General features: G+C 44.9%; 1 protein-coding gene across 1 annotated transcript; it reads left to right on the top strand.

Moving 5' to 3' along the window:
- Nucleotides 1–51,025: 51,025 nt before the first annotated feature.
- Nucleotides 51,026–108,161, top strand: LOC141161333 (uromodulin-like). The gene is made up of 17 exons (XM_073646147.1): nucleotides 51,026–51,035; nucleotides 53,642–53,692; nucleotides 55,806–55,946; nucleotides 57,773–58,056; nucleotides 65,092–65,208; nucleotides 76,437–76,614; nucleotides 84,554–84,691; nucleotides 91,189–91,203; nucleotides 91,294–92,079; nucleotides 95,260–95,400; nucleotides 95,496–95,698; nucleotides 98,218–98,372; nucleotides 100,710–100,955; nucleotides 101,049–101,211; nucleotides 105,500–105,578; nucleotides 106,770–106,826; nucleotides 108,097–108,161. Exons 1-17 carry the CDS (start codon nucleotides 51,026–51,028, stop codon nucleotides 108,159–108,161), a joined length of 2,829 nt encoding a protein of 942 aa, XP_073502248.1.
- Nucleotides 108,162–144,179: the final 36,018 nt, after the last annotated feature.

The following is a 144,179-nucleotide window of genomic DNA, read 5'->3' as shown; positions in this document are numbered from 1 at the left end:
CAGTGTGTGGGACTTGTTCTATTAGTCCATCTATACTAACCTCCACCAGGTTTCAAATTCAAAATAATTTTTATCTGCATCTAGCTCTGAAAAAATATTTGGGCTTGGGCATGTAGCAGTGTGTGGGACTTGTTCTATTAGTCCATCTATACTAACCTCCACCAGGTTGCAAATTCAAAATAATTTTTATCTGCATCTAGCTCTGAAAAAATATTTGGGCTTCGGCTTGTAGCAGTGTGTGGGACTTGTTCTATTAGTCCATCTATACTAACCTCCACCAGGTTGAAAATTCAAAATAATTTTTATCTGCATCTAGCTCTGAAAAAATATTGGGCTTCGGCTTGTAGCAGTGTGTGGGACTTGTTCTATTAGTCCATCTATACTAACCTCCATCAGGTTGAAAATTCAAAATAATTTTTATCTGCATCTAGCTCTGAAAAAATATTGGGCTTCGGCTTGTAGCAGTGTGTGGGACATGTTCTATTAGTCCATCTATACTAACCTCCACCAGGTTGCAAATTCAAAATAATTTTTATCTGCATCTAGCTCTGAAGAAATATTTGGGCTTGGGCTTGTAGCAGTGTGTGGAACTTGTTCTATTAGTCCATCTATACTAACCTCCACCAGGTTGCAAATTCAAAATAATTTTTATCTGCATCTAGCTCTGAAAAAATATTTGGGCTTCTGCTTGTAGCAGTGTGTGGGACTTGTTCTATTAGTCCATCTATACTAACATCCACCAGGTTGCAAATTCAAAATAATTTTTAGCTGCATCTTGCCTGTAAACTAATTTTGGGCATATTAGCAGTGTGTGGTACTCATTCTATTAGGCCATCTATACTAAGCTCCACCAGCTTTCAAATTACTAATAATTTTTAGCTGCATCTTGCCTGGAAAATAATTTTGTTCATAGTAGCAGTGTGTGGTACTCATTGTATTAGGCCATCTGTACCAAGCTCCACCAGCTTTGAAATTAATAATAATTTTTAGCTGCATCTAGTCCGGAAAAGTTTTTTTCTTCCCAATAGTGGTAGCAATAGAAATATGGGGCGCGCTCCTGGCTAACAAAAATATACGCTTCATAACAAAAAACGCCAGCCTAGCGCACTGCATTAATAAGATGGCATCATCGTCTCTCCCGTCTACGACGGCTAGCATTCCTGTGCCTAAAACACAATGCATGGGTCCGCGCTAGCCACGATGCTGAGGGGACTAAAGCTGCTGCTAACGCTTTATCACAATTCAATTCCCAGATTTTCACAGAGCTCCTCCCCAACGCCCAACCATCGGGTAACAGTTGCCCACCCTCCCTATGGGATCTAGTGGTGAATAGTTGATGCCATTAATCAGAGCGTCAGTTTCCCCGTCGACGTGGCAAGCATACGGTAAGGCATGGGAAGAGTGGACACGACTAGTAGCAGGCAGACGGGTTGACCAATGTGAACAAGCCAGATTACAAGTCACCATAGAATTTCTCCACCAGCTAATGATGAGGGGCATATCAGGGGCGTCAGCGCAGCGGTGTCTGACCGGAGTACCATTTCACTTCCAACTACTGAATTGGGGAGATGTGACAAAGAGATTCATCATCAGACAATCCATAAAAGGGTGGAAAAGGGGTCAGCCAAGTCAGGAGTGTAGACGTCCCATCCCATGTCACTAAAACTGATTTCTCACATCATATCCCTAACACCATTAACATGACACTCACAATTTGAAGCAACACTACTGTCTACTGCATTTGCGATCGCCTTCTTCGGGGCGCTATGCATAAGCGAATTAGTCCCTCAATCCAAAATTACCACCAGTGGAGGCTTATTACACCAGGACGTAGTCATAGCCAATAACGCAATACGTCTACGCATACTCCAATCGAAAACGGTTCCAGCGGGCAGGGGCACTTGGGTACTTCTACAACTCACAAACGGTACACTGAGTCGGGTAACAATAGTAAAAACATATATAACCATCAGATCACAAAGTAATTTCTTCCTTTCACACATTGATGGAACGCCAATATCAAGATACCAGTTCCAAGCTATATTTAATAAATGCATAACATCGGCAGGGAAACCACTTCAAAGATTATGGGACACACTCATTCCGCATAGGCGCGGCCACGGAAACAGCAAGAGCAGGACTGTCAGAAACGGAAGTTCAGAGGATAGGGAGATGGCGATCCACGTGTTTGGCGAGATACATAAGACCGGACTTGTTTTCCTAACGTGGTCTGTTTCTTTTACAGGTGATGCTAAGCCAACAGTGTGGGTGATAGGCCACTCGTATATATATTGGGCAGAAAAAAGGGCGAAAGTCCGCCCAGGCGGGAGGAAGTTAGAGTTTCATAACACATATTTCAACTGGAGAGGTATTAGAGGCCTGCTATGGCGACAGGTACTAATGGAGGTAATCAAGGTAGGGAGAGAGGCAAGAGGTCCGGTCATCTTAGTTATACAGGCCCGGGGAAACGACCTAGGTCATCACAAGAGCGCATAACTAATGGCAATAATGAAACTAGACACTGAGCGCTTCAGAGAATTTTTCACAAAACTAACTATAGTATGGTCAGAGATTGTGCCGATAGCGGTATGGCAAGGTGCGCGAGACATCACGGCCATCGAACGGACAAGGCAGGTAATAAATATTCGGATGGCAAAATTTAGAAGAGACAGAGGCGGTGTAGTGATACAACACAGACAACTGGAAGGAGATAAAGCAGGCCTCATACGGCCCAACGGTGTTCACTTAATGGATATTGGACTTTACAAATTCCTGTCAGGACTAGAGATGAGCGTTGTTCTACTCGAACTGTTCGCCAATCTCAAATTCGAGCTGTTTTGGGCGGTGTTCGAGCCGTTCGGCGAACACGAACGATTTGAGAAAAATTCGGCTGTTCGAGGTTATGTTCGATAACTGTTCGTGCACCAAAATCATAACTGGATTTTTTCTCAGTAATGATGAAAATTAATGTTAATACGCAGTTTGAGTGTACAGCGGGGTGGGGGGAGGGGCAGGGGATGGATCTCTGCAGGAATAATGAAGATCTCCATTTTTTTTTCTCTTTCCCGCATTTGCAGTGGGGAGGTGCAGTCTGTCAGCCTATCAGCAGCGCACACACGGAGCGAACTGCTGTTTTTCACACAAGCAAGGGCATGTGTCATTGGCAGTGTATGTCACATGTCCTTGCCCTATAAGACCAAGCCATTTTCCCCGTCGCCACCATTTTCTCACTGCTGCAGCTGCGTGTTAGACGGCACCGCTGTTGCTGTGTGCGCTATACCTTGTTAATTTCAAGCCAATTTTCGCACAAATCTACAGATAGCTTGGGAGTAGGGAATAGTTGTGATTGCAGTCCTTTTAAGGACTAGGTTACAGCATTTCCTAAGACTTTTATCAGGCAGGTCTGTGCTCTTAAATAGATAGATTGTGGGAGTAAAGACTAATTGTAATTGCAGTCCTTTTCAGGACTAGGTTACATCAGTTCCTATCAGTTTTTGCCAGGCAGGTCTGTGCCAGTGCTGTGCAAGTTTTTTTCACAGCATTTGGCTGAATCTAGCAAAGCTAATCCTTTTTGGCCTATTGCAGAGTGTGTTAGTCAGTGGAGTAGCCTATCTGTGTTGCAAGATATACCACCTGTGTATAGAATACCAATTTTTTTACTGCACCTAGTGAAGTAAAATCTTTTGGGCATAGCATCATTCTATTAGTCCATCTATACTGACGTCCATCAGGTTGCAAATTGAATATAATTTTTTTCTGCATCTAGCTCTGAAAAAATATTTGGGCTTCTAGCAGTGTGTGGGACTTGTTCTATTAGTCCATCTATACTGACCTCCATCAGGTTGCAAATTGAATATAATTTTTTTCTGCATCTAGCTCTGAAAAAATATTTGGCCTTCTAGCAGTGTGTGGGACTTTCTCTATTAGTCCATCTATACTGACCTCCATCAGATTGCAAATTAAAAATAATTTTTATCTGCATCTAGATCTGAAAAAATATTTGGCCTTCTAGCAGTGTGTGGGACTTTCTCTATTAGTCCATCTATACTGACCTCCATCAGGTTGCAAATTAAAAATAATTTTTATCTGCATCTACCTCTGAAAAAATATTTGGGCTTCTAGCTGTGTGTGGGACTTGTTCTATTAGTCCATCTATACTGACCTCCATCAGGTTGCAAACTGAATATAATTTTTTTCTGCATCTAGCTCTGAAAAAATATTTGGCCTTCTAGCAGTGTGTGGGACTTTCTCTATTAGTCCATCTATACTGACCTCCATCAGGTTGCAAACTGAATATATTTTTTTTCTGCATCTACCTCTGAAAAAATATTGGGCTTCTAGCTGTGTGTGGGACTTGTTCTATTAATCCATCTATACAGACCTCCATCAGGTTGCAAACTGAATATAATTTTTTTCTGCATCTAGCTCTGAAAAAATAGTTGGCCTTCTAGCAGTGTGTGGGACTTTCTCTATTAGTCCATTTATACTGACCTCCATCAGGATGCAAATTAAAAATAATTTTTATCTGCATCTACCTCTGAAAAAATATTTGGGATTCTAACTGTGTGTGGGACTTGTTCTATTAATCCATCTATACTGACCTCCATCAGGTTGCAAATTAAAAATAATTTTTATCTGCATCTAGCTCTGAAAAAATATTTGGCCTTCTAGCAGTGTGTGGGACTTTCTCTATTAGTCCATTTATACTGACCTCCATCAGGTTGCAAATTAAAAATAATTTTTATCTGCATCTACCTCTGAAAAAATATTTGGGCTTCTAGCTGTGTGTGGGACTTGTTCTATTAGTCCATCTATACTGACCTCCATCAGGTTGCAAAATGAATATAATTTTTTTCTGCATCTAGCTCTGAAAAAATATTTGGCCTTCTAGTAGTGTGTGGGACTTTCTCTATTATTCCATCTATACTGACCTCCATCAGGTTGCAAATTAAAAATAATTTTTATCTGCATCTAGCTCTGAAAAAATATTTGGCCTTCTAGCAGTGTGTGGGACTTTCTCTATTAGTCCATCTGTACTGACCTCCATCAGGTTGCAAATAAAAAATTATTTTTATCTGCATCTACCTCTGAAAAAATATTTGGGCTTCTAGCTGTGTGTGGGACTTGTTCTATTAGTCCGTCTATATTGACCTCCATCAGGTTGCAAACTGAATATAATTTTTTTCTGCATCTAGCTCTGAAAAAATATTTGGCCTTCTAGCAGTGTGTGGGACTTTCTCTATTAGTCCATCTATACTGACCTCCATCAGGTTGCAAATTAAAAATAATTTTTATCTGCATCTAGCTCTGAAAAAATATTTGGCCTTCTAGCAGTGTGTGGGACTTTCTCTATTAGTCCATCTATACTGACCTCCATCAGGTTGCAAACTGAATATAATTTTTTCTGCATCTAGCTCTGAAAAAATATTTGGCCTTCTAGCAGTGTGTGGGACTTTCTGTATTAGTCCATCTATACTGACCTCCATCAGGTTGCAAATTAAAAATATTTTTTTTTCTGCATCTACCTCTGAAAAAATATTGGGCTTCTAGCTGTGTGTGGGACTTGTTCTATTAATCCATCTATACAGACCTCCATCAGGTTGCAAACTGAATATAATTTTTTTCTGCATCTACCTCTGAAAAAATATTTGGGCTTCTAGCTGTGTGTGGGACTTGTTCTATTAGTCCATCTATACTGACCTCCATCAGGTTGCAAACTGAATATAATTTTTTTCTGCATCTAGCTCTGAAAAAATATTTGGCCTTCTAGCAGTGTGTGGGACTTGTTCTATTAGTCGACCTATACTGACCTCCATCAGGTTGCAAATTCAAAATAATTTTTTGTCTGCATCTAGCTCAGAAAAAATATTTGGCCTTCTAGCAGTGTGTCGGACTTTCTCTATTAGTTCATCTATACTGACCTCCATCAGGTTGCAAATTAAAAATAATTTTTTTTCTGCATCTACCTCTGAAAAAATATTGGGCTTCTAGCTGTGTGTGGGACTTGTTCTATTAATCCATCTATACAGACCTCCATCAGGTTGCAAACTGAATATAATTTTTTTCTGCATTTACCTCTGAAAAAATATTTGGGCTTCTAGCTGTGTGTGGGACTTGTTCTATTAGTCCATCTATACTGACCTCCATCAGGTTGCAAACTGAATATAATTTTTTTCTGCATCTAGCTCTGAAAAAATATTTGGCCTTCTAGCAGTGTGTGGGACTTTCTCTATTAGTCCATCTATACTGACCTCCATCAGGTTGCAAATTAAAAATAATTTTTATCTGCATCTAGCTCTGAAAAAATATTTGGCCTTCTAGCAGTGTGTGGGACTTTCTCTATTAGTCCATCTATACTGACCTCCATCAGGTTGCAAATTAAAAATAATTTTTATCTGCATCTAGCTCTGAAAAAATATTTGGCCTTCTAGCAGTGTGTGGGACTTTCTCTATTAGTCCATCTATACTGACCTCCATCAGGTTGCAAATTAAAAATAATTTTTTTCTGCATCTACCTCTGAAAAAATATTTGGGCTTCTAGCTGTGTGTGGGACTTGTTCTATTAGTCCATCTATACTGACCTCCATCAGGTAGCAAACTGCATATAATTTTTTTCTGCATCTAGCTCTGAAAAAATATTTGTCCTTCTAGCAGTGTGTTGGACTTTCTCTATTAGTCCATCTATACTGACCTCCATCAGGTTGCAAATTAAAAATATTTTTTTTTCTGCATCTACCTCTGAAAAAATATTGGGCTTCTAGCTGTGTGTGGGACTTGTTCTATTAATCCATATATACAGACCTCCATCAGGTTGCAAACTGAATATAATTTTTTTCTGCATCTACCTCTGAAAAAATATTTGGGCTTCTAGCTGTGTGTGGGACTTGTTCTATTAGTCCATCTATACTGACCTCCATCAGGTTGCAAACTGAATATAATTTTTTTCTGCATCTAGCTCTGAAAATTTATCTGGCCTTCTAGCAGTGTGTGGGACTTTCTCTATTAGTCCATCTATACTGACCTCCATCAGGTTGCAAACTGAATATATTTTTTTTCTGCATCTACCTCTGAAAAAATATTTGGGCTTCTAGCTGTGTGTGGGACTTGTTCTATTAATCCATCTATACAGACCTCGATCAGGTTGCAAACTGAATATAATTTTTTTCTGCATCTAGCTCTGAAAAAATATTTGGCCTTCTAGCAGTGTGTGGGACTTGTTATATTAGTCCACCTATACTGACCTCCATCAGGTTGCAAATTCAAAATAATTTTTTGTCTGCATCTAGCTCTGAAAAAATATTTGGCATTCTAGCAGTGTGTGGGACTTTCTGTATTAGTCCATCTATACTGACCTCCATCAGGTTGCAAATTAAAATTTTTTTTTTTTCTGCATCTACGTCTGAAAAAATATTGGGCTTCTAGCTGTGTGTGGGACTTGTTCTATTAATCCATTTATACAGACCTCCATCAGGTTGCAAACTGAATATAATTTTTTTCTGCACCTACCTCTGAAAAAATATTTGGGCTTCTAGCTGTGTGTGGGACTTGTTCTATTAGTCCATCTTTACTGACCTCCATCAGGTTGCAAACTGAATATAATATTTTTCTGCATCTAGCTCTGAAAAAATATTTGGCCTTCTAGCAGTGTGTGGGACTTTCTCTATTAGTCCATCTATACTGCCCTCCATCAGGTTGCAAATTAAAAATAATTTTTATCTGCATCTAGCTCTGAAAAAATATTTGGCCTTCTAGCAGTGTGTGGGACTTTCTCTATTAGTCCATCTATACTGACCTCCATCAGGTTGCAAATTAAAAATAATTTTTATCTGCATCTAGCTCTGAAAAAATATTTGGCCTTCTAGCAGTGTGTGGGACTTTCTCTATTAGTCCATCTATACTGACCTCCATCAGGTTGCAAATTAAAAATATATTTTTTATCTGCATCTACCTCTAAAAAAATATTTGGGCTTCTAGCTGTGTGTGGGACTTGTTCTATTAGTCCATCTATACTGACCTCCATCAGGTTGCAAACTGAATATAATTTTTTTCTGCATCTAGCTCTGAAAAAATATTTGTCCTTCTAGCAGTGTGTGGGACTTTCTCTATTAGTCCATCTATACTGAACTCCATCAGGTTGCAAATTAAAAATATTTTTTTTCTGCATCTACCTCTGAAAAAATATTGGGCTTCTAGCTGTGTGTGGGACTTGTTCTATTAATCCATCTATACAGACCTCCATCAGGTTGCAAACTGAATATAATTTTTTTCTGCATCTACCTCTGAAAAAATATTTGGGCTTCTAGCTGTGTGTGGGACTTGTTCTATTAGTCGATCTATACTGACCTCCATCAGGTTGCAAACTGAATAGAATTTTTTTCTGCATCTAGCTCTGAAAAAATATTTGGCCTTCTAGCAGTGTGTGGGACTTGTTCTAGTAGTCCACCTATACTGACCTCCATCAGGTTGCAAATTCAAAATAATTTTTTGTCTGCATCTAGCTCTGAAAAAATATTTGGCCTTCTAGCAGTGTGTGGGACTTTCTCTATTAGTCCATCTATACTGACCTCCATCAGGTTGCAAACTGAATATATTTTTTTTCTGCATCTACCTCTGAAAAAATATTTGGGCTTCTAGCTGTGTGTGGGACTTGTTCTATTAGTCCATCTATACAGACCTCCATCAGGTTGCAAACTGAATATAATTTTTTTCTGCATCTACCTCTGAAAAAATATTTGGGCTTCTAGCTGTGTGTGGGACTTGTTCTATTAGTCGATCTATACTGACCTCCATCAGGTTGCAAACTGAATATAATTTTTTTCTGCATCTAGCTCTGAAAAAATATTTGGCCTTCTAGCAGTGTGTGGGACTTGTTCTAGTAGTCCACCTATACTGACCTCCATCAGGTTGCAAATTCAAAATAATTTTTTGTCTGCATCTAGCTCTGAAAAAATATTTGGCCTTCTAGCAGTGTGTGGGACTTTCTCTATTAGTCCATCTATACTGACCTCCATCAGGTTGCAAACTGAATATATTTTTTTTCTGCATCTACCTCTGAAAAAATATTTGGGCTTCTAGCTGTGTGTGGGACTTGTTCTATTAGTCCATCTATACTGACCTCCATCAGGTTGCAAATCGAATATCATTTTTTTCTCCATCTAACCCAGCCAATAGTTTTGGCCTAATACCACAGTTTGGCCACTCAGCTCTGCTCGGTTCCCATCCATTGTTTTTTTGTGCAAACAACTCCAGAGTTGTGAATTAGTTAACCACCAAAATGAGTGGAAAAAGGCCTGCTGCTGGTGGAAGCGGGAATAGGCGTGTTGGGAAGGGGAAAAAAGGTTGTGTCCGTGGGGTAGGTGTTAAAGCAACAGTAACATCTGCAGAAGAAAGACCATCTTCCAGCCAAACTAAAATGTCTACTTCTTTTAGCGGACAATGTGATAAGATCCCTTTCTTACGTCCACGCCAATCGCTACAAATTCCAGATGAGGCACAAAAACAGCAGGTGCTTCAACGGATATCAAGTGCTCCTTTAAGTGGGCTCTCCTCCACATCAACTTCAACATCACAAATACTCCAGTCCTCAAAGGTGTCACTCCAATCGCACTTGCTTCCTCACAGCTCCCAAATCTCCAGCTGCCCGTCTGAGTATGAGGTAGAACAGATGGTTGAGTCTGCAGAGCTGTTTACACATACTATAGCCTGGGAATCAGAGGTCGACTCCAGCGCTTCTGTGAATCCAGACGAGGAAATGATCTGCACTGATGCCCAGAATCTTTATGAGTCTGATCCAGGACCAGACGCAGAAGGTTCTGACCATAATGTAGACCCTCATTCCCAAACTGTAACTCCTGTTGGTGGAGACAATGAGGAAGACGATGATGATTAAAATACCTGATTGGAGCGACAACTTTAGTTTTTTGTCAGGGCAGGAACAGGTTGGCTCTGAGGACGACGGGTGTGATAACGCACAGGGTGATGATGATGAGGTTGGAGATCCCACTTACTGTCAACCCACAGTCAGCCAAGAGATGAGGTCAGCAGAGGAGGTGGAGGAAGATGCTAGTGACGACGAGGTCAGGTTGCGCCTTCCTGGACAGAGACGTAGTACTGGAAGCACGTCAACAACTGCATCCTCAAACACAACTCTGCCTCTCACCACAAGTCGTGGTGGCTCTTCAGGTCGCATGGGTGCTAAGCCTTGCATAGCCTGGGCATTTTTTCAGATCGATAAAGATGACCCAACTCGTGTTATCTGTAACATTTGTCAGCAAAAGCTAAGTAGAGGCCAAAAAATACATAGTTTGAGTACTTCATGCATGAACCGGCACATGGACATGAAGCATAAGCTGCAGTGGGAAGCTCAGTGTGCTACAATGCGGCCTAGCCGGCCGGGCCAACCACCGTCTGCCGTATCTTGTGCATCCGCGGCCTCTTCATCCTCTGTGACTGGGGCGACAGCAGTCACACCTGTTTTGGGGCGCAGACCTGCCACCTCTTTACCTGCAACAGCCAGCGTGATTGGCAGGTCATCATTTTCTTTGGAGGTGGTAACACCAGCTGGTGTTGAGCGCTGTCCGACATCGATAGCACCACCTTTGGATCAAGGCAACCTAACATGTCCGCCTGCATCTTCCTCACAGACCGGCAGTTTGCCGGGGACACCCTTATCAACCCCATCTAAGCACAATAGCCAGCCCTCGGTCCCTCAGATATGGACAAGTAGAAGACCATTTCCTCCTAGCCATGAGAAAGCTAAGAGGTTGAATTTCACCATCTGCAAGCTCTTGGCTACAGAAATGCTGCCTTTCCGCCTGGTGGACACAGAGGATTTTCGAGACCTTATGTCCGTCGCAGTGCCCCAGTACCAGATGCCCAGTCGGCACTACTTCTCAAAGAAAGGTGTGCCTGCACTCCACCAGCATGTCGCACACAACATCACCGCTTCTTTGAGAAACTCTGTGTGTGACAGGGTGCATTTCACCACAGACACTTGGACGAGTAGGCATGGACAGGGGCATTACATGTCGCTGACTGGGCACTGGGTAACTATGGTGACAGCAGAACAAGGGGCTGCTGTCCAAGTCTTGCCGTCCCCACGAGTTGTGCGTCAATCCTCTTTATGTCAAAGTTCCTCCACTGCTTCTGCCTTCTCAACCTCCTCTCGGTCTTCCACCTGCATCCAAAGCCTGTCTGGTCATGCCACAAGCTTCTAACTGCGCAGAAGGGATCCTGCACACCTCCTTACTATGCTGGCAGTAGGGCTCAACGTCATCAGGCGGTTTTTACTTTGAAATGTCTGGGAAATGTGAGTCACACAGCTGAGGAGTTGTGGTCAGCTCTGGAGAACCAATTTCATGAATGGTTGTCTCCACTGGACCTGAAACCAGGGAAGGCCGTGTGCGACAATGCTGTAAACCTGGGTGCGGCCCTTCGCCGGGGCAATGTCACACACGTGCCTTGTATGGCTCACGTGTTGAACCTGGTTGTCCAGCAATTTTTAGCCCACTATCCCAGACTAGATGGCCTTCTGCAGAGGGCACGGTCACTGTGTGCTCACTTCCGCCGTTCGCATCCCGCAGCTCAGCGACTTACATCTCTACAGAAGTCATTGGGCCTGTCACTTCACCGGCTAAAATGCGATGTGCCTACCCGGTGGAATTCAACTCTGCACATGTTGCAGCGACTGTGGCAGCACCGACAAGCCCTGGTGCAATACGTTCTGACGTATAGCCTGGGCCAACGAGATCCAGAGGTGGGGCAAATCACGCTGGAGGAGTGGTCTCAGATCAGGGACCTATGCACCCTTCTGCACAGTTTTGAAATTACGACGAAGATGTTTAGTGCTGACGATGCCATTATCAGCATGACTATTCCGGTGATTTACATGCTGGAGCACATGTTAAACAGAATTCGGAGTCAGGTGGTGGCACAAGAGGAGGTGGAGGAAGTAGAGGAGGAGGAGTTGTATGCGGAAGGGCTAACATCTGCAAGGTCCAGACGGTCGGCAGCACCAAGGCGGCAGGCATGTGAGGGTGGGGGAGATGGTTTTACCAGGGCGCATGGTAGCAGCCAAACTAGTGAGGAAGGTGCAGGAGCCCAGGAAGAAGTGGAGGACGAACTGATGGAAGACTCATCAGATGAGGGAGACCTTGATCACATTTCTGTTGTGCGAGGTTGGGGGGAGAGGACAGAGGAAGGAAGCATGATTGTTACCTCGCCACCAACACAACAGGGACTTGGTGCTCCTGGATGCGCAACACACATGAGTGCCTTCTTGCTGCACTACCTGCAACATGACCCTCGAATTGTGAGAATTAGAAATAATCCTGACTACTGGGTTGCCACACTGTTAGATCCCCGGTACAAAAGTAAATTTGCCGAAATTATTCCTGCCATAGAAAGGGATGCACGCATGCAGGAGTATCAGCAGAGACTGTTGCAGAATCTTACATGTGCTTTTCCACAAAACACCAGTGGTGCACGTAGTGAATCTCACAGTTCCAACTTGCCAACCGTGGGACCGTCAAGTGTTCAGCACTCAAACCGTAACAGAACCACAGTATCTGCTGGTAACATCAATTTTGCGGAATCATTTCACCACTTTTTTAGCCCATCCTTTGCAAGGCCACAGGAGACAAGAAGTCTGACACATAGTCAACGCCTAGAGACGATGGTACAGGAGTATCTCCAAGTAAACATTGAAGCCATGACTGTGTCACTGGACCCTTGCTCTTTTTGGGCTTCCAATCTGGATAAATGGCCGGAGCTAGCCACTTACACCTTGGAGATCTTGTCATGCCCCGCAGCCAGCGTTCTGTCTGAACGTGTGTTCAGCGCTGCTGGTGGTGTGCTGACAGATAAGCGCACGCGGCTCTCCACTGATAATGTAGACAGACTCACGTTCATAAAGATGAACAAATCATGGATCCGAAACGACTTTTCTACCCCTGTGTCATCCTGGGGAGAGTAAAAGCTTGATGATTGGTTAAAATCACCCTACCAACCGTTTTAAGCTTTCAAATTACTAATCATGTTTATCTGTATCTTGGCTGGAAAATAATTTGGGCTTTGTAGCAGTGTGCAGCACTGATTCTATTAGGCCATCTATAATAAGCTCCACCAGATTTAAAATTACTAATCATGTTTATCTGTATCTTGGCTGGAAAATAATTTGGGCTTTGTAGCAGTGTGCAGCACTGATCCTATTAGGCCATCTATACTAAGCTCCACCAGATTTAAAATTAATAATAATTTTTAGCTGCATCTAGCCCGGAAAATAATTTTGGGGCTCCGAGATGCGCAAGACACATAAGTGCCTTCTTGCTGCACTACCTGCAACATGACCCTCATATTGTCAGAATTCGAAGTAATCCTGACTACTGGGTTGCCACACTCTTAGATCCCCCAAACTTTTCGATCAACCTTTTCATTTTAATAAAGACCAAAAAAATGGTCATTTTTGAAATTATAAGCATTAGCAGGTTATTAGAAACTGAAATCAAACAGTTTTCAACTCAAATCTTTATTCTAGGTGATGTTACATTTGCACATAGGACCCCTTGTTCGAAAGGAGCTTCTGAACTCTCTTGTCCATTGAATTTGTCAGGTTTTGGATGGTTTCTGCTTCAATTGTTTTGCATGACGACAGAATACCCTCCCAGAGGTGTTGCTTAGATGTGAACTGCCTCCCGCCATCATAGACACTCCTTTTGATGATGCTCCAGAGGTTCTGAATGGGGTAGAGGTCAGGGGAGCATGGGGGTCACACCATAAGTTTGTCCCCTTTTATGCCCATATCAGCCATAGATGCAGATGTTTTATGTGCAGCATGAGATGGTGCATTATCATGCAAAAAAATGATCTTGCTGTGAAATACACGGTTCTTCTTCTTGAACCATGGCAGGAAGTGCTGTTTGAAAAAATCCACATACATTATGGAGTTCATCTTTAGCGCCTTCAGGGATCCTAAAGGGGCTGACAATCTCTCTCCCCATGATTCCAGCCCAAAACATTACTCCACCTCCTCCTTGTTGACGCTGTAGCCGTGTTTGCGTGGGGTGTCCATCAACCAGCCATCCTCCACTCCATCCATCTGGACCATCAAGCACTGCACGGCACTCATCCGTGAACAAAACAGTTTTGATATCAGTCTTCATGTAATGTTTAGCCCACTGGAGCTGTTTCTGCTTGTGTGAAGTGGATAGAGGAGGTCGACAGGATGGCGTATGGACAGCTGCAAACCTCTGAAGGACCCTGCATCTTGTTGTTCGGGGGACGTTGGAGGCACCAGCAGCTTCAAAAACTTGTCTGCTGCTATGACAAGGCTTTTTTGCCGCTGCTCTTTCAACCTGACGTAATTGCCTGTAGGAAAGAGTCCTCAATTTGCCCTTATCAGCACGCACACGTGTGTACTGTGAATCAGCTACATACTTCTTGATTGCCAAGACACTTCATCCTGATCATCGCACAATGTTGATTGTAGTCATGCCTTGACCTAAACACTCCACAATTTGTTGCTTCTCAGCAGCCGACACATCCTTTTTCTTTCCCATTTTGGCAGAAAATGTAGGCTGCTTAATAATGTGAGACAGCCTTCTTAAGTAGTCTTGCCTTTCATTGGACACACCTGCCAAACTAATTAGCACAGGTGTCAGCAATTGCTTACAGTGATATAAAGAGCCCTGACACACATCACCATCAATGAGTTTAACTGACAAACAAACAAATTCTTCCCTTATCACTCCTAAACACTTTTTGCTAAATAATTTGGAACACAGTGTACATGTGCTTTTCCACAAAACACCAGTGGTTCACGTAGTGAATCTTACAGTTCTAACTTGCCAACCGTGGTCTGTATGGAGTTGTTCAATAAAGGGCCCAAAATTAAGATAACATAGATGGGAGAGGTCTCTATGAATAGGAATTCCTAAGTATTTGATACCCTGTGAGGGCCAGGCAAAGGGAAAGCTGGACTGGATGGAATCCTATATGGATTTGGGGAGGGAGACATCGAGGGCCTCAGACTTCGCTGCATTGATTTTAAAATTTGACCATGTAACAAAGTGATCTATTTCAGCCATAACAGCATGGATGGATATATGTGATTGAGTGATATATACTAGGACATCATCAGCAAATAGAGAGCACTTGTACTCGGTGCCTCCCACCTCAATCCACCTAATATTGGGGTTATGGCGAATTGATGAGAGCAGGTGCTCCGTCACTAGGATGTATAAGAGAGGGGACAGAGGACATCCCTGCCTTGTCCCATTGGTGATTGTGAAAGGTGATGAAAATGTTCTGATGCACCCCCTGGGCCTTGGGACACCCGGAGCCGGACCCTTTTTGTGGATGCTGGTGGTTGTAGTCTTCGTGGCGGCGACCCGGTTCCGTGGCTCAGGGTGGTCAAACCAGTGGCGGAACTATTTATGTGGTTTTGATGTTTAAATGTCCGACTACGCCACCCGTGGATTGCGGTCAGAGTGACCTGCCGCTGCAGGGCAGACCGCTGAGGCTGGTGTTGTGGGTGCAGCAGAGCGTAGCATAACTCCCCACGGGAGGAGTATAGCCTCAGGGCAGTGTATACGGAGGATGGGGGTGATGGTGCAGGGCAGCAGCAGTAACGACACGGAGTCAGTGATGCAGTCCAGGGCCTATTATTTTTATCCAGACCACGTCTGCAGGTAACGGCTGCCCACTTCGTACTGTGCTCACCAAGTGAGGGGCTCAGACAACTCCCAGATAACTTTGGAGCGCTTCACAGGACCCCCTTTGTGTGTCCTTTGTCTGGCCTTTCTTACCAACCCTTCTGTCCGGCTGCCTCGGGCCTCCTCTTGGTAAACTTGGCGCCAGTTTCCCTGACCCTATGTGGTGCCTTCCTAGCGGTTGTAGCGAGGGGTTGCGCCACATAAAATGTCACAGCCTCCGGTTTTTAGCTGAGGGTCGTTTCCTGCCTCCACTAGTTTCGGGGACCGGTCTCCCCCTTTGGCCTGACCCCTCCACGCAGGTGGATTCGGGCGTGCGGTGGCGACTCGCCCGTCCGCACCCCTGGGATCCCTTCATTCCTCGTTCCTGGAGCCTTCTCCGCTCCTCTTCCTTCCTTCTCCCTCTTCCAGGCCTGGGCCTCTGTTACTAGGCCCGCCTCCGGAGCAGAGCTCATGCAGAGCCCCTGCTCCCTGCCACTTCTGCTCAGACTTCTCTGCACTGAACTAAGATGGTGCCCACCTTTTATACTCCCTTCTCAATGCACCCAGGAACTGCTTCCTCCCTGCTCCTGCACAACAGGGTTCCCCTTCCTCAGTGTTCCCTCCCCCCACTCCAGCCAGGGACAGGGACTGTCGTGCCCATCTCAGAGGCATATTGGTCGCCCTGCCCCACGGCAATGTGGTGTAATGCATGCAGGTGTTGGGTCCTGATCCACACTCCATCCTTACCTGAGAGTGAGATATCACACCTCTGGGTGAGGTGCAATACCTCTGTAGCAACCGAGCCCTCAGGGTGCTACAGTTCCATTTATCTTCAGCATAGGTGACGTATTGTGATACAGGGCCATGATTTTGGCTATAAAAGGGTCCCCTAGACCCCTACCCCAAGCTTTTTAAGAGAATCATATATGGCGTGCCAGGAGACTCTATGGAATGCTTTCTCAGCATCCAACGAGAGTATCTAATTACAAATTTTTAACTGCATCTAGCCCAGGAAATACTTTGTGCCTAGTAGCAGTGTCTGCAAGTCAGCGGATTATCCCGGCTGTTAAGCAAGCTACACCACCTGTAGTTTGGACACTTAATTTTTTCAAAGGAAATGCTTCGGGACCATGGGATACTCAGTGAAGTGCATCAGGAGGCACCCCAAGGCATAGGGGCTGGGACTGGCAGTAGGATGCCTTGCGGTGGACAGCCGAGCTCGATCCTTATAAAAGCTTTTTAACTGCAGCAGCTTTAGTGGACGCTACTGGAGCTGGAATTATGCGGCTGCTGGCATGAGACTTGCCCTCCAATAGATCCTTGTAAATGGATTTAAAGTGTATTCATTCAAATTAGAGAGACAATTTAAATTAAAAAGCTTAGAGCTGCCTCCACCACAGGGGGGCTCGCTCGACCCACCAGCGGGCAGGCACCAGTATTGGGAGAGGGGGGCTGGCCGTCAGGGTTCACCGCGGCTCTGGCACAAACCCGGCGACACGGAGGTGGCACGGGCAGGAGCGGACTAAACGTGTCGGCTTCTCACTTTTTGGATTTTAGAAGGGCATGACATGCCTATATTTGTGTCTCCCCCTCCTTTTACTCCTCCACCTCTTTTCTTTTCGCATGACTATATGTACTTGTCACTTTTCCATGTGTTAGTTGTGTCTTCTGAGCAGTTTGTCAGCTTTTGGACACCTTTGAAGGTGTTTTCTATGTGTTTCTATGTGTTTTTGTTTGCCTGCCAATGGTTTTAACGGTGTTCGAAGGTGTTCGACGAACAGTTCGACGAACAGTTCGGCGAACACACGGGTGTTCGACGAACCGAACCGAACTCGAACACTACGGGGGTGGCTCAACACTAGTCAGGACTCCAGGACGGAGTGGAACAAGCGTTAAGAGTGATGGATGGGGGTCAGAGTCCTGCATACGAGTACGCAGGATCCTCCGTGGCCTGGAAATAGAAAAGACATGTTGGAGAGTTACACTTGTTGGCCAACTTGCCGGTGTGGAGACCCAGGGCATGCTGCAGCAAGCTGAATTATTTTAGAAATGAAATGCCTTTCTAATGGAATGAGTATATAGAGTTAATAAAGCTGTGACCAATCCTCACCCATCCAGTTGTAAGAGTTTCATTATTGTATTGTCAATGAAAGGGGGGCGGTAGGGGGGCTGAGCGTCTGGGTTTGGTTGGGGGTCCCCACAGTCTGCCTAGGCTAGATGCATTTAAAAATTCTTATTAGATACACAGGCGGTGAAGCTTGCTTCGCAACTGGGCTACTACGCCCAAAGTATTGCCTAGGCTAGATGCAGTTAAAAATTCTACGCTGACTAGCAGACACTGAGTAAACAGCTCTTCAGACTCATCCATCTGTGTTACCCCAAGCCATAGTGTATGCAGTTTCTTACAGTTAAAAGGGGGGGGGGGGAGCGACCCAACCCACCTGGAATTGACGATGCCAACGTCACGTAAACACAGCAAGGGGACTCCAAAAAGAGTCTCCATTTTTTCCAAAAATTGTGGCACAGACACCACTTAAGTGGCATCAATTGCCCCAGAGTTGCTTAAAACAGTTGGTGAGGTGATTTCAACAAATCCTCAAGCTTTTAGTCTCCCCAGGATGACACAGGGGTAGAAAAGTCCTTGCGGATCCATGATTTGTTCATCTTTATGAACGTGATTCTGTCTATATTCTCAGTGGACAGCCGCGTGCGCTTCTCTGTCAGCACACCACCAGCAGCGCTGAACACACGTTCAGAGAGAACGCTGGCTGAAGGGCATGACAAGATCTCCGAGGCGTGAGTGGCGAGCTCCGGCCATTTTTCCAGATTGGAAGCCCAAAATGAGCAAGGGTCCAGTGATACAGTCATAGCTTCGATGTTCACTTGGAGATATGTAGCACCCTGAGGATTCGGCTGCTACAGGGGTATTGCACCTCAACCCAGAGGTGTGATATTCCACTCCCGGGTAAGGATGGAGTGTGGAACTGAGCTCGGTAGGCTGCATGCACTACACACATCCCATTTCCGAGGAACAGGCCGACGGTACTCCCACTTAGAAATGTGCAGGTACGACCGAGTCTGTTCCTGGCTGGAGTGGGAGGGGGGTGGTACATCCCATGTAGTGTAGGGGCAGATAGGGGGAGCAGCCTGGGTAAAGTTAGGAGCTCATTGGGTGCTGGTCACCTGAGCTCACACATAGAGGGTGTATATAAGGTGGGCACCAACTAAGATCAGGGTCAGATGCAGAGAACAAGTCAGTTGGAGACAGCAAGACAGCTGCAGAGGAGCAGACAGCAAGCAGAGAGGAAGTCAGCCTGCAGCAAGGGAGAGACCCTGAGTGAGAGAGGAGCAAAGAAGGAGTACCCAGAGGGGAAAACAGAAAGGACCCAAGAACCCAAATTAAAGCACCGGGTGAGGAGTCGGCACAGGGTACCGGAACCCAAGCTGGTGGGGGCAGAAAAACATTCCCCAGCCAGAGACCGGAGACCGTGGGCAGCGTCTGCCACGGTCACCCATCACATCCACCCCGAAGGCACACCACATGAAGGGTCAGGGAACCCAGGGCCAAGGGTGTCCCAACAAAAGGCCCGAGGGAGCTGGACCTAGGTGGATTACTGGTGGGGACGGCCAGAGAACGGGACAGAAAGAGAGCTCAGGGCCACGCTCCGGACTTGTTTGGGGGTTGGCTGGATCCAGGACCTGGTGGACGCAGCACGGCTCGGGTGGTCACTAGCAGCTGGAGTGACCAGTACAACATCTGCAGTAAGTAAACACCCTTAACTGCACAACCCGACTCTGTCGAAACTGCCGTCTGCACTACACCACCACAACCCCCATCCTCTGCGCCTGTCCCCCCTGAGGCTATACCCCACCCGTTGGGGGTTATTTCATCAAGCTGCGCACCCACCATCAGCCTCAGCGGACCCTGCTGCAGCGGCGGCCACAGTGACCGCAACACAACGGGTGGCGTAGTCGACATTAAGAACTTAATAACATCTGTAGGACTGCCACATACACTGAGCTTGACGCCCTGGGCACGGGGCCGGGTCACAGCCGCTCGGAGACTACAACCCCCCATCTGATCCGGTGCCGGGTATTCCCTTCAAAAAGGAATATGTCCCAGGGGGCGCGTCAGATACTCCTGTACCATCCTCTCTAGGCGTTGACTATGTGTCAGACTTCTTGTCTCCTGTGGCCTTGCAAAGGATGGTGTAAAAAAGTGGTGAAACGATTCCACCAAATTGCTGTTACCAGCAGATACTGTGTTACTGTTACGGTTTGAGTGATGAAGACTCGACAGTCCCACGGTTTGCAAGTTAGAACTAGAGATGAGCGCTGTTCTACTCGAACTGTTCGCCAATCTCAAATTCGAGCTGTTTTGGGCGGTGTTCGAGCCGTTCGGCGAACACGAACAATTTGAGAAAAATTCGGCTGTTCGAGGTTATGTTCGATAACTGTTCGTGCACCAAAATCATAACTGGATTTTTTCTCAGTAATGATGAAAATTAATGTTAATACGCAGTTTGAGTGTACAGCGCGGTGGGGGGAGGGGCAGGGGATGGATCTCTGCAGGAACAATGAAGATCTCCATTTTTTTTTTCTCTTTCCCGCATTTACAGTGGGGAGGTGCAATCTGTCAGCCTATCAGAAGCGCACACACGGAGCGAAGTGCTTTTTTTCACACAAGCAAGGGCATGTGTCATTGGCAGTGTATGTCACATGTCCTTGCCCTATAAGACCAAGCCATTTTCCCCGTCGCCACCATTTTCTCACTGCTGCAGCTGCGTGTTAGACGGCACCGCTGTTGCTGTGTGCGCTATACCTTGTTAATTTCAAGCCAATTTTCGCACAAATCTACAGATAGCTTGGGAGTAGGGAATAGTTGTGATTGCAGTCCTTTTAAGGACTAGGTTACAGCATTTCCTACGACTTTTATCAGGCAGGTCTGTGCTCTTAAATAGATAGATTGTGGGAGTAAAGACTAATTGTAATTGGAGTCCTTTTCAGGACTAGGTTCAGGGGCGGAACTACCGCCCGTGCAGCCGGTTCATTGAACGGGGGCCCCGAGGGAGAGGGGGCCCCTCCAGCCTCCAGCAGGGCCGCCATCAGGGCATGACTGCCCTGACTCCAGTATGGGGCCCGGCCGGTAGGGGCCCCCTCGGGGGCCCCCCTCTTGTGCGTCTCTCTCCTCATGGGGCCCCCGGCCCCATGCTATGCGCCGGGTCCGGGACATTTCAGCGCTGAGCTGCGCTGTTGCAGCAGCGCCTTCATGATTCCCCTGACTTCCGGTCATGTGACGGTGCCATCACATGGCCGGAAGTCAGGAGAACCTGCTGTCAGCGATTTGGACGAGCGCCAGGATTCTGCAGGGATCGCATGGGGGTAAGTATAACAAGTTTTATTTTTTTTAAAATACAATTAACTAGGAGTGGAGAGATGGGAGAAGCACATGTGTGTGTGTATGTGTGTGTGGGGGGGGGAGATGGGAGATGCACATGTGTGTGTGTGGGGGGGGAGATGGGAGATGCACATGTGTGTGTGTGGGGGGGGAGATGGGAGATGCACATGTGTGTGGGGGGGGGAGATGGGAGATGCACATGTGTGTGTGTGGGGGGGGGAGATGGGAGATGCACATGTGTGTGTGTGGGGGGGGAGATGGGAGATGCACATGTGTGTGGGGGGGGGAGATGGGAGATGCACGTGTGTGGGGGGGGAGATGGGAGATGCACATGTATGTGGGGGGGGGAGATGGGAGATGCACATGTGTGTGGGGGGGAGATGGGAGATGCACATGTGTGTAGGGGGGGAGATGGGAGATGCACATGTGTGTAGGGGGGGAGATGGGAGATGCACATGTGTGTAGGGGGGGGAGATGGGAGATGCACATGTGTGTAGGGGGGGGAGATGGGAGATGCACATGTGTGTAGGGGGGGGAGATGGGAGATGCACATGTGTGTGTGGGGGGGATGGGAGATGCACATGTGTGTGTGGGGGGGATGGGAGATGCACATGTGTGTGTGGGGGGGATGGGAGATGCACATGTGTGTGTGGGGGGGATGGGAGATGCACATGTGTGTGTGGGGGGGGGTGGCAGATGCACATGTGGGGGGGGATGGGAGATGCACATGTGGGGGGGAGGATGGGAGATGCACATGTGTGTGGGGGGGGGGGAGATGGGAGATGCACGTGTGTGGGGGGGGAGATGGGAGATGCACATGTGTGGGGGGGAAATGCACGTGTGTGGGGGGGGAGATGGGAGATGCACATGTGTGGGGGGGAGATGGGAGATGCACATGTGTGGGGGGGGGGAGATGGGAGATGCACATGTGTGTGGGGGGGAGATGGGAGATGCACATGTGTGGGGGGGGGGAGATGGGAGATGCACATGTGTGTGGGGGGGAGATGGGAGATGCACATGTGGGGGGAGATGAGAGAGGTGCACATGTGGTGGAGGGGGATGAGAGAGGGGCACATGTGGGGGAGGGGGATGAGAGAGGGGCACATGTGGGGGAGGGGGATGAGAGAGGGGCACATGTGGGGGAGGGGGATGAGAGAGGGGCACATGTGGGGGGGAGGGGGTGAGAGAGGGGCACATGGAGGGGGATGAGAGCTGCACATGGGGGGGTTTGAGAGCTGCACATGGGGGAATTGGGAGTAGGGGGATAATGAGCTGCACATAACGAATGTGGGGTGGGGGAGAGTAAATGATAAATGATGATGGGGTGGTGAGAGCACGGACATGATATAATGAATTGGGGCAGGGGGTGCATGTAAATATTGAATGCGGGGAGCAGGAAGTATAGAGTAGGGGGCGTTGCGGATGCAGGAGTGTGACTGGTAACAAATTGGCGGAAAGAGTAGAGGTTCTAATTAAATTATATATTAAGTGCCTATTTACAGTTAATGGGGGCACAGTGGTGGATTACAATTTATATTTGGAATGGTAGGTTGCCTAATAACTAACCATATATTGATGGTGGATGCACGTCTGTATTCAGCTGCGTAATGTAGAAGTTGGGGAATGTGCTCTAGATAACTGTGTTATTTTATGCAGAGACGAGTCCTGGCTGGAAGACGTGATGGCGGTCTGTGCTGGATGAAGGAGAAAAGCGAAGATGAAGGACTTCACCTAGAGACGTCACCGGTGAGTTAGTCTATTACATGTACACTGTGTATAATGTCACTGGTGATCACTGTATTACCTGTACACTGACACTATATACAGAGCTCCTGTGTATAATGTCACTGGTGATCACTGTATTACCTGTACACTGACACTATATACAGAGCTCCTGTGTATAATTTCACTGGTGATCACTGTATTACCTGTACACTGACACTATATACAGAGCTCCTGTGTATAATGTCACTGGTGATCCCTGTATTACCTGTACACTGACACTATATACAGAGCTCCTGTGTATAATGTCACTGATGATCACTGTATTACCTGTACACTATATACAGAGCTCCTGTGTATAATGTCACTGTATTACCTGTACATTGACACTATATACAGAGCTCCTGTGTATAATTTCACTGGTGATCACTAGATTACCTGGACACTTACATACCATGTATAGAGCTCCCGTGTATAATGACACTTATGGTAATATTAGTAATGTGGTGGTAATATTAGTAATGTAGTGGTAATATGTGGTCTGGTCATGGTGTGGCAGTTTTTCTCCCTTCTGTGTGGTATTATTCGGTCACTATGTTGTGGTAATATGTGGTCTGGTCATGGTGTGGCGGTATTCCCTGTATGTGGTATTATTGGTCATTTAAAAAAAAATGTATATGACACATTCCCTTAAAGAAAACTAAATAAAAATATATCTAAAAAGAGTATTGGATATTTTAAGAAAATTTTAATAGGTTAGAGTAGGGCCCGCCCAGAAGAGTCTACCTTATCGTGGTGGCGGCTTTAAAAATCTTTTGGCCAAAACAAAAGCTGATGGCTATGTATGTGGCGCCGTCACATGGCCGAACGTCAGGAGAACCTGGTGGCAGCGACGTGGACGAGCGCCAGGATTCTGCAGGGATTGCATGGGGGTAAGTATAACGAGTTTTATTTTTTTTAAATACAATTAATTAACTAGGAGTGGGGGGAATCAGAGATGCACGGGGGGGATGAGAGATGCACATGGGGGGGATGAGAGATGCACATGGGGGGGATGAGAGATGCACATGGGGGGGTGAGAGATGCACATGGGGGGGGTGAGAGATGCACATGGGGGGGGTGAGAGATGCACATGGGGGGGTGAGAGATGCACATGGGGGGGTGAGAGATGCACATGGGGGGGTGAGAGATGCACATGGGGGGTTATGTTTACATAACTTTGTTGCCTTATGAAGGGCAGGGGGGGCCCCCCAAAATTTCTTGCACAGGGGCCCACTACAGTCTGTGTCCGCCCCTGACTAGGTTACATCAGTTCCTATCAGTTTTTGCCAGGCAGGTCTGTGCCAGTGCTGTGCAAGTTTTTTTCACAGCATTTGGCTGAATCTAGCAAAGCTAATCCTTTTTGGCCTATTGCAGAGTGTGTTAGTCAGTGGAGTAGCCTATCTGTGTTGCAAGATATACCACCTGTGTATAGAATACCAATTTTTTTACTGCACCTAGTGAAGTAAAATCTTTTGGGCATAGCATCATTCTATTAGTCCATCTATACTGACCTCCATCAGGTTGCAAATTGAATATAATTTTTTTCTGCATCTAGCTCTGAAAAAATATTGGGCTTCTAGCTGTGTGTGGGACTTGTTGTATTAGTCCATCTATACTGACCTCCATCAGGTTGCAAACTGAATATATTTTTTTCTGCATCTACCTCTGAAAAAATAGTGGGCTTCTAGCTGTGTGTGGGACTTGTTCTATTAATCCATCTATACAGACCTCCATCAGGTTGCAAACTGAATATATTTTTTTCTGCATCTACCTCTGAAAAAATATTGGGCTTCTAGCTGTGTGTGGGACTTGTTGTATTAGACCATCTATACTGACCTCCATCAGGTTGCAAACTGAATATATTTTTTTCTGCATCTACCTCTGAAAAAATATTGGGCTTCTAGCTGTGTGTGGGACTTGTTCTATTAACCCATCTATACAGACATCCATCAGGTTGCAAACTGAATATATTTTTTTCTGCATCTACCTCTGAAAAAATATTGGGCTTCTAGCTGTGTGTGGGACTTGTTGTATTAGTCCATCTATACTGACCTCCATCACGTTGCAAACTGAATATATTTTTTTCTGCATCTACCTCTGAAAAAATATTAGGCTTCTAGCTGTGTGTGGGACTTGTTCTATTAATCCATCTATACAGACCTCCATCAGGTTGCAAACTGAATATATTTTTTTCTGCATCTATCTCTGAAAAAATATGTGGCCTTCTAGCAGTGTGTGGGACTTTCTCTATTAGTCCATCTATACTGACCTCCATCAGGTTGCAAACTGAATATAATTTTTTTCTGCATCTAGCTCTGAAAAAATATTTGGCCTTCTAGCAGTGTGTGGGACTTTCTCTATTTGTCCATCTATACTGACCTCCATCAGGTTGCAAATTAAAAATAATTTTTATCTGCATCTACAGTACCTCTGAAAAAATATTTGGGCTTCTAGCTGTGTGTGGGACTTGTTCTATTACTCCATCTATACTGACCTCCATCAGGTTGCAAATTGAATATAATTTTTTTCTGCATCTAGCTCTGAAAAAATATTTGGCCTTCTAGCAGTGTGTGGGACTTTCTCTATTAGTCCATCTATACTGACCTCCATCAGGTTGCAAATTGAATATAATTTTTATCTGCATCTAGCTCTGAAAAAATATTTGGCCTTCTAGCAGTGTGTGGGACTTTCTCTATTAGTCCATCTATACTGACCTCCATCAGGTTGCAAATTAAAAATAATTTTTATCTGCATCTACCTCTGAAACAATATTTGGGCTTCTAGCTGTGTGTGGGACTTGTTCTATTACTCCATCTATACTGACCTCCATCAGGTTGCAAACTGAATATATTTTTTTCTGCATCTGCCTCTGAAAAAATATTGGGCTTCTAGCTGTGTGTGGGACTTGTTGTATTAGTCCATCTATACTGACCTCCATCAGGTTGCAAATTAAAAATAATTTTTATCTGCATCTACAGTACCTCTGAAAAAGTATTTGGGCTTCTAGCTGTGTGTGGGACTTGTTCTATTAGTCCATCTATACTGACCTCCATCAGGTTGCAAATTGAATATAATTTTTATCTGCATCTAGCTCTGAAAAAATATTTGGCCTTCTAGCAGTGTGTGGGACTTTCTCTATTAGTCCATCTATACTGACCTCCATCAGGTTGCAAATTGAATAAAATTTTTATCTGCATCTAGCTCTGAAAAAATATTTGGCCTTCTAGCAGTGTGTGGGACTTTCTCTATTAGTCCATCTATACTGACCTCCATCAGGTTGCAAATTAAAAATAATTTTTTGTCTGCATCTAGCTCTGAAAAAATATTTGGCCTTCTAGCAGTGTGTGGGACTTTCTCTATTAGTCCATCTATACTGACCTCCATCAGGTTGCAAACTGAATATATTTTTTTTCTGCATCTACCTCTGAAAAAATATTTGGGCTTCTAGCTGTGTGTGGGACTTGTTCTATTAGTCCATCTATACAGACCTCCATCAGGTTGCAAACTGAATATAATTTTTTTCTGCATCTACCTCTGAAAAAATATTTGGGCTTCTAGCTGTGTGTGGGACTTGTTCTATTAGTCGATCTATACTGACCTCCATCAGGTTGCAAAGTGAATATAATTTTTTTCTGCATCTAGCTCTGAAAAAATATTTGGCCTTCTAGCAGTGTGTGGGACTTGTTCTAGTAGTCCACCTATACTGACCTCCATCAGGTTGCAAATTCAAAATAATTTTTTGTCTGCATCTAGCTCTGAAAAAATATTTGGCCTTCTAGCAGTGTGTGGGACTTTCTCTATTAGTCCATCTATACTGACCTCCATCAGGTTGCAAACTGAATATATTTTTTTTCTGCATCTACCTCTGAAAAAATATTTGGGCTTCTAGCTGTGTGTGGGACTTGTTCTATTAGTCCATCTATACTGACCTCCATCAGGTTGCAAATCGAATATCATTTTTTTCTCCATCTAACCCAGCCAATAGTTTTGGCCTAATACCACAGTTTGGCCACTCAGCTCTGCTCGGTTCCCATCCATTGTTTTTTTGTGCAAACAACTCCAGAGTTGTGAATTAGTTAACCACCAAAATGAGTGGAAAAAGGCCTGCTGCTGGTGGAAAGGGGAATAGGTGTGTTGGGAAGGGGAAAAAAGGTTGTGTCCGTGGGGTAGGTGTTAAAGCAACAGTAACATCTGCAGAAGGAAGACCATCTTCCAGCCAAACTAAAATGTCTACTTCTTTTAGCGGACAATGTGATAAGATCCCTTTCTTACGGCAACGCCAATCGCTACACATTCCAGATGAGGCACAAAAACAGCAGGTGCTTCAACGGATATCAAGTGCTCCTTTTAGTGGGCTCTCCTCCACATCAACTTCAACATCACAAATACTCCAGTCCTCAAAGGTGTCACCCCAATCGCACTTGCTTCCTCACAGCTCCTAAATCTCCAGCTGCCCGTCTGAGTATGAGGTAGAACAGATGGTTGAGTCTGCAGAGCTGTTTACTCATACTATAGCCTGGGAATCAGAGGTCGACTCCAGCGCTTCTGTGAATCCAGACGAGGAAATGATCTGCACTGATGCCCAGAATCTTTATGAGTCGGATCCAGGACCAGACGCAGAAGGTTCTGACCATAATGTAGACCCTCATTCCCAAACTGTAACTCCTGTTGGTGGAGACAATGAGGAAGACGATGATAAGACTCAAATACCTGATTGGAGCGACAACTTTAGTTTTTTGTCAGGGCAGGAACAGGTTGGCTCTGAGGACGATGGGTGTGATAACGCACAGGGTGATGATGATGAGGTTGGAGATCCCACTTACTGTCAACCCACAGTCAGCCAAGAGATGAGGTCAGCAGAGGAGGTGGAGGAAGATGCTAGTGACGACGAGGTCAGGTTGCGCCTTCCTGGACAGAGACGTAGTACTGGAAGCACGTTAACAACTGCATCCTCAAACACAACTCTGCCTCTCACCACAAGTCGTGGTGGCTCTTCAGGTCGCATGGGTGCTAAGCCTTGCATAGCCTGGGCATTTTTTCAGATCGATAAAGATGACCCAACTCGTGTTATCTGTAACATTTGTCAGCAAAAGCTAAGTAGAGGCCAAAAAATACATAGTTTGAGTACTTCATGCATGAACCGGCACATGGACATGAAGCATAAGTTGCAGTGGGAAGCTCAGTGTGCTACAATGCGGCCTAGCCGGCCGGGCCAACCACCGTCTGCCATATCTTGTGCATCCGCGGCCTCTTCATCCTCTGTAACTGGGGGGACAGCAGTCACACCTGTTTTGGGGCGCAGACCTGCCACCTCTTTACCCGCAACAGCCAGCGTGATTGGCAGGTCATCATTTTCTTTGGAGGTGGTAACACCAGCTGGTGTTGAGCGCTGTCCGACATCGATAGCACCACGTTTGGATCAAGGCAACCTAACATGTCCGCCTGCATCTTCCTCACAGACCGGCAGTTTGCCGGGGACACCCTTATCAACCCCGTCTAAGCACAATAGCCAGCCCTCGGTCCCTCAGATGTGGACAAGTAAAAGACCATTTCCTCCTAGCCATGAGAAAGCTAAGAGGTTGAATTTCACCATCTGCAAGCTCTTGGCTACAGAAATGCTGCCTTTCCGCCTGGTGGACACAGAGGATTTTCGAGACCTTATGTCCGTCGCAGTGCCCCAGTGCCAGATGCCCAGTCGGCACTACTTCTCAAAGAAAGGTGTGCCTGCGCTCCACCAGCATGTCACACACAACATCACCGCTTCTTTGAGAAACTCTGTGTGTGACATGGTGCATTTCACCACAGGCACTTGGACGAGTAGGCATGGACAGGGGCGTTACATGTCGCTGACTGGGCACTGGGTAACTATGGTGACAGCAGGACAAGGGGCTGCTGTCCAAGTCTTGCCGTCCCCACGAGTTGTGCGTCAATCCTCTTTATGTCAAAGTTCCTCCACTGCTTCTGCCTCCTCAACCTCCTCTCGGTCTTCCACCTGCACCCAAAGCCTGTCTGGTCATGCCACAAGCTTTCTAACTGTGCAGAAGGGATCCTGCACACCTCCTTACTATGCTGGCAGTAGGGCTCAACGTCATCAGGCGGTTTTTACATTGAAATGTCTGGGAAATGTGAGTCACACAGCTGAGGAGTTGTGGTCAGCTCTGGAGAACCAATTTCATGAATGGTTGTCTCCACTGGACCTGAAACCAGGGAAGGCCGTGTGCGACAATGCTGCAAACCTGGGTGCGGCCCTTCGCCGGGGCAATGTCACACACGTCCCTTGTATGGCTCACGTGTTGAACCTGGTTGTCCAGCAATTTTTAGCCCACTATCCCAGACTAGATGGCCTTCTGAAGAGGGCACGGTCGCTGTGTGCTCACTTCCGCCGTTCGCATCCCGCAGATCAGCGACTTACATCTCTACAGAAGTCGTTGGGCCTGCCACTTCACCGGCTAAAATGCGATGTGCCTACCCGGTGGAATTCAACTCTGCACATGTTGCAGCGACTGTGGCAGCACCGACAAGCCCTGGTGCAATACGTTCTGACGTATAGCCTGGGCCAACGAGATCCAGAGGTGGGGCAAATCACGCTGGAGGAGTGGTCTCAGATCAGGGACCTATGCACCCTTCTGCACAGTTTTGAAATGGCGACGAAGATGTTTAGTGCTGACGATGCCATTATCAGCATGACTATTCCGGTGATTTACATGCTGGAGCACATGTTAAACAGAATTCGGAGTCAGGTGGTGGCACAAGAGGAGGTGGAGGAAGTAGAGGAGGAGGAGTTGTATGCGGAAGGGCTAACATCTGCAAGGTCCAGACGGTCGGCAGCACCAAGGCGGCAGGCATGTGAGGGTGGGGGAGATGGTTTTACCAGGGCGCATGGTAGCAGCCAAACTAGTGAGGAAGGTGCAGGAGCCCAGGAAGAAGTGGAGGACGAACTGATGGAAGACTCATCAGATGAGGGAGACCTTGATCACATTTCTGTTGTGCGAGGTTGGGGGGAGAGGACAGAGGAAGGAAGCATGATTGTTACCTCGCCACCAACACAACAGGGACTTGGTGCTCCTGGATGCGCAACACACATGAGTGCCTTCTTGCTGCACTACCTGCAACATGACACTCGGATTGTGAGAATTAGAAATAATCCTGACTACTGGGTTGCCACACTGTTAGATCCCCGGTACAAAAGTAAATTTGCAGAAATTATTCCTGCCATAGAAAGGGATGCACGCATGCAAGAGTATCAGCAGAGACTGTTGCAGAATCTTACATGTGCTTTTCCACAAAATACCAGTGGTGCACGTAGTGAATTTCACAGTTCCAACTTGCCAACCATGGGACCGTCAAGTGTTCAGCACTCAAACCGTAACAGAACCACAGTATCTGCTGGTAACATCAATTTTGCGGAATCATTTCACCACTTTTTTAGCCCATCCTTTGCAAGGCCACAGGAGACAAGAAGTCTGACACATAGTCAACGCCTAGAGACGATGGTACAGGAGTATCTCTAAGTAAACATTGAAGCCATGACTGTGTCACTGGACCCTTGCTCTTTTTGGGCTTCCAATCTGGATAAATGGCCGGAGCTAGCCACTTACGCCTTGGAGATCTTGTCATGCCCCGCAGCCAGCGTTCTGTCTGAACGTGTGTTCAGCGCTGCTGGTGGTGTGCTGACAGATAAGCGCACGCGGCTCTCCACTGATAATGTAGACAGACTCACGTTCATAAAGATGAACAAATCATGGATCCGAAACGACTTTTCTACCCCTGTGTCATCCTGGGGAGAGTAAAAGCTTGATGATTGGTTAAAATCACCCTACCAACCGTTTTAAGCTTTCAAATTACTAATCATGTTTATCTGTATCTTGGCTGGAAAATAATTTGGGCTTTGTAGCAGTGTGCAGCACTGATTCTATTAGGCCATCTATAATAAGCTCCACCAGATTTAAAATTACTAATCATGTTTATCTGTATTTTGACTGGAAAATAATTTGGGCTTTGTAGCAGTGTGCAGCACTGATCCTATTAGGCCATCTATACTAAACCTTCACCAGATTTAAAATTAATAATAATTTTTATCTGCATCTAGCCCGGAAAATAATTTTGGGGCTCCGAGATGCGCAAGACAGATAAGTGCCTTCTTGCTGCACTACCTGCAGCATGACCCTCATATTGTCAGAATTCGAAGTAATCATGACTACTGGGTTGCCACACTCTTAGATCCCCCAAACTTTTCGATCAACCTTTTCATTTTAATAAAGACCAAAAAAATGGTCATTTTTGAAATTATAAGCATTAGCAGGTTGTTAGAAACTGAAATCAAACAGTTTTCAACTCAAAACTTTATTCTAGGTGATGTTACATTTTCACATAGGACCCCTTGTTCGAAAGGAGCTTCTGAACTCTCTCGTCCATTGAATTTGTCAGGTTTTGGATGGTTTCTGCTTCAATTGTTTTGCATGAGGACAGAATACCCTCCCAGAGCTGTTGCTTAGATGTGAACTGCCTCCCGCCATCATAGACACTCCTTTTAATGATGCTCCAAAGGTTCTGAATGGGGTAGAGGTCAGGGGAGCATGGGGGTCACACCATAAGTTTGTCCCCTTTTATGCCCATATCAGCCAGAGATGCAGATGTTTTATGTGCAGCATGAGATGGTGCATTATCATGCAAAAAAATGATCTTGCTGTGAAATACACGGTTCTTCTTCTTGAACCATGGCAGGAAGTGCTGTTTGAGAAAATCCACATACATTATGGAGTTCATCTTTAGCGCCTTCAGGGATCCTAAAGGGGCCGACAATCTCTCTCCCCATGATTCCAGCCCAAAACATTACTCCACCTCCTCCTTGTTGGCGCTGTAGCCGTGTTTGCGTGGGGTGTCCATCAACCAGCCATCCTCCAGTCCATCCATCTGGACCATCGAGCGCTGCACGGCACTCATCCGTGAACAAAACAGTTTTGAAATCAGTCTTCATGTAATGTTTGGCCCACTGGAGCCGTTTCTGCTTGTGTGAAGTGGATAGAGGAGGTCGACAGGATGGCGTATGCACAGCTGCAAACCTCTGAAGGAACCTGCATCTGGTTGTTCGGGGGACGTTGGAGGCACCAGCAGCTTCAAAAACTTGTCTGCTGCTATGACAAGGCTTTTTTGCCGCTGCTCTTTCAACCTGACGTAATTGCCTGTAGGAAAGAGTCCTCAATTTGCCCTTATCAGCACGCACACGTGTGTACTGTGAATCAGCTTCATACTTCTTGATTGCCAAGACACTTCATCCTGATCATCGCACAATGTTGATTGTAGTCATGCCTTGACCTAAACACTCCACAATTTGTTGCTTCTCAGTAGCCGACACATCCTTTTTCTTTCCCATTTTGGCAGAAAATGTAGGCTGCTTAATAATGTGAGACAGCCTTCTTAAGTAGTCTTGCCTTTCATTGGACACACCTGCCAAACTAATTAGCACAGGTGTCAGCAATTGATTACAGTGATATAAAGAGCCCTGACACACATCACCATCAATGAGTTTAACTGACAAACAAACAAATTCTTCCCTTATCACTCCTAAACACTTTTTGCATAATAATTTGGAACACAGTGTACATGTGCTTTTCCACAAAACACCAGTGGTTCACGTAGTGAATCTTACAGTTCTAACTTGCCAACCGTGGTCTGTATGGAGTTGTTCAATAAAGGGCCCAAAATTAAGATAACATAGATGGGAGAGGTCTCTATGAATAGGAATTCCTAAGTATTTGATACCCTGTGAGGGCCAGGCAAAGGGAAAGTTGGACTGGATGGAATCCTATATGGATTTGGGGAGGGAGACATCGAGGGCCTCAGACTTCGCTGCATTGATTTTAAAATTTTACCATGTAACAAAGTGATCTATTTCAGCCATAACAGCATGGATGGATATATGTGATTGAGTGATATATACTAGGACATCATCAGCAAATAGAGAGCACTTGTACTCGGTGCCTCCCACCTCAATCCACCTAATATTGGGGTTATGGCGAATTGATGAGAGCAGGTGCTCCGTCACTAGGATGTATAAGAGAGGGGACAGAGAACATCCCTGCCTTGTCCCATTGGTGATTGTGAAAGGTGATGAAAATGTTCTGACGCGCCCCCTGGGCCTTGGGACACCCGGAGCCGGACCCTTTTTGGTGGATGCTGGTGGTTGTAGTCTCCGTGGCGGCGACCCGGTTCCGTGGCTCAGGGCGGTCAAACCAGTGGCGGAACTATTTATGTGGTTTTGATGTTTAAATGTCCGACTACGCCACCCGTGGATTGCGGTCAGAGTGAACCGCCGCTGCAGGGCAGACCGCTGAGGCTGGTGTTGTGGGTGCAGCAGAGCGTAGCATAACTCCCCACGGGAGGAGTATAGCCTCAGGGCAGTGTATGCGGAGGATGGGGGTGATGGTGCAGGGCAGCAGCAGTAACGACACGGAGTCAGTGATGCAGTCCAGGGCCTTTACTCACAGTTCTTATTATCCAGACCACGTCTGCAGGTAACGGCTGCCCACGTCGTACTGTGCTCACCAGGTGAGGGGCTCAGACAACTCCCAGATAACTTTGGAGCGCTTCACAGGACCCCCTTTGTGTGTCCTTTGTCTGGCCTTTCTTACCAACCCTTCTGTCCGGCTGCCTCGGGCCTCCTCTTGGTAAACTTGGCGCCAGTTTCCCTGACCCTATGTGGTGCCTTCCTAGCGGGTGTAGCGAGGGGCTGCGCCACATAAAATGTCACAGCCTCCTGTTTCTAGCTGAGGGTCGTTTCCTGCCTCCACTAGTTTCGGGGACCGGTCTCCCCCTTTGGCCTGACCCCTCCACGCAGGTGGATTCGGGCGTGTGGTGGCGACTCGCCCGTCCGCACCCCTGGGATCCCTTCGTTCCTCGTTCCTGGAGCCTTCTCCGCTCCTCTTCCTTCCTTCTCCCTCTTCCAGGCCTGGGCCTCTGTTACTAGGCCCGCCTCCGGAGCAGAGCTCATGCAGAGCCCCTGCTCCCTGCCACTTCTGCTCAGACTTCTCTGCACTGAACTAAGATGGTGCCCACCTTTTATACTCCCTTCTCAATGCACCCAGGAACTGCTTCCTCCCTGCTCCTGCACTACAGGGTTACCCTTCCTCAGTGTTCCCTCCCCCCACTCCAGCCAGGGACAGGGACTGTCGTGCCCATCTCAGGGGCATATTGGTCGCCCTGCCCCACGGCAATGTGGTGTAATGCATGCAGGTGTCGGGTCCTGATCCACACTCCATCCTTACCTGAGAGTGAGATATCACACCTCTGCGTGAGGTGCAATTCCTCTGTAGCAACCGAGCCCTCAGGGTGCTACAGTTCCATTTATCTTCAGCCTAGGTGACGTATTGCGATACAGGGCCATGATTTTGGCTATAAAAGGGTCCCCTAGACCCCTACCCCAAGCTTTTTAAGAGAATCATATATGGCGTGCCAGGAGACTCTATGGAATGCTTTCTCAGCATCCAACGAGAGTATCTAATTACAAATTTTTAACTGCATCTAGCCCAGGAAATACTTTGTGCCTAGTAGCAGTGTCTGCTAGTCAGCGGATTATCCCAGCTGTTAAGCAAGCTACACCACCTGTAGTTTGGACACTTAATTTTTTCAAAGGAAATGCTTCGGGACCACGGGATACTCAGTGAAGTGCATCAGGAGGCACCCCAAGGCATAGGGGCTGGGACTGGCAGTAGGATGCCTTGCGGTGGACAGCCGAGCTTGATCCTTATAAAAGCTTTTTAACTGCAGCAGCTTTAGTGGACGTAACTGGAGCTGGAATTACGCGGCTGCTGGCATGAGACTTGCCCTCCAATAGATCCTTGTAAATGGATTTAAAGTGTATTCATTCAAATTAGAGAGACAATTTAAATTAAAAAGCTTAGAGCTGCCTCCACCACAGGGGGGCTCGCTCGACCCACCAGCGGACAGGCACCAGTATTGGGAGAGGGGGGCTGGCCGTCAGGGTTCACCGCGGCTCTGGCACAAACCCGGCGACACGGAGGTGGCACGGGCAGGAGCGGACTGAACGTGTCGGCTTCTCACTTTTTGGATTTTAGAAGGGCATGACATGCCTATATCTGTGTCTCCCCCTCCTTTTACTCCTCCACCTCTTTTCTTTTCGCATGACTATATGTACTTGTCACTTTTCCATGTGTTAGTTGTGTCTTCTGAGCAGTTTGTCAGCTTTTGGACACCTTTGAAGGTGTTTTCTATGTGTTTCTATGTGTTTTTGTTTGCCTGCCATTGGTTTTAACGGTGTTCGAAGGTGTTCGACGAACAGTTCGACGAACAGTTCGGCGAACACACGGGTGTTCGACGAACCGAACCGAACTCGAACACTACGGGGGTGGCTCTACACTAGTTAGAACTGTGAGATTCACTACGTGAACCACTGGTGTTTTGTGGAAAAGCACATGTAAGATTCTGCAACAGCCTCTGATGATACTCTTGCATGCGTGAATCCCTTTCTATGGCAGGAATTATTTCTGCAAATTTACTTTTGTACTGGGGATCTAAGGGTGTGGCAACCCAGTAGTTGGGATTACTTCGAATTCTGACAATCCGAGGGTCATGTTGAATGTAGTGCAGCAAGAAGGCACTCATGTGTCTTGCGCATCCAGGAGGACCAAGTCCTTGTTGTGTTGGTAGCGAGGTGAGAATCATGCTTCCTTCCTCTGCCCTCTCCCCCCAACTTCGCGCAAAAGAAATGGGATCAAGGTCTCCCTCATCTGATGAGTCTTACATGCACATCGCCAGTTCGTCCTTCTCTTCTTCCTCGGCTCCTGCACCTTCCTCAACAGTTTGGCTGCTACCATGTGCCCTGGTTAATCCCTCTCCCCCACCCTCCCATGCCTGCCGCCTTGGTGCTGCCGACCGTCTGGACCTTGCAGATGTTATCCCTTCCACATACGACTCCTCCTCTACTTCCTCCACCTCCTCTTGTCCCACCAGCTGACTCTGAATTCTGTTTAACGTGTGCTCCAGCATGTAAATCACAAGAATAGTCATGCTGATAATGGCATCGTCGTCAGCACTAAACATCTTCGTCGCCATTTCAAAACAATTCAGAAGGGTGTGTGGCGCCCCTGAGGGTTCAGTCGCCACAGAGGTACTGCATCTCACCCAGAGGTGTGGTATCTCACCCTCAGGTAAGGAAGGAGCATGGCTCGGGACCCTAACACCTGCATTCAACACATACCCGCAGTTCGGGTAGGGCGAGATTGCTCCTAAGGGAGAGCACAGTCCCAGGTCCCAGCTGGTGGGAGGGTCCTATGTAGTGGGTGTGGGTGGAGAAAGCAGCTTAGGGGAGCACATGACAGGGAGAGTATAAATAGGAAGCCATCTTAGAAAGAGCAAGCCTGTCAGAGGAGGAGAAGTGACAGGAGCAGAGGCTCTGCATGAGCTCTGCTCCGGAGGCGGGCCTAGCCTGGGAGGCCCAGGACTGAAGGAGAGAAGAGAGGAGTGGGAGCAGGAAGGCTCCAGGAACCGAAGGGACCCTAGGGGTAAGGGCCGTGCAGAAGGCCACCCGTACGCCCGCTGCTACTAGGAGGTAGAGGGGTCAGGCCAGATAAGGGGAACCGGTCCATCAACTAGCAGAGAAACAGCAAGGCTCAACTAGAAACCGGAGGCTGCAGCATTTCATGTACTGCAGGCCAAAGTTCACACCAGTCTCACTAAGAAGGTAGCCACATAGGACCCAGGGGACGGAACACACGTCGCCCGCCAAGGCCCGAGGATACCGGATAGAAGTGTCACTGGGTGTGAGGTGCAGGGAGAAGGCCAGAGAAAGGACACACATAAGGGGGTCCTGCTAAGTACTCCGGAGCTATCTGGGGGTGGACTGAGCCCCTCACTGAGTACGCACAGCACGACAGGGGAGATTGCTCTGGTACCTGTAATCTGGACTGCAACAACTGTGAGTAAAGATCTTGGGACAGCATCACACGGACTCTGTGTTCATTACTGACTCCCTGCACAACAACCACCATCCACCCACACTGCCCTGAAGCTACAGCCATGGCCAAAAGTATTGAGAATGAGACAAATAGTAATTTTTCCAAAGTTTACTGCTTCATTTTTTGTAATTGCAATTTGCATATACTCCTGAATGTCAAAGAGTGATCAGCTTAACAGCAATTACTGTACTTGCAAAGTCAATATTTGCCCAGAAAATGAACTTTAACCCCCAAAACACATTTCAACATCATTGCAGTCCTGCCTTAAAAGGAGCAGCTAACATCGTTTTAGTGATTGATCCATTAACACAGGTGTGGGTGTTGATGAGGACAGGGCTGGTGATCAATCAGTCACGATTAAGTAAGAATGACATCACTGGACACTTTAAAAGGAGGCTGGTTCTTGGTATCATTGTTTCTCTTCAGTTAACCATGGTTATCTCTAAAGAAACACGTGCAGCCATCATTGCACTGCACAAAAATGGCCTAACAGGGAAGAGTATCGCAGCTGCAAAGATTGCACCTCAGTCAACAATCTATCGCATCATCAAGAACTTCAAGGAGAGAGCTTCCATTGTTGTCAAAAAGGCTCCAGGGCGCCCAAGAAAGACCAGCAAGCGCCAGGACCGTATCTTAAAACTGTTTCAGCTGCGGGATCGGACTACCAGCAGTGCCGAGCTTGCTCAGGAATGGCAGCAGGCTGGTGTGAGTGCTTCTGCACACACTGTGAGGCGGAGACTCTTTGAGCAAGGGCTGGTTTCAAGGAGGGCAGCAAAGAAGCCACTTCTCTCCAGAAAAAACATCAGGGACCGACTGATATTCTGCAAAAGGTACAGGGAGTGGACTGCTGAGGACTGGGGCAAAGTCATTTTCTCTGATGAATCCCCTTTTCGATTGTTTGGGACATCTGGAAAACAGCTTATTCGGAGAAGAAGAGGTGAGCGCTACCACCAGTCTTGTCTCATGCCAACTGTAAAGCATCCTGAAACCATTCATGTGTGGGTTTGCTTCTCAGCCAAGGGAATCGGCTCACTCACAGTCTTGCCTAAAAACACAGCCATGAATAAAGAATGGTACCAGAATGTCCTCCAAGAGCAACTTCTCCCAACCGTCCAAGAGCAGTTTGGCGCCCAACAATGCCTTTTCCAGCATGATGGAGCACCTTGCCATAAAGCAAAGGTGATAACTAAATGGCTCATGGAACAAAACATAGAGATTTTGGGTCCATGGCCTGGAAACTCCCCAGATCTTAATCCCATTGAGAACTTGTGGTCAATCATCAAGAGACGGGTGGACAAGCAAAAAACAACAAATTCTGGCAAAATGCAAGCATTGATTATGCAAGAATGGACTGCTATCAGTCAGGATTTGGTCCAAAAGTTGATTGAGAGCTTGCCAGGGAGAATTACAGAGGTCTTGAAGAAGAAGGGGCAACACTGCAAATATTGACTTGCTGCATTAACTCATTCTAACTGTCAATATAACCTATTGGTACTCATAATATGATTGCAATTATATTTCTGTATGTGATATAAACATCAGACAAACACTAATAAAAACCAGAGGCCAGCAGATCATGTGAAAATATAATTTTGGTGTCATTCTCAAAACTTTTGGCCATGACTGTACACTCTTCCTGTGGGGAGTAATAATACCATTGCTGCAAAACCACCAGTTTCAGAGGACTGTTCCGCAGCGGCGGCCCCTTTGGCCGCACTCCACAGGTGGCGTAGTCGGACATTATAAAACCCATATATACAAATTACCCTTGGATTGACCACCCTGGGTCACGGACCGGGTCGCAGCCACAGTGACTACAACCCCCAGCGTCTACCGGCTCGGCTCCGGGTACCCCACGGCCCAGGGGATGCGTCAACTTCATAGGTCCCTGATCTGAGACCACTCCTGCAGCGTGATTTACCCCACCTCTGGATCTCTTTGGCCCAGGCTATACGTTAGAACATATTGCACCAGGGCTTGTCGGTGCTGCCACAGTCGCTGCAACATGTGCAGAGTTGAATTCCACCGTGTCGGCACATCGCATTTCAGCCGGTGAACTGGCAGGCCCAACGACTCCTGTAGAGATGTAAGTCGTTGAGCTGCGGGATGCGAACGGCGGAAGTGAGCACACAACGACCGTGCCCTCTGCAGAAGGCCATCTAGTCTGGGATAGTGGGCTAAAAATTGCTGAACAACCAGGTTCAACAGGTGAGCCATACAAGGCACGTGTGTGACATTGCCCCGGTGAAGGGCCGCACCCAGGTTTGCAGCATTGTCGCACACGGCCTTCCCTGGTTGCAGGTCCAGTGGAGACAACCATTCATGAAACTCCAGAGTTGACCACAACTTCTCAGCTGTGTGACTCATATTTCCCAGACATTTCAAAGTAAATACCGCCTGATGCCGTTGAGCCCTGCTGTCAGCATAGTAAGGAGGTGTGCAGGATTCCTTCTGCGCAGTTAGAAAGTGAGTGGCATTACCAGACAGGCTTTGGGTGCAGGTGGAGGACCGAGAGGAGGTTGAGGAGGCAGAAGCAGTGGAGGAACTTCTAGATAAAGAGGATTGACATACAACTCGTGGGGACGGCAAGACTTGGACAGCAGCCCCTTGTCCTGCTGTCACCATAGTTACCCAGTGCCCAGTCAGCGACATGTAACGCCCCTGTCCATGCCTACTCACCCAAGTGTCTGTGGTGAAATGCACCCTGTCACACACAGAGTTTCTCAAAGAAGCAGTGATGTTGTGTTCGACATGCTTGTGGAGCGCAGGCACACCTTTCTTTGAGAAGTAGTGCCGACTGGGCATCTGGTACTGGGGCACTGCGACGGACATAAGGTCTCGAAAATCCTCTGTGTCCATCAGGCGGAAAGGCAGCATTTCTGTAGCCAACAGCTTGCAGATGGTGAAATTCAACCTCTTAGCTTTATCGTGGCTAGGAGAAAATGGTCTTTTACTTGTCCACATCTGAGGGACCGAGGGCTGGCTGTTGTGCTTAGACGGGGTTGAGTAGGGTGTCCCCGGCAAACTTGCCGGTCTGTGAGGAAGATGCAGGCGGAAAAGTTAGGTTGCCTTGATCCAAAGGTGGTGCTCTCGATGTCGGAGAGCGCTCAACACCAGCTGGTGTTTCCACTTTCAAATGAAATGATGACCTGCCAATCACACTGGCTGTTGCGGGTAAAGAGGTGGCAGGTCTGCGTCCAAAAACATGTGTGACTGCTGTCCTCCCAGTCACAGAGGATGAAGAGGCCGCGGATGCACAAGATGGGGCAGACTGTGGTTGGCACGGCCCGCTAGGCCGCATTGTAGCACAGTGAGCTTCCCACTGCAACTTATGCTTCATATCCATGTGACGGTTCATGCATGAAGTACTCAAACTATGTATTTTTTGGCCTCTACTTAGCTTTTGGTGGCAAATATTACAGATAACACGAGTTGGGTCATTCTTATCGATCTGAAAAAATACCCAGGCCATGCAAGGCTTAGAGCCCATGCGACCTGAAGAGCCACTATGACTTGTGGTCAGAGGCAGAGTTGTGGTTGAGGATGCAGTTGTTGACGTGCTTCCAGTACTCCATCTATGTTCAGGAAGGCGCAACCTAACCTCATCATCAATAGCATCTGTGACGTCCAGCTCCGCTTGGTATCACAGATCCTAGAAGAGTGCATTGATGGAATCCTCCACAAGAGGCCCCCATAAACATTCACACATCTCCACCTTCCACCTCAGACCAGCAGAGGGTGCCTGTTAGGGATATAAATAGGGAAGGTGTAGCTAGGCAGTTCAGTTCCTCTGAAGAGTTCCTGCAGTAGAGAAGCCTAAGAGAGGTCAGTCAGCAGTAGAGCTCAGTCTAGTCTAGAGAACTCAGTTAATAGTTCAGCAGTGGAGCACGAGGCTCCTGTTAGCTAGATTCAGGGAGCCCAGTTAGAGCTTAAGGTGTGCCGGCGCCATAAGATCGGTGAAGCGCGGCAAGTTGCCGTTAGTGTGTATAGCCTAGTGAGGGCCCGAGTAGGCCGAAGGCGAGTGGAGAGTTAGTACATTGGGGTCAGAGGAGCTTAACCAGCTCACCCCGAAGCATTTACCGGACACCGGATCCGAGCTTACCGGGATCTCTATGACCCAGTAAGGCATAACCGGAATCCCTGGAGAACTACAAGTCCAAGGATTGCTAAGGTGCTGATACGTAACAGAGCCAGGAGAGCGTGAACTCCAAGACAAGGCCCTACCACAAGGTCAGCCAGCGCAGGACAGAGACAAAGTTAGGCCTAGCTCCAGGCAGGTCAGAAACTTACTACGCAGAGGCCAGAAACAGGAGGCCCTACACCTGCTCCGGGATGTGCCTGAATTTCCACCAGTAAAAGGTACTGAAGTGACTACCGTGTCCGTTCCCGTTCTTGCTCTGACCCAGCTGGGTCTCGCCTGTCCTGCATTCCCCCTGCATATGCTTTTCTGAGGCCTAGCTCCACCTGTGAGGAGCTATACCATCGAGCTGCCTTATCACCGGCCTCAGTGGACTACTGCAGCGCTGGTGCTTCTCACCAGATACCACAGGTGGCGTCACAAACTCTTATAAAATTAACAATTATCCACCCTTTTAAAGACTGACCCCAGGGTACGGGCCCGTGAGCCGACCACCACGACATCCCAAAGGCTAGGCAAAGGCCCGGGTACCGAGTCATCCCCATCCCCTGGGCTAGTCACATCCTTCTCCACCTCCTCTGCTGACCTCATCGACTGGCTGACTGTGGGTTGACAGTAAGTGGGATCTCCAACCTCGTCATCATCACCCTGTGTGTTCTCACACTCGTCGTCCTCAGAGCCAACCTCTTCCTGCCCTGACCGAAAAGTCAAGTTGTCGCTCCAATCAGGTATTTGAGTCTCATCATCGTCTTCATCATTGTCTCCACCAACAGGAGTTACAGTTTGGGAACGAGGGTCTACATTATGCTCAGAACCTTCTTCATCTGGTCCTGGATCCGACTCATAAAGATTCTGGGCATCAGTGCAGATCATTTCCTCGTCTGGATTAACAGAAGCTCTGGAGCAGACCTCCGTTTCCCAGGCTATAGTATGAGTAAACAGCTGTGCAGACTCAACCATCTGTGTTACCCCATACTCAGACGGGCAGCTGGAGACTTGGGAGCTCTGAGGAAGCAAGTGCGATTGGGGTGACACCTCTGAGGACTGGAGTATTTGTGATGTTGAAGTTGACGTGGAGGAGAGCCCACTTGAAGGAGCCCTTGATATCCGTTGAAGCACCTGCTGTTTTTGTGCCTCATCTGGAATTTGTAGTGATGGGTGTGTCCGTAAGAAAGGGATCGTATCACATTGTCCACGAAATAAGTAGACATCTTAGTTTGGCTGGAAGATGGTCTTTCTTCTGCAGATGTTACTCCCCCCACCGCGGGTGACTAAAAGTCAATGTGATTCTGATTCTCATGTTTGAAGAAAGTCACACATCTGACTCACACATCAAAATCAAACATCATTTGAATTTGGCTTGCTTGCAGTCTGTGCATAAGTCCCAATGAGTTTTAGACAAGTTTGCACTGAAAATCATATAACCAAATAGAACTCCTAGGTTTTTACAACTGAGTTTATTGCTCAGTGGTTAGTGCACTGGCTTTGAAACACAGAATTTTGGGCTCAAGTCTCATCAGCGAATAGTTACTTTTTTTTATTATTACAGTTATAAAAGTCACTTGTCAAAGTCACTTGTCAGAATCGCTCATCAAAATCACTCGTCAAAATCACTCGTAAGAATCGCTCGTCAGAATCGCTCGGCAAAATCACTCGCCAGAATCACTTGCCAGAATCACTTATCAAAATCAGTTCTCAGACAGGGTATTTAGCCTCAAACTGACATCATTCTGATGTTTGATTTTGATATCTGATCATGTCCTAAAATGGACACTATACAGTCCACCGATATTAGTAGTGTTGTTTCTGGGGGAAAAAAAGCCAAGCCTTTTTTATTCTATTACTAAACAATCTTTAAATGTGAAAAACATGAAATATCACATTTCATGTTTTCTATACTGAGTTTTCTTAAAAAACAAGCAATATAAAAGCCCTGTGATTGTTTGTCTTAAGATGTATACATTGTGGAATTATCATTTTATTACACAGATGTGGTTACAAGTCTGGGCTATACATAAGATCATATTACTGTCTAGTGATACTAGGGATAGGCATTTGGCTGTGTATAGCTCTTGTCTACCTATGGCAGAAAAGAATGTTAGTCACAAAATGTACAGAACAGAAAACAATATAGCATATTTTACAGATTAGATCACCATTAGGGATGGAAGCTTGGGTTACGGTACCTGACCCGAACTTTAGTCCAAAGTTCGGTTCGGGTACCAGAACTGTACCCGAACTTGAATCAGAACTCAAACCCCAGTGAAAACAAATTCTCTCTATCTCTCTCTGCAATGGACTTCCCCGGAGAACTTTGCAACAGACCTCCGTGAGAAGTCCGTGTTCGGCGTTTAGCACCAGACACTAACTGTCCACCACCGGACTCTAACTGTCCAGTACAAACCCTGAACTCTTAAGTTCAGGTTTGCTCATCTTTAATCACCATAGAGTAAAGTGCATCATACGTTAGATGGAAAAAAAAAAGAAAAAGATGCAGAACATTTATTCACACATATTTTAACAATAAGGGCTCAGGCAGATGTCCGTGCAAAATCGATCTGACCTCGGATTACAATACATGGACTGGTTGTGACTCTCCAGACCGGAGCATGACAACTGCATATATTTCTATGAGGCTGTCACGCTCAGGTTGGTAGATCCGCAACCAGTCCAAGCATTGCAGTCTGAGATCGGATTGAGATCCACGGACATCTACACAAGTCATAAATCTGAACTAGGGCTAGTAAAAATGTCAGGTCTCCAACTATATGCTTCCTATATTCACACAGTGTCATAACTCTCAATAAAGCACAAGAACTTTAGTAGTTGCCATTCATATCAAGTGGCGCTATTGTCCAGAAATATGGAACCACTGGGTAGCATCTTCTGCAGGCACCACATCTCCAGCCCACCTCATCTCCAGCAATGGGCAAGCTGCTCTGATCTTCAGCCACCTATAGTCTAGCAAGTCCATTCTGGTCTACAATCAACTAATGCTTCAAAGATGGACAGACCCATGACTTGCTCTCCACACAGACCAACCGCAGGTTCACTTGACACCATGACTGGATACTCTGCACACTGCCCTCTTGTAGTCAAATCACTACATTTTTTAGCTCTCCTCTACCATAATATGTACAGTGTGATGTTGAATTTTGGCTTCACAATACAGGTTCTCTTGTTAAGCTCCCTCTGGGTCTACGCTGACGTGGGTACCACCTTATGTTCACTGACAGGTGAGAAACCAGCTACAGGAGCAGGACATAGAGGTGCCACTGAGTTCACCTGCCTGCCAGTCCAGCAAAAATGGACAATTACATACTACAAAGTATAATATTATATACATATATACATAATATATACAAGGCAAGAACAGTAATCATAGAACCTAAAAGATATAACAACACAAATACAAGGAAAAATTATTACTACGCCCACCTCAATAAATTATAAGACAACAGTCTTTATATGCTCAATAATTTTTATTGTTATACAACATGTTTTTGTCTAAAAATATTTAATAAAAAACTGAAGACACAGCACATAAAACAACCACCAGAAGGCATTATAGTACAGGTAAATGACAGTATACTATAATAAATCGTCAAATGCCAACTAGTAAAATAGATGCTAAGAATATTTTATTTTACAAGACAATCCAATATAGTATGCTATAATCTAGATCAACCGTATAGATAATGTTGTATACATTGTATCAGATGCTATGGGTCACACTATAATCACTTATAATATAGCAACATTGCTTATACGCAAACTGTGTGCTACACAGAACTTACCATTATAAATGGAGCAGCGATGTTTTATAATGACGCACTGCTTATAGTTCACTGATCGCTGCAGCCAATCACAGGCCATAGCAGTACGGCGACTGGCGAAACAGTGACATCACTATTTTCTGTCTCTACGCAGAACACCCTGAGTTGGATACAAGTGAGGGCCAGTGGGTGAGTATGACCAAGTTTGCTTTTTTCTACAAGTTTTATTTTGCCCAGAAATCCCCTTTAAGGACCATCATGATCAAAAATCTTTTTTCATTTTTTTTTAATGATCACATTCCAGGAGCCATAATATATATATATATATATATATATATATAGATAGATATATAGATAGATATATATAGATATATATATATATATATATATATATACAGTACAGACCAAAAGTTTGGACACACCTTCTCATTTAAAGATTTTTCTGTATTTTCATGACTATGAAAATTGTACATTCACACTGAAGGCATCAAAACTATGAATTAACACATGTGGAATTATTTACTTAACAAAAAAGTGTGAAACAACTGAAAATACAGTACAGACCAAAAGTTTGGACACACCTTCTCATTTAAAGATTTTTCTGTATTTTCTTGACTATGAAAATTGAACATTCACACTGAAGGCATCATAAAACTATGAATCAACACATGTGGAATTATATACTTAACAAAAAAGTGTGAAACAACTGAAAATATCTCTTATATTCTAGGTTCTTCAAAGTAGCCACCTTTTGCTTTGATGACTACTTTGCACACTCTTGGCATTCTCTTGATGAGCTTCAAGAAGTAGTCACCGGAAATGGTCTTCCAACAATCTTGAAGGAGTTCCCAGAGATGCTTAGCACTTGTTGGCCCTTTTGCCTTCACTCTACGGTCCAGCTCACCCCAAACCATCTCGATTGGGTTCAGGTCTGGTGACTGTGGAGGCCAGGTCATCTGGCGTAGCACCCCATCACTCTCCTTCTTGGTCAAATAGTCCTTACACAGCTCAGAAGCAAAGGTGACTCTTGGTCTTCCTTTCCTGGGGCGGTCCTCATGTGAGCCAGTTTCTTTGTAGCGCTTGATGGTTTTTGCAACTGCACTTGGGGACACTTTCAAAGTTTTCCCAATTTTTCGGGCTGACTGACCTTCATTTCTTAAAGTAATGATGGCCACTCGTTTTTCTTTACTTAGCTGATTTTTTCCTGCCATAATACAAATTCTAACAGTGTATTCAGTAGGACTATCAGCTGTGTATCCACCAGACTTCTGCACAACACAACTGATGGTCCCAACCCCATTTATAAAGCAACAAAATCCCACTTATTAAACCTGACAGGGCACACCTGTGAAGAGAAAACCATTTCCGGTGACTACCTCTTGAAGCTCATCAAGAGAATGCCAAGAGTGTGCAAAGCAGTCATCAAAGCAAAAGGTGGCTACTTTGAAGAACCTAGAATTTAAGACATATTTTCAGTTGCTTCACACTTTTTTGCTAAGTATATAATTCCACATGTGTTAATTCATAGTTTTGATGCCTTCAGTGTGAATGTACAATTTTCATAGTCATGAAAATACAGAAAAATCTTTAAATGAGAAGGTGTGTCCAAACTTTTGGTCTGTACTGTATATATATATATATATATATATATATATATATATTTATTAAAAAATATATACAGTACAGACCAAAAGTTTGGACACACCTTTTCATTTAAAGATTTTTCTGAATTTTCATGACTATGAAAATTGTACATTCACACTGAAGGCATCAAAACTATGAATTAACACATGTGGAATCGTTTTGCTTCTTCATCAGGAGGTGACTTGATGAAGGTGCACCTCCTGACAAAGAAGCGAAACATGCATCGGGGTGTTAACCTGATAAAGTTATTTGACCACAGCACCAGAAGCCATTTTTGAAAAGCAAAGATGGCAATTAATTAGAAGAGCCTGAAACCAATTGTGAACCGTGATATTGGAAATATTCTGCTATACCTTATCATGGTCTAAGTAGTGCATCATCAATGAACCCACAATGAATATTTCTTTGTAACAAAGGCTGCTAGAGAATAATAAGAGGTCCTCTGACAAAACAGATAGATTTCTGACCTCTAAAAAGCAATATCATGCAAAGCTGCTTTTCAATAATTGGCACAACTTGTAAAAAAGCTTAGTGTGTAATTACAGATGAAGTGGCTGCTTGAGCTTTTGTCAGTCTTAAATATACCATACAAACTTTTCAAGAACTATAATATTAGGTCGTTTTAAAGAATACAAGTGTGAGAAGAAAGTTTCCCATACTCTGAAAAGATATTTTTAAGGAAATAGATGCAAATATCGAACGGAATTCGGTAGATATTTCTTGAAAATGTAGAATTAGCTGAACTGGAGAGATACATATAAAAATCTTTTACCTTGGGATAAAGAGCTTTAAAAGAACTTTAAAGAATCAGTTGAGGATGAATGTTTTACATCTAAATGCATCTATGTATCTATCTAGACGTGTATTATTATTATTATTTATTATTATAGCGCCATTTATTCCATGCTGCTTTACATGTGAAAAAGGGATATACATAGCAAAAACAATTACAATAACTTTAAACACAATGTGACGGCGACTGGTACAGGAGGAGAGAGGACCCTGCCCGCAAGGGCTCACAATCTACAAGGGATGGGTGAGGATACAGTAGGTGAGGGTAGGGCTGGTCACGGCGCGGTATGGTGGAGTGATGGTTAATGCAGGTTTTAGGCTTGTCGGAAGAGGTAGGTCTTCAGGTTCCTTTTGAAGGTTTCCATGGTTTCCACGGTCGGCGAGAGTCTGATGTGATACACTGCCGATTTTGCAAGTTTTCCCACCTACAAAGAATGGAGAGGTCTGTAATTTTTATTGTAGGTACACTTCACCTGTGAGAGACAGAATCTAAAAATAAAAACCAGAAAATCACATTGTATGATTTTTAAATAATTAAACTGCATTTTATTGCATGAAATACAGTAAGTATTTGATCACCTACCAACCAGCAAGAATTCTGGCTCTCAAAGACCTGTATTAATTGCACCTGTTTGAACTCATTACCTGTAAAAAATACACCTGTCCACACACTCAATCAATCATACTCCAACTTCTCCACCATGGCCAAGAGCAAAGAGCTGTCTAAGGACACCAGGGACAAAATTGTAGACCTGCACAAGGCTGGGATGGGCTACAGGACAATAGACAAGTAGCTTGGTGAGAAAGCCACAATTCCTCCTTCGGTCTGGTTCTTAATGAAAGATCTCGCCTCGTGGTGTAAGGATGATTCTGAGAAAGGTCAGGAATTGGCCCAGAACTGCATGGGAGGACCTGGTTAATAACCTGAAGAAAGCTGGGACCATAGTCTCAAACATTACCATTAGTAACACACTATGCCATCATGGATTAAAATCCTGCAGGGCACGCAAGGTCCCTCTGATCACGCAAGCACATGTCCAGGCCCGTTTGAAGTTTGCGAATGACCATTTGGATGATCCAGTTGAGTGTTTGACCAACAGAAATCAGATGTTACATGGACATGAAAAAAACATATGGTTGTCAGATCACTAAACTGGGCGTAGTGTGTCCAGAGTCCTGAGTGCCTCGCACAGATCAAGTCAGAGCAGCAGCAGCGTAACAACAAAGGAAGATGGGTTTGTGATCCAGTGATTGGCTGTGTTCCAGGTAAGTAAAGCTTAGCATTTATTGTACATGTTAAAAAGGCTCCGGAGGGCAATAGGACTAGAGTGCAAGTGGGGTACTGGTAACCAGACCAACGCGTTTCGGCTATGCGCCTTATGGTCATGAGTAAGGAGCTTAGCCGAAACGTGTAGGTCTAGTTAATTTGCCTTAATCGTTAACTCCCCGGAAAATTGTCAAGGCTCCCATACACATTAGAATTGTTTGCCTAACTCGTCATTATTGGCGGATTTGTCCAACATTAGCCCATTGTGAATGGAGGTTGCTTTATTTTGTACTGGCCACTGTTACTTTGCCCCAGAACTTTAATACTCTTTCATGGTTAACAAACTATACTTCTGTTAATAGTCATTTGGGGACCACAACCCACAGACATGTACTTTGCATAATTTGAGAATTGCATGTCTGATGGATTTATTACAACTACTGAAATAATAGTGTCATGAGAAACCACATTTTTTTTAAATTTTGAACAAAACCTCAGTATTAAATCAGGTCTGATATTACAACATGAAATCAATATAGGAATTTGGGGAAAATTGTGACAATGCATAAATGGTAACATAAAACCTTGCTTTTTATCCGTGGTTAGTTCCCCACAATTATATAGCGTGCTGCACATACTGTATATAAATATCTGAGGAGAGAAGTTCTCTGGACAGTCAGAATGGTCTCAGTGTGAAGAGAAACATCAGGTATGTTATAGATTTCAGTTTTATTACATGGAATTAATTGCATTTTATATTACTCATCAACAAAGTCTTCTACTGGTAATATTGATAATAATTTCTATCTCTATGTTAATTTCAGTTTTGTCTCCTAAAGAAAAAAACTTTCCGTATGTCCTAACAGGGCATACGAATATCATATAGAGGAATTCTTCAAGGGAATCTCATCGGATTCTCGCTGCCCAAACTACAGGCAGCATAAAGCAGACACTTGTTGACTGTAGCCAGATATGTTGTACTTTGAAATGAAATTAAAACTTTACATTTTAAATATATTTTGAAAAGGGGCTATGCACTTCAAATGACTAGTCTGATGCAATCCCAAGTTAGTATCTTCCCACTCCGATCCTTTTTACTGACACTTCTTAACACACATACAGGGAGAGATACGTTAGTCCACTATAGCAGGGGAAAGAGAAGCCAGCCTTACAAAATGTGTTTACTGTGAATCTCTGCAGCGTTGTAGAGTATAACTGTCACGGGTGTGTCAGGTTTGACAAACAGTCAAATGGGGTCCAGCTGTAGAAGGTCACTGCGTATGGCCTTGCATACATCTTCCTGATCCTTTCATGATCCCTCTCACTTTAGGGCCCAGAGGTGATCCTCACCTTGCTTGGGGATTATGCCTTTAGGACCCAGCGGTGATCCTCACCTTCTGCTGCTAATTAGCACACCCTTGCTGCATCCTTAAATACACTGGGTTTCTCCAGAGAGTTACTTGTGATAGAGTGTTCTGATTCTATTCAGGCCTAGAATTCTAGTAGTTGACTAGAATTTTCTTGGAGTTCCTTTGTGGATTGTTGCCGTTTTCTCTCTGGTGTCATCTTGAAGCTAAGTGTATTTCCTTGTTTGTTTCTCTTGTGTGTACTTTAGCTTGCTGTGGGGCCGACTAGTGCTCACCCCTCCCCCTCCCTAACTAGGATCTAGCTTTAGAGTTAGCTAGGGCCAGGTTTCCTGTTTGGCGATAGGTGCAGAACCTATATAGGGTCCATAGAGGAGTCAGGGTTTGTCGTTTGAGCTGTTTAGGGGTCTCCACTCCCCTTTTTCCTACTTGTAGGGCACCCATCCCTTTTCCCGTTGTTATATGCTGGGTTCTCCCCATACCCAGCATGACAATAACATACCCTCGTATCAGGCAGCATGAAACTGAGGACAGATTCCCTTTAAATCTGGAATTCTCCCCTCTGTAAGCTCAATAGGGAATCATTAACTTTTTAGAGACTCCATGTTCTTAACCCATACTTATCTGCCCTGTAAATTGCTGTACATTTAGGACTCAAAGATAATGCATGCTCAGGAGCTAAGCCTGAAATTATGTGCATACATGTTAAAGAAGAAAGCGGCATTGAAAAATCACAGAGAAATCATCACTACCCCAAGAAATAAAAAAGATATAGCTGTTAAACTTATGGCAGTACAGCAGAGCTGACAGTACCATGAGAGGAGAGCTGATAGAAAGGTTTGTAATGTGACACAGCTAAACTCAGCTGTGCTGTCCCTTCCCCAACAGGGACATTGCCTCAATGGTGTTAGTCATCAGTGCTTTCTAATCATACAGGAGGTTAGATCAGGAGATCAGAGCTATCTGTCATACATCTCACATACTACAACTCCTGCTCTAAGCAATGGTGTGGGCCTGTTCTTCTTTCCTCTGAGTGTGGCTGCCTGCTTATGATTGGGCAACATAATCCAGGGGTAGAAGTATACACCTCCAGTGAAAATCTTCTGATAACACCCACTTGAACTTAATAAAAATGTAAGTAATTAGAGGCCAAATAATGTGATAGCTAATATCTCCACAACTAAAAATGTTTTATTCCGCTCTTTAGCGACTATTACATCATGTGTCCAGGTAAGCATGAAAAATTTGGTGAAAGGTCCTCTTCAACATTTTTCTTCACCATTTACAGTACTAGTACTTAACACAGATGGACATTAATGTACAGAGCTGTGATGCAACAATAATGGCCATAAGCAGCAGTTAAAACTTGTCAGTTATAAGCTAAACCCCTTAAATGCCACAATCAATAGTGCCAGTTGCACCTAATAGGTTGTTTCTAAGCTCAACAGACAGCTCTAGCTAATCTTTCACCTGGGGTAAAGATTTAGTTTACCACCCTGTTTCTTTAACTATCCCTTAGCCAAACATGTCAAACCGAGGCTCAATGGTGTCCCATCTTATCTAGTGATCCAATTATCTCCACCTCCAGTACTGATTGCCTATTTTTAGCTACACTGTGAATGGGCTTGGATGTAATAAGGTACCATCTCACAAAACGACGCACCAGCGATCCTGACAACGATGTGACCTGGCCGGTATCGCTGGTGCGTTGCTAAGTGATCGCTGGTGAGCTGTCAAACAGGCAGGCTCACCAGCGATCACGGGAGCAGCGACATCGTGGAAAGAATCTTTCCATGATGTCCTGCTCCTGGTTACCAGCCTGCTGAAGCAGGAGCAGGCTGGTAACCATGATAAATAGCGGGTTACTAGGGGCACACGCGCACTTAGTAACCCGCCTTTTATCATGGTTACCACTCCACTACGGTGAGCGGGAGGTTACCGTTCACCGTAGCAGAGTGGTAACCATGATAAACAGCGGGTTACTAAGTGCGTGTATGCCCCTAGTAACCCGCTGTTTATCATGGTTACCAGCCTGATCACTGGTCCCGCTGGTCACACACAGCGATGTGTACTGACCAGCGGGAGGGCAAGGACCAAAAAATGGTCCAGGACACTTTGCAGCGATCAGCGACCTCACAGCAGGGGCCTGATTGCTGCAAAGTGTCACCCATAGCGACATCGCTGGTGAGGTCGCTGTTGCGTCACCAAAACTGTGACTCAGCAACGATCTCGCTAGCGATCTCGCTATGTGAGACGGGGGCTTTAGAGGTGTTATTTTCTTTCTTTGAATTTCCATTTACTAATTGTTTGCACTTTTATTTCCACTAGGAACAACAATCACCCAAAAATGACTCATTTCACTGTTTTCCTGCTCCTTGCAACTGCTCATATAGTCACCTCTCAATGGTGTAAGTCAATATATTATTGTTCTGATCATAGACAACAGTAGCATTATTGCTATTAATTTTAATTGGCTTAATGACCACCAATACTTCTTTTTACTGACCAGAGATATAAATGAATAGCATCCTTCGATGGGTGGAAATGCAGCAGCTTTCACCTGTACACTATATCTGACACCTTGATGCATCAGTCACGGTTGGCGTTGGCACAGACCATGTCTGTTTAAGCCCTTAGATGCTGCTATCAATAGTGACTATGGCATCTTGATGGTTAATAGAGTGTGTCAGCTTTCTCTTTAACCCAATCTGCACCCTGAGATCATGATTGTGTGGGTCTGATGGTTTCTTTGGCAATGCATGGCCAAATAATGGTAGTAGAGTTTGCCAGTTATAGTGACCTGCTCAGAAGTTAGCAACATTTAGATGGTAAAAATAAATTTTTCATTCCTGTCATGCCACATCGCATTAATTCCTGAAAAGCACCTTAAGGGTTAATAAGCTAACCAACATCAGTTTTCAATATGTTTAGGGGTGTTGTTTTTAAAATGGTATCACTTTTGGGTTTTCCAAGACATAGGTCCTTCAAAGTTACTTCAAAACTGAAAAGGTCCCTAAAATAATAAGTTTTGTAAATTTCTTAAAAAATGAAAAATTACTGCTAAAATGTTAAACATTTTAACATCCTAAAAAAGTAAAAGTACATTTTTACAAATGGTGCTGATATAAAGCCGACATGAGGTAAATGTTGTTAATTACCGTTTTTTTGTGTGGTCTAACTATCTAAATAAAAAGGGATAATCACTCAAAGTTTGAAAATTGCAAATTTTTGACATTTTTGTCAAATGTCTTATATTTTTATATATAAGCCCAAAACATATTGACCTACATTTACCATTAACATAAAGTATAATGTGTCTTATAAAAAACAATCTCAAAATCATTTGGATATGTTGAAACATATCAGAGTTATTGTCACATTTTTTTTAGCCTGGTCACTAAGGGGTTAAATTCCTTCCCTCTTAAGCAAACAGTATCTGAGATATTCATGAACAAACCTTTCAGTTGATCTGTAAAGAAGTAATGTAAACAGCCTTGGACTGGCCCACAGGAAAACAGGAGAATCCTCTGGTAGGCCACCACCCTCTTATATGAGCAGTACTTGGCACAATATACATGAATCTCCAAGTACAGTCAAGGGCAGCATCTTATTCATTTACCAATCTACCCAGTTCATTATTATATAAATTTGTTATTTGTCCCATTTGCATGTAGCTGAAAAGTGGGGCCCTGGAGTTGGTTACTGGTGGGTCCTTGGCACCCCAGTCTCACACTGAATGTAAATATCACAATTAATTGTAGTTTTCATATTTAAATTTAGAGTTTGTAGGGCTGTAGATATAGATTTTTTGTCTAATATTGAAGTTCTTCTTTCAGATTCTGAAGTTTCAACAACAACAACAAGTCCGCCAAACTGTAAAGACAGAGGTAAGGCCACAAATCTAAACCAGTGCTATTTAAGAGAATGTATAATCAGAAAATTATTTTAATATATGTTTATTTTAATATTTAACAAATTACTTACTGTCCTCAAATCATTTTTTTTGCTTAAACAACATTTATAATTTAATGAAATTAATTAATACAAATGTTTCAATTTTTATGTTGATCACTGGAGCTATTCCAGACTCCTCTGGAAGAGTTTTCAGAAATCTCATTTTCAGAACAGGCAGGCATGTAAATACTAATGACACTATTATGATATTCACGGGACAATTCAGTAGTAATCTGGCTGGAAGCATGTTATTAAACAAACATCATGGTCCCCCAAATAATTATATAATTAAACATAAGACATGAAGAAAACTCCCACTCAATGATAGCCTATCAGATACACAGAGAATGGAGTGCTGACATCAGAGTATATATCAAAATATATATCAATTTTATTAATGAAACAAAAAATACAACAAAAATTAAACAATGCAAAAAGAGGTGGATAAAACAAGATTCAAAGACCCCAGGGATTAGCAGAAAATGGTCACAACAGCTTAGTAATAAAGTAATATACAATATAGCAACAGCAAGCTGGACCGAGCAACTGAATGAGTCTAATACATATACCATATATACAATACACATACTAATATGTAGCGGTTTTACTGCAGATAAAGTGCATGAACATATCAACTAAAGTGCATACCTATCATAAAGTGCATGTGCAGAATCATAGGGGAGAGCCCCAGGATTGCAATAACAGTAACACCACTAGCCACAACTGTCCCAGATAATGCCCCTCTGAGACCTTGGCCCAGTAGACATCCCAAGTATGTCAACCAGAAGATACAATGAGGTGACCACCGACCAAAACAGATCCCCTCCCCCTTTTTAACAAATTTTTAATAGTCTTCCAAAGACCCGTTCCCACCAGTTACCATAACATGGCGCATGACCTTTAGTTGATAAAATAATGACTCTCCACCAAACAATCTGACGCTATAGCTTGCTAAAATGAGGTGGGATGCTGCTCCAGCAATTTTTTGTCCTTACTTCACCATGACTGCCCTATATAGCACCACTTACACTCATCAGGTAACCCTATGTCACCCTATTCTCAACCTAGCTCTCCTACCATGCGCTCTCCTTCTCCCCCTATGCCCAGCTTTACTCCGCACCCACGCTTTTGTTATTTGTCTAGGCAACATCTTAGATGCCCAGGCGTGACTCCATTATTGCCTATACAAACTTACTTGGTCCTAGCATACATACAAGTCATGTGTCCCTCCTTTCAATACCCTTTGGCATTGCAGTACAGTACCTTTATAAAAAAGAAACATTGACAATGTTGGATTCGGGTGACTTTTTGATGCTTTGAAGTTTTTGGGATCTTTTTAAGATTTTTAGCTATGAATAAAGGTTTGCACAATGAGACAATTGTATGTGTAATTACTAAAAAGACAATATAAGATAACATACTAATATGTAAAAGAACCATTAAAGAAAATAACAGTCCTTTTATTTTTTATTTCATAAATCAATAGAACTCTTTAACTTGTTCTGTCTTCCATTGTCATAAGCATTAATATTAAGCCAATCCCCCTAGATACTTGATGGAGACAGCAGAGATATTAACCAGATGACACTGATGCAAAGTTATCTCTTTTGCAGATGACATAACTGTATTTTCAAACTTCCATTAGAGTTACGTAAAAAGTAACTACCAGTTGGGGCTATTCTCTTATTTAAAAAAAAAGTGGGAAGCATCAGGCTGATGAGTTTTTCAAATATCACCGTTTAGCTACGGAGCCACAAAGGTTCCAAACGTTCCCCTTAAGGACCCAATTTCCTATCCAAAAGTTAAGGGATAACTGATCAGTGGAGGTTAAACTTGTGGATCCACCACAGATCCAAAGCAGAGGGCAGTGGACGGCCCAGTCTGAAATAAGTAGAAGTCAATAATGAACAAGCAATTGGCTATCCCAGGCAGTCACATATATCTGCCAGTTCCATAAAAAATTAATGGAGCAGAATATCATCGGGGACTTCCATATGGGTTAAGCAGGTGTCCTTTATAAAATCTAATTCAACATTTGTATTACAGAGGGAACCTCTTTTACATTGCTAGTAGACAATTTTCCTCCTTGGTTTTATCAGTATCCAGTTGAACACCTTGTCAATCGTCTCTGCGAAAAATTCCCATGTGTTCAACGACAGTATACCTTAGTCAAGGTGAACAATTCAGGTAAATATACACAAAATTGGGCAAATTTCACGAAAGTGCAAAATTTTGTTAAAGTGCTTTTTTGCGCCCTTAGGTTTTAGGCTCTGCCCGCAGTAGGGCAGAATAAAGTGCGCAGGCGCGAGCCAACAATGACTCTGTGCAGGCGCGAGATTATGCCTGGCTATGCAGGAGGCGTCATCCATGACAATCAGAGCAGGAGGATGGCGGACAGCAGCTGGGAGGAGGGATAGACGCCACAGAAAGGACGCTTATTGGACCAGACTGTCAGGATTTACATAGGGCGGGGGAGAATTTCAGAAGGTTTTTGGGGGGCTTACAGGGGCAGTCAGGGGGTTTTATGTCCCTTTAGAGAATGCAGCACAGGCACTGATTAAAGTGCTAGTCTTAGTTCAGACATGAAAAAGCTGGTGACAGGTTCCCTTTAATAAAAAAAGTCAGATTAACCCAGCAGGATTATCTGACTATATAATGTGTATGGGGGCCTCACGACTATTCTCCTGCAGACAATGCTGAAGGAAACAAGAATCCTTTAGTATAGTGGTGAGAGGAGGAGGCAGTGGAGTCAGAGGAGTCTGGTATCGGCTTTCTCATAGATAACATAGAAGTGCTTGTCGGGAGCTGAGCATTCCTCTGTATAGATGGGTTTGGAGAGATTGCTGTCAGCCAAATAATTGTTCAACCCTTAGACATCTAATGTGAATGGAGGGCTATAGAAGCCGTGACGGTTCATTAGGCATTTGCAAATTAAAGCAGAGGATGTTTCAAGAAAATAAGAGCAGCAGTCCAGTATCAGGACAGATCTTCCAGAACTGAGGGAATCTGTCACCAGCATCTGAGAGTAGCATGATGAAGCGGCAGAGAACCTAATACTAGCAATATATCACTTACTTCACTGCTTGCTGCAGTCTTGATTAAAAACTGTTCTCTCTGCTGAAGATCTAGCAGTTCTCTGAATACTGACCTCTGTGTAACCCAGCTCACACCACTGATTGGCAGCTTGCTGTGTTCACTGTGTGTAGGCAGAAAGTTGCCAATCAGTGTTGGGGGGGTGTTTGGACTACCTGGCAGCAGGCTTACTGGTTCTCTAGTGATAATCTCTTGCTGTTAAAACAATGATTTTATAAAAACTACAGCATGCAGCCCCGTAAGTGACACATTGCTGGAATCAGGGCTTTTGTCATTATATTATGCTGCTCTAAGATTAGGTGGCAAGAAGCTGATGACAGATTTTCTTTAAGACTGTCCAATACAATCAGGACAGTTGGGAGCTATCATTATTATTATTTTTTATTTATATAGCGCCATTGATTCCATGGTGCTGTACATAAGGAGGGGTTACATACCAAATACAGATATCACTTACAGTAAACAAACTAACAATGATAGACTGGTACAGAGGGAAGAGGACCCTGCCCCTGTGGGCTTACATTCTACAGGGAGCTATCCTGTACAGCGTCCTTATCTATACACAAGTGCACACACTCAATTTATGAAGAAAGCCTCTCTAGAGTAATTGTCACATTCATGTATTACCGATGAAAGCTTTATAGGGATTTTATTTTTCTTGTGATGCTGCAAAGGAATTAAACATGAAGTTCTAGATTCCCTTCTGGTCCCTTCCATAGCTCATTGCTGGGGGTCTCTTGTTTGTGCACGGCAGTGGTAAGATGCGCCTAATTCATTAAATGGTATGCGCCTCTTAATAAATAAGATGCACCTTACTGTCTTCATTAAGACTAACATGCCCAACGCCAATCTTAATAAAACATGCCCAAAGCCTTTGAGTTATTTTGCATGATCTAAACTTTTTGTCTTCATATTTTTAGACATTTCTGAAAGTATTGCAGAAACAAAAGATGAGTTTATAAGAAACCTGAAAGACTATAATTTGTGGGAATATTACTATTCATTTCATAACATCTATAATGGCTTTGACTCGTATAATCCTGATATGTGCAACCAATCAATATTGCATGGACTCAAGAGAGCACTGGAGATTTCACCTGCTGAAAGTTTCATTCTGACATTGAGCAGCGGATCAATTATTGATTATAATAATACAGAAATTATAGCAGAGATTTACACATTGATTAAAGAAAAGAAATCTCAGGTTTGTAGTTAAAACATTATTTTGAATTGTGATGTATGGATATTTGGTTAAAATTCTATTTATCTCAGGATTCCGTAGGCACAAATTAACTAATGTCCTAGTCCTCATCCGAAGAGTGGTCCAGTAGATGTATATCTACTCCACTTTTATCCATTTATTTGTTCTATTTTTTCTATTTATTTCCTTCAGAAACCTTTCACCTAGACAAACCAGATCTCATGCTTTGCACCGATGACGGTCAAACATCCCAAAATAAGTGTCTACAAATGGAGTTTCTGGTTTGACACCTAATTCTAAGTGATATGGAGAGGCCTTTTAAAGGGCTGATATTAACTTTTAGGATTGCTGCATCCAATAGGTGGCACTAGAGTTCCCGTCCTCTTCCTCTCTGAAGAGGCTACTTGTATACTCAAATTCCCAGGAAAGCATTGTGTGGAATGAAAGTCTCCCTAAGACAACTTGGCACTGACCAAAAGGACAAACTTTACCCTTTAAATCCCCTGTCAGAAGCCTTTCCTTCAGCCAAACCATATGTCCTGCTTTGCACTGAGGAGGGGCAAACACTCCAAAATACAAGTCGGCAGGTAGAGTTTCTGTTTTTGCTTCTTATCCTAAATCATGTGGCAATAACCTTTAGGGGATTGATATCGACTTTTAGGATTGCTATTTGGTGGCACTAGCGTTCCTGTACTCTTCCTCTCTAAAGAGGTTGCTTGTATCAAATTGTTAACATTCTCCTTATGGCAAACATCCATCTTCAGGGCATCATTCCAAATAGTAATAGAAATTTTCTCTAGTTTTCATAGGTGCATAGATAGATTGCATACAAATAAAGAAACTTTAAAAAAGTTTCATATTTTATAAATATAGATACAGGAAATCTCAGCAAATATTTGATTATCTTTTAGAGCTTCAGTGCTCAGTTCCTGCATAGTGGTTTATTACATATTAACATTTTTTGTAGACTAAATAGGCAATACAAGGTGGCTGTATGACTACCATAGCACTGTGGTAGGTTGGTGGCCAAGCATTTATAAGCTTCATAATTTTCTTGTTTTTAAGGTTGAAATTAGACTTATAGGGGTTATCCACTACTTTAGATTACCCCCCCAATGTATTCCCCCGGGGCCCCTAAGACTTTTTGTAAATACCTTCCGTTGCAGATAATGCCTGTAAGCGGCGCTATCCCTGGCCGCTCACAGGCATCACATGACCCCCGGCTACAGCCGGCTCTGACATCCGCTGATGTCACGACAAGTGCTGGCAGCAGCCGGGGGTCTTTGTCTTCCTGGTTCCACAGTGAATGCCAGGCTGTGGGCGGGGTTACCCCCCGCGTCACACCTGAAATCCACCGCGCGCTCTGCCTCTCCCCATTCATTGGGAAAGAGCACGGTGGATGCTGGGTGTGACGTAGGGGGTAACCCCGCCCACAACTCAGCAGCCACCGCGGGGACCCCAGTGCTAAGTGTCATGACGCCAGTGCAGGGTCACGTGATGCCGGTGAGCGGCCACCGATAGTGCCGCTCACAGGCATTATTTGCAATGGAAGGTATTTACAAAAAGTCTTAGGGGCCCAAGGGGGATACATTGGGGGAATAATATAAAGTAGTGTACAACTTCTTTAAGTCTATTGAGTTCAACATGCAGTCTAGATGTTGATCCAATAGAAGGCAAAAACCCTATAGGGCAAACACTAGTAGTTCAATATTAGGGGAAAAAATCCTTCCCTGCTCCAGATTTGGCAATCAGACCAGTTCCCTGGATCAATGTTCCATCACTCAATCAAGTAACTAACATAACTCAATTCAAGAAAGACATCCAGACCCTCTTGAATTTTAGTAGTGAATCAATCATTACAACATTATGTGGCAGAGAGTTCCATAGTCTCACTGCTCTTACAGTAAAGAATGATTATGATTTAAGTTTCTTTCCTTTAGATGTAGAGGATGCCTCCTTGTCACTGTCAGACCTAGGTGTAAAAAAATCATTAGAAATATCTCTGTACATTATAATAATATCGCCCATAAGCCTTCATTTTTCCAAACTGATGAACCTCAAGTTTAATAACTTGTCTTGGTATTTCAGTCCACCCATTCCCTTGATAACCTTTGGTTGCTCTTCTCTGCACCTGCTCAAGTTCAGCCATGTCCTTCTTATCCACAAGAGACCAAAATTGCAAACAGTATTCGAGGTGTGGCCACACTAGTGACTTGTATAAAGGCAAAACTATGTTCCTGTCTTGAGCATCTATTTTTTTTATTGCATACCATTATTTTATAAGCTTTGTCAGCAGCTGTCTGGCACTGGTCACTAATTGTGAGAATAAATTGTCAAGGATAAAGTGATATTCTGGACTCAAATGTTGATATTTGATTGCACCTTGAATTTGACTCTTCTTTCTTGTGTCTTCCTAACAGCAATTCTGATTTATATAAACCAATATACACTGTGTGCAGAATTATTAGGCAAGTTGTATTTTAGAGGATTATTTTTTTTATTGATCAACAACTATGTTCTCAATCAACCGAAAAGACTCCTAAATATCCAAGCTTAATATTTTTGGAAGTTGGAGTTTGTTTTTTTTCGATTTGACTATCATAGGAGAATAACTGTTTGTGCAGGTAACTATTACTGTGCAGAATTATTAGGCAACTTAATAAAAACCAAATATAATCCCATCTCACTTGTTTATTTTCACCAGGTAAACCAATATCAGTGCACAAAATTTAGAAATAAACATTTCTGACATGCAAAAACAAAAACCCAAAAAATTAGTGATGAATATAGCCACCTTTCTTTATGATGACACTCAGCAGCCTTCCATCCATAGATTCTGTCAGTTGATTGATCTGTTTTCGATCAACATTGCGTGCAGCCGCCACCACAGCCTCCCAGACACTGTTCCGAGAGGTGTACCGTTTTCCCTCCCTGTAGATCTCACATTTTATGATGGACCACAGGTTCTCTATGGGGTTCAGATCAGGTGAACAAAGGGGCCATGTCATTATTTTTTCTTCTTTTAGACCTTTACTGGCCAGCCACGCTGTGGAGTAGCTGGATGCATGTGATGGAGCATTGTCCTGCATGAAAATCATATTTTTCTTGAACAATACCGACTTCTTCCTGTACCACTGCTTGAAGAAGTTGTCTTCCAGAAACTGGCAGTACGTCTGGGAGTTCAGCTTCACTCCATCCTCAACCCGAAAAGGTCCCACAAGTTCATCTTTGATGATACCAGCCCATACCAGTACCCCATCTCCACCTTGCTGGCATCTGAGTCGGAGTGGAGCTCTCTGCCGGTAACGGGTCTGGGAGGTGGAACCTCTGAGCAACTATACAAGGGGGCAGTCCTTGTAAGGAAGCGGGTGGCTCCCAGGGAAGACGGGCAGGTACTCACGGCAAGTGACAGGGACAGTCTCTGGGTAGAAGGGCAGGTAGTCACGGCAAGTGACAGGGACAGTCTCTGGGTAGAAGGGCAGGTAGTCACGGCAAGTGACAGGGACAGTCTCTGGGTAGAAGGGCAGCAGACAGGTGGCTGGTGAGCGCTCCCAGGTGAGCGGGCGAGAGTCTCTGGACAGGCAGGTGGTCACGGCAAATGACGGCAGAACCTCCAGGAAGACTAGCAGACAGGTAGCAGGTGGACGCTCCCAGGTGAGCGGGCAAGAGTCTCTGGACAGGCAGGTGGTCACGGCAGGTGACGGCAGAGCCTCCAGGTAGGCTAGCAGGCAGGTAGCAGGTGAACGCTCCCAGGTGAGCGGGCAAGAGTCTCTGGACAGGCAGGCGGTCACGGCAAGTGACGGCAGAGCCTCCAAGTAGGCTAGCAGGCAGGTAGCAGGTGAGCGCTCTCAGGTGAGCAGGCAGGCTGGTCCATAGACAGACTGACAGGTGTCGGAAGGCAGACCGTCGGACCGCAGGCTAGCAAGCAGGTAAGCGGATATCAGGCAGGTATCAAGCAGGAAACTGGCAGGTGACTGGCAGGTAACAGGCAGGAATCTGGCAGGTGACTGGCAGGTAACAAGCAGGAATCTGGCAGGTGACTGGCAGGTAACTAGCAGGAATCTGGCAGGTGACTGGCAGGTAACTGGTAACGGGACCTGAGGGCTGAAGCAGAGTGAAGGCTTTGCAACAACATTGCTCGGGCACCTCCATTTTGGAGGAGGTGCCTTATATATGGAGAGGTCCTCCGGCCATTGGCCGGGGACTCCTTAGGACGGCACGCGCGGCCCCTGTAAGAGAGGGGGAGCGCGCGCGCGCGCGCCCTAAGCACAGAGGCCAGGAAGCAGCGCACGCTGCCAGCAGAGCGGGAGGAAGCCGCCGGGCACGGAGCGGAGAGGTGAGGGGAACGGCGTCCCTGCCTAGCAGGGGGCAGGGACGCCGACGCTACACTGCCCTTTACTGATCCAGCCTCTGGCCCATCCATCTGGCCCATCAAGAGTCACTCTCATTTCATCAGACCATAAAACCTTTGAAAAATCAGTCTTCAGATATTTCTTGGCCAATTCTTGACGTTTTATCTTATGCTTCTTGTTCAAAGGTGGTCATTTTTCAGCCTTCCTTACCATGGCCATGTCCCTGAGTATTGCACACCTTGTGCTTTTTGATACTCCTGTAACGTTGCAGCTCTGAAATATGGCAAAACTGGTGGCGAATGGCATCTTGGCAGCTTCACGCTTGATTTTCCTCAATTCATGGGCAGTTATTTTGCGTCTTTTATGGCCAGCATGCTTTTTTGCGACCCTGTTGGATATTTGCCATGAAAAGCTTGATTGTTCGGTGATCACGCTTCAAAAGTTTGGAAATTTCAAGACTGCTGCATCCCTCTGCAAGACATCTCACAATTTTGGATTTTTCAGAGCCCCTCAAATCTCTCTTCTGACCCATTTTGCCAAAGGAAAGGAAGTTGCCTAATAATTAAGCACACCTTATATAGGGTGTTGATGTCATTAGACAACACCCCTCCTCATTACAGAGATGCACATCACCAGATTTACTTAATTGGTAGTTGGCTCTCAAGCCTATGCAGCTTGGAGTAGGACAACATGTATAAAAAGTATCAAAGTGATCAAAATACGCATTTGCCTAATAATTCTGCACGCGGTGTAAAGAAAGTGGAGACCTTATTAATAAAATCAAAAATTATTTATTTAAACATGATTAAAAAACAGAATTCAATATAAAAAAGCATGAGGTATTGCAGAAGTAGGCATCAAGTAACATAACCGTTTATTCAAATAGTTTCTTGAAATGGTTAAACACTAGTGTTGAGCGAGTATGTTCTGTCCGAGTATGCTTGGGCCGAGCTCCGAGTATTTACAGCTGCTCGGTGATATGGTTGAATCGCTCCCGTATGCATGATTTGCAACTGTTTGACAGCTTTATTACATGTGAGGAATGTGTAAGAAATAGACATTCCTCTCATGTAATAAAACTGTCAAACAGTTGCAAATCATGCACACGGGAGTGATTCAACCATATCACCGAGCAGCTGTAAATACTCGGAGCTCGGCCCAAGCGTACTCGGCGAAAGGGTTAACAGAACATGCTCACTCAACACTATTAAACACCAAATTACATGCAAAATTAAAGTGCTTAGTTCTAATAGACAATGTATAACAGTATTGTGGTTCCACCTAGTGGTACAAAAAAATTATGACCACACAGCATTTATTAAAGGTACAAGACACAAAACCTATTTCATGAAAGAAAATTAATAAGCTTAAAGACACTGAAGCACTTAAACACATCTGTACTTATGGAGGCAATTGAGGTTTCAAACTAGTGGTGCAACATGGGCACCAGAAACAAATTAACAATAAAGTCTCCAGCCAAAGAGGCAATAGATTTCACAAGTGCCCATGAAACACCACTACAGAACCAATACAGAGCCATCAAAGCATAGTTAAGTTACCCAAGGGGGGGAGAACCGGTCAGTCACAGAAGACTACCCCCCTACGTGCGTTTCGCACGGACTTCTTCATGCTTTTTTATATTGAATTCTTTTTTTTAATCATGTTTAAATAAAGAATTTTTGATTTTATTAATAAAGTCTCCACTTTCTTTATATCGGATTATATAATAATTAGGAGATACTTGAATAATTTGGCCTACTTATCAGTGTATTCAATTCTGATTTAGTGTGAAGTAGGGCTTTGTGTATCTCAGATGTTCCTAGTTGTGCTCATTGGTAGTTTTATGGAAATAGGCAGCCAGAATATGAATAGGGTTGATGTTTCTATTTTGAACAATGAAAGGTGGCCTCATTTTCCTATTGCAATGATTCCTTCCATTCACACTGTAAATTCATATTACAGAGTAGAATGAGCTTATAAATCTCTCATTCGACCTTCTAAAATCCTCACTTAAAGGGTAATTAATTATGCATTACTTTCAAATAACATTTCAGAAGAAGCTATCATATGTGTGTCCATGAGAAATAACTTTATTTTGGTCCATTATATGACTTGTAGCCTGCATATTCACCAGTTTTCCCTGCAGGCTCTATATATTTAATTAGCAGTTGACTTTGAGCTGGTTGTAAGAAACTAGTTGCTGTGACATCTTTCATACACAACACTCATGAGTATTACTGTTCTTCATCCCTTAAGTAGCACAGAGACAAAAGTATCAAAGAGGGAATTGTACTGCAGTATTAAGCAATGTAGATGTTAATCCAGCTCTGTTATGGAGTAAACCACTTTTTCAAAGCACAGCATGATCTTTCTATGTCTTCCTCTGCTTGTTTCCTCACTCTGCTTCTAACTCCTTTCCTTTCATTCCCCTATGAGTATAATTGAAGCTATAACTTGACACTTTCCTGTGCAGACAGTACATCATGTCTTCAGCACAATCAATTTGACCAATTTTTTCAGATTGGATGATAAGTTCTGGAGGTAGATGGGAGAGTGAAGGAAGTTTTATTTTTAAACTTATTTGATTTATGCAATATTTATTGACTACAGTACAATTCCTATTTAGCTACATTATTTGGTACAGTTCTACAGTCTTACATTTCTTCATTTTTGTAATCATTTTAAGGTTTTCTTCATCAACTATAACTATTGTGCTTCAGAATTACAAGAAGATGTTTTGCATGATATTGCAACTTTAAGTTATGGATATTACACAAAGACCTATATATACAGTATATACCAAGTAAGTAGTATAAGAATATTAAGAACAGTATAGCCAAGATCTCAGCCTATCACAATCAGTGGCATCTTTTATATGGATAAAATTGTACAGTATATTAGTTTTTTTTTGCAATCTCAGCCTTTCATTAGACTATAAATATTTTCTGCAATCATTTTTATAAATATCAAAAGGAACAGTAATAAACTTCATAATTTATATTGTATAATGTTATCAGAGAGAGGAAGGCCTGGAATTTAAAGGGGTATCCTTCTTTCCCTTCGATACAACCTAATACACCAGATAGAAAAGTCTTAATAAAAAAAAAATAATAAATCTTAAAGGGAACCTGTCAGGTCCCATATGTCCCCAGAACCCACAGCAGTTGTGTCTGCATATATAAATAACTTGTCTAACAGTCCCTGTTTTCCATTTCACACATAAGCAGATCTTTAGAAATAGTACTGCTAAAGTCCATTTATGAAATGTAAATGACGGCTTTGACTAGTTGAGGAGGCGTTAGTGTCCCCAGACTAGTAGGCCCACTTGGCATGTTATCATGCCCCCGTGTGGTCTGTATGAGTAGCAAAGGCATTATTTTAAGCTTGATAAGTCTTCATCCATATCTTTAGCTGCATGCAAGGATTTATAGAGTGTTAGAGAGGTTGGAGTTAGGTGAGAGATGGGAAGTCTGAGAGCTGCCTGGAGGGATGTGATGGGTGGTGATGTCATACTATATTTCACAGGAAGTCATAGTCTGACAACTTGTCTACACATAAGTGCATGTACTGGATTGGTTGTCAGGCTGGAGGTCACATGACAAAACTTCCTACAGTATAATTTAACTGATTGCTTTTATAACACTAGAACTGCTAATTAGTGATGAGCAAGCACTAAAATGCTCGGGTGCTCGTTGCTCGGGTCGAGCAAATTGGAATACTAGGGTGCTCGGTCCGAGTAACGAGCCCAATGTAAGTCTATGGGAAACTCGAGCATTTTTCCGGCGGCTCCCCCCAGCGAACTGCAGAGGCCTAAAAATTGCCCAAATCGATTGGAACAGTGCTCAAATGACATGGGAACAGCATGGGGAAGACCCCTGGAAGAATTTCTGACCCCCAGGTGACTGCTGTCAACAATGTTGTCAGAGTATTACGCCACTTTTACGGACTCACAATAAAACATACAAAAACGAAACCAAAATGGATTTTCCTGGGAAATATGTTAAGGAACATCCTTTCCAGGGTAATGACTTGTATTTAAGACAAAATAAATAACCAAAAACAAAAATGCTACTCCACACCTTGAGATATGTTCATATGTACCGTTTTTGATGCGTTTTTGCACGTTTGCATTGCTTTCAACGGTGAAAAACGCATTCACTGGGAAATGTCATTTTAACATTTTTCTACCTTATCTGGCAATGTGGGGTGTGACACATCATCAAACACATCCTGTTTCATTTATGATGGAGGGACTCTGACAGTCACAAAGCCTATTTTTACAGCCTTACTATTCTTAAAGGGCCAGCAGTCGGCTATGCTTTGTTGTTCCCATTATTAAAGAGTGGGTCTCCTATACTGATATTGCATATGCAGTGACGGCAAGGGCTGACAAAAATTTGGGCGCAACCCAATACCCCTTTGAACAGACATAGAGGAGGGTCTCAGTAAAAAAAAAATTCTCATTATAAAGGAGTGGGTCTCTTATAGTGGTAACGCCCATGCAGTGACTGCAAGGGCTGCCAAAATTTGGGAAAAACACCAAAAACAATTTAAAAACACACAGAGCAGGGCCACAGTAATGAGTATGACATGTTCCCATTAGAAAGGAGAAGGTCTGATATACAGTTATAGGGTATGCAGTGAGTCCAACGACTGCAAAAATTTAGGAAAAACCCCACTAACAATTTAAAGACACACAGAGCTGGACCACAGTAACGACATGTTCCCATTAGAAAGGAGAGGGTCTGCTATTCAGTTATAGGGTATGCAGTGAGTCCAACGGCTGTCAAAATTTAGGAAAAACCCTACTAACAATTTAAAGACACATAGAGCTGGGCCACAGTAACGACATGTTCCCATTAGAAAGGAGAGGGTCTGCTGTACGGTTTAGGGTATGCAGTGAGTTCAACTACTGCCAAAATTTAGGAAAAAACATACTAACAATTTAAAGACACATAGAGATGGGCCACAGTAATGACATGTTCCCATTAGAAAGGAGAGGGTCTGCTATACAGTTATAGGGTATGCAGTGAGTCTATCGGCTGCCAAAATTTAGGAAAAACCCTACTAACAATTTAAAGACACATAGAGCTGGGCTACAGTAACGACATGTTCCAATTAGAAAGGAGAGAGTCTGCTATACAGTTATAGGGTATGCAGTGAGTCCAACGGCTACCAAAATTTAGTAAAAACCCTACTAACAATTTAAAGTCACATAGAGCTGGGCTGCAGTAATGACATGTTTGCATTAAAAAGGAATTGGTCTCCCATACTGTATGCCTATGCAGTGAATGCAACGGCTCCCAAAAAAATGGAGGAACTCCAATGCCCCTTGCAAGAGACGTAGAGGTCGGAGGGCCTCCTGAAAAAAAGAAATGCTCCCATTATTAGGAAGTGGGTCTCCCTTACTGTTTGCCTATGCATTGAATGTAACGGCTGCACAAAATTGGGAGGAACTCCAATGCCCCTTGCAAGAGACATAGATATGGTGATATGGTAGATATGGTGGTGATACGGTGGTGGAGGAAGAAGAGGAGGAGAAGGAGGAGGACAAGAGCAAATAGATAAAATCAGGAAGAGTATACCCATGTCTGGGTGTGAAAAGGTGCATGGGAATAGAGTTAGATCTCCCAAAAAAAAAGACACTGTATTTGATTTTATGATAAGCTGCTATCATTCAGTGGTGTTGAGAAGTCTGGCCCAATCCAGCCCTTCTTCATTTTTATAAAAGTCAGCCTGTCAGCATTTTCAGTTGACAGGCAGATGCGCCTATCAGTTATAATTCCACCGGAGGCACTAAAAGCCCGCCCTGCCAAAACGCTAGGGGCAGGACAGGCCAGTACCTCCAAGGCGTAGAGAGACAGTTCATGCCACGTGTCCAGATTGGATACCCAATAATTATAAGGCACAGAGGAATCATGGAGGACGTTGGTACAGTCAGCAAGGTACTACCTTAGCATCTTCCGAAACGTTTCACTCCTTGTGAGAGTACCCCGCGCTTGTGCGATGGGAGGGTATGAGAAAACTGTCCCAGAACTTTGACAGTGTTCCCCTGCCTCTACTGGATTGCATTTGTGTCTCTCTCGCCTGTACTCCTTGGTTGTCCAACGAACTGTGACCTCTGCCGCCAGCATTTTCAGTTGGGAATTTTTTTAATAATTCCTCAGCAAGGGCATTCTTGTACTGCCCCATTTTAGTAGGTCTGTCCGGCGTGAGAATAAGAGACAGAAAGTTCTCCTTGTAGCGTGGGTCTAGAAGTGTCACCAACCAGCAATGACCATCAACCAAAATTTGGACAACGAGAGGGTCACGGGAAAAGCAGCATACCAAAAACTCAGCCATGTGTGACAGACTGCTAACATGATCTCCTCCTCATCCTCATCCTCCTCTTCTTCCCTTTCCTCAGCCCATCCACGCTGAACAGATGGTATGACAGTTGTGCAGGTAGTACTGTCTATAGCGCATGAAACTAGCTACTGTTATTCCTCCTCCTCATCCTCTTCTTCCTCATTGTGACCCAATCCACATTGGGATGAGATGAGGCTGGGCTGTGTGCAATCACCCTGTATGGTTCCTTGCTCCATCTCATCGTGCTCCGCCTGCAATGCATCCTCTTTAAATGTGAGCAGAGAGCGTTTCAGAAGACAGAGAAGCGGGATGGTAATGCTAATTATGGCGTCATCGTGACTCATCATCTTGGCGGAGTCCTCAAAGTTTTGGAGAATGGTACAGATGTCTGACATCCATGTCCACTCCTGAGGTCTTATGTGTGGAGTCTGACCTGAATACCGACGGCCTTGTTGATGCTGGTAGTCAACAACTGTCCTCTTCTGCTCACAAATGCTTCCCAACATCTGCAATGTAGAGCTCCAACATGTGGGGACATCGCACACCAGTCAATGAGCAGGAAGCTGCAAAAGCTGCTGTAGCATGGCAAGGGAGGCGGAAGCTGTAGATGACTTTCTAAAATGGGCACACAAGCGGCGTACTTTGACAAGCAGATCTGGCAGATCTGGGTAGGTTTTTGAAACCGCTGAACCACGAGGTTAAGCACTTGGGCCAGGCATGGTATGTGTGTGAGCTCAACTCGCCTCAGAGCCACCACCAGGTTCTGGCCATTTTCACACACGACCATGCCTGGCTGTAGGTTCAGTGGTGTCAGCTACAGATCTGCCTGCTCTTTCAGCGCTGTCCACAACTCTTTAGCGTTGTGCGTTTTCACCTAAGCATATTAGCTTCAGCACAGCCTGTTGCCGCTTGGCCGAGGCAGTGCGGCAGTGCTTCCAGCTTGTGACTAATGTGGTCATTTTGGAGATGGAGGCAGAAGAGGAGGGGAAGGAGGTGCAGGAGCTGTAGAATGTGGAGGCAAGCCTGATTGACCCAGGGCCCGCAATCCTTAGAGTCGGGAAGACATGTTCCATCCCAAGGTCCAACTGGGTCCACGCTTCCACTATATTAACCAGTGTGCCATCAGCAGTGGTGTCACCTGCAGAAACTGTTTTTGGACCCTGGGGTTCGGTCCACTTAGTCGGGTGCTTTGCTGCCATGTGTCTGATCATGCTGGTGGTGGTCAGGCTGCTAGTTTTGCTACCCCTGCTGATGCTGGCCTGGCAGGTGGTACAAATGGCCTTTTTGCAGTTATCTGCAGTCTTTAAAATAAACAACCAGACTCGGGAAGACCTAACAGTTGTACTGGCAACGTCCGCCGTGTTGGCGTTATGGGTGACGCTTTCCCGCATTGTGTCTGCGGCCACCACACTGCTTCTTCCTGCCTGTTGTGGTGCTATGCCTCCCTCCCTGTGTGTGCTGCTGTCAACGCTCTGCATGTCCCCCTGCCAGGTTGTGTCAGTTACTATATCATCCACCACCTGGTCTTCCACTTCTGCACCCTGGTCCTCCTCCTAACTTTCTGGTAATTGTGTCTCATCATCATCATCCACCTCTTGTGACAGTAATTGCTCTTTCCCACCATTGCCTTCATATGACCATGGCTGCTCAAATATTTGGGCATCGCTACATGCATTCTCCTCTTGACTTGCTTGAAGGTGGCTGGGCGAGAGGTCCTAATTTACAAATGGAAAAGTGAACAGCTCTTCTGAGTGTCCAAGTGTGGGATCAGTTGACTCCGGGCGCTCGGCATGGTGGGAGGAAGGAGGAGCAGGGTGAGGAATATGCGGTCCAGACTCACGGCTACTGACACTTGACCGTGTGGAAGACAGAGTGGTGGTGGCAAAGTGACTGGAAACATTATCTGCTAACCAGCCAGCAACCTTTTGACACTGCTCTGGGTTCAATAGTGGTGTGCTGCAGTCCCCTAGTAATTGGGACTGGAATGTCAAGCGACAAGATGTGGGTCTTTGTTGTGGCACAATTTCAACTTGCCCAAGGCCTGGTCCTCGGCCTTTGTATGCACTATCAATCACCCTCACGTCCACTTCCCAATCCCTTGCCATGCACTTTGCCTATTTTAAATGGAGGACAATATTTTCCACGTTCACGAGAAATGGCTGATTATGGAACACAGTGATATGTGATACGTCTGACAGAACCACGGTTTTAAATAGCAGTCCTGAATTTTACTAATACTATTCTTCACAGAGAACTAGTGTGAATAGCTTGATTGACACACTGCAACAAAATGGAAGCCAGAAATGGCTGATTTTGGAATGCTGTTATATGTGATATGTCTGAAAGAGAACCAAGGTTTTAAATAGAAGGCCTGTAGTTTACTAATACTATTCTTCACAGAGACCTAGTGTGAATAGCTTGACCGACACACTGCAAGTGAATGGAAAAGGAGGCCAATATTTTCCATGTTCAGTTCAAATTTCGGGATTTTTATCACTGAAATATGGAACAGATATGGCTGTATTCTGCAGTGCTAACAAGCAATTGGAGCAGAAAAATGGTGTACTTTGGATTGCTTTTTAAGCAAATAACCAGGATTAAGATAAAAAAAAAATTGCCCTGGCCCCTGATATCTGGGGCTATGTCTACAAATATCTATAAGAACAGCAGCATCAGGCAGGATGTTCAATGGACCCTCTTGCACTATATGCACTGCAGTCTGCCACATACGCTGCCTGCCTAACTCCTGCTATTACCACTAAATATATGCAGCTGGATTAGTCTTCAGAAGGACTGTTAGTTCAGATGGAAATACAGTACAGACCAAAAGTTTGGACACACCTTCTCATTTAAAGATTTTTCTGTATTTTCATGACTATGAAAATTGTACATTCACACTGAAGGCATCAAAACTATGAATTAACACAAGTGGAATTATATACTTAACAAAAAAGTGGGAAACAACTGTCAGGTTTAATAAGTGGGATTTCTTGCCTTATAAATGGGGTTGGGACCATCAGTTGTGTTGTGCAGAAGTTTGGTGGATACACAGCTGATAGATGTAACATACCTGGCGGCGTCCTTGCATAGTGGTCCATCTCCCACTGTGCAAGAGCGCGCACTTGATCTCCATTCCAGAATGTCTCTCTGGCTTCCCTCCATGCTGTCTGTTTGTGTCTGTTTCTGCTGCTTAAGGGTGGCGCCCGATCACTTCCTGCTTTTTGTACCTGCTGTGGGTCACACCCCTTGTGCGTCCTCAGCCTATTGCTGTCTGTCACCTGGTATATAACCCAGCTGCTCCAATCAATCCCTGCCTGAGCATTGTGTTTCTTTCAGTGTGTGCTTGCACTCTGAAGGTGCCAGGTCCCGTTCTGTGTTCTCTTGTCTGCCTATCCTGGAGGCGGTATTTCCATGCCTGTCTGAACACGCTCCTAGCCTGTTCCTCCCGCCTTCTAGGGGCCGATTACCTAGACCCGCTCCTGTATCTTGTCTGTCCTGTCTGAACACGCTCCTAGCCTGTTCCTCCCGCCTTCTAGGGGCCGATTACCTAGACCCGCTCCTGTATCTTGTTTGTCCTGTCTGAACATGCTCCTAGCCTGTTCCTCCCGCCTTCTAGGGGCCGATTACCTAGACCCGCTCCTGTATCTTGTCTGTCCTGTCTGAACACGCTCCTAGCCTGTTCCTCCCGCCTTCTAGGGGCCGATTACCTAGACCCGCTCCTGTATCTTGTCTGTCCTGTCTGAACATGCTCCTTGCCTGTTCGTCCCGCCTCTCTGGGGGCCGTATTCCCAGACCCGCTCCTGTATCCCGCTGCAGTGTCGGTCTCTTCCGTACACTCAGTTCCAGTCTGAACTCTCTCCTATCCTTTACCTGTTTTGCCTCTATGTCCGTTCCTTTCCTTTTTCTGCAGAGTCTGAACTCGTACCTAACTCCTGCTTATTGTCTCTGTACTCCCGTTTGTGAGTTTGTGGTCCACTCGCTACTTCACTGCAAGTACCCTGTGGGTATCTGGCTCTGCCTTTCCCTTCCTGTCTGTTCCATGTGAACAGAGCCCTGTCCGTCCTACTGACTACTTGCTCACTGCTCCGGCAGCCTTGCTCCGCTCTGACCCTTTTGCTCACTGCTCCGGCAGCCTTGCTCCGCTCTGACCCTTTTGCTCACTGCTCCGGCAGTCTTGCTCTACTCTTGCTCACCGCTCCAGGCGGTCTCGTCCTGCTCTGCTCTTGCTCACCGCTCCAGGCGGTCTCGTCCTGCTCTGCTCTTACTCACCGCTCCAGGCGGTCTCGTCCTGCTCTGCTCTTGCTCACCGCTCCAGGCGGTCTCGTCCATCTCTGCTCTTGCTCACCGCTCCAGGTGGTCTCGTCCTGCTCTGCTCTTGCTCACCGCTCCTGGCGGTCTCGTCCTGCTCTGCTCTTGCTCACCGCTCCAGGCGGCCTCGTCCTGCTCTGCTCTTGCTCACCGCTCCAGGCTGTCTCGTTCTGCTCTGCTCTTGCTCACCGCTCCAGGCGGTCTCGTCCTGCTCTGCTCTTGCTCACCGCTCCAGGCGGTCTCATCCTGCTCTGCTCCTGCTCACCGCTCCAGGCGGTCTCGTCCTGCTCTGCTCTTGCTCACCGCTCCAGGCGGCCTCGTCCTGCCCTGCTCGTGCTCGCCGCTCCAGGCGGTCTCGTCCTGCCCTGCTCTTGCTCACCGCTCCGGGCGGTCTCGTCCTGCTCTGCTCTTACTCACCGCTCCAGGCGGTCTCGTCCTGCTCTGCTCTTGCTCACCGCTCCAGGCGGTCTCGTCCTGCTCTGCTCTTGCTCACCGCTCCAGGTGGTCTCGTCCTGCTCTGCTCTTGCTCACCGCTCCTGGCGGTCTCCTCCTGCTCTGCTCTTGCTCACCGCTCCAGGCGGCCTCGTCCTGCTCTGCTCTTGCTCACCGCTCCAGGCTGTCTCGTTCTGCTCTGCTCTTGCTCACCGCTCCAGGCGGTCTCGTCCTGCTCTGCTCTTGCTCACCACTCCAGGCGGTCTCATCCTGCTCTGCTCCTGCTCACCGCTCCAGGCGGTCTCGTCCTGCTCTGCTCTTGCTCACCGCTCCAGGCGGCCTCGTCCTGCCCTGCTCATGCTCGCCGCTCCAGGCGGTCTCGTCCTGCCCTGCTCTTGCTCACCGCTCCAGGCGGTCTCGTCCTGCCCTGCTCTTGCTCACCGCTCCGGGCGGTCTCGTCCTGCCCTGCTCTCGCTCACCTCTCTGGGCGGCCTCACTCTGCTGTGTTTGTCCGCCACATCTGTGGTTCTGTTCCTGAGTCCCAGTGTGTACTGGGTCCTATCCCGCCTGTGTTCCTACCTGCTAATGCCTTCCTGTCTGCACTCTAGCCGTGCTTGCCTGTACCCCCCTGCCTGCATACCCACCTGCCTGCATACCAGTCGTGCCTGCCTATTCCCACCAGTCTGTGTGCCAGCCTTACCAGTCTGTTCCTGTATTCCCCTGTGTGGGTCAACAGCCGTGTCCGGGGTCTGTCCTGGAGTAGCACCTGGTCCCTTTGCTCGGTTCCTCCTTGGTGCACTGGCGTCGTATGCCGTCGTGCGACCCTGGTCGGATCGGGTGAATACCTAGTTACGCCCCTCCAGGCATTCACTCTCCGGCACGGTCCAGTGGAATCACACGCACACGCCGCTCAGCCCGGGCGTGTGCATTGCAATAGTCCTACTGAATAAACTGTTAGCTGTTTTTTTCTTGCCATAATACAAATTCTAAGTAAAGAAAAACGAGTGGCCATCATTACTTTAAGAAATGAAGGTCAGTCAGTACGAAAAATTGGGAAAACTTTGAAAGTGTCCCCAAGTGCAGTTGCAAAAACCATCAAGCGCTACAAAGAAACTGGCTCACATGAGGACCGCCCCAGGAAAAGAAGACCAAGAGTCACCTCTGCTCCTGAGGATAAATTTATCTGAGTCACCAGCCTCAGAAATCGCAGGTTAACAGCAGTTCAGATTAGAGACCAGGTCAATGCCACACAGAGTTCTAGCAGCAGACACATCTCTTCAACAACTGTTAAGAGGAGACTTTGTGCAGCAGGCCTTCATGGTAAAATAGCTGCTAGGAAACCACAGCTAAGGACAGGCAACAAGCAGAAGAGACTTGTTTGGGCTAAAGAACACAAGGAATGGACATTAGACCAGTGGAAATCTGTGCTTTGGTCTGATGAGTCCAAATTTGAGATCTTTGGTTCCAACCACCGTGTCTTTGTGCGACGCAGAAAAGGTGAACGGATGGACTCTACATGCCTGGTTCCCACCGTGAAGCATGGAGGAGGAGGTGTGATGGTGTGGGGGTGCTTTACTGGTGACACTGTTGGGGATTTATTCAAAATTGAAGGCATACTGAACCAGCATGGCAACCACAGCATCTTGCAGCGGCATGCTATTCCATCCGGTTTGCGTTTAGTTGGACCACCATTTATTTTTCAACAGGAGAATGACCCCAAACACACCTCCAGGCTGTGTAAGGGCTATTTGACCAAGAAGCAGTGTGATGGGGTGCTATGCCAGATGACCTGGCCTCCACAGTCACCAGACCAGAACCCAATCGAGATGGTTTGGGATGAGCTGGACCGCAGAGTGAAGTCAAAAGGGCCAACAAGTGCTAAACATCTCTGGGAACTCCTTCAAGATTGTTGGAAGACCATTTCCGGTGACTACCTCTTGAAGCTCATCAAGAGAATGCCAAGAGTGTGCAAAGCAGTCATCAAAGCAAAAGGTGGCTACTTTGAAGAACCTAGAATATAAGACATATTTTCAGTTGTTTCACACCTTTTTGTTAAGTAAATAATTTCACATGTGTTAATCCATAGTTTTGATGCCTTCAGTGTGAATGTACAATTTTCATAGTCATGAAAATACAGAAAAATCTTTAAATGAGAAGGTGTGTCCAAACTTTTGGTCTGTACTATATATATATATATATATATATATATATATATATATATATATATATATGCATATATAATGGAATACCTATACTAACTATAAACAAGCAAATCTCTCCCTGACTCAGCAGCACCTCTCCCTTCTCTGCCTATTTCCGGGTAGACTGTGACGAGCATAGTGGCGCCAGTTCTTATATAGACCTGATGACGCTATGCGGCCAGCCAATCACTGTAATGCCCACAATAAACATGGCTATGGCATTACAGAGCATGGCAAGCAATCCCAGCATGTTCATTGGCTCTCTAAAGAGCGCCAAACATGCAGGGCGGGGACCCGAGTTCCCGCCCGAGCAACCGGGAAATACTTGCCGAGCTTGTCTAGCACAGTGATGCTCGGGTGAGTACCGAGCAGTGGCGAGCACGTTCACTCATCACTACCGCTAATAAAATAATCTTTTAGAACCGATAGAATTATTTTTTACTGAACTGAAAAATATTTATATTTTGTAGATTGCAATACATATTGTAAAGAGAACAAAAAATAAATAAAAGTCACAGTACTTGGAGGAAAATATAAAAAAACTGAATAAATTATTGAACATAAAATAAAGGCTAGGGGTCATTGTAACCTCTTTCGCAGTTCTAGTGTTTTAAGAGGTTTTGAAACTTTGATGAATTGGCCCCAGAGTGCTTCATTACTTATAATTCAAATAGATCGTCAGAATAGAGTGACATTGCAGTTACATATGTTTTGAAACTTAAAAATTTCATCCATTTCACAGACTCTTTATGGATTAGACTTGTTTCTTATGAAACCTTTAAATACTTCAACGCTCATCCTAAATTTGGATTTTACATCATTCAGTCGCCATGTACAGGAGTTTAATGTTACATCGTCTTTAACCTTTATAATGATCAGTACGAATGGAAATGGAATCTTCAACTTTACTGATCCTGTTGGTGAGTATTTTCTTTTTGGGGTGGATCTCTTAGGTAGTCAACCTTAAGGCTATATATAATACTTGGAGATACTGAGCTCAGGAATATTTTTATAGTCAAAATCAAATTTGGGCCAAATGTTTGACAATTTGCTGAATCATGCAAATTCCATCCATTTGAGAATCATTTTGTGTGAATCACTGAAAATGGAGCATTTTTACACATTGCAGAAGACTGTATCATCCAGAGAAGAATCATATGATCTCAGGATCAACCGATTTCCCCATAATACCTTACAGCTATTACATCCCTTGTTACAGCACAGCCAATCAGGAGCGAATAACAGAGACTGTATGAAAGCAGAAATAGGAAATGCAGTAGCTATTAAGTGATGACTCTGGATAGGGAGAAGACGTCACAGCTGATAGTTTAGCAATAGAGATATGGGGAGAAAGTCATAAGACACTGAAAGATCAGTAAAGATTGTGTATGTGACAGAACAGCAATGGAGATTAGTGTGTGCGGAACTGAGAATAGTGTGTTATAAATATTTTCAGGGCAATTGAATGAAGGCTTTGGAGAAAATTCAATTCACTACAAATCAAATTTCTTGGGAAAATTCAGCAAAAAATTGAATTCAAAAGATTTGCTCATCTCTAGGTTTTTGTTTTATTTAACAATGTATTTAATTTAAGGCTATGTAAATCAGGAAAGTTTTTGAGATTGCTGCTAATTAGTGATGGGCAAACCCATGGATATTTGGGTCCAGCGGGGTCGGCTGAACATTTAAAAAAAAGTTGAGTTCCGGTACGAGAACGGTACCCGAATTTGAATTTAGACCATGGCGGGCCGGAACAACTGTTGTTTCCCACGCTGTCATCTGCGTGACAGCGTAGGAAACACAGGCTCTGATTGGTGGTAAGATCGGTACCGCCAGTTAGAGCGCTGACAGATGACAGCATGAGTCAGCAGCTCTGACTGGCAGTAAAAAGGTTACCGCTTGTCACAGGCATCGGCTGATGAAAGTACTACTCTCATCAGCCTATGCCTGCTCTTGCTGACAGCAGCAAGAGCAGGTGTACAATGATGAGAGTATTCATCAGCCGACGCATGTGTAATAAATACATTTGAAAAAATGGCGTGGGGTCTCTTCTATTTTTGACAACCAGTGCAGGCAAAACCGACAGCTGCAGGCTGCAGCCCCCTGCTGTCAACTTTATCCTGGCTGGTTATCAGGAATAGAGGGGTCCCACACCGTTTTTCTTTAATTATTTAAAAAACTAATTTAGAAAAACTGTGTAGGATGCGCCCATTTTTAACAACCAGCTAAGCTAAAGCGAACAGCTCTTCCAACTTGCTCTGGTGCGGTGGCAAGTGGGGTAATATTTGTGGGGATGATGTCAGCTGTGATGACACAGCTTCTAATCTTAATTAGCTAGATGTCTAGATTTGTTAGGCCAAGAGAAATACACTATTGTGTTTGTGTTGATTTTTGATTGTGTGTGTTTCTTTGGTGGGTCAAGAAGGACAGACTAGTATTTGTATAACTCTGAGTGTTGACTTCTATTGGTCTATGAACAATGATGTGTGTTACTATGCTAAGTGCATATTGTACTAATCCAGCTAGTTGTTGATTTACAAGAGCAGGGGGATACCAACTATGCAAATTGATTAAATGCTCAAAAATGAGACCTGAGCCCTGCACCTTTGCCCTCGACATGTGAATGATGACCTTAGCCACATATTTAAATATTAAAAAATGGTTTTCTAACCTGCTGCAAGGAGAACCATAGTTCAGAGAATCAGAGAGACTCTTCAGGACAGTAGTTTGGTAGCATGGCTAAGGTTTCCAGCCTACGGGTACATGGCCCTGGCTGGAAGGATACAGATCTGCTTCATTGACCATCAGAGAACCCATGGATACATTTCGGGAAACCAAGTTGGGACAATGAGGTCACCTGGCCCCATGTATATGATGTTTGGGGTTGCCAGGTGGGACCTTCCGGTCACCTGGAACCCATGGAGACGTTCCGAGAAACCAGATTGGGACCAGAGAGTCATCTGGCTCCATGGAAACTCTCAGAGAAGCAAAGATGGGACCCTCGGGTCTCCTGGCATTGTACCTCGATGGACTGTCAGCTTGTTGCTACCTCCTCTCAGTGGGTGCCCGCCAAAAGCGGGGGGGGTCACTGGTTGAGGTCATTGACCCTGAAAGTCCTAAAGTCACAGCTGCTCTTTTCCCGGCAGGCCAGCGGGGCGGGTGAGACTGTGTAATTTTGCACCATCTTGGGTATTTGCTGGGACTGTTCCATATGTTTATTGTCTGTTTGTTGGTTCAATAAAGTATTGCGACACTGCTGTCAGTGAGAGCAGGCGTAGGATGATGAGAGTAGTACTCTCATCAGCCGACGCCTGTGTGTAGGTGGTAACATTTTTACTGCCGGTCACAGCTGCTGTCTCATGCTGTCATTTGACAGCATGGGAACCGCAGCACTCTTACCTGCTGTAATGATCTTACTGCCAATCAGAGACGCTGCTGTTTCTCACATTGACACACAGATGATAGCGTGGGAAACACCCGATGTTCGGGCTGCTGAACCCAAACAGTAACATGGACTTGCTGAAGTAGTCTATGTTCAGGGTCCATGCACGAACAATAGATGTTTGGTACAGACCCCAAGCTTTGCTGTTCGGGTTCGTCCATCACTACTCCTGATGTGTTAAAAACAAGGGGTTGTAGGAAAGGTATTGGGTAGTAATCTTCAGACAGTAGCCATAGAGTCAAATGTAGTTCACCTTGTATGTACCCTCCTGTTAGCAGCTAATGATCCTATTGTGCACCAGTGGCATCAAGAATATCATGGCGTTATGAGAACTTGGTACAAGGTGAAATACATTTGACTAGAATTTAAAAAGAGACTAAATGTCTTATCAATCAATTTTTAAGAAAAAGGATTTTTGTAAATTTGCTTTGCTCGGATTCATCAAAACGATGGCCCACTGTGGTATTCAGAGCCATAGTGTGGTACTCAGAGCCTCTTCATCTTTTCCCCATCTCAACCCGCATCTCGTGCTCACTCCAACCCAGGACTTTTGGACTGCAACAAGGCCTTTGAGGTCACTGTGCACCGCACATCGCTATTTTACAGACATGCAGTGACCTCAGAGGCCTTGTCAAAGCCAGATGTCCTCGGCTGGAGTGAAAAGGTCGAAGATGCGACATGAGACCAAAGATGATTGTGTAGCGGTGTTCAAAGAACACCGCAAGGCAGATTCAAGTATGGGACTCAAGTATGGGACAGCAGATGAGAAGGCTGAAACAAAACTCCTGCTTTATTATGTACAAAGGAGTTATATGCCTGGAGATGAAAATAACAATATTTACAATAAAGATATTATCAACATGAACATAGGAAGATATAGCTGGAGCAAGTCACAAACTATGCTCCAGCTATGGCAAAGAAAGCTCAGAACAAACAGTGCACAACAACTTTCACAAACTACTCTGAGCTAATCCCCTATCTGGCTTCCCGCTATTCGGGCCATGCTGCTACAGCGTCCGAGCTACAGCAAACTACACTAAACCATAACAGTTCACAATAATGAGTTACTTACGGTTGTGCAGTTCAGGCGCAGATGGCGGCCGCCATTTGTTCCTGAGGTGAAAGAGCAGGATGAATTCAGTTGAGTACTTTCCTTGTATACGGAATCTCTTTCTTGCAGATGGCAGGCAAACCTTGTTTCACTCTCACAGAAATGGCTGACACGCTGTGTTGTGTGTTATCTCAAGTCCTCAATCTCCAGGGAAAACGTTCTTCAGGAAAAGGATAAATTTCACTTCTACTTGACACAGTCCCAAACAACAAAACTTGCTAGTCTGTAATTTTCTCTTTCCATAGAGTAACAGTGTCTTCTTTATAGTCTCTGTGATCAGAACTCTGCAGGAGTCTCTCCCAGTTACCTCAAACACACACAAGGTATCTACTTCCTGGTTCTTCTCTCTCAGCACATACCAACCACAGCAGGGGGAGGTGACTAGTCCAAACACAAGACTCAGAGGGGAGCATGATGCCTAAAAGTCACAGTGTATTCAATGTCCAATAAAAGAGCCGATCCCCTACAATTGCATAGTGGATAACTCTGCTTGCTCTCCACCATCTGGTCCTCAGGGCATTTTCTTTCTGCTGCCGAATCTCCAACCTGTCCACTCTAGGCCATGACTTCCAGCTGCGACCAGGCCTTACAGTTCACTGCGCATTACATGTCTGTGACATCACAACGTGCAACACGCAGTGACCTCTGAGGACTTGTTGAGACTGGAAGTCTTGGCCTAGCAACAGTGAGAAAAAGGGGTGGTTCTGAGGACCAGACAGCAGCCACCAAGCAGCAGAAAGTCCAGACTGGTGAGCAGTGAGTTAAGTTTAAGGGTTTTGTGTGTGTATTTTATATCTTAGATTTATTATTCTCTGAGGACTTTCCAGAGAGACATTCAATTTGTGGAGAATAACTGAAAAGCAAGTTTCCCTAGGAAAATCTGCATGATTTAACAAATTCAAAATCTGTCAGATTGGCTCTTCTCTAATATTCACCACAAAATATATTTTCTTCTTGCTCCAGCACTGCTTCTACGATGGTTTCCACCAAAACATATGTGATAACGTTCGCAACACCATTCCCCTGACCTTGCAATCAATCAGTGGCTTTAATCGTCAGTTGACTGACGGTTGTGACATCATGACATGTTTTTCTGCAGGAGATCATCAGAGCTTTTTTTTTCTTTTATCAGAATAGGTATCCACTGTTTTTTTTTTAAAAAGGCTGATAAACATGTTCAATGCATCCCTGCTGAAGAGGATGCATACATTAGGTAACCATGTTTTCCTCCATGGAATTTCAACCTTGGTAGGAAATGAACCAGCCATGTGAAATTTTTTTGTTTGCAGTTTCTCACTTTGTATTGTGCATGAGCTGTATATGTCAGTCACTAGTTGTAATTACATTAGAAATGAATAATAATCACAATCAGAGAAGCTATTAGAAATATCTACAACCCATGATGGCACCTGCCAATATGCTTTTATGCAGTTCCTTAGGACCTAACATCATATATGGTGGGTCAATTGGGTTTAATAAATGAGTCTCTTTCATTTTTAGTGAAACTTTATAGCTTCAATGCACCAACTGGCAGGTAGTGAGTGGGTGTGAGATCACGTGAGTAGTGATGGGTGAGCACTAAAATGCTCGGGTGCTTGATGCTCGGGTCGAGCACATTGGAATACTCGGGTGCTTAACCCGAGCAACGAGCCCAATGTAAGTGTACGGGAAACTCGAGCATTTTTCAGGCGGCTCCCCCCGGTGGTCTGCAGAGGGCATAAAAATTGCCCAAATCGATGGGAACAGTGCTCAAATGACATGGGAACAGCATGGGGAAGACCCCTGGAAACATTTCTGACTCCCAGGTTACTTCTGTCAACAATGTTATCAGAGGTATTACGCCACTTTTACGGACTCACAATAAAACATACAGTACAGACCAAAAGTTTGGACACACCTTCTCATTTAAAGATTTTTCTGTGTTTTCATAACTATGAAAATTATACATTCACATTGAAGGCATCAAAATTATGAATTAACACATGTGGAATTATATACTTAACAAAAAAGTGTAAAACAACTGAAAATATGTCTTATATTCTAGGTTCTTCAAAGTAGCCAACTTTTGCTTTGATGACTGCTTTGCACACTCTTGGCATTCTCTTGATGAGCTTCAGGTAGTCACTGGAAATGGTCCTCCAACAATCTTGAAGGAGTTCCCAGAGTTGCTTAGTACTTGTTGGCCCTTTTGCCTTCACTCTACGGTCCAGCTCACCCCAAACCATCTCGATTGGGTTCAGGTCTGGTGACTGTGGAGGCCAGGTCATCTGGCGTAGCACCCCATCACTCTCCTTCTTGGTAAAATAGCCCTTACACAGCCTGGAGGTGTGTTTGGGGTCATTGTCCTGTTGAAAAATAAATGATGGTCCAACTAAACGCAAACCAGATGGAATAGCATGCCGCTGCAAGATGCTGTGGTAGCCATGCTGGCTCAGTATGCCTTCAATTTTGAATAAATCCCCAACAGTGTCACCAGTAAAGCACCCCCACACCAACACACCTCCTCCTCCATGCTTCACGGTGGGAACCAGGTATGTAGAGTCCATCTGTTCACCTTTTCTGCATCGCACAAAGACACGGTGGTTGAAACCAAAGATCTCAAATTTAGACTCATGAGACCAAAGCACAGATTTCCACAGGTGTAATGTCCATTCCTTGTGTTATTTAGCCCAAACAAGTCTCTTCTGCTTGTTGCCTGTCCTTAGTAGTGGTTTCCTAGCAGCTATTTTACCATGAAGGCCTGCTGCACAAAGTCTCCTCTTAACAGTTGTTGTAGAGATGTGTCTGCTGCTAGAACTCTGTGTGGCATTGACCTGGTCTCTAATCTGAGCTGCTGCTAACCTGCGATTTCTGAGGCTGGTGACTCGGATAAACTTATCCTCAGAAGCAGAGGTGACTCTTGGTCTTCCTTTCCTGGGACGGTCCTCATGTGAGCCAGTTTTTTTGTAGTGCTTGATGGTTTTCGCAACTGCACTTGGGGACACTTTCAAAGTTTGCCCAATTTTTCAGACTGACTGACCTTCATTTCTTAAAGTAATTATGGCCACTCGTTTTTTTTTTACTTAGAATTTGTATTATGGCAACAAAAAAGCAGCTAACAGTCTATTCAGTAGGACTATCAGCTGTGTATCCACCTGACTTCTGCACAACACAACTGATGGTCCCAACCCCATTTATAAGGCAAGAAATCCCACTTATTAAACCTGACAGAGCACACCTGTGAAGTGAAAACCATTTCCGGTGACTACCTCTTGAAGCTCATCAAGAGAATGCCAAGAGTGTGCAAAGCAGTCATCAAAGCAAAAGGTGGCTACTTTGAAGAACCTAGAATATAAGACATATTTGCAGTTGTTTCACACTTTTTTGTTAAGTATATAATTCCACAAGTATTAATTCATAGTTTTGATGCCTTCAGTGTGAATGCACAATTTTCAAAGTCATGAAAATACAGAAAAATCTTTAAATGAGAAGGAGTGTCCAAACTTTTGGTCTGTTCTGTACAAAAATGAAACCAAAATGGATTTCCCTGGAAAATATGTTAAGGAACATCCTTTTCAGGGTAATGACTTGTATATAAAGCAAAATAAATAACAAAAAACAAAAATATTCCTCCACACCTTGGGCTATGTTTACACTTAGCGTTTTTGATGCTATTTTGCACTTTTGCATTGCTTTCAACCGTGACAAATGCATTCACCAGGAAATGTCATTTTAACATTTTACAACCTTATCTGGCCATGTGGTGTGTGAGATATCATCAGACACATCGTGTTTCATTTATGAAGGAGGGACTCTGAAAGTCACAAAGCCTATTGTTATAGGGTCATCAGGCGGCCTTTACTATTATTAAAGGGTCAGCAGTCGGCCCTCACTATTCTTACAGAGCCATCAGCCGGCTATGTTTTATTGTTCCCATTACTAAATAATGGGTTTCCTTCACTGTTTTTGCGTATGCAGTGAGTGGCAGGGCTGCCCAAAATTTGGACACACCCCAATACCACTTTGAAAATTTGAGGGGAAATGGAAAGTCAACTCACCATTCAGTTGTCAGAACAGGTATCCAGGAAATCCTCAGTAACCTTCGCTCGGAGGCGCTCTAGTCAGGAGCGTGAAGACAAAAATGGGAGCGCCAAACATGCAGGGAGTACCGGGTACTTGCGAGTATGCTTGCTCATCACTACACGTGAGCCTGAGGACCTCAACTACCTGGGTAATGGACACACAGCAGTATCACTTGGCAGTCCTGATAATAATAATAGGTTCAGGTGGCCGCAACCTTACTTTTGATCTTCTGCTATCCTTTTAGGAAACACTCCAACTTTTGAGAGAAAGCTTTCACACTTATCAGGAAATACCTACCTAGTGAAATCTCCAACTCCTGGTACATGGCTATTGGACATGGTTTGCTATGATTTTTGCTCCGTAAGGATATGGAGTTTCACAGGTATGTTCTTTGTATGTGTTAATATTTATATTCATTAGAGCAAATTTATAAATTATCTATCTAAAAACAATATTGAAACTGCTTAGCTTTTCTCCTCAAAAGAGGAGATTAAGACAGCACCCTCTTCATCTGATGGAAAAAAGTTCAATCTCCAGTAACAAAAATGTTTCTTTACTAGTAGAGTTGTGGAGGTATGGATTTGAGAAATAAATGGTTTAATATAAATTGTCATTTAGTTATAAATATGGTATGCTTGATCTAATATTAATCTATGATAATCAAATAGTTAAAAGAAGTGTTGCATCTGTTTTTGGGCAAATTTCTCATCAGTTATTGTTTGTTTTTGAGTTCTTTGGAATTAGGACTCGTAAACTACAAGACCTGATTAAGGTTGTTGAGTCCTAGGCAATTAGTGATGTGTACTTTTTCTCTTTTCTATGACTGAAAGATACCTAAGTGGACTCAAAATTTTCTATTTAATATAGCTCATAGTTTAAGGTCGAACACACAAGTCAATTATGTTCAACCTATAACCTAACTTGTTGATCCAGAGGAAGGCAAAAACCCTATGAGGCAGATTTTAATTTTTACATATAAGGCTAGAAATTCCTTTCTGACTTCACGTATGGCAATCAGGTTAGTTCATTCTCCGGAATCTTGAACTCATAACCAATAACATTATATTTATCAAGAAAGGCATCTATGTCCTCTTTGAACTTGTTAAGTGAATCAACCATTACAACATCATGTGGCAGAGAGTTTCCAAACTTACTGATCACACAATAAAGAATAACAATCTGTGATTATGATTAAATATTCTTTCTTTTAGATACCGAGGATGACCCCTCGTCATCATTGTAGACCTATGTGTAAAAAAAAATCATTCGAAAGATCTCATTACCAATTACCATACATTCATGTATTTGTACATTAGAAAAATGAACAGGCAATGTTCTCTGCACCGGCGCTACTTCAGCTATGTCTTTCTCTTATACTTATCGCCAAAATTGCACACAGTACTCTAACTGTGGCCGCACTGAAAAGAAGCAAAACTATTTTATTGTACTGATTCAGGCCTAAAGTTAAAGATGACACATTTCTATTGTATTTTAGACAAAAAAATATATATTTTTTCATATTTTACATTTTAAAATTTACAAAAAGGAAAATGAGCCGTTGCAAAAGTTTGGGCGCCCTTGGAGATTTGTGTGCTCATATAACTTTGACCAAGGTTTCAGACCTTAACTAGCCTGTTAGGGTTGTGGCTTGTTCACTATCATCGTTAGGAAAGGCCAGGTGATGCAAATTCCCCAGCTTTATAAAAACCCAGCCTCCTCTAACCTTGTGCCAAAAAACAGCAGCCATGGGTTCTTCTAAGCAGCTGCCTAGCACTCTGAAAATGAAAATGGTGGAGGCCCACAAAGCAGGAGAAAGCTATAAGAAGAGAGCAAAGCGTTTTTCAAGTTGCCCTTACCTCAGTTCGAAATGAAATTAAGAAATGGCAGTTAACAGGAACAGTGGAGGTCAACATAAGGTCTGGAAGACCAAGCAAAATTTCAGTGAGAGCTGCTCGTTGGAGTGCTAGAGAGGCAAATCAAAACCCCCGCTTGCCTGAAAAAAGACCTTTAGAAAGATTTAGCAGACTCTGGAGTTGTGGTACATTGTTCTACTGTTCAGATACACCTGCACAAATATGGCCTTTATGGAAGAATCACCAGAAGAAAACCTCTCCTGCATTCTCAACATAAAATTCAGTATCAGAAGTATGCAAAAGAACACCTAAACAAGCATGATGCATTTTGAAAACAAGTCCTGTGGACCAATGAGATTGAAATAGAACTCTTTGGCCACAATGATCAAAGGTATGAGTGGAGAAAAAAAGGCACAGAATTTCAGGAAAAAAACATTTTGACAACCATTAATCATGGGGGTGGATCAATCACGCTTTGGGGTTGTGTTGCAGCCAATGGCACAGGGAACATTTCACGGTTAGAGGGAACAATGGATTTAATTAAACTTTAACAAATTCTGGGTGCAAACAAAGCACCATCTGTAAAAAAAGGTGAGGAATAGAGAATGGCTGTTAGGCCGGTACGCAGGAGAAGGGCTTTCTCGCGGTGTCCGGCCAGGCCCTTTCCTGCTGGTCAGTAATTGTCAGCATTTACGTTCCGTTCTAAGGATTCTAAGTGTGGTTTCTGCATTTCTGCTCATGTGTCCCGCTAAGCCACGCCCCTTGTGGTCATGTGCCGCTAATCCACGCCCCCTTGTGGTCATGTGCCGCTAAGCCACGCCATCTACTGTCTGGTACAGCGTGGTTGGTTTTCCTGGGGGGCTGGGGCTGTCTCTAGTGCATTTAAGGGCTCCGTGGGCTCTGCCCCAGTGCCTAGTCTATCTTTTTCTAACCTGGGGTGAGGTCTCTGGCAGTAAATGCAGTGTGTGAGTCGTTGTCAAGGGTTCCTGCTGATAGCTCCCTAGTGATCCTAGCCATCAATTAGGGCTACGGGAATGCTGTGAGCAGCACCCTCTACCGTGTCGGTTCACCGGTTGGTGTACACGCCATGGAGGCGTCCTTGCTACCAATCCAGCATTCCAGGGTCCGCCATTGTATGTGTGGTCACACTGCCGCTTTTACACCCGTGTGTTGGGTGCTGCAGAGATTCTCCTCCTCTTTAGGAACTTAGGCTCCAGGCCTTTCCTGGCCTGCAGCTATCTGCAGCTTTATACGCCGCCATCTAGTGCTCAGGAGTTTCATGCTGCCAAATCCTTCCTGCTCTGCACAGCGGTGCCTTGCAGTGCAGAAGTTTATTAGTTTCATTTCTGGAGTGTTGCTAACTCCCAGCATTGTACCTTGTTTAGTTACTACTTGTGTGTGAACTTAACACACTAGTTCATTTCTTTCTCTGTGCTTAGCTGAACATTCCTCTGGGACTCAGCTTCTGCAGCTCCTCTGCAGTCCGGTGGACCCCGACGTGTCCTTTAAGTTTTATTTTATTTTATTAAAGGACACGCCAGCATAACAATGGCTTCTACAAATGTATAATGATCCTAAACACACATCGAAATCCACAATAGACGACCTCAAAAGGTGCAAACTGAAGGTTTTACAATGGCCCTCAAAGTCCCCTGATCTGAACATCAATGAAAATCTGTGGCTAGACCTCAAAATAGCAGTTCATGCAAGACGACCCAGGAATCTCACAGAACTGGAAGAATTTTCCAAGAAACAAGAATTTAAAGACGCTTTGCTGGCTACAAAAAACGTTTACAAGCTGTAATACATGCAAAAGGGAGTGCTACTAGGTACTAACCATGCAGGGTGCCCAAACTTTAACATTGGCCCATTTTCCTATTTGCATTTTTTAAAATGTAAAATATGAAAATATATATGTATATATTGCCTAAAATTCAAAGGAAATGTGTCATCTTTAACTTTAGGCCTTTTAGAGATCACTTCATCTTCAACTTGCTTAACTGTTCACAATAACAGTAATTTTGACCAGAGGTGCCCAAACTTTTACATGCTACTGTACCATTTTTGTGAGTGACAGTGTTACCCAGTTTTTTACAATTTAACACATAATTGTACATTTTGTTTCTTTAGCCCATGTGCATGACCTTACATTTATCGACGTTAAATTTCAATTGCCAATTCTCAGCCTAAGCTTACAGCTTCCCCAAATCCTTCCATATTGTTAAATTATCCTGATTTGATATGATTATTTTGCTGACCTTCGTGTCATCTACAAATATGGAAATTGTACTCTGTATATCTTCAGCAAAGTCATTAATAAATATATTAAAAAGAAAAGGGCCTAACGCTGACCCCTGTGGCACATCAATGTTCACTGTGAACCAATCAGTGTGTGCTCATTGATAACCAACCTCTGTTTCCTATCACTGAGCTAGTGGTAAAACCAATTACACATATTTTCTCCAAGTTCCATTTTTCTCATTTTATGTGTCAGCCTTTTATGTGGGACTGTGTTGAATGCTTTTGAAAATTCTAGATAAACAGCATACATTGCCTTGTCCTTGTCCATTATGAAATCTTCCTCCTTATAGAAGCTGATCATATTATTTTGCAGAACCGATCCCTCATAGGTCCATGTTGATGGTGGGTTGCAAAGTTTTTTTAACTGAGAAACTCCATGATAGAAGAAAGGTTGAATGTTCTGGCCTATAGTTTCCAGGCTCAATTTTTTACTCTTGTTTGATTACTGGCCCCACATTTCCATGCGCCAGTCCCGTGGTGCAAACACTGTTGTTATTGAATCATTAAATATTAGAAATAATTGTCTGTCTATCACGGTACTTAGTTCCTGCAGAGATTGGGGTTGTACGATATCAAGACGTGTTAATTTTTCTACTTTAGTGTTTTTGAAGTGACACTGCACTTCCTGCTGGGTTAAGCGGGTGACATTTAATGGAGAATTTATGGTATTCTTGAACTTGTCATCAGTGATGCGATTTTCTTGTGTGAATATTGTAGAGGTGAAGGCATTCAATAGATGTCCTCCTTGCTCTCACCCTCTTCCATCATTTCATCCAGATTATTTTTTGACAGGGGGGAGCACAGGACCACTTCAGAATGTTTATGACAGCTGTGTGCCCAAGATGCGTTTTTTAAGCGTTTCCACTGCGGCAATTCTGCTGCAGAAATGCTTAAAAAACGCTTGGTAGAAGGTCTGCCATGTTCCCCAATGATAATCCGCATGTGCTGTGCACATGCTGCGGAAATTTCCGCTGCGGATTATCATTGCGGAAAAATACGCAGCACTACCAATTATTTAGCGGAAGCGCTGCGTTTTCGCTGCCATTGACTTGCATTGGAACGCATGGAATCCGCATCACTGCATCTGTACATGCAGAATCCATGCGTTTCAATGTGTGGATGGTACCCGGGTTTGGAGAAGAGGAGACTCTCCTCCGCACCTGGGAACTAAAGTACCTCTAAAAAAAAGAATAAAATAAAAAATATACATTATACTTACCTTGTGATGAACCCCGCTGTCTTTGTCTTGGCTTGCCGGCAGATCGCGTTGGACTCAAGGACCAGCCATGACGTCATTTAGTCATGTGACGGGTCACGCGACCACTGACGTCGACAGGTCCTTTAGTGTACTGCGAGCTGCAGGTTAGCCGAGACGCATCGGATAAAGACACCGGGGGCCATCAGAAGGTAAGTATAATATTTATTTTTTATTTTTTACCATTCTTTAAGGTCACACTATATAAATCCATGTCGTTTGCATGGATTTATATAGTGTGACCAAGTTGTCAAGCACTTTCCAAGTGATGCTAAAATCGCTTGGAAAGCGCTTGATAATCCGCATGCGGAAATGCAAGTGAAGAACGCTTCACTTCCGCTTGTCCCTGGCAGGAAAAACGCATGTACAATCCGCATGTACAATCCGCATGTACAATCCGCATGTACAATCCGCATGTACAATCCACATGTACAATCCGCATGCGTTTTTTCTGCCAGGGAGATGCAGAAACGCTCAGGAAAAATCCGGAGCATTTCCGCATCGTGGGCACATAGCCTTAAAGTGTCCTATTTCCCTCGCGTATTTTTTATTTTAAGGACATTGTTCCAGTTTACAGCATTAAGATGATCTCTTAGCTGATAAAACTTATACTTCCTGAAGTATAGTGTTTTCATAGCCTCTGTACTAAATATCCTATTTAAAGGATCCATGAAAACGTAATACTTTGTGGCCATTATTACCTAAGTGACACTAAGCCTGTACATTTCATATACTGTCAGGTGCATTGGTTAAAATTAGGTTTATAAGTGACTTCTCTCTTGTGGGGTTCTGCATTAGTTGTGAGTATATTTCTTTTTATTTTCACTAATCAATAAAAGGTACCATAACTGCAAAATTTATATTTTGTTTCTCTCATTCAGAGCAATAAGACTGTTTTCAACTGCCTAACACGGTGCCAAAACTCCCACCTTACCCCCATATCCAAAACTGGTCGGTCAAATAATCTGCAGCTAACTTTACATAGTTTATGTGTGTCAAGCAACTTCACTGTCTTCTGTCCTCACCACTGTCATTTGATGTCTGTTGGGAAAATAAGGAACAGACATGTTGGATCTCATCATGTTTGATCATCTCTTTCAACTAAGGGATAGTCATCAATGTAACCAGTAGTGTGGACAACCATTTATCTCCATCTCCCTATGGCAAGAAATATACATAATCAAGCATCAGATTTCTTATAGTAAGCCATGCTGGCAAATAAGTTGGAGTTTTGTTGAACTTGAATGAAGTTCTGCCTCCAACCCTTTTGTATTGTAGGAGGTACACATAAAAATGTGTCTCATCATCATCTAGTATCTGGGAGCTTCTTCAAACAGCTGAACATAAAGGCTCCTAGATGTTGATGGATTTTTGGTGAAGGGGACTCTTAGCTAATTGCCCATTCTGTAGTCCTGCATTGGCAAACTAAGTTACATTCCTAAATAATTTACTTCTTTATTTGTTTTGCAGGTTTGGAATCAGGAGGTAAGTACTCACATTAATAATAATAATAATAATATTAAATGAATACTGAATGTTTTTCTGTATCTATGAGTTTTTGCATTTTACTTATAGGAAATTGTTCAGTCTCTGCGTGTAATCGATATGCTTCATGTGAAGAATTTGGTGGTTACCAGGAGTGTACATGTTCCTCTGGATTCCAAGGAGATGGAATCAACTGTCGTGATATAAATGAGTGTGATGATTACTTTCTGAATTACTGCCCGATTTCTTGTAACAATACTGTTGGGTCCTTCTTTTGCTCCTGCCCTCCAGCAACTGAATATAAGGAAAAGGAAGGTTGTGTTGATATTGATGAATGTGTAGCCAATCCCTGTCATCCTTTTGCAACTTGTGCCAATTATTATAATTCATACACTTGTACATGTCTTGGTGGATATTATGGAGACGGAATGAATTGTGAATTGGAATGCCAAAAAGGAACAACACATGATTCTGATACATATTATAATGTATCCCTTGAGCCAATTGGATGTATGGATCCATGCTACAACCACAGTATAGTTGATGAACAATGGCGATTTGTGAAAAATTCTGATCTTTATGCCTGGTATAGATGTGACTACTATATGTATGGTTGGTATAGATTTCAAGGTAAAACAGAACAAAGAATTCCAGAACATTGCATCAAAGAATTCAGTTGTGGGACACAAAGCCCATTGTGGATAAATGACACCCACCCAAAGGTGGAAGACGGAACAGTGAATGCTACAGTTTGTGCATCTTGGAATGGAGATTGCTGCGCCTGGAGACATCCCATTTCTATTAGAGCCTGCCCAGGAGGATACTATGTATACAAAATCCAGAATACACCAATTTGCAATGCTGCCTATTGCACAGGTAAGTAGATATATTGAGTTTGTACCACAGCCAAAAGTACATGATATAATTGAAAATCCATTTGCAAGCAAAATGTATATTTCATTTATTTCTTGATAGGCCTTTTGTAGCATATTGATAATTTTTATAAATTGATATTTTTAAAGGAAATTTTAATCTGTAATACATTCTCTAAAATTATATTGAAATATAGCTTTAGCAAACATTAACTTGACACTTCCCACAATATAGCATTCCAATATTCCCAGCATGGGATAAGAAGACGCAGTTGACAAGTGCTCCCAAAGAAAAAAAGTCATTAAATCACTGGAATTGATGAAAATAAATAAAAATTTATTAAATAAACAATGCGTTTCGACTGTATCCAGCCTTCCTCAAGTGCTGGATACCTGAGGAAGGCTGGATACAGCTGAAATGTGTTGTGTTTTTAATAAGTTTTATTTATTGTCATCAATCACTGTGTGTTATCTAAATTTTTTTCCTTTGGAAGTGTTTCTCACCTGGATCATCTTATCCCAATTATGCAATGCTGGAACTCTCCCTGGGGGATTGTTCCACAGCAACCAGTCCAAGTTGTCCTGCACCCATTTGTATCTTGTACATGAAGTATATGGAACTGTGCCCTACCTGCACAACCTTAGTAGGTGAGAGGCTTTCCTATTATTCTTTTACTACATTCAGAAAAGCACTATTCTCTCTTTTTCCCATATAATATTTTCAGCATGGCAGTGTCACAGGGTCCTACCTAGCCTAGTTAACATGCCCAGTACACAGTGTTTATCATCTTCTAAGCTTTAATAGGTGTTTGTATTCAACCTTGAAAGATGTGAATCACTGTGCACTTTGAATGATTATATCTTCATACAGGGAGATGTGCACACCCTCAGTATGAAAAGTAGAAAAGTACCCGATAACACCCACTCGGACTTAGCTAACTAAGCTAATTGCAAATATCTCCGCAATGGAGACATGAAAACAAAAAGATTTATTCTCCTCTATAGCCACTATAATATCATGTGTCTAGCTCAACATGAAAAATTTAGTGAAAGGTTCTCTGTAATGGGAATCTTTTAATAGGATCGACCCTACTAAGCCATCTACAGTCATGGCCGCAAATGTTGGCACCCTTGAAATTTTTCCAGAAAATAAGGCATTTCTCCCAGAAAATTATTGCAATTACACATGTTTTGTTCTACACATGTGTATTTCATTTGTGTATTGAAACAACACAAAAAAACATAGAAAAAAAAGACAAATTGGGCATAATTTCACACAAAACCCTAAAAATCGTCGGTATAAAATTGTTGCCAATCTCAATTTAATATTTGGTTGCACATCCTTTGTAATAAATAAGGTAATGAAAGGAGAAGGTGAGGGGGAGAGGGAGAGTCAGCTCACCAGAGATGTGAAGACTGGACACAGGTGATGATTCTGCACGGAGTGGTCTGGGATTCAACTAGGCGTCATATAGCAAAAGAGAGAAGAAGATTCCAGCAGAAAAAAATAGTAAATAAAATCTGTTTATTAGAAAAATCTTAATAGTAAGGCTTCATAAAACTGAAACGCGTTGGTTTGTCAGTGTGCCTGCTGGGTATGTAATGCCATCGTCTTTTTATGATTTTCCTAATAAAAAACTGATTTTATTTACTATTTTTTTCCGCTGTAATATTCTCCTCTCTTTTGCATAAATAAGTGCAATCAATCGCTTCCTATAACCATCAACAAGTTTCTTACATCTATCAACTGGAATTTTGAACCACTCTTCTTTTGCAAACTGCTCCAGGTTTCTCATATTTGAACTGTGTCTTCTACCAACTGCAATTTTAAGATGTCTCCAGAGGTGTTCAAGGGTATTTAGATCTAGACTCATTGCTGGCCACTTCAGAACTTTCCAGCTCTTTGTTTTCATCCATTTCTGGGTGCTTCTTGAAGTATGTTTGTTGTCATTGTCCTGCTGGAAGACCCATGACCTATGAATCAAACCCAGCTCTGACACTGGGCACTACATTGCGTCCCAAAATCCATTGGTATCTTCAGATTTCATGATGCCTTGCGCACAAGCAATACACCCAGTGTCAGAGGCAGAAAACCAACCCCAAACCATCTTTGAACCTCCACCATATTTGACTGTATTGTGTTCTTTTCTTTGTTGGTCTCATTCTGTTTTCAGTAAACAGTAAAATGATGTGCTTTACAAAAAAAGCTGTACCTTGCTCTCATCTATCCACAAGATGCTTTCCCAGAAGGATTTTGGCTTACTCATGTACATTTAGGCAAACTGCAGCCTAACTTTTTTATGTCTGTGTCAGCAGTGGGGTACTCCTGTCATAGCATTTAATTTCATTCAAATGTCGAAGGATAGTTTGCGCTGACAATAATGCACATTGAGCCTGCAAGACAGCTTTAATTTCTTTGGAACTTGATTGGGGCTGCTTATCCACCATCTGGACTATCCTGCATTGCAACCTTTCATGAATATTTCTCTGCTGTCCACGTTCAGAGAAATTAGCTAGAGTGCCATAGGTTGTAAACTTCTTGATTAAGTTGCACACCATGGACAAATGAACTTCAAGATTTCTGGAGATGGACTTGCAACCTTGAGATTGTTAATATTGTTGAACAATTTTGGTTCTCAAGTCCTCAGACATTTCTCTTCTCTTTCTGTTCTCCATGCAAAGATTGAATCAATTTCTCCCCTTTTTATCTGGTTTCAAGTGTGATTTTAATATTGCCCACACCTGTTACATACCATAGGCGAGTTTGAGTGAGCATCACATGCTTGAAATAAAGTCGTTTACCCACAATTTTGTAACAGTGCCAACAATTTTGTCCTGCCCATTTTTGGGATTGTTTTTGTGAAATGATGTCCTGTTTGACTTTTTTTTCTCTGTTTTTTGTGTTGTTCCAATACATTCAAATGAAATAAACATGTGTATTACAAAACATGCGGAATTTCAATAATTTTCTAGGATAAATCCTTCATTTTCTTGAACAATTTCAAGGGCTGCAACACTTAAGGCCATGGCTGTATATGGGCATGCTGGTCATAGGAAGCTGAATACATTAAAACCTTGATGCCTTGGTATATACACATACATCAATATTCAAATAAATATACTCATCAGTTCACAGTACCTAGAACTTAAGTAAAGTGTTTCATGATGAATGGTATTATTTCAGAACCAGTTATATCGAACCCAAACTGCTCCTCAATGTGTTGTGCCACCGATGAAGAATGTTTAACTCTGGAAGGAGGATCAGAATGTCACTGCAAGAAAAGTGATCATTCAGTAAATGCTTTACAAACAAGCACACATGCAAGTATGACTATTTCTTAGTTCTTATTTCTTTTTTTTATTTATATTTTATTTATATTTTTTATTTTTACGCATTTTTCATGTTTATTATTTTTTTAGATCACCTTTTTCCAGATTTAGTTTGTGGACCTAGCAAGATCAAATTGTCATATAGCAAATGTATGTTGGAAGCAATGGGTTATGATACATCATCAGTATACCTTAAAGACAGAAAATGCACAGGGTTCATCGGAAGAGAAGATAAAAGCTATATTCAAATTGATATGCTGCCAAAAAAGGGTTACTGTGGTGCAGAGCTTAAGGTTTGTAAACTGAGAAATATCAATACATCAGTAGAAAAATTAAGGTTTCAGTATATTGCAGCCGGAACTGGAGACCTTTACTAAAAATTGGAATGATGTCTTATTTGATCAACTACAGCAGGTGGTAAGTTAATGGGTGGGCAATGCTATCAAACCTGTATCAAATGTTTAAACTGTCACCTACGAACTGCCTTAAAACTTTACCCATAAGCGTAAAAGTGAATATGTATATTAGGTTTGACAGGTAAAATTTAAAAGGAACCTGTCATGTCCCCAAATGGTATTAACCTGTACATGTAGGTTTAATCTGCAGGATAATAGCATTGCAATTCTGTCCAGCCACCTTACTGAAAGTGCGGCTACTGGGAGAAAATGAAATGTATTCCTCCAAGGAGCCATCAGCTTTCAGTCATAGATGCGTGCCCAGAGCGGCTACAGTCACCACTCATAGCATTCATAGCATTGTGTGTGGAGGCTGTAAGCACACCCTGACACTGTGATTGACAGCTCGCTCTGCATAGATGCACTGGAGAGTGAGCTGTCAAAGTGCTGGGTGTGCTTACAGTCATCGCTCTATGACTGAAAGCTGGCGGATGCCAGGAGGAAAAAAGTTGATTTTCTCCTGGTAGCTGCACTTTTAGTATAGTGGCCAGACAGCATTATAAAGCTACTAACCTGCATATTGATCCTATATCTGCAGGCTAATAGTGTTTGGGGACATGGCATGTTCCCTTTAACACCACCAATCATAGATCATAATCAACTGAAATAAAGATACCCGAGATAGAGTTTTTCATTCAATAGACAGATGAGAAATTTCAGCCACAAACAATCTCTTTTGACAGAATATTCCCAGTCCAGTGTCATTGAAGATCTATAGACAGTTTAATTTACTGTAAAAGCCAATATGGACTAAAATGTGCATGCTGAATTCACCAGATTAAATTCCATTCGTTGGTTGTTCAACTATGATATATCTATGTATGGCAACCTTTAGATTGCTTCACATATTACACTAAAACTGTGATGTTCTACTGGGCGATCAGCATCTGATTATATCACAGACTGTTCATCATTATCATCATCCTTTACAAAATAAATGTACATGTCATGAAATTGTTACACCAACTGGTTGGTGCCAGGTCTTCCGATGCTCACGTAATATTTTTAAGCCATGTGAGTACTGCAGGCAATCATGGCCTGCAGCTCTCACACTTTCCTCAGATGAATCTTGAATGTTCGGGGTTCGTGTGCGCTCACTAGCAGCCACTGATTAGCTACAGTGCTCATGTGGCATAACAATGTCACACGAGCCCTGTAAGACCAACATTTCTGGAATGGTCCAGATGTAGAGTAGTTCTTCCTTGCTTAGTAAGAAATACTCATTATGAAATGTAGAGATAGACTTCCTACCAAGCCTCCAAGATTGAAGACTTCAGTATCCTTAAAAAGATTGATTTTAGGGGTGTAGACCGTGTACCCTGGTGGTCTCTCCCAGAATACAGCGGGCTGAGGACAAAGAACACAACTAGGCAATTTGTTAGGGAACTACTTTTTACTAACAATGAAAACTGAGTTACCCTGAGAAAGCAGGAAAGAAACACAGATAAATTTTACACTCACCTAGCCCAGGTCAGCTGCGCTGCACAACCAATAGGCCCAGTATGTTCTATCAGATACACTATAATTTGCCTCAGCTATGGTTCCACCTAATGCGGTAACCGGGAGTTACCCAGATCAAGGATGTAATCAGATAGGAGCAAGAGGCGGCCCCTGCAGTGGTGCAGCACAAAGATTCACAAACGTAACAATTCTCTAAAATTACAATTCCATTATGCTATCTGTCACAAGCTCACTCACCGAGGGGAGTATCTAGCTAAGGTTCACACAGACCTATTAGTAAACAATGTCTCTAACTGAGAATCTATGTTTGGCGCCAAACTCTCTCTCTAAAGTCTGCGTGCATGCTCCCACCGGGATTCCTGTGGTGGGGCCTGAGCTCAGGACTTACCGGCCATTAACTGATCACTGAAGAGTCTGCCTGATCATCCAATTGGGAGAACGAGGAATGGATCCTGGACTTGTCACCTGGAGAGTAGTTTTAGCCTTATAGGCTAGCATAAGGCCATTTACATCACAGCAGTTGGCTTGGGGGGGGAATCCAGCTCTGCATCCTCCGTAGTTTCCCCCCCAAAACAATTCTTCCTCTCTGGCAGGGTTCACAGGAACAGTTGCACCTTTACTCAACAATCTGCTCAGCTTCTAGCACACTGCACACACTGAGCTTTAGAATCTCACACTAATGTCCTGCTCAGTCAGCTTCCTGTTCCAACTGACTAAAACACCATCAAGTCCACCATAGAGGCCCTTTCAGAGGCAACAGAGACCCCTTGTGGCCTGAGTCCGATACTGAAACAATGTCCAATCATTCCCATTTCACAGGGGCATGTTTTTTATATGTGATTGTCTGACAGTCTGTTCCTTGCAATCTCCTCAAACATTTTTCATTGCATTTTTAGATTAATAAAACCCATTTTACTTATGCCAACTCTATATATCTGTCTCAAATATTGGATGGTGCTATCCAAAGAAATCAAGCCATAGTCAACTTCTCCTGCTCTTATCCACTGAACATGGACATCAGTCTTTGGACAGCAATCAATCCATTTGTCAGGTAAAGTATTTTAGCTATTTCTTTAATTTTTTACTTTGTCCTCAAAACTTACCAATGGATAGTATTGGAAAGTAGTCATTAAATAGCATAAGACACTGTTTCGTCACTGGAAGAGGAATGTAACTCAATTACAATTATCATCCATAAAATTTGATCCATAATTACAGCAGCCCTCCACCATAAGACTAAAAACAATGACTTACATATCTTTTGTATTGTCAACCTACCTGGTTTGCTTCTCGCTAGCCCCTTGTGCTCGGGTTGGAATTCTATTTCTCCTGCTTCCAAAATGGCTGCCTTAGTGGCACAGAGAGTGCAGTGGCAAGTCTAAACCATGCCTCTTCTTCTTTTCCTGTCCCATAGCACAGGAATGGCATATAAGTAGTGGTTTAGAATTACCGCTGCATGCACTATGTCATTAGAGTGCCCATTTTGGAATCAGGAGGAAAGGAACACCAACCCAAGCACATGGGCCAGCGAGAGGGAAACAGAGGGCTCAATATAGGGTGACTATGCATGAGATCTTTATAGTCACTTTTTAGTCTCAGGGTGAAGAGTCACCTTAATGATTCCTAAATCAAAATCATTATTAGTACATTTTGCAAAAAAATAAGAAACTGAACTCAAAATATGTGAATGATTTAAAATTAAATCCAACATTCATAAACTTTTAACTTGTTTCACTAAATATTAAATAGCACAAAATAATACTTTATCATTGTATCACAAAATTTTCTTCTGTTACAAAACTATCACACATTTAAGTTTTGGTCAAAAGCTATAAATCAGTGTTACCCAATGACATTTTGTGTCAAAAACAGCAATTATTGTCACAGTAATAAGAATTGTGTTTTATGCACTGTGGTAGATCAGCACACGGCTGCTTAATCAGGTAATCAAAGGAATGATTTTTTCATTTAAATCTTCAACTGGTTTATTAAAACATTCTTCATAAACCAGTCTAAAACAAAATAAAATAAACATGTTCAGTCTTTACTGGCATAATGAAACAAAAACAGCGCTTACTACAGTCCGTATAACTGTGGAGTCCACCCTTACAAAAACAGGGTTCAGCTCTGTTTAAAATGAGCACAGCTCTGGAGGTCTGCTCACCTTCAAAGGCACAGACCACTCAGTGAGTCCAGAGGCTTCACATTTACCTCCTGAACCACACCTTAAGGTGGAGATATGGTAATAAGCAGTCCCACCCAACTCTTAAACTGTTCACAAAAACCCGGCCCTGTCATAGCCAATTAACCCCTCTCAGCACATAACATGCTGGAACATGCTTCTGGGTTCATATCACTAAGGCTAATAACCTCAGTGAAACATACTCCTCCAGTATTTTACCACTAACCCTCTAACAGCACCCTTAAACATCTTGTCTTTGAGCTCTCCATTTTGCAATCCATCCTAGACGCGAGAGAGGAACACATCCTGCTGACAAGAGGGATTGTAACACCCAGTTGTCAAATTATTCATACAATTCCAGTGGAAAAAAGAGAGTAATAGCACAACACATTTAATGAGTAGCCGTGGTTTTTATATTTTTCAGAATTCAATAATACACATGAAAATAAGCAGCTTTGTAACATATCTTATCTGAGAAATTGGCTTGTTTCTCCTCTTTACTGACCACTCATTCTCAATTCATAGGTAAAATCTATTCAGTGAATACAAATGTTCCTATTACTGAGATAGGAGATGATACTTGGTGTTCATAACACTCTGCAGAAAGGGGAGAATGACGGAGGAGCTAGAAGCAGATGCAGATATTCCATTGCAAGTTTTATAGAACTTTATGAGCACCAACTGTCATCTCCTATCTCAGCAATGGGAGAAGTTTTTATTTGTGAACTGACAATATCGAGCATGCAGGATCAGACAGGGAGAAGAAAAAAAAATCAGATTTTCTAATAAGATACATTACAAAGCAGCATGGTGGCTCAGTGATTAGCACTGCAGCCTTGCAGCGCCGGGGTCCTGGGTTCAAATCCCACCAAGGACAGCATCTGCAAGGAGTTTGTATGTTCTCCCCGTGTTTGCGTGGGTTTCCTCCGGGTTCTCCGGTTTCCTCCCACACTCCAAAGACATACTGATAGGGAATCTAGATTGTGAACCCCAATGGGGACAGTGCAAATAATGTCTATAAAGCTCTATGGAAAAAAATGCGCTATATAAGTGAATAAAATAAATAAATTACACAGTCTCCAAGGATTATATAAAATGCACCCATCTCCTATAAAAAGTCTGTAATAACAACAATTAACTTTTCATACAAAAATTAAATGAAAGTTCTGGTCAGTAATTCACATTACATTCATTTTTCATCATTAGCTCGGTTAACCTTTCAATTGGAGGAACTGGATTGTACGCTGCAAAGATGGCTCTGTATCAAGATGATGCATTCTCAAGACCATATGAGGGACCAGATGTTTGGTTAAGCACAGACTCCATGATGTATGTAGGAGTAATTGTGGACGAAATTCAAGAATTCAGTTTTGCCCTCGTATTGAAAAACTGTTATGCCACTCCTACATCTGACAGCGGACATCCTATCAAATACTACATCATTAAAGACAAGTATGGTCGTCTTATAATTGTAATACATGATACAAGCCATCTGCTTAATTAAGCATTGTAATAACATTATTACATGTTATCCTGTCTACCCAGCTGTGCCAACCGCAATGACCCCAGCATATCGGTAAAACAGAATGGTCTATCTCTTCATGGACAGTTTTCTCTTCAAGTATTTAGTTTTATTGGAAACCTTGATCAGGTTTACTTACATTGCCAAATCAAATTATGTGACACCTCAGCGGGAAGCTGTGTACCAGTAAGTATAACTTGGGCTTTAACCCTGTTGGGACCCAAAGGTTTTTTTGTTTTTGCGCTTTCATTTCTTTCCTCTCTGTAACTTTTTTATGTTTCAGTTGACATAGCCATATGAGGGCTTGTTACTTTGTGGAACGAGATGTAGTTTTAAATGACCACATTCATATTGCCATATAATCCACGGAAGAAGGGGAAAAAAAAATTCAAAATGTGGTGATATTGCAAAAAACGCAATTTTGCCATAATTTTTGGTGTTTTGTTTTTACTACATTCATTGTTTGGGAAAATTGATGTCCAGGTCAGATTGATTATGGTGATAACAAACTTGTCTATTTTTTAATATTTTATTGAAGAAAAATTGAAGCTGTAAAAAAAAAAAATTTGATATTACGAGACCCATAACTTTTTTATTTTTACATCGATGGAGCTGTGTGATGGCTTGTTTTGTGCCTTGAACTGATGTTTTTATTCATACTATTCTGGCGTTCAAATGACATTTAACATGATGATACCAATTATGTATATTTTAGAATAATTTTTTTATTGTTTTAGAGGGGAAAAGTGAGAGGTTTAAAACATTTACATATTTTTATTTTTTAAAGACTTTTTTATATATATTACTTACATTTTTAGTCCTCTTAAGGGACTTAACTGCAATCGCTTATACTATATACAATAATACCAAAGTATTGAGTATATAGTGAAATAATGGTTTCTTATGAAGTTAAGTCTATGCCAGAAGGATCATAATGACAGCCTTCAGTACATCCCTGGCTGCAATGATAACCTACCAGTTCCCGGCTATTGTGTTGCGAGGCTGATGGGAGCAGAGTGAGTGTACACACTGGCAATGATGTAATTTAAATGCTGCTGCCAGAGATTGGCAACTGCATTTGAATAGATAAACTGCAGCGATTGGGGCAAGCTCCGGTCGCTGCAGTTAGTTAAACAGCTAGCATATGCCTGTACAATAAGTGCCTGAACTGGTTTCAAACTTTCCTTAGCTGCCTATGATGTACATTTTCATCATAGATCACTAAGGAATTAAAGGTGTTGTCCTGGTCTATAACATTGATGGCCTATCCTGAGGATTTTGCATGGTCCTGCTCTTACAGCTTTGGCTTGCCTGATCGTTCTTTGCAAACAGTGCTTGCCCCAGTCAAGCCAGCACTCTCAGGCACCAGTGAGGGAGGTGGAGGCTTTCAAAACTAGTGGGCAGTAAGGTGCGCGGAGACTCTTGGCCACATCAAGTGTGCACTGAGCCGCCTAATTAGCATAGGAAAATAGTCTTCACACAATAATCTTGACACATTGGTGTCACTCTTTTTTTTAACTTTGGAAAGTGTAATACCGAAAAGTTTAGCTGATTTAATTTGCCCCAAATGTATTATTTAAGGTGAGACTTCAAGTGAGTACACTAAGGATTTGGTGCAAATTATGCCATTTTTGATACATGTAAGACAAATGATTATTGTTAAAGGGGCTGTCTGGTAAAAACAAATTACCACTTATTCACAGTATAGGTGAAAACTTGTTGATCAGATGGGGGTCTGACCACTAGGACTGACATCATTTGGCAGAACAGGGCATTTTTATTCCTACTAGAATGATGTAACAGCATGCATACTCAACCTCCACTCCATTCATTCTCCAGAGATGTGTTGAAAGCTGCTCTTGCTTGTTCCATAGAAACATAGAAAAGTAGAGTTCGAAGGGACCTCCAGGATCATTGTGTCCAACCCCTTGCACTAAACCATCTCAAACAGATGACCGTCCAGCCTCTGCTTGAAGACTTCCATTGAAGGAGTACTCACCACCTCTCGTGTCTGCATGTTCCCCTCATTGATCATCCTACTGTCAAAAAGTTTCTAATATCTAATCTGTATCTTCTCCTATTCAGTTTCATCCCATTGCTTCTAATCTTTATTTGTGCAAATGAGAATAAAGCTGATCCCTCTACACTCCCTGACAGAAGTTATGTCGCTTATCCATGTTATGTAAATAAAAGCTTATAACCTGAAGTTAAATTCATCCATTGGTTTTATAAATTACTCTTTTTAAAGCTGAAACCCTCCCAAATTTGGTTTAGGCAAAGAAAATAAATTGGCATCAATGCTGAAATATTGATCATTTAATGAACACAGAATGGTCAGAATTTGGCAAGACAAAAGTTTTGTCGCCTGGTCATATAATGCACCCAATCCTAGTTTACATCCTCACCAGTGTTCAGTAAATGATCGGTTAATTAGTGGGTGTGTATAAAAAGAAACCCAGCACCCCTGACCTTCACTTGAACTGCAACTTGAGCTCTGACAACATGCCAAACATCCACCCTGCGACCAAAGCCTTGATTATCAAGAGGTTGATGACCAGATCCACTGCAGAGGTGGCTGGCACCTTTAATGTGTCTCAGCGTCAAGTACAAAGAATGAAAAAAAGATTTGAAGAGACTGGAGATGTGTTTGACAAGCACATGTCCGGCAGACCCCGCAAGACAACTGCTCAGGAGGACCGTTTGTTGGTTAGAAAATCCAAAGCAAGCCCCTCTTCCACTGCAGCAGAGCACCAACAGGCCTGGTCACCTCAAGTCCCTGTGTCAACTCTAACAGTTCGTAGGATTCTGTCTCGAAATGGCCTCCATGTTCGAATCAGTGCCCAGAAGCCAGCACTAAACAAAAGGCAAATAAAAAACCGTGTGGCATTTGCAAAGTCCCACAGCCTGCTAAACAGATGGATGCTGGAAAAGTGTCAGAAGGTGGATTTCTCTGATGAATCTTCAGTAGAATTACACCACAGCCGCTGCAAATACTGCATGAGACCTACTGGAGCCCGTATGGATCCAAAATACACCCAGAAAACAGTTACATTTGGTGGTGGAAAGATCATGGTCTGGGGTTACATTCAGTATGGGGGTGTGTGAAACATTTGCAAGGTAATATCAATAGCCTAAAATATCAAGAAGTATTAGCTATCTCTCACATTCCAAATTCTTAAAAGGGGTCAAATTCTGCAGCAGGATGGTGCTCCATCTCATACATCCATCTCTACAACAAAGTTCCTCCAGGCAAAAAAGATCAAGGTGCTCAAGGACTGGCCAGCCCAGTCACCAGACATGAACATCATTGAGCATGTTTGGGCTACAATGAAAGAGGAAGCTTGGAAGACAAAACCAAAGAATCTAGATGAACTCTGGGAGGCATGTAAGATGGCATTCTCTGCTATTCCTGATGACTTCATTAATAAATTGTATGAATCATTGTTGAACCGCATGGATGCAGTCCTTCAAGCTCATGGAAGTCACCCAAAATATTAAATATGACTCTAATAGCACCACAACGTCATTCACCAATGTTATGCAACATATATTTGTATTTTAAGATAATTATTTGTTTGAATATCACATTACTTTCTGTGGGCGACAAAACTTTTGTCTTGCCAAAATCTAACCATTCTGTGTTCATTAAATGATCAATATTTCAGCATTGATGCCAATTTATTTTCTTAACCTAAACCAAATTTGGGAGGGTTTCAGCTTTCAAAAGAGTAATTTATAAAACCAATGGATGAATTTAACGTCAGGTTATAAGCATTTATTTACATAACATGGATAAGCGACATAACTTCTGTCAGGGAGTGTACACTGTGACAGCCCATGAGATATTTATAGATAGATATTAAGTCTCCTCTCAATCTTCTCTTCTGCAAACTAAAGATTCCCAAATCCTCTAACTATTCCTCATGGACATTGTTTGCAGATCGGCCACCATTCTGACAGTCCCATAGAGAATGTGTGCACCAACGTGGCACTTTTATCACCTATTCTAATGGGGATAAAAGTTCCCCATTCTGCTGATCAGTGAGGGGTATCAGCAGTTGGATCACCACCTATTAATATGTTATCAACTATCTTTTGGATAAGTGAATACTTGTTTTCACTGGACAAACCCTCTAAAATATGGATAATAGAGTTTTAGTAATGGGTTTTTGTTCCACTGATTTACTCTATCTTTGGAGCATCATGTATTTTTTTCTAAGGAACATTAGCGTTTGCCTCATGTAAGGTTTTGCTTTTCTCTGAGACAACATTGCAATAGAAGTGATTCAGTTAAATAGAAGGGGGTGGCAGGAGACACCAAAGAATGTGAGTGCAGATTTTAGGGTATGCCATCAGGAAATTGGAGTTCAGCATGAGCTCTAAAAGGACTCATGGTGTGGTTTACCAACAGATTTATTAAAAGATAAAATATCCATTTACGTTAACTTCTAAAAAATAAGCATTTTATCTACAGAAATGTTTTGGAATGAGGTCAGCTGCCCAGGACAATGAGAAAGACACAACTTTGACTCTGGGACCAATTCATCAGAAAGGTAAAACAAGCAATACAGAGATTTGTATATTTTTAAGTTGTCATCAGGTTAGCGATCTGGCCAGTGGACCAGGGTCCTCTGAATTTTATTACTCATCTTTAACAAACATAGATTTAGAAAGATCTTTTTGTGACCTCAATTGTGGTGAGAATACTCTAGGAGGTGTAAAACCTGACAGATTCCACCTTTAATACCAGTGACATTAATGAATTCCTATATACTTAATAAAGCTATTATTATTATTATTATTATTCCCTGCTTACATCTTTTGCTATAACCACTTTGGGAGGTGATGTGTATATACTCCTGCTTTAAAGGGTTTGAATAGGAGCCCCCATAGCAATGGTGGCGTGACACTGAGTCACTGCACACAGACAAGCCATGAGGCAGGGTAGTCAAGAGGTCCGAGGTCAGATACCAGGAGAGCTTGTAGTACAGTGGGTCAAGACAAAGATGTGGGAAAGTAACAGTCTGGGGTCAAATGACAGAAGGGTACGTTGAGAGAAATGAATAGTGAAGAGCTAAAGGTATAACACACATGAACAGTCAAAACAAATCCAAGATCCAGCAACAAGATCGGGAAATCAGACACAGAGCAAAGCACACACATCACTGAGCAAAGCTACAGCTGACAGTGGTCTGCTCATAGTTAGCAACTAAATAGCTAGCAAATTAACATGAATGGGAAACACCTGGAGGAAACTCCGCAGGCTGGACCAGATTGAGCAGCAGGGCTGTCAATCAAAATGCTGACAGCCCAGCATGCCCCAACCTCAGATTAGTCAGCTGGGCTGTCACTCTTAATACTGACTGTCAAGCGAACTTTAGGTCCTATAGGGCAGCTGATATGTCACTCACAGCATCCCTAGCCACAGTGAGTGATGAAACCGTGACAGGTGGTCTGTATGATAGAGACATCTTATCAGAAAAGTTTAATATCTGAATGTTGTTGGTTTTTTGGGTAAAGACAAATTTAACATTACCCCAAACAAAGAATTACTGCAGTGTTTCCCAAAATCGCCTCCTTTTTTTGTAAAGTCAGAGTAGTGTTAACATTTTACACTTCTGTGTGACCATGGAGACTTATTATAAAAGAGACTGTTGCTTCAAGAAATTATTTGCATTGAGCTTCTCTGCGTGTGTTGCATGTATGTAATCTCCAGTTCTAATTTTTATTTTGTTACTTAACAGTTCTAACACCAGTTCCACCATCATTACCAGCACCAGTACCTCAGTCTTCAAGCACAGGTAAGTCATTCATTTACTAATCAACCATGAGAAGACTACAATAAGTTGACATCTTGTTACTTTGTATCAAGTAATAAAGACAGACATTACAAAATAATAACCTTTTGTGTGTATTATATTATTTACAGAATGAATAACTTTTTTTCTCTTAAGCACCATAAAGTTAGCAAGCTGTAGCAACTACTATTATTTCGAAGTGAGAATCAAATTCACAGATACCATATTTGTCCTAATTAATGATATGCCCTGTATGTACAATAACGGCAACAAAGAGTCAAGGGTTTCAAACATGCATGCAGCCCCTGAAGCTGCTTCATGCGAAGCTCCCGTGATGATTGTGGCCTTGTCCAGGGGGCCAGCACTTCTTCTCAGTTGAATGTGCTCCCTTGGACACACATTCAATTGAAATGAATTGCGGCCCAGAGACTGACTCTCTGCACCACAGTACCAGCCACTGGCCAATCACAGACTGGCAGCTGATGTCAGCTTGCCGGCGAGGGTGGCCTATGATATCACTGTCACGCACCGCCCTGGCAGTGGAAGAGAAAAGGACCCTGTTCACCAAGGGAGCAAGGTCAGCTGAAAAGGCTCTTTTTTATGTGTATTTAAAGAACAGACAGTGGTAGGTTTCCTGTGCTCTGCTATTTGTTAACTATCCTATTCCATAGGTTAAAAAAAAATAATACTTATCTCAACACTCACCTGTCCCACTTTCCCAAAGCCCACTGTCCAGAGCTTGGTGCCTTTTCTTTTCCCCTTTCCAAGTCTCACTCATCCTTTCTGAAATCTTTACTCCAAGCTGCAGCTTCCAGCACCACTATAACTCAGATGTCACTGTACATGAAAGGGACATGACTTAGTGGAAAAGAGTGTGGCTCAACATCTAACACCATGCAGCAAAAAAATTGCCAAAATGTTGTCACAAATTTGTGACAAAAGTAAGCCAACTAATAAGTAGTGGTAATTCAGAATAGACAGTCTTAGGATGCAGCAAATTTATTAAACAGCACAGATCACTTTAACTTTTTGATACATTTGGCACATTTTCACACTGTTTAGTCTAATTTGGTGCAGTAGAAAAACTACACTGTTTTGGTTAATATGCTCTAATATATGATACTTTGAATTATGAAATATGGAGACTTATTGTGTAACAAACAGAAAATCTCTTATTCTGAATTACACTGACATCAGGGACAGTTTAAGAATTCAACTTTTTCTTCTGGTTTACTACATTTTAGGTTTTTAATATATATTTTTTTCCCCACAGGAATTGCAACATCTTTCACCGTTTTGATACTCACACTCTGCTTTAACTTGATGACCTATAACTGAGTAATGTTAGATTTTGCACAATGTAAACTATGAGCAGGAAAATTGTTTGATTATTCTTTGTATTTTGCAAATCTTAAAAAATAATACTTTTATTAAAATACAGAGTGAAGATGGAGATGATCTTTTACAATGTTATTTGGTATACTGGTGAATAAATGACATTTTTCTTACATATTAATAAAGACAAATATACAAAGTATTACATTTAGCGCCTCGTTATTAAATGGACAACCCCTATCCCATAGCTGCAGTTTGTGTTTTTAAAAACAGCATGTTCTATACTCACCCTCCCCAGGTCTATTGCTGAAAATCCACTGCTGCTCTCGGTGTCTATTATTGATGTTGATCTCGGTGAATTTAAACAATATGCAATTTGCATGAATCCCCTTAAATTGTCTGCCACCATTTCACACATTGGAGAAGATTATATCAGCCACCATAGATCACATGACCTCAGCCATGGCCGGGTAGGCTTTACCATAATGCCCAACATAATACCTCACATCAGATAAAGCACAGCCAATCAGGAGAGACTATCAAAGCCTGTATAAAAGCAGAAGCAGTAACTGCAGCAGCCGTTTTGTGGTGGATTTGGATATTGAGAGGATGCTGCCATAGCACAGTCATAGAAGTTGGAAGAGAAAGACATAAAACACTGAGTAATCTGTATAGATAGTGTGTGTCAGCACATCAGTGAAAAATGGTTTCCATCCATTTACCCATAGCCATACAGTTGAAACCAGAAGTTTACATACACTATATAAAAAGACACATATGCATGTTTTTCTCAATAGAGAGAGAGAGAGAGAGAGAGAGTTAATGGTTTGATGTATTTTCCATCGTGAGGTTCAAAACCTCCAGAGTGCAGGGTGCCCATTTTGTGAATCCAAAAAAACTTTCTATGGACTGGGAGTATATAATACCACATCGCTGCAGATTGTCAGACTGCAGAACCCCACAGATTGTTAAAATCACCCTTAAAACCTTCTTAGGGTGTCTTGACAATAATATACTGTGATTTCCAACCCCAGTTCCAAAGTTAAGTTTCATAAAGGGACAATACACTTTCATATAAAATGGCCGAAAATAACTTTATACAGTTGCCCACTATTTTATTATTATTATTTTTTATTATTATTATTATTATTTATTAAATGAAATCCTGAATTTTTTATGTCCATATTATTATTATTTATTATTATAAACCCCACAAGTTATTGGAGTCACCCTGGGGACCTTTTTAGGGTGTCTTAACAAAGCTATACTACGATTTCCAACCCCCAATTCAAAAGTTAAGTTTCTTAAAGAGACAGTACACTTCCATCTAAAATTGGCCGAAAATAACCTTGTACCTTACTCACTAATATTATGAACCCCATGAATTTTTAAAAATTGTTAAAAATTGTTAAAATCACCCTGGAAGCCTACCCAGGGTGTCCTGGTAATGCTATACTGCGATTACCAACCCCCAATTCAAAAGTTAAATTTCTTAAAGAGACAGTACACTTTCATATAAAATGGCCAAAAATAACCTTATGTGGTTGCCCACTACTGTTATAAAGCACCTAAAACCCGATACTGTCCATTATCATAATCAGAACCTATGCTTCCAGTGGACCAAATACCCAACAACAATAGGAAAAATGAGCTAAGTGACAACCCAAAAGGGCGAATAGGTTTCCTACCAGGCTGCCCCATACCATGACTTCAATCCTATGTAGGTGACCCCACAAGCCCCCTTTATACCGCTGATGACAACCCAGGAAAGATATGAAAGGGACAACATTAAACCTTCTCGGATTTAATGGTTTGATGTGTTTTCAATCGTGAGGTTCAAACCCTCAGGGTACAAAGTACCCATTTTGTAAATCCAGAAACTTTCTTTCTTTATAAGTGTACTCAAACGTTCTTGTCCATTATCCACAATGTGGTCGATGATGGTTATTTTCATTTTGCTCGGCTCTTTGTGGTGATGGTTTGCATAGCGTCTTGAGACACTATGTAATTGATATCCTGCCCTTATATTAGATCTGTGTTTATTTAATCGGGCATGGGCTGTTTGAATTGTCCAGCCGATGTATTGCAAGCCACAGGGGCACTCCAACAGGTATACTACATAGGTGGATTGGCATGTTAATCTCTGTTTAATCTGAAAAACCTCATTAGTGGTATTAGGTTTAAAGGTTTTTGCATTATTAGTTATAACGCCGCAACACATACATTTAGGTGTATTACATGCGAAACAGACTCCTGTGTTGGTATTAGTTATCAAATCCCTTATTTTTTTCTTCTTTCTGTTTATGTTGCTGGGAACAAGCAAGGTTTTTACACTTCTATTCTTCCTGAATATAATATTTGGTTTCTCTGGAATGCTTTTAGAGAGAATGGGGTCACCGTTTAAAATAAACCAGTGTTTCTGTAATAACTCCCATACTACTGACCTGGATTGACTAAATGTAGTAATTAAACTCCATTTTGTCTTTTCCTCTGTTCTTAAAGAAGCCCTATCCGGATTCTCCCTTCTATCCAAGCACGAATCTTGTGATAGGGTTCACGTTCTTTTATATGCATCTTTTAAAAGTTTTTTTGGATAGCCTTTTTCCAAAAATCTCTTTTTGAGAATCTTGGATTCCACCTTAAAGTCAGAATCTAGAGTACAGTTTTTGCTGACTCTCCAATTCTGCCCATAAGGCACATTTTTGATCCACCCAGGAAGGTGTCCATTGTTGAATTTAAGGTAACTATTCACATCCACTGGTTTGAAAAACGTGGATGTGAATACTCTCCCCAGGTGGTCGAACTGGACCCATAGATCCAAGAATTGGAGAGAAGTGGATGATGCTGTGGCCGTGAATTTTATCCCCCAATCATTGATATTTAGTTTATCCGCAAAGCTCAAAGCTTCCTCCATTGATCCGTGCCTTATAATGAATAAATCATCTATATAGCGCCTATAGAAGAGTACTCCACTCGTGGATGATCCTGGTTGCGCTATGAGGACGGATTCCACCGCACCCATGAAGAGGTTGGCATAGCTTGGTGCAAAGCTCGTCCCCATCGCGCAGCCCTTGATCTGTTTATATAATCCATCCTCAAAAGAAAACACATTGTTCTCCAATATGAACGCTATTGCGTTCAGAATGAATTCTCTTTGGTTTATAGGCATATTAGTGTCTCCAGTTAAAACCTCTTCAATGACCTTTATTCCCAATGTATGTGAAATATTATTATAGAGGGCCACTACATCCAGAGAGAGAAAAACGCATCCCTCCATGGGTGGTAGAGCCCTTAATTCTTTAATTAATTGTGACGAGTCCTTTAGATATGATGTTAATCTCAGCACATATGTCTGCAAAAATAAATCTACATAATGCGATAGATTGCTTGTGATGGATTGGATCCCTGATAATATTGGGCGTCTGAGAGGATTTTTTGGGTCTTTATGCAGTTTGGGCAGAAAATAGAAAAAAGGTATTCTATATTGCGCAATATCTAAAAAGTTCTTTTCTTTTTTATTGAGTATCCCCTTTTCATAGGCCTTCTTAATTAGAAGATTATACTTTATAAAGATACTGATGTTGGGATCATCCTCCAATTTTTCATAAAATTCCGTATCACTCAATATTCTCATGCCCTCTTCCACATACCAGGATCTATCCATAAGGACAATACCTCCTCCCTTATCTGCATTATGAATGATGATATCATTATTTTCTCTGATGGATTCAATGGCCCCTCTCTCTTCTTTTTTCAAATTATCTCTCATTTTCATACGGGGAATTGATCTTACTTCCTTTAATATTAGTTGTTGGAATGCCTCAATATGCGACCCCTTATGGTGTAGAGGATAAAAAAATTTATTTGGGTGTTTCATCTCTACATGTATCATTTCATCTATTGTGGTTCTGTCAATTTCTGTCTCTTGTTCATCATGGGGGGGTTTCTTCTTAACATTTTTACCATTTTTTTCCTCAAGTAAGAAATGTGTTTGTACTGTGAGTTTTCTAAAAAACTCATTGAAATCAAGGTAAAGCGAGAATGAGTCTATTTCTGCTGTGGGACGAAATGAGAGCCCCTTACTTAAAAGGGAGCGTTCATCATTAGTAAGTGTATAGCTCGATAAATTGTATATTCCACTATCCTGATCGCTAGGATTCCCTATTTGTTTCATGCTTATGGGGTTTAACCTGATTTCGTCTTTTTCAGAGTGGTGCTCTGAACTGTGGGGTTCACTTCTTCTGGTTCTTCCACTGCCTCTACACCCTCTTGTTCTCTTTTCCTTTTGGGGTTTCGCCCTGGGGCAACCCGAAAAAATTGAGTGATTTTTGAGTCTTTAAGGTTTGTTTGGATAATAGATTTTGGTAAGTTTCTTTCATTAGAGTTTCTTTCCTTTTGAGGTGCATACATAATTACATTTGATGTCTCTGTCATTACAGGTAAAATTTCCAATTGACCCCTAACCGTAATACCAGTGAAACTATCTATATGCCCTTTTTCACCCGTGTTTTCTATATTGATATTTTCCTTTTCGTTTATTATTATTTCTTTTGTGCATATTTCAATGTTCTGATCTATATTTTCTTTATTTTTTTCAATTTTATCTGTATTGGTGTCCAGTTCTAAAATGTATGTTTCACTGGGAGAACCTCCAATTGTAATTTTCACATCAAAAATGTGCCTTACGGGCAGCATTGGAGAGTCAGGAAAAACTGTACTCTAGATTCTGACTTTAAGGTGGAATCCAAGATTCTCAAAAAGAGATTTTTGGAAAAAGGCTATCCCAAAAAAACTTTTAAAAGATGGATATAAAAGAACGTGCACCCTATCACAAGATTCGTGCTTGGATAGAAGGGAGAATCCGGATAGGGCTTCTTTAAGAACAGAGGAAAAGACAAAATGGAGTTTAATTACTACATTTTGTCAATCCAGGTCAGTAGTATGGGAGTTATTACAGAAACACTGGTTTATTTTAAAAGGTGACCCCATTCTCTCTAAAAGCATTCCAGAGAAACCAAATAATATCTTCAAGAAGAATAGAAGTTTAAAAACCTTGCTTGCTCCCAGCAACATAAACAGAAAGAAGAAAAAAATAAGGGATTTGATGACTAATACCAACACAGGAGGCTGTTTCGCATGTAATTGTGTCACCCTGGCCTGGATGCCACAAATGTATAATAAAGCTGTGTCTGAGAGCAAGGGGGGAGGTTCTCTGGTCAGGGACCATTAGCATGCAGCACCTCCTGTCCCAGGCCAGTAGGGGGAGCAGGCTGCCCCTATAAAAGCTGGAACTGGGGGCAGGGTTAGGGAGTTCTGGACGACCTGTCTCTGGAGTGAGAGGTGTCCCAGAGAAGGGAGAGCCAGTTCAGCTGAGGCTGAGGAGGAAGAGTCGCAGTAGAGGAGCCACGAGCCAGGGACGGAAGGCGAGGTGAGCCTGTCCTGGCTGAGAGAGAAACAGAACTACCAGACTTTGGTGTCCGAGGCTGTTAGGATTCCAATTCCTTCAGCAAATAACCAGCCCGCAGGGGATTGTATGTCCCTTGGCCTAAGAAGCCCAGAGGTTCCGCCACAGCAGAAGGGACCAGCAAAGCTGCACCAGGCCAAGAGTAGAAAGGGACCCAAGTTGCAAGCCATACGGGCGAGAAAACACGGCAAGCTCAGGAACGTGGGCTATTACACCACGAGGAGGGAAATAGCCAGGAAGAGCGCAGAGAGCACAGTAGGCCTACACCCTCACCCTGACCAGAAGGGCTTCCCACTTGTTCTCAGACATCCAGGCCCCCTTCTAGCCGGGACTGTTTTTGGGTCATTTCACCTGTTCAAATAAAGACCCTGAACTGTATAAGAGGCCTCCGTCTCCTGGCTATTGTGATCGGAATCATCCCCTCCATCATCCATCTATATACTGCCCTGGGGCCACACTCCTCCCATGGGGAGTTATACTACTTAGTGCTGCACACCTACATCTGCCCCAGCGGTCTGCACTGCAGCGGCGGTTAACCCTGACTGCAATCCACGGGTGGCGTAGTCGGACAATAACATAGAACATATAAAAGATTGCCACTGGTGTGAACACCCGGAGCCACGGGATCGGGTTGCCACTACTACCCCCATCATTGCGCAGAAGCCCGGTTCCGAGTGCCCCACGGCCCAGGGGGCGAGTCATAATACTCCTAAATGTATGTATTGCGGCGTTATAACTAATAATGCAAAAACCTTTAAATCTAATACCACTAATGAGGTTTTTCAGATTAAACAGAGATTAACATGCCAATCCACCTATGTAGTATACCTGTTGGAGTGCCCCTGTGGCTTGCAATACATCGGCCGGACAATTCAAACAGCCCATGCCCGATTAAATAAACACAGATCTAATATAAGGGCAGGATATCAATTACATAGTGTCTCAAGACACTATGCAAACCATCACCATAAAGACCCGAGCAAAATGAAAATCATCATCGACCACATAGTGGATAATGGACAAGAACGTTTGAGTACACTTATAAAGAAAGAAAGTTTCTGGATTTACAAAATGGGTACTTTGTACCCTGAGGGTTTGAACCTCATGATTGAAAACACATCAAACCATTAAATCCGAGAAGGTTTAATGTTGTCCCTTTCATATCTTTCCTGGGTTGTCATCAGCTGTATAAAGGGGGCTTGTGGGGTCACCTACATAGGATTGAAGTCATGGTATGGGGCAGCCTGGTAGTAAACCTATTCGCCCTTTTGGGTTGTCACTTAGCTCATTTTTCCTATTGTTGTCGGGTATTTGGTCCACTGGAAGCATAGGTTCTGATTATGATAATGGACAGTATCGGGTTTTAGGTGATTTATAACAGTAGTGGGCAACCGCACAAGATTATTTTTGGCCATTTTATATGAAAGTGTACTGTCTCTTTAAGAAATTAAACTTTTGAATTGGGGGTTGGTAATCACAGTATAGCATTACCAGGACACCCTGGGTAGGCTTCCAGGGTGATTTTAACAATTTTTAACAATTCATGGGGTTCATAATATTAGTGAGTAACGTAAAAGATTACTTTCGGCCATTTTTAGATGGAAGTGTACTGTCTCTTTAAGAAACTTAACTTTTGAATAGGGGGCTGTAAATCGTAGTATAGCTTTGTTCAGACACCCTAAAAATGTCCCCAGGGTGACTCCAATAACTTGTGGGGTTTATAATAGTAGTGGGCAACTGTACAAAGTTATTTTTGGCCATTTTATATGAAAGTGTATTGTCCCTTTATGAAACTTAACTTTGGAACTGGGGTTGGAAATCACAGTATATTATTGTCAATACACCCTAAGAAGGTTTTAAGGGTGATTTTAACAATCTGTGGGGTTCTGCAGTCTGACAATCTGCAGAGATGTGGTATTATATACTCCAAGTCCATAGAAAGTTTTTTTGGATTCATAAAATGGGCACTCTGTACCCTGGAGGTTTTGAACCTCACGGTGGAAAATACATCATACCATTAAATCTGAAAAGGTCAAAAGTTACCAACGGAATTGGTTACAATTCCCCCCTATTTTTAAACACATATTTTTATTTTTTCATTATAAATTTTATTATTTATTATTCATTATTTATTTTTAAACACAAATAGGAAGTTTTTATTAAAAATTGTGAGCTTATGAATCCATGTAGGGAATTTTAAATATGAGTGCACAATGCTGTTTCAAAGGGAAATAAGAGGTTAATTGGTAAAGAATGCATTATATGGAGTTCTACAATGAAAGGGTTAATTGATTACAACATGTGATCCAAATTATGTAAAATACTGTGGCGCCCTGCTGCGCATTGGTGCCACAGATCCCAGAGGAGTGCATGGACGGACTTCTCCACAAGAGGCCCTCATAGCATTCACACACCTCCACCTCAGACCACCAGAGGGAGCCCGGATAGGGATATATATACTGGAGGGTGGAGTTAGGCAGGCAATCTGGAGTCTACAGTCTGTCAGAAGGTCAGTCTGTTGAGAGGAGCTCCTGCGGAAGCTATCCTGCAGTGGAGCTCAGTCAGTTCAGTCCAGACTCAGAGAGCTCGAGTTAGTGAGCCTAGGGCGTGCTGACGCCAAAAGAGCGGTGAAGAGTAGCGAGGCCTACTGCCCATGTGAAGCCTAGTGAGGGCCCTGAGCCTGGCTGAAGGCGAGTGGAGTAAGCAAGCAACATAGTGGGGCAGAGGAGCTTAACCAGCTCACCACAAAACCATTTACCGGACACCGGGTCCGCATCTGCAGGGATTCCTTACATCCAGCAAAAACAACCGGAACCCATCGCGAACTATATGTCCCAGGAATACCAAAAGCTGATTACGTACCAGGGTCAGGAGTCTCGGAGGCCCAAGAGACCAGGGAGTGTGATCGCCAACAGAAGGCCCTACCACCAGGTCAGCAGGTGCAAGACAGAGACCAAGTTAGGCCTAGCTCCAGGCAGGTCAGAAACTTATTGTAGCATTAGCGTCTCTGCCTCCTGCCAGGCAGAGACGCCGTCCCTCTCACCTCCCCGCTCCCCGCGCGGCGTCCTCCAGCACTCCTCTACCTGCAGCGGCCGGTGTGCGCTCTTTCCCGGGCACTGTGCTTAGGGCGCGCACGCGCTCCCTCTCTCTTAAAGGGGCCGCGCGTGCCGTCCTAAGGAGTCCCCGGCCAATAGCCGGAGGACCTCCCATATTTAAGGCACCTCCTCCAAAATGGAGGTGCCCGAGCAAAAGTTGTTGCACAAGTATACTTACTAGTGTTGAGCGAGCACTAAAATGCTCGGGTGCTCGAAGCTCAGGCCCAGCTCGCCGTGATACTCGGGTGCTCGACCCGAGCAACGAGCCCAATGTTAGTCTATGGGAGACTCGAGCATTTTTGCGGTGGCACCCCCGGCAGTCTTTTAAAAGCCTAACAAGTGCCCAAAACGATAGTGACAGTGCTCAAATGACATGGGGACAGCATGGGGATCGCCCCAGGAAGCATTTCTGACCCCCAGGTCACTGCTGTCAACAACGTGGTCAGAGGTATTAAGCCACTTTTACAGGCTCACAATAAAAAGTTCAAAAACGAAAGTGAAACTTTTTTCCTGTGAAATATGTTAAGGAACATCCTTTCCAGGGTAAAGACTTGTTTATAAGTTAAAATCAATGACCAAAAACAAAAATACTCCTCCACACCTTCGGCTATGTTCACAAGTAGCATTTTTTATGCGTTTTTGCACTTTTGTATTGCTTTCAACTATGACAAATGCATTCACTGTGAAATGTCATTTTAACATTTTACAATCTTATCTGGCCATGTGCTGTGTGACACATGCATAAAGTGCTGAAAAGACAAGGGAAGAGCATGGGTATACCCCTGGAAGCATCTCTGACTCCCAGGTCACTGTCTAAAAGTGTGCCCATCATAAGTGATCCTTACCGCATCAGAAGATGCAGACTTGCAACTATCCCCATGCAAGTTCTAGTCCCAGGGCAGTGTTCAATTGTACCTCCCCCATTCCTTGCAATACAAGCTCAAGTATGCAGCCTGCCACCCACCCACCCCCAGGCTGCAATACCATACTGCTTTCTTGCTTGAACTTGAAATTGGGCCTTTTAGGCATGTGGAGGCGGAATCTGGCCACCACGTCATGGCTGTGTTGGCGGCCTGGAATCCATACTCAGTCCCCAGCCGCCCGGCGGCCGGGTGTCCATACTCGGTCCCCAGCCGCCCCGTGGCCGGGTGTCCACACACGGTCCCCAGCCGCCTGGGGGCAGCCGGGTGTCCATAAACGGTCCCCAGCCGCCCCTATTTCTCCTTGGAACATCCCCCCACACACTTTTCTTAGCCCGGCCTGCTTTAGGCAGCATTGGACGAGCCCACCAGAGAACAAGACTCCTCCGGTGGGCCCTGACTTCTCCATCGGTGGAGTTGAGAGTGCCAAGGTGAGGAGCATGATGATGACAGAAGTTAGCATCTGCTATGTTTTCTTTTAATGCAAGTGTAAGTGTGCAGCCTGTCACCCACCCACCCCCAGACTGCAATTCCATACTGTTAGCTTGCACTTGAAATGGGGCCTTTTAGTTTGGAGGAGGCCGAAGCTGGCCACTACCTCATGGCTGCTTCCGCAGCGAGGTATCCATACTCAGTCCCCAGCCGCCCATATTTGTCCTGGTGTGCCTTATACATAAGATTAAGCGCGTATACCAAAACATTACCTGTGCCCTCCCCAGTGCATTTAGTGGGAAGGAGAGCCTATTCTGCTGTAGGGTGTGCATGCCAAACCCCTGTTCATGGTACATGCGAAGATGCCTCCCACCTTGCACCTGTCGTTGCAGACTTGCAACTATCCCCATTCAAGTCCTTGTCCCAGGGCAGTGTTCAATTGTACCTCTCCCATTCCTTGCAATGCAAGCGCAAGTATGCAGCCTGCCACCCACCCACCCCCAGGCTGCAATACCATACTGCTTGCTTGCTTGCACTTTAAATTGGGCCTTTTAGGCATGTGGAGGCGGAATCTGGCCACCACGCCATGGCTGTGTCGGCGGCCTGGTATCCATACTCAGTCCCCAGCCGCCTGGTGGCCGGGTGTCCCCGCTTGCTCCCCAGCCTCGAGGGGGTGGCCGGGAGTCCATACTCGGTCCCCAGCCACCCCTATTTGTCCCGGTAACCTTTCCCACACTTTTCTTAGCCTGGCCTGCTTTAGGCCAGCATTGGCCGAGCCCACCGGACTATCAGACTCCTCCGGTGGGCCCTGGCTTCTCCATCAGGGGAGTGGAGAGTGCCAAGGTGAGGAGCATGATGAGGATGATAGAAGTTAGCATCTGCTTTGTTTTGTTGTAATGCAAGTGACGCGCCCCTGGGCCTGTGTCGCGCTGCGTTGCGCACGCGGGAGCTTACCCGGAGCCGGATCTCTTGAGGGTTGTAGTATCGTGGCGGTGATCCGGTCCGTGCCCAGGGAGTCAGACTAAGTGGTGCTGTATCAGTGGTAGATGATGGACGACTACGCCACCCGTTGAATGCAGCTATGGAGCTGCCGCTGCAGGGCAGACCGCTGAGGCCGGTGGAAGGATGGTGCGGCGTGGATGGTATAACCCCCAACGGGAGGGGTATGGCCTCAGGGCAGCCGACGTGGATGATGGGGGTAGCAGGAACCACTCAGAGACGATGCGGTGTAGTTCAGGGTCTTTACTGGTGACAAAGATAGACCCTCCCGGAGTACTGGCTAGCGGTTGGGGCCTGGTCAGTCCTTGAGCAGATGGGATCTCCCCTGGCCAGGCGGAGTTGTAGGCCTCCCAAACTAACGATACTCTTCTGGCTACCTTGCTAGAAGCGAGTATAAGTAGCCCACGTCCCTGAGTGTACCGTGTGGTGCTCACCCGTATGGCCGGTGACTCGGGGCCTTCTAGTAGCTTCCGCTCCACGACGGCGGTGCTGGTCCCATGCTTGTGATCGTGCCTTCGGGTTTCTTGGCCAGAGGACTTGAAATCCCCTGCCTGACGGATTCTGCTGCTGGGTAGGAGTTAGTCCCCAAGGCCTCGGACTCCGGGTCCGGTAAGAAATCTTCTCAGTCAGGGCGAGCTCTGCAGCTGCCAGCCCCTGACTCTTTGTAACACTGCTCCCACAGAGCTCCTGTTGTTTCTTCCTATGCTGCTTCTCTTCTCTACTTCTGGCATGGCCCAGGAGCTGGGCCCAGCCGGAGCCACAGCTCCCTGTCAGCCCTCCTGGCTGAACTCTCCCTCTGAACTCTCTAACCCTGCCTCAGCCCCAGGTTTATATAGGGGAAGTTCTTCCCCTCCCAGGACTGGGCAGGAGGTGTGGCATGCATAGGATTCCTGACCAAGAGACCTCCCACCTGCTCTCAGACATAACATTGCACTTACTGTGGAAACCAGACCCCTGGGGTGCCACATTCCCCCCTAGTGAAATTTAGTACTCCAGGACTAAACATATTTTTAAACATAACAAGGTATAAACAATAATAGTACAATAAGAAAAACATACAAAGATGGTCACGGCGTGTCCGCAACCGGGTGCAGTTTTTGAAGAAAAGCAAGGTGTCCATTTCACCAAAACAGGGAGACGTAACCAGGTAGGGGTCTGTCCTGCCCCGAGTCCTTAACAGTCTTTAGTCCGTCCTGGGTTACGCTCCAACTATGTACAAAGGATTCCCGGTAAATCCACCAAAGACTCCCATAAATTACTAGAAACACATAATTATTTACAGGATATGGCCGCTCTCAGTCCTCGGCCAGTGGGGATAAGGAATGGCTGCTCACAGTCCTCAGCCTGGTTTAAGATAGGGGCACATGGGGAACAATTCACTAATCCCAACGGGGACCATATTTTAATTAGCAGCAGTCCTTGTACCCTTACGGGTAACTATTTACAGCTCTTTATTCACGCTACTTCCCTTCAGTAGCTATGTCCTCTTTGTGCTCCCTCCTGAGGGTAGTCCTCAGACCCGTCCGGGTCCTCTTGGCTTTCCTCGTATTGGTAGTACTGCAGCTCCTCCTCGGTTAGCTGGGTTAGTATCTCTGCGACAGTCCTCCTCCCAGGTGGCCAGGACTTTACCTCCCTTTGGGCTGCCCCGGTTAATTGGGCCACCAGGATGCTCACTTTTTGCTCCTCTGTGAGGGGGTACACCTGGAAGAGGCTATCCAGCTTTTCTCTAAAGTCATGCAGGGTATGTGACTCCCCTGAGTACTGGGGTAGCCAGGCTGCCCCCGGGATATAGGGCATGGTGAAAGGCATGACCGCAACAGCGGTGGCGCTGGCGGGGGTTGAAGCGGTGAAGCTTTCCTCCGTATCCGGCATCCTTCTCCCCCCTAGTGGACCGTGGCCTACCTTGCGATGATCCTCTTCCGTAGGCCGCGGCTCTGCAGTGGATCGTCAGGGTTGAGGACCTTCCGTCGCGCTCCTGTGACGTCGGCGTCTGCTGGGCTCCTTCCAGGACCTTACGCAACGTCCGGACGTGAGGCGGGGCTTCAGTTCTCACGCGCTTTCGGAGTCCACGCCCCTCTTCTTCCCGCGCAGCGTCCTCAAGATGGCGTCCAATGGCGGGAAAACTCCACGTATGGCGGGAAGAAGGCTGAAGATAGCGCCGGATAGCGGGAAAACTCCACCACTGGTAAGTTTGAACAGTCTTTTTCAGGCACGCAGTACCCGGTGGTTGCGGGCACGAGATCCTGCCGACTACGCCAAAAGTTGACGCGCCCCTGGGCCTGTGTCGCGCTGCGTTGCGCACTCGGGAGCTTACCCGGAGCCGGATCTCTTGAGGGTTGTAGTCTCGTGGCGGTGATCCGGTCCGTGCCCAGGGAGTCAGACTAAGTGGCGCTGTATCAGCGGTAGATGATGGACGACTACGCCACCCGTTGAATGCAGCTATGGAGCTGCCGCTGCAGGGCAGACCGCTGAGGCCAGTGGAAGGATGGTGCAGCGTGGATGGTATAACCCCCAACGGGAGGGGTATGGCCTCAGGGCAGCCGACGTGGATGATGGGGGTAGCAGGAACCACTCAGAGACGATGCGGTGTAGTTCAGGGTCTTTACTGGTGACAAAGATAGACCCTCCCGGAGTACTGGCTAGCGGTTGGGGCCTGGTCAGTCCTTGAGCAGATGGGATCTCCCCTGGCCAGGCGGAGTTGTAGGCCTCCCAAACTAACGATACTCTTCTGGCTACCTTGCTAGAAGCGAGTATAAGTAGCCCACGTCCCTGAGTGTACCCTGTGGTGCTCACCCGTATGGCCGGTGACTCGGGGCCTTCTAGTAGCTTCCGCTCCACGACGGCGGTGCTGGTCCCATGCGTGTGACCGTGCCTTCGGGTTTCTTGGCCAGAGAACTTGAAATCCCCTGCCTGACGGATTCTGCTGCTGGGTAGGAGTGAGTCCCCACAGCCTCGGACTCCGGGTCCGGTAAGAAATCTTCTCAGTCAGGGCGAGCTCTGCAGCTGCCAGCCCCTGACTCTTTGTAACGCTGCTCCCACAGAGCTCCTGTTGTTTCTTCCTATGCTGCTTCTCTTCTCTACTTCTGGCATGGCCCAGGAGCTGGGCCCAGCCGGAGCCACAGCTCCCTGTCAGCCCTCCTGGCTGAACTCTCCCTCTGAACTCTCTAACCCTGCCTCAGCCCCAGGTTTATATAGGGGAAGTTCTTCCCCTCCCAGGACTGGGCAGGAGGTGTGGCATGCATAGGATTCCTGACCAAGAGACCTCCCACCTGCTCTCAGACATAACATTGCTGTTACTGTGGAAACCAGACCCCTGGGGTGCCACACAAGCGCATGTATGTAGTAGCGGCTAGGCCTGAGGTGGTCAGCATTTTGGCACATATCCTACCTCCTCCGAGGATTGCTGGATGTTTTCCTGCTACTATCCAAGTTCTATCACTCCCGTTAAAACAAAGCTTCAGGTGATAAATGATGGATGAGGTAGTGGCAAAGGAGAAAGAGCAGGAGGAACAGGGACCATTCACATCAATATCAGGCCAGTCAACCAGATATGTCTTGTAGGATATATTTCTGTAACAAAAGGAGCGGTTCGGCTACACAGTTATAGGGCATACAGTGAGTGCAATGCCTACCAAAAATTTCGAGTCACTCCAATGCCCCTTGGAAATGACACGGAGGTCAGAGGGCGTTAACTAAACCTTTTTTTCCATTTATAGCAACTGGGTCTCCCGTGCACTGTTGGCCTAAGCAGTGAATGGAAGGCTTTCCAAAAATTATGAGGAACTGCAATGCCCCTTACAAGAGCCATGTGTGGCACCCCAGGGGTCTGGTCACCACAGTAATAGAGATATTACGTCGGAGAGCAAGTGGGAGGTTTCCTGATCAGGATCCCTTAAACATGCAACATCCTCCTGCCCCAATCCTGGGAGGGGAGAATTCTGCCCTTATAAACTGGATCTGGGGCGGGGTTGAGTGAGTCAGAGAACAGTCAGAGTAAGAGTGAGAGCAAGGGAAAGTAACAGCAAGGAGCTCTGTAGGAGCTAGGAGCTAAAGACCAGGGGCTGGAAGCTGAGCAGAGCTCGCCCTGGCAGAAGACAATAGGAACCGGACACAGGAGTCCGAAGCTGTGAGGACTTATATATCCAGCAGCAGAAACCAGCCGGCAGGGGATTTCAGGTCCTCTGGCCATAGAAGCCCGGAGGCTCAGTCACAAGCAAGGGACCAGCACCGCCGTCGTGGAGCGGAGGCTAACAGAAGGCCCCAAGTCACCAGCCATACGGGTGAGCACTACACGGTACACTCAGGGACGTGGGCTACTTCTACCCGCTTACAGCAAGGTAGACAGGAAGAGTGCAGACAGACGGGAAGGCCTACAACTCCACCTGGCCAGGGGAACTCCTGCTTGCTCACAGACTGACCAGGCCTCTTATGCTAGCCAGTACTCCCGGGAGGGTCTACCTTATAATCATCAGTAAAGACCCTGAACTGCACTGCAAAGACTCTGAGTCATTCCTGCTGCAATCGTGCACCATCACCCCCATCATCCACACTCACTGCCCTGAGGCTATACTCCTCCCGAGGGGAGTTATCCCATTCTATGCTGCGCACACAACACCAGCCTCAGCGGTCTGCCTCGCAGCGGTGGTACTCCCTGACCGCAATCCACGGGTGGCGCAGTCGGACAATTAACCTCAAAACCAAAGAAAGACTGCCACTGGTTTGACCAGCCTGAGCCACGGGACCGGGTCACCGCCACGGAGACTACAGACCCCAGAGACCCGGCACCGGGTATCCCACACACGTGTACACACGGCCCAGGGGGCGCGTCACATGCTGTACAGCATATTACAAACATAAGTCCCATTATTGGGGAGTGGGTGTCCCATGGTATTTGCTTATGCTTTCCAAGCAAAAGCTGCCAAAAATTAGGACGGAGCAACTTGCAATGCCCCTTACAAGAGCCATGCAGTGCAGCATATTACAAACATAAGTCCCATTATTGGGGAGTGGGTGTCCCATAGTATTTGCTAATGCTTTCCCAGCAAAAGCTGCCAAAAATAAGGACGGAGCAACTTGCAATGCCCCTTACAAGAGCCATGCAGTACAGCATATTACAAACATAAGTCCCATTATTGGGGAGTGGGTGTCCCATGGTATTTGCTTATGCTTTCCAAGCAAAAGCTGCCAAAAATTAGGACGGAGCAACTTGCAATGCCCCTTACAAGAGCCATGCAGTGCAGCATATTACAAACATAAGTCCCATTATTGGGGAGTGGGTGTCCCATAGTATTTGCTTATGCTTTCCCAGCAAAAGCTGCCAAAAATTAGGACGGAGCAACTTGCAATGCCCCTTACAAGACCAATGCAGTACAGCATATTACAAACACAAGTCCCATTATTGGGGAGTGGGTGTCCCATAATATTTGCTTATGCTTTCCCAGCAAAAGCTGCCAAAAATTAGGACGGGGCAACTTGCAATGCCCCTTACAAGAGCCATGCAGTACAGCATATTACAAACATAAGTCCCATTATTGGGGAGTGGGTGTCCCATAGTATTTGCTTATGCCTTGCAAGCAAAAGCTGCCAAAAATAAGGATGGAGGAACTTGCAATGCTGGCACCCTGGTGGTATAGTGGTGGTGGAGGCTGAGGATAAGGAGAAGAAGATTAAACAGCCGAAACGAGGAAGCGTATACCCATGTGTGGGTGTGAAGCGGTGCATGTGAATACACCTCCCGAAATAACACGGTGGATTTGACTTTATGTTACTGTGCTGTCATTTGGGGGTGATAAGAAGTCTGGGCCAATCCAGCCCTTGTTCATTTTGATAAGGGTCAGCTTGTCAGCATTGTCAGTTGACAGGCGAGTGCGCTTATCAGTTATAATTCCCCCAGCGGCACTAAAAACACGCTCCGATAACACGCTAGCGGCAGGGCAGGCGAGGACCTCCAAGGCGTACAAAGCGAGATCATTCCAAGTGTCCAGCTTGGATACCCAATAATTAAAAGGCACAGAGGAATCACGGAGGACGCTGGTACGATCGGCAAGGTACTCCCTCACCATCTTTTGAAACTTTCCATTCCATGTGAGAGTACCCCGCGCCTCAGGGCCTGTAAGCTGGGCGGGTGTCAGAAAACTGTCCCAGAATGTTGACAGTGTTCCCCTGCCTCTGCTGGATTGGAGTTGCATCTCTCTCGCCTGTACGCCTTGGTTGGGCACCGAACTGTGACCTCTGCCGCTAGCGTGTTCAGATGGGAATTTTTTTAAGAGTTCTGCAGCAAGGGCCTTCTGGTATTGCCCCATTTTTGTAGACCTCTCCACCTAAGGAATAAGAGAGTGAAAGTTCTCCTTGTAGCGGGGGTCTACAAGTGTCACCAACCAGTAATGACTGTCACCCAACATTTTGACAACGCGAGGGTCACGGTTAAGGCAGCGTAACATAAAGTCAGCCATGCGTGCCAGACTGGTAACGGGCAAGATTGCCGTGTCCTCACCAAGATGACGACTGACCATGCTCTCCTCCTCATCCTCCTCCTCCTCTTCCTCCTCCCCCCTGTCCTCAGGCCACCCACGCTGAACCGACGGTATGACACTTGTACAGGTACTACCGTCTACAACGCATGATAGCAGCTCCTGTTCTTCCTCCTCCTCCTCCTCCTCTCCCTCATTGTCCCCCAATGCACGTTGGGATGAGATGAGGCTGGGCTGTGTGTAATCGCCCGCTACGGCTTCTTGATCCATCTCATCATACTCTGGCTGCAATGCCTCCTCTTTAATTCTCTGCAGAGAGCGTTGCAAAAGATAGACAAGTGGGATGCTGACACTAATGATGGCGTCATCGCCACTCACCATCTTGGTGGCCTCCTCAAAGTTTGTCAGGATGGTACATATGTCAGACATCCAGGTCCACTCCTGAGGTCTTATGTGTGGAGTCTGACCTGAATATCGACGGCCTTGTTGCAGCTGGTACTCCACAACTGCTCTCTTCTGCTCACAAATCCTTTGCAACATGTGGAGGGTAGAGTTCCAACTTGTGGGGACATCACACACCAGTCGGTGTGCCGGAAGCTGCAAACGCTGCTGCAGCACAGCAAGGGCGGCGGAAGCTGTAGCCGACTTGCGAAAATGAGCTGACAGGCGGCGTACTTTCACGAGCAGATCTGGCAACTCGGGGTATGATTTAAGAAACCGATGAACCACGAGGTTAAGCACATGAGCCAGGCATGGTACGTGTGTGATCTCACCTCGCCTCAGAGCCGCCACCAGGTTACGGCCATTGTCACACACGACCATGCCGGGATGTAGGTTCAGCGGTTTCAGCCACAGATCTGCCTGCTCTTTCACAGCTGTCCACAACTCACAAGCAGTGTGAGGATTATCACTTAAGCTTATGAGTTTCAGCAGAGCCTGTTGCCGCTTGGCGGAGGCAGTACTGCAATGCTTCCAGCTTGTAACTGATGTGGTGATATCTGAGATGGAGGCTGAACATGAGGAGGAGGAGGAGGATGCGCAGGAGCTGTACACTGTGGGGGCAACTCTGATTGACATAGGGCCCGCAATCCTCGGTGTGGGGAGGATGTGTTCCGTCCCAAGATCCGACTGGGTCCCGGCTTCCACTATGTCTACCCAGTGTGCCGTCAGAGAGATGTACCATCCCTGGCCACAAGCACTTGTCCACGTGTCCGTTGTCAGGTGGACTCTCCCAGTAACTGCGTTGTTGAGGGCACGGCAGATGCTTTGGGACACGTGCTTGTGTAGTGCGGGGATGGCACACCGGGCAAAATAGTGTCGGCTGGGGACCGAGTACCGAGGGACGGCCACCGCCATAAGATTGCGGAAGGATTCCGTCTCCACCAGCCTAAAAGGCAGCATTTCCAATGCAAGCAGTCGTGAAATGTGCGAATTTAGGACTGTGGCCTGTGGGGCGTTAGCTGCGAATTTCCGCTTTCGTTCAAAGGTCTGGGATATGGACAATTGAACGCTGCGGTGGGACGTGGACGTGGACGTTGATGCTGTTTCTTGAGAAACTGCCATAACAAGTGAAGACTGAGAGGAGGGGGCATCTTTACATGCAGTATGGACAGGGGATTGCCTTGCACACACAACAGGGGGTTCTATTGCACGCACAACAGTGGAAGAAGCAGTGGTGACACCCGCTGACACTGGTCGTGGACCCTGGGTTTCGCCCCACAAAGTCTGGTGCTTTGCTGCCATGTGCCTGATCATGCTGGTGGTGGTCAGGCTGGTGGTTTTGTCACCCTTGCTGATGCTGGCACGGCAGATGGAACATATGGCCTTTTTGGGGTTATCAGAAGAGTCTTTAAAAAAATTCCAGACTCTGGAAGACCTATCGCTTGTACTGGCAACGTCCCTCGTGTTGGAGTTACGGGGAACGGTTGCCTGCCTTCTGTCTGCGGCCACCACACTGCTTCTTCCTGCCTGTTGGGGTACTCTGCCTCCCTCCCCCTGTGTGCTGCTGGCCTCACTCTGCATGTCCTTCTTCCACGTTGGGTCAGTTACTAGATCATCCACCACCTCCTCCTCTTCCACTTGCGCACCACGATCCTCCTCCTCACTTCCTGGCAATTGTGTCTCGTCATCGTCCACCTCTTGTGACAGATTGCCAATGTCGACTTCCTGTGGCCGTGGCTGTTCAAATATTTGTGCATCGCAACATGGGTTCTCCTCTTCCACCACTTCAAGCGTATCAGGCGAGGGGCCCAAATATGGAAATGGACCAGTGAACAGCTCTTCAGAGTGTCCAAGTGTGGGATCACTTGCTGTCTGACGACACTCGGCATGGTGGGAGGAAGGAGCATCAGGGTGAGGAGGAGTATGCGGTCGAGACTCACGGCTACTAAGAGTTGACCGTGTGGAAGACAGACCGGAGGTGGTGGTGCCCAGGTAACTGGAAGTATTATCTGCTATCCAATTAATAACCTGTTCACACTGATCAGTTCTCAATACTGGTGTTGTTCTGTGCTTCCCTAGTAATTCGGTCAAGAAGTGGGAGCGAGAAGATGTGGCTGTTGGTTGTGGCACATTTTCACCTTGGCCACGGCCCCGTCCTCTGCACGAACCATCACCAGAACGTCCACTTCCACGTCCCTTGCCACGAGCCTTGCCCATTGTAAATGAATTAAAATAGCTTACACTTGCACTATCAATGGAAAAAGGGTAATAAAGAGTAGATTAGAACCGTTGAAGAGGAAAACCACAGTTATTGTTTACTGGGGTATACCACACTTTTTTAAATAGAGATATTTGCGGCTGAACAGTGAGCGACACACTCAAACTGCTTTTTTTTTAGATACCAAAGGCCCAAAACTGGATAGTACAGCGATTTGACCCGTGGAACTGCGAAACCACACTGGGATGTCGGGTCTGCACAAGACTATTTTCAACAGATATATTTTTGTGTCACAACAGTCAGGAGACACTACTGTTTTTCTTTACGGAAAAAACTACCAAAACCTGAATAATAGAGATTTTTTACCGTGGGATGGCAAAACCACAGTTATTGTTTACTGGGGTACTACCACACTTTTTTAAATAGAGATATTTGCGTCTGAACAGTGAGCGACACACTCAAACTGCTTTTTTTTTTAGATACCAAAGGCCCAAAACTGGATAGTACAGCGATTTGACCCGTGGAACTGCGAAACCACACTGGGATGTCGGGCCTACACAAGACTATTTTCAACAGATATATTTTGTGTCACAACAGTCAGGAGACACTATTGTTTTTCTTTACGGAAAAAATTACCAAAAGCTGAATAATAGATATTTTTTACCGTGGGATGGCAAAACCACAGTTATTGTTTACTGGGGTATACCACACTTTTTTAAATAGAGATATTTGCGGCTGAACAGTGAGCGACACACTCAAACTGCTTTTTTTTTAGATACTAAAGGCCCAAAACTGGATAGTACAGCGATTTGACCCGTGGAACTGCGAAACCACACTGGGATGTCGGGCCTACACAAGACTATTTTCAACAGATATATTTTTGTGTCACAACAGTCAGGAGACACTACTGTTTTTCTTTACGGAAAAAACTACCAAAAGCTGAATAATAGAGATTTTTTACCGTGGGATGGCAAAACCACAGTTATTGTTTACTGGGGTATACCACACTTTTTTAAATAGAGATATTTGCGGCTGAACAGTGAGCGACACACTCAAACTGTTTTTTTTTTTAGATACAAATGACCCAAAATGGATAATACAGAGGTTTGAACCATGGAAGTGCAAAACAACACTTCTGTTTCTCTAGCCTACACCAGACTCTTTTCAACAGTTATATTTGTGTCTGAAAAATCAGAGACACGCTTTTTTTTGGGGGGGGGGGGGGACACACCAAAAGGTTAATAAGACAGGTATTTGTACAGTGTGAAGGAGGAAAAAAAAAGGAGGATTTAGATGAAAAAAAAAGGATTTTTCCTGGCCCCCGATACCTGGTGCTAAGTCCAGCAATTTCAGCAACAGGAGCACACAGGACTGTAATGCAGCGTTTGCTGGTATAACCACTGTGTCTCCTATACAGCCTGCCTGCCTGGTATCTGGGATGGATATTAGTCCTGAAAAGGACTGTTTGTTTGTTCTGGCAGCCTTTACAGACCCTACACTAACTATTTCACAGTTTATATCTCTCCCTAAATCAGCAGCACTGTCCCTACACTGTCTAATCCGGGGCGACTGTGTCCAAGATGGCGGCGCCCCGTTTTAAATACTCGAGGTGACGCTGTGCGGCCAGCCAATCACTGTAATGCCCACAACCAACATGGCTGCAGCATTACAGTGACTGACTGGCAATCCCTGCATGTTCATTGGCTCTGTAAAGAGCGCCAAACATGCAGGGCGGAGACCCGAGCTCCCGCCCGAGTAACCCGGAAATGCTCGGTGCTCGCCAAACATCCCGAGTAGCGAGATGCTCGGGCGAGTACCGAGCAGCGTCGAGCATGTTCGCTCAACACTAATACTTACCTCTGCTTCAGCCCTCAGGTCCTGTTGCCAGCCTGACTACCAGTCCTGTCTGCCAGCTTGTCTACTCTCCAGCCCGACAGTCTGTCTCCGGTCATCCGCAGTCTGTCTATGGGCAAGTCCACCTGCTTACCAGGAAGCACCTGCCAGTTACCTGCCTGCTACCTGCAGTGCCTGCTAACCCGCTCACCTGGGAGAGCTCGTCTGCTACCCATCTGTTACCTGCTAGCCTACCTGGAGGCTCTGCCGTCACTTGCCGTGACCACCTGCCTGCTAGCCTAGAGACTTCAGCCTGCTTGGCTGTCACTTGCTGTGACCACCTGATAGCCTACCTGGAGGCTCCTGCTGTCACTTGCTGTGACCACCTGCCTGGTGAACCTAGAGACTACCACTTGCTCTGCTGTCATGCACCGTGACCACCTGTCAGCTAACCAGAGACTTCTGCCTGCTTGCTGTGTCCATCCTTCATACCGGTCAGTCCCAGCCATCTGACCCGTGGGAGCCACCTGCTCTCTTACAAGGTCGTCCCCAGAGTAGCACCTGGTCCCTCTGCCCAGATCCTCCCTGGTCATGGAGTCGTAAGCCGCCATCCGACCAGGGTCGGTTCGGGTTAATACTTAGTCACGCCCCTCTGGGTCCCTCCTTGCACGGCGGCACAGAGGTTCCACCACCCGGACCCATAACAGTTTGCTCGGGCCATGGAACCCGGTGGCACCCAAGCTCCCTCGCTCTCTGACCTATACCACGAAGTCTCCAGTCAGAGATCGCAACAGGAATCCATCCTGAACCACCTGTGGAATGTCAACTCCCGCCTGGACACACTGACTGCTCCACCAGTACCCGCCTCTAGTTGCACGACTCGCACCCCGGCAGCACCGCTGCACATCAATACCATGGTTACCCGGCCCCGGTCCCCGGCTTTCTGCACTGCCTCGTTTTGGTGGAGACCCCGCCTTGGCTCGAGGTTTCATAAACCAGTGCACCCTGCACTTTGAACTCTTGGCACATCAGTTTATCTCTGACCGGGCCAAAGTTTCATTCATCATGTCCCATCTCACTGGGGAGGCACTGGCTTGGCTAAATCCCCTGTGGGAGAGAGGGGATCCCCTGGTGTCCGACCTGTCGTCTTTCCTCACTGCTTTCCTGAAAGTCTTCGATGAACCGGGACGTAAGACCTCATCAGCCTCCTCTCTGCTACGTCTCCGCCAAGGGAGTCTCACCGTGGGCCAATATGCCATACGGTTCCACACCCTCGCTTCTGAGCTTGCCTGAGATAACCAGGCCCTGGTGTCCGTCTTCTGGGATGGCCTTTCCGGTCGGATTAAAGACGAGCTCGCCGGTCGGGACATTCCTACCACCCTGGATGTCCTGGTGTTGCTGGCTACCCGGATTGACATCCGATTTCAAGAGCGCACCAAAGAGACCACCCGTGAGAGAAGGTTTCCCCGCCTTGCTCCTACTTTCCAGAGACCTGTCTCCTCATCTGTCACTCCCCATGTGCACTCGCCCGAGCCCATGCAGATCGACCAGACCAAGATGGTCAAATCTCGCCAAGAGTCACGCCGAGCCGAGGGGAGCTGTTTCTATTGTGGCAGTAAGGAGCACCTGATCTGTTCCTGCCCGGAGAGGCCGGGAAACTCCAGTGTCTAGTACCGCTCGGAGAGGTCGCCCTAGACAAAAGTAAGCCCTCTCCATCCCTGACTTTGTCTGTCTCTATCTCCTGGGGAGAGAACCGTCACTTTGAACTCGCCCACCTGGATTCTGGAGCTGTTGGAAACCTCATTTCCCAGTCCCTGGTTAAGAAATACCGTATTCCCACCAAGTTTCTGGCTGAACCATTGTCAGTCGCCTCCGTGGATGGAAGACTCCTTCCGGTGACCATCCTGCTCGTCACGGAACCCATAACCCTGCAGGTGGGAATGCTGCACTCTGAGGAAATCTCCTTCCATGTGCTACCCGGACTCTCTCACTCCCTATTGCTAGGCCTACCTTGGCTCCAGACACATGAACCTGTGTTGAACTGGCAATACGGTGAAGTACTCCGGTGGGGGCCGGACTGCCATAAGACCTGCCTGGTTCCGGTTCGTCCACCACCTACCCCAGCTAATTTACCCGGTCTTCCGGATCCTTACTGGCCCTATGCTGATGTCTTCGGTAAAAAGGAAGCAGAGACATTGCCACCTCATAGGCCATATGATTGCCCGATCGACCTGGTACCTGGCGCCACTGCACCCCGTGGCCGTATTTACCCTTTGCTGCGGCCGAAACCCGAGCCATGTCTGAGTACATTGAAGAGAATCTGGCTAGGGGATTCATCCGGAAGTCTACCTCCCCGGCTGGAGCCGGATTCTTCTTTGTCAAAAAAAAGGATGGCTCGCTACGCCCCTGTATTAACTATAGAGGACTCAATCAGATCACGGTAAAGAATAAATACCCCCTGCCACTCATCTCCGAGTTGTTTGACCGCCTTAAAGGCTCCAGGATCTTTTCCAAGCTGGATCTACATGGAGCATATAACCTGGTCCGTATCCGGCAAGGAGACGAGTGGAAGACGGCATTCAATACCCGGGACGGTCACTATGAGTACCGTGTGATGCCCGTCGGTCTCTGCAATGCTCCCGCTGTCTTCCAAGAACTGGTCAACGACATCTTCCGTGATCTTCTTTACTCCTGCGTGGTGGTATACCTTGACGACATCTTGGTCTTCTCTCCGGATCTTCCCACACACCGGAGGGATGTTCGTCAGGTCCTGCTTAGGCTCAGGCAGAACCACCTCTATGCTAAATACGAGAAGTGCCTCTTCGAGCAGACCTCTCTTCCATTCCTGGGCTATGTTATCTCCCAGACAGGCTTGCAAATGGATCCCGAGAAACTCTCTGCTGTCCTAAAGTGGCCCCGTCCGGAGGGGTTGAAGGCGATTCAGCGATTCCTGGGCTTCGCCAATTACTATCGTCTCTTCATTCCACACTTCTCGTCCTGAACGGCTCCCATATCTGCGCTCACCTGTAAGGAGGCAAATCCCAAGGTATGGTCGCCCGAAGACGAGGAAGCCTTCCTTTCATTAAAGCGAGCCTTCTCCTCTGCCCCAGTACTGCACCGTCCAGACTGCAATAAACAATTCTACCTGGAGGTTGATGCTTCCTCCTCCGGAGCCGGAGCGGTGCTCACCCAAAAATCTTCTTCCGGGAGAATGGTAACCTGCGGCTTCTTCTCCAAAATCTTCTCCTCATCTGAAAGCAACTACTCCATAGGAGACCGGGAATTGCTAGCCGTCAAATTGGCGCTGGAGGAGTGGCGCTACCTGCTTGAGGGGGCTCTATACCCGGTGATCATGTATACGGATCACAAAAATCTGGCATATCTCCAGAATGCCCAAAGACTCAATCCGCGTCAGGCCCGGTGGTCTTTGTTCTTTGCCCGCTTCGACTTCCTCCTACATTTCCGCCCGGCGGACAAGAATGTCAAAGCCGATGCCTTGTCCCCATCCTTCCTGTCCTCCGATCTAGAGGAGGAACCTATGCACATCATTGACCCCTCCAAGGTGATGAAGGTGGCCCACTTGGATGTAACTCGTCTTCCACCCGGTAAGACGTTTGTAGCGGTTCCAGACCGTGAGAAGGTTCTTCACTGGGGTCATTCTTCTAAACTTGCTGGCCATGCTGGCCAAAAGAAGACCTTCCAGCTCTTTACCCGGCATTACTGGTGGCCTACCCTGTGTAAGGATGTGGTAGACTTCGTCTCAGCCTGCTCATCTTGTGCCCGCAACAAAGTCCCCAGACATTTACCTGCCGGTCATCTCCTGCCTCTTCCCGTACCTGCTGCCCCGTGGCAACACATTGCTATGGACTTTATTACGGATCTCCCTGTTTCTGCCGGTTGTACAGTCATTTGGGTGGTCGCGGACCGCTTTTCTAAAATGGCACACTTCATTCCTCTGCCTGGTCTCCCATCTGCATCTGAGCTAGCTAAGGACTTCTTTCACCATATCTTTCGTCTCCATGGCCTACCCCTCCACATCGTGTCGGATCGAGGGGTTCAGTTCACCTCACGCTTTTGGAGAGCTACCTGTAAGCTGCTCTATGTCACCCTGGATTTCTCCTCCGCTTACCACCCTCAGTCCAATGGTCAAGTAGAGAGGATCAACCAGATCCTTACCAGCTACCTCCGGCACTTTGTCAATGCCCACCATACTGATTGGGTGGACCTCCAACCATGGGCCGAATTCTCTTATAACAATCATGAGAGCGAATCCACTTCCAATTCCCCGTTCTTTATTGTCTATGGTCAACACCCCCGGATTCCGTTTCCCGTCTCCGCTTTTGTGGACAACCCTGCTGCGGAGTCCCTGGTCAGTGATTTTTCCACTCTTTGGGAGAATACTAGGTCTGCACTTCTTTAGTCTTCCGAGCGGATGAAGAGATTTGCTGACAAAAGACGTCTGGATCCGCATCAATTCTGTCCGGGAGACAAGGTTTGGCTCTCCTCCAAACATGAGCGGCTCAAAATACCCTCCTACAAGCTGGGTCCTCGGTTCATCGGTCCATTTGAGGTCCTTAAACAGATCAATCCAGTGGCCTACAAGTTGAAGCTTCCACCCACCTTACGCATTCCCAACTCCTTCCACGTATCTCTCCTCAAACCTGCTGTCTTTAACTCTTTCTCCAATAATTCAGGTACTCCTCCTGCTCTGGTTGCTGCTGAGGACGTTTTTGAGGTAGAGAATATTCTGGCCACCAAGAGGGTAAGGGGGAAAACCATTTTTCTGGTGGATTGGAAGGGGTTTGGCCCAGAGGAGAGAACTTGGGAACCCAGGGAGAACATCCACGCCCCGCTTCTCCTTGAAAAATTTCTTGCCAGCCTAAAAAAGAGGGGGCGTAAAGGGGGGGGTACTGTAGCATCGGCGTCTCTGCCTCCTTCCAGGCAGAGACGCCGTCCCACTCACCTCCTCGCTCCCCACGCGGCGTCCTCCAGCGCTCCTCTTCCTGCAGCGGCCTGCGCACGCTCTTTCCCGGGCACTGTGCTTAGGGCGCGCATGCTCCCTCTTTCTTAAAGGGGCCGCGCGCGCCGTCCTAAGGAGTCCCCAGCCAAAAGCCGGAGGACCTCCAATATTTAAGGCACCTCCTCCAAAATGGAGGTGCCAGAGCAAAAGTTGCTGCACAAGTATACTTACCTCTGCTTCAGCCCTCAGGTCCTGTTGCCAGCCTGACTACCAGTCCTGTCTGCCAGCTTGTCTATTCTCCAGCCCGACAGTCTGTCTCCGGTCATCCGCCAGTCTGTCTATGGGCAAGTCCACCTGCTTACCAGGAAGCACCTGCCAGTTACCTGCCTGCTACCTGCCATGCCTGCTAACCCGCTCACCAGGGAGTGCTCGCCTGCTACCCGTCTATTACCTGCTAGCCTACCTGGAGGCTCTGCCGTCACTTGCTGTGACCACCAGCCTGGTAAACCTAGAGACTACCACTTGCTCTGCTGTCACGTACTGTGACCACCTGTCAGCTAACCAGAGACTTCTGCCTGCTTTGCTGTGTCCAACCGTCATACCGGCCAGTCCCAGCCATCTGACCCATGGGAGCCACCTGCTCTCTTACAAGGTCGTCCCCAGAGTAGCACCTGGTCCCTCTGCCCGAATCCTCCCTGGTGACGGAGTCGTTAGCCGCCGTCCGACCAGGGTCGGTTCGGGTTGATACTTAGTCACACCCCTCTGGGTCCCTCCTTGCACCGCGGCACAGAGGTTCCACCACCCGGACCCGTAACACTTATCAAGGAAAGGCAAAGAACAGGAGGCCCCACACCCGCTCACTGAGGAGAGTCCTGATATGCACCCTTCGCCCTGAAGTACCCTGGACCGTGCCAGAAACACCACCAGTAAAGGTACTGAAGTGAACTGTTGTGCGTGTGCCTATTCTTCCTCTTACCCGGCTGGGTCCCCTCTGTCCTGCATCCTTCCCCTACACTGCCCTGAGGCCCCGCTCCACCTGTGGTGAGCCGCACCAACTAAGCTGCCTGAACACCGGCCTCAGAGGACTGTCGCAGCGCTGGTGATCCTCACCAGACACCACAGGTGGCGTCACGAACATCCCTATCCCATACAACTTCCCCCCTCCTTTTAAGAGTGACCCCAGGGTACGGGCCCGGGAGCCGACCACCGCGACATCCCCCAAGGTCAGGCAACAACATGGCCCGGGCGCCGAGTCGTCCCCATCCCCTGGGCGCGTCATCTCTTCCTCGCGTCACGAACAGGATTCCGCGCCCGCTGCAACGACGGAGTGTTGTGCCCGTTGCCACCGGGTACTGTGCGCCTTTAATCAAGACTGTGTATTTAACTGTGGCGAAGATCGCCGCCATTGTTGTGCCGCCGAGCGGGAAGAAGGGCATAACCGCGGGAAACTGAGAGGCGTACCTGCTGAAGCGCGCGAAGCCCCGGACACGCCCCACACCTCGACGTCAAACCAGGAAGCGCCAGGTCCTGGAAGGAGCCCCGGTGAATGCTCTGACGTAGGACGCAAGCGACGCAAGGTCCTGAAGGAAGTCCGTCAGCTGCGGACCTGCGGCCTACCGGTAGAAAAGAAAAGAAGGTAGGCCACGGTTCCCTAGGGGGGCATCAGAATGTCCGAAGAACAGCACAATGCCGGAGTACCGGTTAACGGCCCTGATGATCAACCCGCGCCCGGCGCAGAGCAGGCCGGAGCAGCCTCTCCACCAGCAGGGCTTGTAACCCCTGTCATACCCATGGCCCTACCGTACATCCCTGGAGCGAAGTGGCTCCCCCAGTACAGCGGAAAACCAGATACCCTGTCTGGACTGAAAAGGAAAATATGCGATATACTGGACATGTACTCTATGACAGGAAAGCAAAGAGCAGCTGTTGTATTGGGACAATTGACTGGTGCTGCGGAGCGAGAAGTAGAAACCTGGTTGGCCGCAGACCAGGAGTCAGTGTCCGCAATCTTTAAAAAGTTACAGACTGTCTTTGAGGATAGTACTGAGACAGACCTCCGGATGAGGTTCTACAACTGCTCTCAGCAACCGGAGGACAGTGTTCGGGACTATGCCTGGCGTTTACAAGGGGCCCTGCGAGCTCTGAAACAGGTTAGTCCAACCAGCATCAATAATGAAAATAAAATGCTGAAGGAACAGTTTATCCGGGGACTGAGGTCTCAAGAGGAGAGCAGGACTGTGCGTTGGTGGTCCCTGGATCATCCGGATGCCACCTTTGACACCCTTAAGGACATGGCTATAAAAGGACTGCAGCCCCTGGAAACAACTGCAATCCAATGTTACCAGGGTGGGGCCACCCCAGTGCCTGCAGCGTCCACCTTTTCCCCGGTGGCTGCTGAAGCCAAGGTTCCAGCAGCGTCCCCTAGTGAGCTGGACAGCCTGCTCTCTGAAGTGCGTCAGTTGAGCAAAACCCTGACCACTGTACTGAGTGCCCTGCAGCTGCGGACAGAGCCCGAGGAGGAAGGAAGAATCCTGCTAGCCGACAGCCCTGAGGATGTCCCCTGGATGCGAAGGAGGAGGAGGACAACGCCACCCCCTGGGGGGACCATCGACCAACACCGCCCGCCGAAGGACCCTGTCTGCCACCGCTGCCACAAGACAGGTCACGCCATCTGGAGCTGTCCTTTAAACGAGCAAATCCTGGGTCCGAGGGCCGACACCCAGGGGTAGACCCCTCAGGCCCATCAAACTGGTACCGCAGGTTCGTGGGAGGAAGACCTTTCCTGTCCATTGTGCTGGATGGCATCGCGACACCTGCCCTGCTGGACACTGAATCTCAGGTAACCATCATGCCTGATGTCCTGTACAAAATATTCTGGTCCATAGACGAACTTCACCCACCAGATCCAAATCTTTCCGTGTATGCCTCAAACGGCCTCTCCCTTAACCTAGTCGGGGTTAAGGATGTGGCAGTAAAGGTGGGAAGAGTGGAACTGAAGGACCAGGGACTAATTGTAGTAGAGACTAATCCTGATGATACAGACTTGTATATGGTACTTGGCACAAATATTGTTAGTAACTGTTTGGGAGAAGTGTTGTTCTTGCTCCAAGAGATAGCTGACACTATCAGACCAGGGCAGAGAAGGGCGCTCCAGAAAGAGATCCGAGCCCTTATGTACCAGCAACAGGTAAAGCTAACAGGCGGTGAAATTGGTAATGTACAGGTGACAGACCCGGTACCCATTGTGATTCCCCCGATGAGTGAAATGCTGATTTGGTGTAGAGCAGCAATAGGTCTCAAAGGACGGAGCTACCAGGCGGTAGTAGAGCCCCTTAGCTCGGAGCATAGACCTACACTCTTGACTGCCAGAGGGGTAATGGATGTACGCAATGGGAGGGTGCCCGTACGCCATCTAAACTATGGGGAGGACGAGGTTAGATTACCACGCTACGCCACTGTTGGCAAACTGTACACAGTAAATAACAACTCCATACACACGGAGGAGTCCTTAACCTCACCAGACGAAGTAGAGGATAATGACCGGGCAACCCAGGTGGAGGATTGGTGTCAACAGCTCCATGTTGGGACAGACACCACTCCTGCCCATCAGAAGCAGGGTGTACACCGGGTGGTTCAGGAATCCGTGCAGGTATTCAGTAAGCACCCACTTGACTTTGGGAGGATTAAGGAGGTTCAACACCATATCCCCACAGGTGACCATCCACCCATCAAAGAATGTTACAGGCCTATACCACCAGCACACTATCAGAAGGCGAAGGAGTTGTTGCACGACATGAAGAAGGCAGGGGTAGTAAGGGATAGTTGTAGTCCCTGGACAGCTCCCCTAGTTCTAGTCAGGAAAAAGGATGGAAGCATGAGAATGTGTGTAGATTACAGACAAGTAAATCGCATTACACATAAAGATGCATACCCTTTACCACGTATAGAGGAATCCCTGGCTGCCTTGAAGTCTGCAAATTACTTCTCCACCCTTGACCTCACTAGTGGGTACTGGCAAGTAGCTGTTGCTGAGGAGGATCGGGAGAAGACGGCCTTCACCACCCCGATGGGACTCTGCGAGTTCAACAGTATGCCGTTTGGACTCTGCAACGCACTCGGGACGTTCCAGAGATTGATGGAGGGCTGCCTGGGACACCGCAACTTCGAGACTGTACTACTATACCTGGACAACGTGATAGTGTACTCCAAAACGTATGAGGACCACTTGAGGAACCTGGCGGAGGTATTTGAGTCGCTGTTCCGGTATGGGATGAAGCTGAAGCCCTCCAAGTGCCACCTGCTCAAGCGAAAGGTACAGTACCTGGGGCACATCGTTAGTAGAGATGAGCGTTGTTCTACTCGAACTGTTCGCCAATCTCAAATTCGAGCTGTTTTGGGCGGTGTTCGAGCCGGTCGGCGAACACGAACAATTTGAGAAAAATTCGGCTGTTCGAGGTTATGTTCGATAACTGTTCGTGCACCAAAATCATAACTGGATTTTTTCTCAGTAATGATGAAAATTAATGTTAATACGCAGTTTGAGTGTACAGCGGGGCGGGGGGAGGGGCAGGGGATGGATCTCTGCAGGAACAATGAAGATCTCCATTTTTTTTTCTCTTTCCCGCATTTGCAGTGGGGAGGTGCAATCTGTCAGCCTATCAGCAGCGCACACACGGAGCGAAGTGCTTTTTTTCACACAAGCAAGGGCATGTGTGATTGGCAGTGTATGTCACATGTCCTTGCCCTATAAGACCAAGCCATTTTCCCCGTCGCCACCATTTTCTCACTGCTGCAGCTGCGTGTTAGACGGCACCGCTGTTGCTGTGTGCGCTATACCTTGTTAATTTCAAGCCAATTTTCGCACAAATATACAGATAGCTTGGGAGTAGGGAATAGTTGTGATTGCAGTCCTTTTAAGGACTAGGTTACAGCATTTCCTACGACTTTTATCAGGCAGGTCTGTGCTCTTAAATAGATAGATTGTGGGAGTAAAGACTAATTGTAATTGGAGTCCTTTTCAGGACTAGGTTACATCAGTTCCTATCAGTTTTTGCCAGGCAGGTCTGTGCCAGTGCTGTGCAAGTTTTTTTCACAGCATTTGGCTGAATCTAGCAAAGCTAATCCTTTTTGGCCTATTGCAGAGTGTGTTAGTCAGTGGAGTAGCCTATCTGTGTTGCAAGATATACCACCTGTGTATAGAATACCAATTTTTTTACTGCACCTAGTGAAGTAAAATCTTTTGGGCATAGCATCATTCTATTAGTCCATCTATACTGACCTCCATCAGGTTGCAAACTGAATATAATTTTTTTCTGCATCTAGCTCTGAAAAAATATTTGGGCTTCTAGCGGTGTGTGGGACTTGGTCTATTAGTCCATCTATACTGACCTCCATCAGGTTGCAAATTAAAAATAATTTTTTTCTGCATCTAGCTCTGAAAAAATATTTGGGCTTCTAGCAGTGTGTGGGACTTGGTCTATTAGTCCATCTATACTGACCTCCATCAGGTTGCAAATTAAAAATAATTTTTTTCTGCATCTAGCTCTGAAAAAATATTTGGGCTTCTAGCAGTGTGTGGGACTTGGTCTATTAGTCCATCTATACTGACCTCCATCAGGTTGCAAATTAAAAATAATTTTTTTCTTCATTTATCTCTGAAAAAATATTTGGGCTTCTAGCAGCGTGTGGGACTTGTTCTATTAGTCCATCTATACTGACCTCCATCAGGTTGCAAATTAAAAATAATTTTTTTCTGCATGTAGCTCTGAAAAAATATTTGGGCTTCTAGCAGTGTGTGGGACTTGGTCTATTAGTCCATCTATACTGACCTCCATCAGGTTGCAAATTAAAAATAATTTTTTTCTGCATCTAGCTCTGAAAAAATATTTGGGCTTCTAGCAGTGTGTGGGACTTGGTCTATTAGTCCATCTATACTGACCTCCATCAGGTTGCAAATTGAATAAAAAAATTTTCTGCATCTAGCTCTGAAAAAATATTTGGGCTTCTAGCAGTGTGTGGGACTTGGTCTATTAGTCCATCTATACTGACCTCCATCAGGTTGCAAATTGAATAAAAAAATTTTCTGCATCTAGCTCTGAAAAAATATTTGGGCTTCTAGCGGTGTGTGGGACTTGGTCTATTAGTCCATCTATACTGACCTCCATCAGGTTGCAAATTAAAAATAATTTTTTTCTGCATCTAGCTCTGAAAAAATATTTGAGCTTCTAGCAGTGTGTGGGACTTGGTCTATTAGTCCATCTATACTGACCTCCATCAGGTTGCAAATTAAAAATAATTTTTTTCTGCACCTAGCTCTGAAAAAATATTTGGGCTTCTAGCAGTGTGTGGGACTTGGTCTATTAGTCCATCTATACTGACCTCCATCAGGTTGCAAATTAAAAATAATTTTTTCTTCATTTATCTCTGAAAAAATATTTGGGCTTCTAGCAGCGTGTGGGACTTGTTCTATTAGTCCATCTATACTGACCTCCATCAGGTTGCAAATTAAAAATAATTTTTTTCTGCATCTAGCTCTGAAAAAATATTTGGGCTTCTAGCAGTGTGTGGGACTTGGTCTATTAGTCCATCTATACTGACCTCCATCAGGTTGCAAATTAAAAATAATTTTTTTCTGCATCTAGCTCTGAAAAAATATTTGGGCTTCTAGCGGTGTGTGGGACTTGGTCTATTAGTCCATCTATACTGACCTCCATCAGGTTGCAAATTAAAAATAATTTTTTTCTGCATCTAGCTCTGAAAAAATATTTGGGCTTCTAGCAGTGTGTGGGACTTGGTCTATTAGTCCATCTATACTGACCTCCATCAGGTTGCAAATTAAAAATAATTTATTTCTTCATTTATCTCTGAAAAAATATTTGGGCTTCTAGCAGCGTGTGGGACTTGTTCTATTAGTCCATCTATACTGACCTCCATCAGGTTGCAAATTAAAAATAATTTTTTTCTGCATCTAGCTCTGAAAAAATATTTGGGCTTCTAGCAGTGTGTGGGACTTGGTCTATTAGTCCATCTATACTGACCTCCATCAGGTTGCAAATTAAAAATAATTTTTTTCTGCATCTAGCTCTGAAAAAATATTTGGGCTTCTAGCGGTGTGTGGGACTTGGTCTATTAGTCCATCTATACTGACCTCCATCAGGTTGCAAATTAAAAATAATTTTTTTCTGCATCTAGCTCTGAAAAAATATTTGGGCTTCTAGCAGTGTGTGGGACTTGGTCTATTAGTCCATCTATACTGACCTCCATCAGGTTGCAAATTAAAAATAATTTTTTTCTTCATTTATCTCTGAAAAAATATTTGGGCTTCTAGCAGCGTGTGGGACTTGTTCTATTAGTCCATCTATACTGACCTCCATCAGGTTGCAAATTAAAAATAATTTTTTTCTGCATCTAGCCCAGCCAATAGTTTTGGCCTAATACCACAGTTTGGCCACTCAGCTCTGCTCGGTTACCATCCATTGTTTTTTTGTGCAAACAACTCCAGAGTTGTGAATTAGTTAACCACCAAAATGAGTGGAAAAAGGCCTGCTGCTGGTGGAAAGGGGAATAGGCGTGTTGGGAAGGGGAAAAAAGGTTGTGTCCGTGGGGTAGGTGCAGAAGAAAGACCATCTTCCAGCCAAACTAAAATGTCTACTTCTTTTAGCGGACAATGTGATAAGATCCCTTTCTTACGGCCACGCCAATCGCTACAAATTCCAGATGAGGCACAAAAACAGCAGGTGCTTCAACGGATATCAAGTGCTCCTTTAAGTGGGCTCTCCTCCACATCAACTTCAACATCACAAATACTCCAGTCCTCAAAGGTGTCACCCAAATCGCACTTGCTTCCTCACAGCTCCCAAATCTCCAGCTGCCCGTCTGAGTATGAGGTAGAACAGATGGTTGAGTCTGCAGAGCTGTTTACTCATACTATAGCCTGGGAATCAGAGGTCGACTCCAGCGCTTCTGTGAATCCAGACGAGGAAATGATCTGCACTGATGCCCAGAATCTTTATGAGTCGGATCCAGGACCAGACGCAGAAGGTTCTGACCATAATGTAGACCCTCATTCCCAAACTGTAACTCCTGTTGGTGGAGACAATGAGGAAGACGATGATAAGACTCAAATACCTGATTGGAGCGACAACTTTAGTTTTTTGTCAGGGCAGGAACAGGTTGGCTCTGAGGACGACGGGTGTGATAACGCACAGGGTGATGATGATGAGGTCGGAGATCCCACTTACTGTCAACCCACAGTCAGCCAAGAGATGAGGTCAGCAGAGGAGGTGGAGGAAGATGCTAGTGACGACGAGGTCAGGTTGCGCCTTCCTGGACAGAGACGTAGTACTGGAAGCACGTCAACAACTGCATCCTCAAACACAACTCTGCCTCTCACCACAAGTCGTGGTGGCTCTTCAGGTCGCATGGGTGCTAAGCCTTGCATAGCCTGGGCATTTTTTCAGATCGATAAAGATGACCCAACTCGTGTTATCTGTAACATTTGTCAGCAAAAGCTAAGTAGAGGCCAAAAAATACATAGTTTGAGTACTTCATGCATGAACCGGCACATGGACATGAAGCATAAGTTGCAGTGGGAAGCTCAGTGTGCTACAATGCGGCCTAGCCGGCCGGGCCAATCACCGTCTGCCATGTCTTGTGCATCCGCGGCCTCTTCATCCTCTGTGACTGGGGGGACAGCAGTCACACCTGTTTTGGGGCGCAGACCTGCCACCTCTTTACCCGCAACAGCCAGCGTGATTGGCAGGTCATCATTTTCTTTGGAGGTGGTAACACCAGCTGGTGTTGAGCGCTGTCCGACATCGATAGCACCACCTTTGGATCAAGGCAACCTAACATGTCCGCCTGCATCTTCCTCACAGACCGGCAGTTTGCCGGGGACACCCTTATCAACCCCGTCTAAGCACAATAGCCAGCCCTCGGTCCCTCAGATGTGGACAAGTAAAAGACCATTTCCTCCTAGCCATGAGAAAGCTAAGAGGTTGAATTTCACCATCTGCAAGCTCTTGGCTACAGAAATGCTGCCTTTCCGCCTGGTGGACACAGAGGATTTTCGAGACCTTATGTCCGTCGCAGTGCCCCAGTACCAGATGCCCAGTCGGCACTACTTCTCAAAGAAAGGTGTGCCTGCGCTCCACCAGCATGTCGCACACAACATCACCGCTTCTTTGAGAA

This window comes from Phyllobates terribilis, unplaced genomic scaffold (assembly GCF_046119375.1).
Source record: "Phyllobates terribilis strain yellow unplaced genomic scaffold, ASM4611937v1 Scaffold_9__5_contigs__length_417890890, whole genome shotgun sequence".
Lineage (NCBI taxonomy): Eukaryota > Metazoa > Chordata > Amphibia > Anura > Dendrobatidae > Phyllobates > Phyllobates terribilis.
Note: the sequence above shows the minus strand (reverse complement) of the source record. Positions and strands in the feature narration are given on the sequence as shown.

Coding starts and splice junctions, on each gene's coding strand:
- LOC141161333 (XM_073646147.1), top strand. Junction 76,615..84,553: donor CAACTTTACTGATCCTGTTG/GTGAGTATTTTC, acceptor CTATCCTTTTAG/GAAACACTCCAACTTTTGAG. Junction 105,579..106,769: donor GGGACCAATTCATCAGAAAG/GTAAAACAAGCA, acceptor GTTACTTAACAG/TTCTAACACCAGTTCCACCA.